The sequence below is a fragment of the Mauremys reevesii genome, linkage group 24, assembly GCF_016161935.1.
Source record: "Mauremys reevesii isolate NIE-2019 linkage group 24, ASM1616193v1, whole genome shotgun sequence".
Taxonomy (NCBI): Eukaryota; Metazoa; Chordata; order Testudines; family Geoemydidae; genus Mauremys; species Mauremys reevesii.
This window is the reverse complement of record NC_052646.1, coordinates 15,042,806-15,182,429: the sequence shown is the minus strand read 5'-3', so window position 1 is coordinate 15,182,429 and position 139,624 is coordinate 15,042,806. Positions and strand designations below refer to the sequence as shown.

At 54.7% G+C, this 139,624-nt stretch overlaps 6 protein-coding genes across 12 annotated transcripts; 3 read left to right on the top strand and 3 right to left on the bottom strand.

The window, feature by feature from the left end:
- Positions 1–6,069: 6,069 nt before the first annotated feature.
- On the top strand, positions 6,070–25,870 carry LOC120390066 (trypsin-like). Its single transcript, XM_039512344.1, has 5 exons — positions 6,070–6,205; positions 6,651–6,810; positions 23,761–24,014; positions 25,228–25,364; positions 25,627–25,870. The coding sequence occupies exons 1-5, from the start codon at positions 6,166–6,168 to the stop codon at positions 25,804–25,806; spliced, it is 771 nt and encodes a 256-aa protein (XP_039368278.1). The 5' UTR covers positions 6,070–6,165; the 3' UTR covers positions 25,807–25,870.
- A 25,511-nt stretch (positions 25,871–51,381) lies between these two features.
- On the top strand, positions 51,382–54,303 carry LOC120390073 (kallikrein-14-like). The gene is made up of 5 exons (XM_039512355.1): positions 51,382–51,465; positions 52,132–52,288; positions 52,526–52,779; positions 53,370–53,509; positions 54,151–54,303. The coding sequence occupies exons 1-5, from the start codon at positions 51,420–51,422 to the stop codon at positions 54,301–54,303; spliced, it is 750 nt and encodes a 249-aa protein (XP_039368289.1). The 5' UTR covers positions 51,382–51,419.
- Positions 54,304–60,815: 6,512 nt separating this feature from the next.
- Positions 60,816–81,081, bottom strand: LOC120390064 (kallikrein-15-like). 4 transcript variants are annotated; one of them, XM_039512338.1, is made up of 6 exons: positions 80,427–81,081; positions 79,334–79,392; positions 64,067–64,220; positions 63,163–63,416; positions 62,614–62,750; positions 60,816–61,487 (listed from the first exon to the last, which is right to left on the bottom strand). In XM_039512338.1, exons 1-6 carry the CDS (start codon positions 80,534–80,536, stop codon positions 61,335–61,337), a joined length of 867 nt encoding a protein of 288 aa, XP_039368272.1. In that variant the 5' UTR covers positions 80,537–81,081; the 3' UTR covers positions 60,816–61,334. The 4 variants fall into 4 exon arrangements, with proteins under 4 accessions (XP_039368272.1, XP_039368275.1, XP_039368274.1 ...); XM_039512341.1 differs by lacking the exon at positions 80,427–81,081 and adding an exon at positions 66,314–66,396; XM_039512340.1 differs by lacking the exons at positions 79,334–79,392; positions 80,427–81,081 and adding exons at positions 66,314–66,396; positions 74,970–75,071.
- Positions 75,147–77,108, top strand: FNDC8 (fibronectin type III domain containing 8). The gene is made up of 4 exons (XM_039512353.1): positions 75,147–75,253; positions 75,822–76,161; positions 76,479–76,679; positions 76,952–77,108. The coding sequence occupies exons 2-4, from the start codon at positions 75,826–75,828 to the stop codon at positions 77,051–77,053; spliced, it is 639 nt and encodes a 212-aa protein (XP_039368287.1). The 5' UTR covers positions 75,147–75,253; positions 75,822–75,825; the 3' UTR covers positions 77,054–77,108.
- A 133-nt stretch (positions 81,082–81,214) lies between the features above and the next one.
- On the bottom strand, positions 81,215–114,562 carry LOC120390063 (dual specificity tyrosine-phosphorylation-regulated kinase 1B-like). Of its 4 annotated transcripts, XM_039512336.1 has the most exons (12): positions 114,337–114,562; positions 93,295–93,443; positions 92,818–92,937; positions 92,388–92,576; positions 91,328–91,475; positions 90,409–90,695; positions 89,575–89,721; positions 88,601–88,741; positions 88,007–88,015; positions 87,712–87,829; positions 83,571–83,677; positions 81,215–82,690 (listed from the first exon to the last, which is right to left on the bottom strand). In XM_039512336.1, the coding sequence occupies exons 1-12, from the start codon at positions 114,545–114,547 to the stop codon at positions 82,271–82,273; spliced, it is 2,046 nt and encodes a 681-aa protein (XP_039368270.1). In that variant the 5' UTR covers positions 114,548–114,562; the 3' UTR covers positions 81,215–82,270. The 4 variants fall into 4 exon arrangements, with proteins under 4 accessions (XP_039368270.1, XP_039368268.1, XP_039368271.1 ...); XM_039512334.1 differs by having other exon boundaries at positions 87,712–88,015; XM_039512337.1 differs by lacking the exon at positions 88,007–88,015.
- Positions 114,563–117,195: 2,633 nt separating this feature from the next.
- Positions 117,196–121,375, bottom strand: FBL (fibrillarin). Its single transcript, XM_039512882.1, has 9 exons — positions 121,239–121,375; positions 120,691–120,765; positions 120,025–120,201; positions 119,561–119,655; positions 119,146–119,316; positions 118,801–118,933; positions 118,345–118,457; positions 117,612–117,757; positions 117,196–117,416 (listed from the first exon to the last, which is right to left on the bottom strand). Exons 1-9 carry the CDS (start codon positions 121,246–121,248, stop codon positions 117,392–117,394), a joined length of 945 nt encoding a protein of 314 aa, XP_039368816.1. The 5' UTR covers positions 121,249–121,375; the 3' UTR covers positions 117,196–117,391.
- Between the last annotated feature and the right edge of the window lie 18,249 nt (positions 121,376–139,624).

The window sequence follows — 139,624 nt, the reverse complement described above, 5'->3', positions numbered from 1 at the left end:
GATCACAATGTCTGGCCTTGGAATCTATGAACTCCCATGAATATTTTTGGAGAGTTCAAAATGTTTTCCCGTCTTGAATTGGGACACACAGTCAAAATCCTGAAAATATTCATGAACCGAAAAAAGGATTTTTTGGTCTCCATTTTGGGTCAATGGAAACATTCCGTTTCGATCATTTCAAAATGTTTTGTTTTGATTCTGACCTTTCTTTCTTCTTTTTCTCACTCTCATTAGCTTCAACTCTACCTTCTCTGAGCAAAACTCCACAGATCGAGCTTCTTCAGTCTCTGGCTCTCAGGCAGGTTTTCCAGCTCTTGGATCTCTCCCGTTGCTCTTCTCTGAACCCTCCCCGATTTCCTGACATCTCGTTTGATGTGCAGGCCCCTAGAGCTGGGGGAATCTCCAGTCATGATCTCCTCAATGCTGTAGCCACAGAAGATCCCACCTCCCAGCTCCTACTTGCTCTTCACTTGCTTCTGCAGCCCAGGGTTGCACTCAGCCTCTTAGCCAAAGCATCTCCCAGGGAGCTCATGGGCTGTTGGCCCCATCAGGTCTCCTGGGTCCTTCCCAGCATCACCAATCTCCAGGATACAGTCCACCACCTTCAAAATAACTTACTAAGAATGGAACCTCTTTGGAGGCAAGGACCATCTTTTTGTTCAGTGTTTGTGCAGCGCCTGGCGCAGTGAGGTCCTGCTCCATGACTGGGGTTCAGAGGCACTTCCACCATAATAACAAGAATAATTAATTAATTAATAAGTGATAACTGCCTTGGAAACCAGAAATATCCCCGTTTATATTAGATCAATCTAGCCCAGACATTTTTTAAATAACTGACAGAGCTCCTTCTCCGCCTCAGTGGGTTCCGCGCTTCCGTTTAGTGGCGGGCCGGGGTACACACCTTGCCTGAGCAGGCTTTCTCCCAGGCTCCTTGACGAGGGGAGGGGAAGGAGAGCCTCTTAGTCTCTGGTAGCCCCTCCGGGCGTGGTGGCGACAGGCCAGACCCCCAGTTCAGTCTCTTCCCTCTGGTGGGGTCTCTTCCCTCAGACCGTAGGGGCCCAAAAGCGCTGTTCGCCCTGTTGGGCGGGGTTTCCCCTGCCCTTCGCCCCTGTACCTGTGGGGTTTCCTCCTCTGCACCGCCCAGCTCACCAGCAGCTCGCCTTCCTCCCACAGCTTCTATCCTACACCTCTCTCTGGCTGGAGGGGAGGCTCATAACAGGTTCTAGCAGGCCCTTGATTGGCCCCAAGTGTCCTAATTAACCTGGAGTTATCCCTGTTCTGTTACCAAGGGAAAAGGGACCTGCTTCTCCTGGGGCTGCCTTCCGAAACTCTCCCACAATCGACTCACCCAGCCCGAGCGTAAGTTAGCGCCGGCCCGTTCCGATCTGTCTCTGGGAGGTGGGAGTCTAGCGTGTCCGGCTCCCTGCTGCACAACAGCTCTCTGGGCTAGCTTGTAACCCAATTCCCCATTCACTCCCCATGGCATAAATCAAGAGTAACTAACTTCATAGCAGTTGGTGGCGGAAGATATGACTAGATCTGTCTCTGAGGCCGCTTCAGCCCTTGTCTCCTTGGTTCAAGGGCACTGCTGGGTACCAGCCACTGGCTTCAAATTAATACGGGAATGAGGAAGCCAAGAAGGAGGCAAAGTAAGAACAGAGGGGGGAACGGCACACAATTTGTCTCCTGCTTTCTGTTCCCCGGGGGGTTGCATTGTCCTGCTTTTCTACCCAACCACTGTTTTGCCCAGCAGCAGACTGGCTCCCAGGCAGGTTCTCGCTCCCTTAGACCTCACTGTCTCCTCTTTGCAACAACCCCACCTCAATGCTGCCAGTTCAATCTCTCGTACAGGCTGTCTTATTGCCGTCACTTCGTCTGGGAACTTGGCAGCCGGAAAGGCGACACTCCCTCTGAGGGATAGTAGCTAACAGGGGATAGGGCAGCTCCTGGGATGACACACACAGAGCTATTTTCAGAACCTATTGCACAAACGGCCAGTGGGATTTGAACCTTCAGCCTTCACGCATTTCACAGTCAGTTCTGGGCTTGTCTGCCTTTCTCCTGGTTTCCCCAAGGTTTTAGGACTCCTGACTGGAGTATTTTTTCCCCCCCAATTTGGATGGTTCCAAACTTTTGGGATAACTATTTAACTCAAACGCCATCTAAACTCTTGGGTGGAGAGCGGTCTTGGTTAATTGTTCAGTTATGAAGGCTTCCAGCCAGGGCTGGCTTCAGGATGCGCAGGGCCTGATTCGAAAGAGATGCCGCCGAAATGAAGATAGCAGCGGCAATTCGGCAGCCGCTCAATCGGTTGCCGCCGTTTCCGGCGGCACTTCGGCGGAGGGTCCTTCCTCGGCAGCAGTTGTCTTCCAGGGCCTTACCTTGCGGGGCCCCTCTTCTGGACGCTGCGGGGCCCTCTTCGGCGCGGGGCCCAATTCACGGGAATTGAGGGAATCGGCCTAAAGCCGGCCCTGCTTCCAGCCCACTTCTCTCGACCCTAAAAGGAAGGAAAAATTGCAAATCCTGCTATTTTGCAAGTTGTATGTAAAAGCCTGGATGGGCTTGTGGGAAAGGTACTAAACTGGCCCTCCACAGATCTGTGTTTGATACCTCACGCTGCCACAGACTTCCTCTGTGACCTTGGCCCCATCCCTGCCCTGGGCCTCAGTTTCCCCTCTGTACAATGGGGCTAATAGCACTGCTTTACTTAAAAATAATGCCAGTGCCAGGGTGAATGCCCGTATTTGTTTGCCTTATTATTGCTAATAATAAAAACAATGACACCAAGCACTTTTCTCGCTTAAGTTGATTAGAACCAGGTTTGAGTGAAACGGGGCTAGGCCATGGTAAAGGAGAAAAGCCATACACCCAAGGTTTCCACAACTGATATCTGATTCTAGAACAACATAAAGGGGCCCAGTTTTCAGAGCAGTTGAATGTCCATCCTCAGAAATCCAGGCTGCTTTAAGTAACTAGGCGCGGTCCAGACACACAGGCCCTGCCCCAGTTGAGATTAGGGTGCTGCCCAGACACATCAAGGGACGATCCCTGGCCCAGCTGAGATCAGGTCCCTGTCGTGCCAGAACCGCAGGCGGGCAGTAAAGGATTGTGAGTGATTTGCCTGTGGGCAGTGAAGGATTGTGGGTAATTTGCAGTTGGGCAGCGAAGAAGGATCATGGGTAATTTTGAGTGGGCTGCAAAGGCTTGTGGGTGGTTTGCAGGTGGGCAGCTTTGTTTTTGGTATTAGGAAAGGCCATTTTTTTGCCATTAAAACTCCAGCCTGGGACCTGGGTTCGAATCCTGACTCCCACCTCAGATTGCGGGGGCAAGTTACTGAGTCTCATCGTGCCTCAGTTTCCCTACCTCTAAAACAAGGATGTGGGGTGCGGGGGGCACTGTAAGGATAAAGTCCACTGATGTTTGTGAGGCACTGGGATTCTTTTGGGCATGAGGGTAGGGGGAGAGAGATACATCTGTAGACCAATGTGTGACACCCATGACCAAAGCAGCATAGGTGTAGACATGCTTAGACCTTTTTTTATATTTTGCTAGATGCATTAATTAAGCCTACCCGTCTTTAGATATTTCCCTGCCCTCCCCCCATTACCTGGGCAGCTGGGGAAACTGAGGCATGGAGCAACTCAGGGGCCTTCTCGAGGAGTCGGGGCAGAGGAGGGCATTAAATGCAGCCCTGCAGCAACCCCAGGTGAGGGCCCTAATGCTCGGCCTGCCGGCTGCTGGGGCGACGCTGCCACTGCTGTGCGAGCTGGGCCGGCCTGAGGGAACATGGCGCCCTGGGCAAACGTGTTTTTTGCCAGACTTTCTTTGCGTTGGAGACCAGCAGCATGGGGCACGGGGCACGAGGACCAGCTCCTGCCCCCAGAGCCCAGCCCCTCTGCCTGTGCTTCCTTGCCAGGCTGGCGGGTCCCCCAGCCCGGCTGGCCAGGGGGTCCAGCCCCCAGGCTCGCCCGCACTCAGCCCAGGCCCTCCAGCTTGCGCCACTCTGACGGCGCCCTCCCGCCAACCACGGCACCCTGAGCGGTGGCCCACATCTCCCCCCCGTAAGGCCAGCCCTGTGTCCAAGCCTCGTGGCGCCCACCCCAGTGGCCTCTGAGTCACGGCTCGGGGGGCCCAGGAAGGCCGGGGAAAGCGAGGGCAGTTTCTGCTCTGCCTCTGGGGCAAGGCACCCACCGGGAGGGCGTGTTCCCTGCCACAGAAACTTCAGCTCTTTCTGGCCAGGTGCCAAGAGAAGGCGGGGCCAGTGGGGATTTAAGGGTGATGAATTTCCCTGCTAATAAACCATCGGCTCTCCGCCGCCCAGCCCCGTGCAGCCAGGAGGCCAGGCCGCCGAGCCGCCCGCCCGCCCGAAACATGGTCCTGCTGGCTGCGGCGATGCTGCTGCTGGCTTCAGGTGAAAGGGGGCTGGGGGTGAGTGTGTGTCTGTGTGAGTGCGGGGGGGCAGCTGTGCGTTTGGGGGTGTGGGCGTGTGCCTGTGAGTGTGGGTGACTGTGTGAATGTCCGTGTGCGTGAGGGTGTGCGTGTGTGTCTGTATATGGCACAGGCAAGTGTGTAAGTGTCTGTCTGAGTGTGTGTGTCAGCGTGTGCAGGGATGTGTGTGTCTGTGTGTGCATATGTGCGTATACATGAGTCAAGTCATTGTGTGTGTGTGTGCATGAGTGTTTCTGTGTCTAGCCACAGGGCTGTGTATATGTGTGTGTGTGTTACCATGTGTGCTTGTGTTACAGTATTTGTGTGTAACTCTGTGTGTGTTACTGAGTGTGTGCATGTGTGTGTTACTGTGTGTGTTACTGTATATGCATCTGTGTGTTACCAAGTGTGTTCCTGTGTGTGTGCATGTATGTGTTTGTCCATTACTGTCTATGTGTGTGTTATTGTGTGTGTGTTACTCTGTGTATGTGCATTACTGCGTGTGTTACTGCATGTGTGTTACTGTGTGTGTATGTTACAGTATATGTATGTGCATTACTCTGTGTGTGTGTGTGTGTGTTTTACTGTATATCCATGTGTGTGTTACTGTGTCTGTGCATGCATGTGTTTATCCATTACTGTGTATGTGTGTGTTGCTGTATGTGTGCATGTGTCACTGTTTATGTGTGTGTTACTGCGTGTATGTGTGTGTGTTACTGTATGTGCATGTGTGTGTTACCGTGCATGGGTTACTGCGTGTGTGCCTGCGTGCGTACGTGTATGCCAGGGTGTCTGTCCGCCTGTGAGGCAAGGCAGGAGGCCCCAGCATCGCCGAGCACCCGTTGGGTGACCCTGGGCGCTGGCAGAGCGGAGCTCGGAGGGACAGCTCGGGGGCTGGCTCTCGGGGAGGGACGTGGGGGGTGTCAGACATGAGGGGATGGCTGGGCAAGGACAGTTAATGGCTCAGGAAGAATGTTTGTGCATCCCCAACGTACTCCCCTGCCCCACGCCTGTGCTCCCCACCCCACATACTCTCCCATCCCTCCCCCTGTGCTCCCCACCCCACATACTCCCCCACCCCGACCCCATGTACTCCCCTGCTCCACCACCCGTGCTCCCCATGCCACCTACTCCCCTGCCCCACCCCTGTGCTCCCCACCCCCTGTTCTCCCCTGCCCCCACCCACTGTGATCCCCACCCCACATACTCCCCTACCCCACCCCACCCTACATACTGCCCCACCCCATACCCAGTGCTCCCCACCCCAAGTACTCCATCAGCCCACTCCCGTGCTCCCCACCCCACTTACTCCCCTACGCCACCCCCTGTGCTCCCCACATCCCCTGCGCTCGAGCCTACTCTGCCATGAGCAGGAGCCTCCACCAACCGTTTAATATGGTCTGTACATGTCTGTACATCTTCAAACAAGGGGTGAGTGTCCCCCAGTCCCTAGACCCCTGCATTCCCCTATAGATCCCAGCTCCCCCCATCCCTCTGCCCTGTCCCCCTGCAGCATTCCAGGTCCCAGCCCAGCCCTAGCAGCCCCTGCCCGGCTCGGCAGTGGCTCCTAGGAGAAGGCGCGGACAGGGGGTCTCCACGCGCTGCACCCGCCCCGAGCGCTGACTCCGTAGCTCCCATTGGCCTGGAACAGGGAACCGCGGCCAATGGGAGCTGCGGGGGCGATGCCTGCAGGCCGGAGCAGTGCGCAGAGCCGCCTGGCTGCCCTGAGCCTAGGAGATGCTGTCGGACATGCCACCACTACCGGGAGCCACCCATGGTAAGCGCCGTCCAGCTGGAGTCTACACCCCTCACCGCCTCCTGCAGCCCAACCCCCTGCCCCAGCCCTGACCCCCCTCCTGCCCTCAAACTCCCTCCCATGCCCCAATCTCCTGCCCCAGGCTCAGCCTGGAGCCCCCTCCTGCACCCCAACCCCCTGCCCCAGGATCAGCCCATGCTCCGAACCTCTCAGCCCCACTCCCCAACCCAGAGCCCGCACCCCAATCCCCTGCCCCAGCCCGGTGACAGTGAGTGAGGGTGGGGGACAGCGAGCAACGTAGGAAGGGGGGCTGGGCCTCCGAGGAAGGGTGGGGCAGGGGCGGGGGCCTTGGGGAAGGGGTGGGACAGGGGCGGGGCAAGGGTGTTTAGGTTGATGCAATTAGACAGTCGGCAACCCTAGTTCGGACACTGACATTTCCCCCCCCACACACACACACACACTTTAGTGGCTGCTGAGGACGAGCGGATCATCGGGGGACAGTCCTGTGGCCAGCACCAGCAGGCCTACCAGGTGGCCCTGATGGGCTCCCCCAACACCGTGCGCTGTGGGGGGGTGTTGATCGACCCCAGCTGGGTGCTGACGGCTGCCCACTGCGACACCGCACGGTAAGGAGCCCAGGGCCAGGAGGGGGGATGCAGGGAGGGGATGTGGGGGGGGGGGGTGTCGGTTAGGACACGAGCCAGGCACTCAGGACACCCAGCTTCCATTCCCTGCTCAAAGCTGACTTCCCTTGGGCAGCTCACTGAGCCGGCCTGCGCCTCAGTTTTCCCCATCTGGACAATGGGGATAACAGCCCTGCCCTGCTTCACAGGGGGCTGGTGAGGAGAAAGAGGCCTAGACGCTATGGCGATGGGAGCTGTGTAAGGACCCTAACTAGCTGTGCTGGTGGATGTGGGAGGTGTGAGATTCAGAACATGTTTCACCTCCTCCTGCTCTCTGTTGGGGCCTTGGTTTTGTGGAGTGTAAGAGCTTCCAGGCTGGGCCTCTCTGGCTGTATCTGGGCAGCGCCCAGCACGACAGGGCCCCGATCCCACCCGGGGCAGGGACTGTCCCTGGCTGCGTCTGGGCAGAGCCCAGCACAGCAGGGCCCCAAACTCAGCTGGGGCAGGGACTGTCTGTCTCTGGGTCTGTGCAATGCTCAGCACAATGGGGCTCTGATCTGTAAAGGGTACTTGGAAATGTGACCTAGATCCTCAAATGGCATAAATTTGCTCCAGTGGGGTTACAACCAATTGCCACCAGCTGCGGGATCTGGCCCAGCGTTGCTATTTTACCACTAGTCCCCCAGTAGTTAGCGGTGCTTTTCCCCAAGTCCCAGCCCCTGGAGTCCAGTGACTAAGAGAGTATCTCGGCTTCCATTGTAACAAGAAAAGTAAGTTTCCACCTTCCTAGTTGGGGAGAAAAGATGGAAAATTTGAGAAATTGAGAGAGTCTGAAACCAGGTGTTAAATTTAAACAAATCATAAAAATCTGCGGTTCTTGCTGTATTTGGTCTGTAGTTTTAAAAAATTGCAAGTAATTTCCTGATTTTTAAGCCAATCTCATGATTTTGGGGGGCTGGACTCACGACTTTGGAATGTGTGGGGTTGGCAGTTCTGGAAGCAGAAGGGAAATTTCTCCCTCGATATCCATTTCAATGCTGTGCAAAGAACCGATTTTTCGGTCCACTGGCACTGCTGAAAAATCGGGGGGAAATGGTTTGGGGTTCACATTTTTCACAATGTACAACAAATCGAAAAGTATAACAACACTTTTTTGTTTCGGGCGGGATGGAATGTTTTGTTCGACCTGAAACGGAAGATTTCATTTTGTTACTGAGCGTTTTTTAATGTTTTTTCAAAATCAAATGAAGGGAAATTTTGAACCAAAATAATCAAAATTTTTCAGCTGTTGACATGAAACATTTTGGGTTTTTTCATATTTTGGTTTTAAATGAACCATTTGGAAACCGACATGAATTGGTAAAATAGTGTTGCCGAATCTGGATTTTTCACCAGAAAAAATAGTCTGGCTGAAAAATATCCAGTCACGATAAATGTCATTTCTAGCATATTAGCAACCCTGATTTCCCCAACATGTAAGCCCTTTACTATACCATAGTATAGTAATGACGATCTGGAGTTAGGCTGGGATTTGAAAGCCAGCCACTGGGTTTTGATGCCCGGGTCCCATTTATTTGACTGGGAATTGGGCATCCCAATGCATTAAATGGCTTTGAAGTTATCAGCCAGCATTCACAGTTTGCATCATTATGGCTAGAAACAATAGGCCATGCGACATCTGCTTCTGATGGAATGATTTATTGTATATTACCAATCAGGGATGAGAGTTAAATCACGTCTCCTATTGTAACCAACCAATAATGCATCCATTGGGAGCACGCGTCATGAACTGTTCAGGAAAAAGAAGAGGGTTTATCCCGCGTCTCACAATATTTGATCTTTTTTCCTAAGGCTTCCATTGGTGGAGACAAGAGTTTTCATTTTTCAGAAGTTTCTAGTCTTCATGAGTGCAGAGCAAAAGGAATCCAAATTGCTCCAAAACCAGAACACAAACAAAAAAAACCTTAAATCTTTTATTTCAAAATAACTGATGATTTTTAAGCCAATCTTTTGACTAGACTTGGACAATTCTTTTGACTAAAACCTTTTTTTTTATTTTGGTGAACAATGCAGATATTTTTCTTCTAAAAAAGCAGATTTCATTAATTCATGTTGATTTCACCTAATTGCTTCGGGGGGGGGAAATCCTAAAATATAAAAAATTCAGAAAAAAAATCAAAATATTGCATTCTGACATTTTTGAAATGACACGTTTTAATTTTTCAATTCGAAAGGACTTTTTTGTTTCGAAATTTCCTGCAGGATTTTTTTTTTAAATTAAATATGTCACAAAAAGATTGAAATGAAATATTTAGTTTCAGGACAAACGAAACATTATGTTTGGCCTGCGGTTATTTTTTCAGCTTTTGGATTCTCTGAAAATTTAGAAAAAATTCATTTTCAGTTCAACCCGAAATAATTTGGGGGGGGGATTTTTCAGAATGACCAGCGAGTGAAAAATCCATTCTTTGCCCAGCTCTTCTAATGATTTGGGGGCCTGACTCGTGATTTTTGAGTGCTTCAGGTTGGCAAGTGGGAGAATTTCTCCTTGTGGAGAAGCTTGTCTATACTTGCAGTGTTTTGTACTCAGTTCAAGGGGGAAAGACAGATGCAATATGTCAGTGGGTGAACCAGAGGCTTGGGGAGGCGAGCCCTTGGCCCAGTCCACCCCTTCTGCCCGAGGACTGCCCCCCCTTCCCCCGCCAAAGTCCAGAGCCCCTCCTTCCCCCTCCCCTAGTCCCAGGCCCAGGGCCGGCTCTAGGCACCAGCAAACCAAGCACGTGCTCGGGGCGGCACATTTTCAAGGGCGGCATTCCGGCCTTTTTATTTATTTATTTATTTATTTATTTAGCTTCTGGTGGCCCTGTTTAGCCGCTCCGCCCTTGCTGGGGGGCCTGAAAATATTTTTCACTGGGGCCCGAAGAGAGAGCCCAGAGCTGGGGTGACAGGGGGTGCGGGTGGGGAGAGAGAGCCCAGAGCTGGGGTGACAGGGGTGCGGGTGTGGGGAAGAGAGAGCCCAGAGCTGGGGTAACAGGGGGTGCGTGTGGGGAAGAGAGAGCCCAGAGCTGGGGTAACAGTGGGGGCGGGTGGGGGGGGAAGAGAGAGCCCCGAGCTGGGGTGACGGGGGTAGCGGGTGTGGGGAAGAGAGAGCCCAGAGCTGGGGGGGGGCAGCCAAAAATTGTTTTGCTTGGGGCGGCAAAAAACCTAGAGCCGGCCCTGCCCGGGCCACCCAAACGCCTCCAGCCCCAGAGTGCCAGGCAGGCGGGCAGCACACAGCCCCCAGCCCTGGAGCGCCGGGTGAGAACCATGGCCCCCAGAACCTCCAGCCCCAATGCCCCCAGCCCTCCCCCATCCCAGGGCAGGTAGCCACAGTGCCCCCAGCCCTGCAGTATCACCAATGCAGCCCCGAGCCCTGGCCCCAGCGCCCAGGGGGACCCCAGCACTGGGCAGCCCCAGCCACCCCAACTCCCAGCTACGGGCCGGCTTCCCTGGCCCCAGCCCCAGCCCCAGGACTCTTCCCGGAAGAGGAGCAGCCTGCCTGGGCTGAGGCCAAGGGGGAAGGGGGGTGTCTCAGGGCGGGGCCACGCAGGGCTGTTTGGGGGGCCCCAGCTTTGCTCGGCCTACGATACGCGCTGCCCATGTGTGTCAGAAAAATGATGTGTTGCAAACGATTTGCTCAGCTCTAGAAAGGAATGACATCAAACAAAAATATTACATAAGGTGCCTTTCTCTCCATTTGCGGAATGGCACCTAAGCCCCCCCCCCCCCCCGCCCCCTAAAAAAAGTCTTGGGCCAAATCTATTCATTGAATTTGTGTTCAAGTCACCAATAATTTAAGGGCAACCAAAATGCCAATTTTTCAGCAAGTAAATTATTCACGGTCCAAAAAACATTTGTCCAGAACATTTTCTCTTTGTGATGCTTCTTCTATTCTAGGCAAAGTTAGCACTGTGCGGCCAGTGAATTAGGCCTATCCCACAGCCGGCAGCTCTTTTGCGTTGGTAAATCACCAAACTAAAGTGAACCTTTTGAGTAATTAATTCATAGATTCCAAGACCAGAAGGGCTCACCTGGTCTGCCCTCCTGTGGCACAGGCCAGAGAACGGCCCCCAAAATAATTCCTAGAAACGCATCCGCTCTTGATTTAAAAGTTAGCAGTGATGGAGAAGCCACCATGACCCATGGTAAGTTGTATAGATTTCAATTTACAACATTTCACAAAATTGTGGGGTTGAAGCATTTTTTTTCCCATTTAAATCTATTAAAATTTTCACAGTTCTGGGGGGAATCAGACAGCAGGGGCTTAAGACAATAATTATTTAATGACACTAGACCCGGAAATTCAAAAAGTTAAAACACAAATTGGCAACATCACACGTCAAAACCTACAGAGAAAATAGCCTGAAATCAAAACTCTAATTAGTTCTCAAGCAGCATTTTTTTTCAATTTTGCCCCTCTGTCCATTTAGTTTATTGTCAGTGGAAATGTTCTTTCATCGGTTTGTGTGTGGGCAAAGAAAATAAGGTTTACTGACATTTTCCAATAAAAATCGAATCCTTTCAAGCCTAATAATAAATAACAAATGAAATGGAGGGGGGAAGCTATGTATAGTACCACTGGTAACACTCCGCTTATGCTCCAATACGTCTGCTAGACTATAAGGTGCCACAGGACTCTGTCGCTTTTTACTAGTAACACTGGAGAGGGCTTACACTGGGACAGGTGCTGAAAGTCAGGATTCCTGGGTTCTATCCCCAGCTCCGGGAGGAGAGTGGGGCCTAGTGGTTAGAAGACTGGAAGCAGGGTCTCCTGGTTCTATCCCTGGCTCTGGGAGGGGAGCTGGGTCTAGTGGTTAGAACGGGGGGGACTGGGAGTCAGGACTCCAGGGTTCTATTCAGAGGAGAGTGGGGGCTGCGACACTGAGCTTAGGGGAAGGCGGCTGCTGCTGTTTTCCCCAACAAAAGCTAAGTTTACCTTGTCCTGACATGACTGAAGGCGCCAGGAATGTAGCAATCCCAGCACCTATCACAAGACTGGGCAGCTAGCCAAAGGGTGAGTCTATAATCTTATGGACAGCACTTAGCCAGACTGGAGCTTGGAGAGTGGACTGGAAGGGTGGCCCTGTGGTTAGGCCCCTGGCCTAGACTTGGGGAGAGCTGTGTTCAAGGCCTTGCTCTGCCACAGACTTCCTGGATGACTTTGGGCAAGTCACTTAGCCTCTGTCTGCCTCAGTTTCCCTATCTGTGCAACAGGGAGAATAGTCCTCACAGCTAACGAGGCAGGATGTCCGAAGGATGCCCAGGAATTTATACCCATCGAAACAGACGATACAAAACCCGCAGTGTCGAGTCTCAGCTGATTTGCTCTGCAGGGCTAAGAACTGCAGTGGGGATGTTTGGATCTGGGTTCCGAGACCCTCCTTTTCTTGGGGTCTCGGAGCCTGGGCTCCATCCCGAGCCCACGCCTCTACACTGCAATTTTGTAGCCCCTCGGCCCAAGCCCCGGGCCAGCCATGCCATGGGTCTTTTATCGTGGTGTAGATGCACCCTAACTACCTTAGCCCAGCCCAGCCTTTGCCTTTCCCTCCGAAATCAGTTCCTCTGCCTTCTAGATCATTTCCCGGCTTCTTGGCTGGAACGCCCTGCGTCTCTTGGCCTCAGTGCCTCGCTGGGCGGGAGTTAAGCACTGAAATACCTTGAGGGAGCTGAGGCTCAGCACCTCGCCCTAGACGTGCTGCCCAGAGTGGAACAGAGCCGTGCAGCGTCTCGGTGTGTCTTTGTGCAGCATCTGGTGTAATGGGGCACCTGTAATCAGTAATAACATGAACAATCTGCAGTAAGTATGCAGCCCAGAGTAGCAATGACCTTTTGCATGTATTTTTGGTTGCAGTCCTATCAACTGCAAATCTCTGTCTAATTTGCTGTTTGCCCCGCTGCCAGATTGCTTCTGCCTTGCTGTCTAATTCCCATGGTCTCAGCTCCCTGGACTCAGGGCTCTTTTAAACATCATTAAGTTAAAACGCCATTAAGTAGCCTCCAAGGACGATGTCCACCTGACATTTCCCCCCGCCTCTAGGCCATTGACACAATGGGGCCAGATCCCAGCTGGTGTCAATTGGCCAAAGCTCCATTGGAGTCAATGGGGCCAGATCCCAGCTGGGGTCAATGGGCCGTAGCTCCATTGGAGTCCATGGGGCCAGATCCCAGCTGGGGTCAATGGGGGGTCAATGGGCCATAGCTCCATTGGGGTCAATGGGGCCAGATCCCAGCTGGGGTCAATGGGCCGTAGCTCCATTGGAGTCAATGGGGCCAGGCCCCCAGCACCTCTCTTCCTTCTCCAACAAATCTCTGCTCTGTGGCTCAATGCCTGGATCTGCCATTACCCACACAGCTGATGATTTCAAAATCGCCTTCACTCCCTTGAATTCCACAAAGGTGATGCTGAGTGGGAGCGTGAGACGCAGACAGAACCGCCCTGTGTAGGTGTCTCTCTGTAGCCTCGGGCAGGAAGGGCTGGAAATCCAGAGGGTTGGTATGGCACAAATGCAGGCAGGGAAAAGATTGTCCCTTGCTTTCAGATGTCTGCCTCACTGCAATGCCAGCGTGTCATCACCTCAAAGCCCTGAGAAAAAGCACCAGGTTGGCATAAAAAGCCCCGAGACTGGCTTTTTAGCCAAGAAATGAGATAAGCATTAGAAAACCACAAGACTGATTTAAAAATCATGAGATTGGCATAACATCAGGAGATTGCTTTAAAAATTACCGAACTGGCAGGAAAAAATCATGAGATTATAATGACCTGGGGTTAAAATTATGAAACTGTGATTAAAAAAAAAAAATCATGAGACTGGCAGAAAAAAAGTCATGAGATAGGAATCCAAAAATTAGTTTGGTATAAAAAAAACCCACAAGATTGATTCAAAAATTCTGAGATTGGCAGAAAAAAATCATGTGATTATCACGGGCAGCGGGGAAGCTGTTTGTAATGGGAAACTTAGATCTTGAAGCATGAGCCCCTGGGGAAGCAAAGCCAGATGTGGTGCAGGAAGGTCAGATGTGGTCTCTGGACTATGTTTGGCCGGCAGCCAACACGATATCTACAGATTCTGCAGGTTCATAGCTTTCATTAAAACGAAGGTAAATGTCTCGCCCTGGTGGCTGCAGAGTATAACTGTGGGTATAACTCATGGGGTGATGTCCTCATCTCAGCTGGGATCTGTGCAGCACACAGCACAATCAGGTCAGCAAATGTCCCTTGTCCTTTATTCATCTAATTGGGTCACTTCAGTGTCAATGTGATCTATTTAATCACCGATCCTTGTGCTGGATGGAATGGGTGGGGGCAAGGAGATTGGGAGTTAAGTGCCTTCTGTTTTCAGTGCTTGAAAAATACTACATCTCTCATGATGCACCGTGACTTGTTAGTTGCCGTAGTGCAGCATGGGAGATGTAGTCCCGATGGGAAGCCCAGCCCATAAAGGAAAACAGTGGCATGCGCGACTAAACTGCAGTTCCCATGAGGCACTGAGGCAGTATTTCCAAACTGAAGTTTTGCCATTTTTAGATACAACTTGCTGATTTTGGGGCGTTCTCTTTTTGATGCAATGTCTAAATTCTCCCAGAAAGCAGACACTTTTCACAGTAAATTTTGCATTGTCAAAAAAACAATTTTCCACCAAAAAACGAGTTTCCAATGAAAAATTTGGACCAGCCCTGATGGAGAAAAGGGAAAAAGGAAACAAAGAAAAGGAAAAAAATGTGGATGTGAGTGGGGGAGGGAGTGTCCACAAAACTCCTAGATCCCACTCACCCTGTGGCCTTAAGTGGCGAAAAATCGGAGGAAACCCAAAATCTGAATGTCTGATTTTATACCTCGGCCCATCATTAAACATGGAATTAGGCCTTTTCTTCTGAATGAATGCCATCTCCATAGTCTGCCCCCGGTGGCATCTGGGAAACAATTAAAGGCCTTGTGTACTCAACTGGATTTTCACACCTGCATGTCTATGCCAACTGGCATGAGCATTACTGACAAAGAGCGCCTGAGGACGGTGAATGCAAGCCAACGGTATCAGGGCAACGAGGTGTATGTGAGGAGTATATAAGAGCAACACAGAACTTGTTAGAGATGGAACAATGGATCAGTCCAGGCCGGGATCCCCACTCACTCCTTGCTGCCCTGGATGCAGACTGGTATCCACCACCCTTCCCTGCCCTCCTGAATCAAACCCATGGACCCATCTTGCCCAGTCTCCCCTCCCATGTCAGGTCAGACCCATGGATCTGTCTAGCCCAGTGTCCCTCACCCCAGATCAAATACAGAGGCTCGTCGAAGTGGGTGTCCCCCACCCCAGAACAGAGAAGGTTCAGAGAAGAGACATGAGAATGATTAAAGGTTAGAAAATCTGCCTTCGAGTGAGAGACTCCAGGAGCTCCGTCTATTACAGCATAAGAACGGCCACACTGGGTCAGACCAAAGGTCCATCTAACCCAGTATCCTGTCCTCTGACAGTGGCTAGTGCCAGGTACCCCAGAGAGAATGAACAGAACAGGGAATCGTCAAGTGATCCATCCCATCGCCCATTCCCAGCTTCTAGCAAACAGAGGCTAAGGACACCATCCCTGCCCATCCCAGCTAATAGCCAATGATGGACCTGTCCTCTGGGAACTGATCGAGTTCTTTTTTAAACCCTGTTATAGTCTTGGCCTTCACAACATCCTCTGGCAAAGAGTTCCACAGGTTGACTGTGCATTGTGTGAAGAAATACTTCCTTTTGTTTGTTTTAAACCTGCTGCCTGTTCATTTCATTGGGTGACCCCTAGTTCTTGTGTTATGAGAAGGAGTAAATAACATTTCCTTATTTACTTTCTCCACAACAGTCATGATCTTATAGACCTCTGTCATATCCCCCCTTAATCGTCTCTTTTCCAAGCTGAAAAGTCCCAGTCTTATTAATCTCTCCTCATACGGAAGCTGTTCCATTCTCCTAATCATTTTTGTTGCCCTTTTCTGAACCTTTTCCAATTCCCATGTATCTTTTTTGAGATGGGGCGACCACATCTGCACGCAGTGTTCAATGTGTGGGCATACCATGGATTTATATAGAGACAATATGAGATTTTCTGTCTTATTATCTATCCCTTTCTTAATGATTCCTAACATTCTGTTTGCTTTTTTGACTGCCGCTGCACACTGAGCAGGTGTTTTCAGAGAACTATCACAATGACTCCAAGATCTCTTTCTTGAGTGGTAACAGCTAATTTAGATCCCTTCATTGCACATGGGCGGTTGGGATTATGTTTTCCAGTGTGCATTGCTTTGCATTTATCAACATTGAATTTCATCTGCCTTAACAAAGCTTAACAAAGAGAAGGGTGACGTGATCCCCGTCTATAAGCACCTACAGGCGGAACGAATATTTGCTAATGGGCTCGTCAGTCTCGCGAGGTAGGTCTAACACCACCCAGCGGCTGAAAGCTGAAGCTAGGCAAATTCAGACAGAAAAGATGGCGTAATTAACCATGGGAACAATTTACCAAGGGTCATGGTGGGTTCTCAGTCACTGAAAGATTTTAAATCAACACTGGGTGTTTTTCTAGAAGATCTGCTTTGGGAATTAGTTTTGGGGCAGGTCTCTGGCCTGAGCTCTGCAGGGAGTCAGACTAGATGATCACAATGAACCATTCTGGCCTTGGAATCTATACCGCTATGAATCTAGCTTAGACACATGGTCCGTCTAGCCTGGTGTATTCCCTCCCCCGACTTCTAGGATTGCCACCTGGCCGGTTTTTGTTCTGCCAGTTCAAAGATTTAATATGCCAGTGACGCAACCTGGGACACGTTGGAGAGCTTCCTAATTCCCACCCCTGTAGTCCAGCTTGGGCCGCGTGAGGATAAGGTAAGGAAAACGATAACATCAGAATACATATATTGCGGGCGGTGTTTTGTTGTTTGTTTGTTAGCCCAGCGTCCCCCATCTCCTCACCCCATTTCAGACACAGGGGACCACCCGGCCAGGTATCTCCCAGCCTTGAACCCATATCAGATCCATGGTCCAGCCAGCCTACCCTCCTGAAGCTTTGGGCTTGGCAGAATTTGGCTTTTATTTTTTGATCATTTTGAAGGGCAATACTGATGCTTCTTTGTACGGTTTTTTTTTAATTATTTTAAATTTTCACAGCTGTGCAAAATGATACGTTTCCAGCATCTTTTTCCCCCTGTTCTTAGTTATTTAAATTTTCGTCATTGCGGGGGGCAGACAACGGGGAGGAATCAGATGATTATTTAACGGCAGTAGACGTGGGGAGTCAAAAAGTTAAAGCTCTGTAGCCGTTAAAACACAAATTGCCGGCTTCGCATGGCGATCCGGACAAAGCAAAGAGCCTGAAAACCAAAGGGCTCGAGCCGCACTTTTCTTACTTTGCTTTTCGCTATATTTTGATCATCATCCATGGAAATATTTTCCCCACGGTTCACGTGTGTGCAGTGCAATCGCCACTGATTAATAAAAATCATATCCTCCCAAGCCTAGGCATATTGCATGTGAGGAATTCCACCCTGTTTCCCCTTTGCCAGATGTCCTGGAGCAGATCTGAGCTGGCTCTAATTTATTTGATTATAGAAAAGATGCACTGCAGCAAGACACAGCACAAGCCCAAGTGGATTTGCCAAGGAGGTTAAAGTTTAGAGTCTTGCCTCTTCTGGACAGGGCCGCCCGTGCGGGGGGGGGGGAAGTGGGGCCATTTGCCCCAGGCCCCTCAGGGGCCCCCACAAGAGTTTTTTGGGGCCCCTGGAGCAGGGTCCTTCACTCGTTCCAGGGGCCCCGGAAAACTCTCGTGGGGACTGGGCCCCCGGAGTGCCAGGTCTTCGGCAGTAATACGGTGGCGGGGGGCCCCCGCCACGGGTCTTCGGGCCACTTCGGCGGCGGGTCCCAGAGCGGAAGGACCCCCCGCTGCCGAATTACCGCCGAAGCGAGGGCCCCTCGCCGCCGAAGACGCCAGGCCCCCTGAATCCTCTGGGCAGCCCTGCTTCTGGAAAAGCTGCCCTGGTTTTAACTCAACTGTTCTTAGGTCCATCTAGAACGGTGGTCCCCAAACTGTGGGATGGGGCATGGAGGAACATCCGGGGGGGCATAGTGGGGCCCATGCCAGCCCCCGTGGCCCCAGCCCCCTCTGAGCTGTGGCCCTGGCTCCATTCTGAGCCCACGGCCCTGGCTGTGGCCCTGCTTCCAGCTGCAGCCCAGCTCTTGGTCCCCACTCTAAGCTTCTGCTTGGCCACCGGCCCCCACTCCCAGCCCCTGCTCTCAGTCACCAGCCCTCTGGCCACCGCTCTTGGCCCCTGCACCTGGCCGTGGCTTAGGGTTGCCAGGCATCCTGTTTTTGACCGGAACGCCCAGTCGAAAAGGGACCCTGGCGGCTCCAGTCGGCATTGCTGACCAGACTGTTAAAAGTCCGGTTGGCCCCAGGCAGGCTGGGGCACGGGAGGGGGTTGGGGCATGGGCTCTGGGCGGCGCTGACCTGAGGCGGCTCCCGGAAGTGGCCAGCATATCCCTTCAGCTCCTAAACGCAGGGGTGGCCATGGGGCTCTGCGCACTGTCCCCTCCCACAGATGCCGCCTCCACAGCTCCCATTGGCCACGGTTCCCAGCCAATGAAAGCTGCAGAGCGGGCACTCAGGGAGCAGCGCGTGGAGCCTCCCTGACCTCACCTCTACCTAGGAGCCAGAGGGACATACCGGCCACTTCCAGGTGAGGTGAGCCTGAGGTGAGCACCGCCTGCCTGCACCTCAAACTCCTTCCTGCGCCCCAACCCGCTGCCCCAGCTCAGAACCCCCTGCCACACCCCTGAAGCCCCTCCCACACTCCGAACCCTTGGATCCACCCCCCAGCCCGGAGCCCTCTTCTGCACCCCAAGCCGCTTAACACTGGCCCCACCCTAGAGCCCTCACCCCGCACCTCCTCCTGCACTCAAACTCCCTGCCCCACCCATGAGCCCCCTCCTGTACTCCGAACCCCTCAGCTCCAGACCAGAGTCTCCTCCTGAATCCCAAACCCCTCATCCCTGGCCGCACCCCCAGCCAGAGGCTTCAGCCCCTCCCACACCTCAACCCACTGCCCCAGCACACAGCCTCTTCCCACATGCTGAACCCCTCATTTCTGGCCCCACCTCAGAACCCGCACCCCCAGTCAGAGCCAGAGCCCTCCCTCCCTCCCACACCCCAACTCCCTGCTCCAGCCCAAAGCATCATCCCACCCTCCGAACCCCTCATCCTCTGCCTCACCCCAGAGCCCGCACCCGCAGCCAGAACCCTCACCCCCTCCTGCACCCCTGCCCCAGCCCAGTGAAAACACACAAGTGAGCGAGGGTGGGGAAAGCAAGCAACGGGGGCGGGGGGAATGGGCGGGGGGGCTCGAAGAAGGGGGCAGGACAGGGGGTGGGGCAAGGGTGTTCGGTTTTCTGCAGATAGAAAGTTGGCAACCCTACCGCAGCTGTCAAGGCTAATTCCTCACTCTGGCACTCCGAGTGCAGAAGGTGGGGCCCGCAAGGATTCTAAAAATGAACACTGGCCACTCCAGGCTGATATTAAACTCCCAAGGGTACAGCTTTTCTCTGACCCTGGAGTGGTAAATGCTGCCACCACCCTTAGTGCAGACCCCCTTGGAGAGCCCAGGAAAGAGCACTTGGGAATCCCTTCCTGTGGGGTGCCCTCAAGCCCGTTCACACACACACACACACACACACACCCCGGGGAAGAGCTGAGAAAGACCCAAAAAAGGGAAATCAGCTGTTTTCACCAGCTAACTAAACAACATGTGCACAACCTCTTAAGACACAGAAATCCAATCCTGTTCTTTAAAAAGGTAAATCTTATTTTTTAAAAAAGAAAGAAAATATATTTGGAAACTCAGGCATTTGCTAGATTTTAAAAGAGCAACTACAAGGATTAAGCACCAAGCATCGCTTTCTTGAGGTCCCGCTTAAAGGTTACAGGCAAAACAAAAGCACCTGGGTTTAGCACAGAGGCGTCCACAAGCCATAAAGAAATAAAAAGAGTTAAACCTAATCCCGTCTCCCTAGACATTTCCTGATCTACTTACATATCTGGGGTTTCAAATGAGTAGCTTCTAGGTATGATACCGAGGATTTTTCATACCGGGCCCCAAGCTTCTTACACCATCGCTCTGCCCAGTCTGCCTCTCCCCTGGGAGAACAACAACAGACAGACAAAGGGCGGGGGGTCTTTTTTTCAATTATAAAAAGTTCTAGCCTTCTCATTTGCTCCAGGTACACTCACTTCCGTTTACCTCTGCAGAGCAGTGAGACTTTTTCACCCTTTACACGTAGAGCAATTAGAGAACAGCTACTAAGAGGGATTGTATAGCTACTGGCTGGCTGGTTGCCCCCCGCCCCTTCATTTATCACAGCGGCTCTGCTCCTGGCCGCAGCCCCCAGCCTGGCCATGACGCTGCACCCGGCCTGGGGGCCATGAACACCAGTTACTGGTCAGGGGGACGTGAGAGGAAAGGTTTGGGCACCACTGGTGTAGATGTAGGGTGACCAGATGTCCTGATTGTATAGGGACAGTCCCGATTTTGGGGTCTTTTTCTTATATAGGCTCCTATTACCCCCACCCCCCATCCTGATTTTTCACATTTGCTGTCTGATCGCCCTGTGTAGATGAACTGGTGGGACACCCTGCTCCCCACAATGTGGACACACTGAAACTGGTTTAACCCTCACTCAAATCAGGTCAGTAATTATTTACAGCTTTGCTCAGGAAGAGTAGGCCTTAGTCACCAGATTGCTTGGGATGATAAATCTCACTCGGCGGCTTTGCGACCTGCCTCTGGTTGCAATCACCACCCAGTCACAACGAGCTGCTGGCGTCTCTGCTTAAAAGCATCCTGCGTGGAAAGACAGAGGATTAGGAGACTTTGCAAAAGGAGCCGGGCTCATCCGCCCTTCCCCTCCCTCTGGAGAGGTGTGTACAGCTGGGGCTGGTGAGAAAATGATTTTTTTTTTCCCTCCAGTGAAAACGGAGGGGAAAAAATCATCTTTGTGCACATTTTCCACAGGAAATTTTGAGGGCTTTTTAACAAAAAATCTAAGATCTGAAATATTTCAATATAGAAAGTCACCGCAGTGCCTTATGGGAGATGTTGTCTGGGTCTCTCACACCTCTCCACTTGTATTCTCCTCTATAGGCTGGATTTCCTGGTTGGATTATATCTCCCATGATGCACTACAGTGTCTCCTCTAGCATAGGGTGAGCTGACAAGTGTTAACATCACACAGCCACAGTGTATCACAGGAGGTGTAGTGGGTTGCATTGCGCTTCCATTCTCTTCTATAGGCCGGGTTCCCTGGTTGGTCTGCAGCTCCCATGATGCAACCTGCTTTTAGGGTTAAATGTTGCTCTGCTGCAGAGCATCATGGGAGCTGTAGTCCAGCTGGAGACCCTGGAAAGTAGAGGAGAATGGGGGTGGAGGGGAGGACACAAGGTTCCCATGCTATAACTCTCATGAGGTGCAGTGGTGCCATTTCAGAATAAAACTATCTATCTATATGTGGCCAAATTTTTAACGGTTTGGGGCATTTTTTTTGACAAAAATTGGCATTTTCAGTGGGAAATTTGTGTGAAAAATTTTATTGAGCCAGAAATCCAATATTCCCTCAAAAAATATGCATTTTTAACCTGCCCTAATGGTAGTATAAACCCAGCCAGGGACTCCAGAAAAAAATGCACAGAAGCAGCATACTAGATTGGCTCTTCTAGGATGAGCAGATATTGTTGGGAGCCTGGAAGGATCTCCTGCTTTATGGGGGCTGAGATGAAATCCACAGCTCATTGTCCTTGCTGTGCAATTGACTTCAGACTGTAATCAATCTCTTCCTCGGTTTCCTCATCTGCGGTTAATGTCATTTGCTTCACTTTCTCACAGGGAGCTGTGTTCATGCGTGTGCGATGTTTGGAATAGTATATATATTATAATTATATAATGATAATAATAATTATATTCCCATATTCCATTAAGCATAATTATAATTAATAGAGTTGGATCAACAGCAAAAAAAAAAATCCCTGAGCTGGGAAGAAATGAAGCTTTAAACACGGCTCTTTGTTGATCACTTTAAACTCCGTATATGGCCCCCAGCACTGTGGTATCACAGTCATTGTATTTATCTTTCCAACAGCCCTCAGAACTAGGGCAGTGTAGAGATGGGGAAACGAAGGCACAGAGAATTTAAATGACTTGCAAGGAGGGAATGGAACTTAGCTCCCCCTAGAGCAGCATAGTCGTACATAACCTTTAGGCCAGCCATCTTCTTTACTAAAATGGAGGTGCTTGTGTTAGTCCTTTGTTGTGCGTTTCACACACAGCATCACAGACGTGTGTTATTCAGTATGTGCTATGCACTAGTCTCCCATTGTGAAGAGTTATGGGATTACTAGCTCTTGTGGCTTGACAGCTGTAGATATGGCCACCGTTTTTCAGTTGAAAAGTAATTTTCGGTGGCAAAACGACTTTTTATCAGACGGAATTTTTAAGCAGTCTCATTTGCAGCTAAATTTCTCAGTTTTTGAACAAAAACCATACACTTGTACCAAAAATAGTTCTCAAAAATGATTTTTTTGGACAGAAAATGGTTTTCAAAGACAGGCTTTTTAATCAAAAACAGTTTTCAAAAAATGATTTATATTTTTTAACCAAAAGGGTATTTGAAACCAAAACACCCTGTAAATTGTTTTTGCAACCGTTTTTCACCAAAAATGGGTTTCAAAATTTTTACTAAAAGCATTTTTCGGAAAACGGATTCCCCCCACACACACACACACACAAACTCCAATGGTATTTAAAAACATCACAATTTTTACCCCAAAAGTTTCTTTTAAAACAATTTTGTTCTCTGAAAATAGTGACACAAAAATGGATTTTTTTACTAAAAACACTTTCAAAAAGTGAAGCATTTTACCAAAAATGTTTCTGAAAAACAGTGTGGGAAAGATCAAAAACGGTATTAAAAATTCAACTTCTTTTTAGCAGAGTTGATATTCAAAGAACATTTGTAACTGAAAATAGTTTTAAAATTTAAACAAAAAAATTCAAGTTTTCATCCAAAAATTTTCAAGTGGAAATTTCTACGAAATCAGGCGGGAAAAATGTTTGGTTGGGTTGTTCTTTATTTAAATTCTTGCAAAAAGAATCACCATATTCCGAGCAGTTTAGATTCACAGAATCATATTTCCCAAGGCCAGAAGAGACAATTGTGATCATCTAGTCTCACCTCCAGTCTTGATTTAAAAATTCCCAATGATGACAAATCCACCACCAGACCCCTTGGTAAATTGTTCCACTGGTTAATTACTCTCACCATTCAAAATTTGTGCTTTATTTAACATCTGAATTTGTTTAGCTTCAGCTTCCAGCTAGCGGATTGTGTTAGACCTTCCTCTGCTAGATTGAAGAGCCCGTAATTAAATATTTGTTCCATATCTAGGTATTTATACACTGGGATCAAGTCACACCTTAACCTTTTCTTTGTTAAACTAACTAGATTGAGCTCCTGGAGTCTGTCACTATAAGACAGGTTTTCTAATCCTTTAATCATTCTCCTGGCTCTTCTCTGAACCTTCTCCAAATGATCAAAATCCTTCTTGAATTGAGGACACAGAATTCCAGCTATGGTCACACCAGGGCCAAATAGAGGTAAAATAACTTCTGTGCTCCTACTCAAAGTTCCCCTGTTTATGCCTCCCAGGATCGCATTAGCTGTTAGGGCCACAGCTCGTGTGCCACCAATTACCCACCATGACCCCCAAATCTTTTTCAGAGTCACTGCTACTCAGGAGAGAGCCCCCAGCTGTAGAAGGAGGAAAGGTGGGAAGAGGGGAGGTCCCAGGTGAGGGTGCAGCTATTTTTATCTTGCTCCCTGTGCCATGTCCCTGCTACAGCCCCATCTCCATTCGCCTGGGGGAGTACAGCCTGAGGACGAGCGAGGGGACGGAGCAGTGCATCAAATCAACCCAATCCTTCCCTCACCCCAACTACAACCTCACCTCGCACGACTACGACATCATGCTGCTGAAGCTGCAGAACGCCGCCAACCTCAACAACTACGTCAAAACCATCGGCCTGCCTGACAGATGCCCTGAACCCAACACGGAATGCCTGGTGTCCGGATGGGGCACGACCCAGACCCCTAAAGGTACAGGAGCAATCTGCAATGGGGCGCTGGGGGGGCGGAAGGGAGGTGGAGGGAATATGCGGTCCTGCAGGAATGAGGGCGAACACCGCAGATGTTCTGCAGTGAAAGTTCTTTGAACACTCTTGCAATGGCCTTTCAGACCTCTCTGGAGCTCCTCTGACATACTACAGCAGTCGTGCACTGGGTAGACACACTATTAGATAGGTGTTCCTGGCCAAGATAGATAGATAGATAGATGTGCATCATGATGGATGGATGGAAGTGTCTGAAGAGAGATGGATGGGTGTGGATGAGGGTGGATGGATGGATGTGTATGAAGTGAGATGGATGGATGATAGGTGCGCGTAAAGACAGATGAATGTGTATAAGAATGGATGGATATACAGATACTTTCTGAGGCACTTTGAATTCTGTGACAGTAACAAATCAGATGTTTCTGTGTTTGTCCCTTCATTTCAAAGCCAACATTTTTCCCGTCTGAGTTCCTCCCTACCTAATATTCACTGCCATGTATCTACAATTTTTGTGACCATTTCCCATTTACTTTTCAACTGACTGGTCAAATTTTGAACGTTTAGAAATTCTGATGAGATTTGCAAATTTCAAAATTTTGACAAGATTTCCAAATTTCAGTTTTTCAATGTGACTACCAGATTTCAGTATTTCAATGAGATTTGCAAGGCAGTTTTGATCTTTCGACGTGCTTGCCAAATTTCACCAAGATTTCACGTTTCAAAATCTCAACAAGCTTCCAAATTTTGAAATTCCAGCAAGAATCCAAATTTCCAAATGTTGATGCGCTCCCCAGATTTCAAAAAGTTGGCAAGATTTCCAAATTTTGACATGATTTCCAAATTTCAAACGTTTGATGCATTTTTTATTTTCAGTGACACAACTGTGAAAAAAAAAATTGGAAACAATGTTGCAATCCCCACTCTCCTTCTCCCCCTTTTTCCGCCAACTCTACCCACGAAGGCTGGGATTTTGTGCACCTAACTCACCTAGGCCTCTCTGAAATTCCCAGGGAAAGATTCTGCTCCCATAAGTTAGAATTTATCACACAGCCCCAATTCTTTCTCAGATGGAGCTCCTCTTGGAACCAAAGTGCTGAGTGGTGACTGAGACACAGATGCTGCTTTGCGTCTAGATGGGTGAAAGCGTTTTCTCTCACCCTTTAACTCATCAGTGAACTTCTGGGGACTTTTTGTTCCAGTGCAGTACCCCAACATTCTGCAATGTGGGAAAGTCTACATCCAGCACAATGCGGACTGCGATAAATCTTACCCCGGCGCCCTCACCGAAAACATGCTGTGTGCTGGTGTGAGGGAAGGAGGTGTGGATTCCTGCCAGGTAAGGGAGGGGCAGTGCTGAGGACAGTGTGGGGAAGGAGGACCCCTCAAATGAGAGCAAACCCCCTAGGTCACCTCTTGGTAATTTTCCATCGGAATTGGAAATGCGTCTCAACCGGATCGCTAATGGATCCCGATCTCCTTTGTAAAGTTCTTTGAGATCTACTGATGAGGCAAGCTCAGTGGTCTTAGCATTACCATGGAAATGGTTTCTCTGTCTCTCCCTACTTCCTCATCCCCCTTTCCCCCCACTCCCCGTGCAGGGTGACTCCGGCGGCCCGCTGGTCTGCAACGGGAAACTCCAGGGCATCGTCTCGTGGGGATCACAGGTTTGCGCGCCAAAAGGCAAGCCGGGCGTCTACACCAAAGTCTGCAGATTCACCAACTGGATCCGGGGCACGATAAGGGAGAATTCCAGCAACCGAGCCTCCATCGCCTGCTAGAAGCAAGCCACAGCTGCCACTGCCCCTTCCCCAGGAAACAGATGCCTGTAATAAACAGTGTGAAACACCCCTGTGGCTCATTGCCTCCTTTGCACCAGGACCGGATGTACCAGCCTCTGTCACTTTCTTGTCTGCATCTGCTCTCTTCCTCCAGCTGAGACATAGCCCCTCTTTCCCCTCCACATAGGAAGCCTTGCTTCGATGCACCCATGTGGGAGGTTGACAGTGGTGCTCGAACCCACGACCTCTACATCTAAAATCCTGGGCTGCTGCTGCCTGAGCTAAAAGAACCACCTCTGTTAGAAGGCTTATCAACTTCTAGATGCATCCCAGCCACCAGAAGAGGGGGACAGAGCACCACAATGAGTGGGTGTGGCTTAAACACAGAGTGGGCGTGGCATACATAACAGCTTCATCTAAATGGCCTGGAAAAAAGGGGTAAACAGTGAGGTGGCAAAGTTTGCAGATGATACAAAGTGACTCAAGCTAGTTAAGTCCAAAGCAGACTGTGAAGAGTTGCAAAGGGATCTCCTAGAACTGGGGGTGACTGGACAACAAAACGGCAGATGAAATTCAACACTGATAAGCGCAAAGTAATGTACGTTGGAAAACATAATCCCAACTATACACATCAAATGACGGGGTCGACATTAGCCATTACCATGCAAGAAAAGGATCTTGGAGTCATTGTGGAAAGTTCTCTGAAAACATCCACTCAATGTGCAGCAGCAATTTAAAAAAATCCAATAGAATGCTAGGAACCATTAGGAAAAGGATAGATCATAAGACAGAAAATATCATAATGCCTCTATATAAAGCCATGGTATGACCACACTGTTAGTCACCCTTCCCTGGTCCTTCTCGCATGAACAGAGAGCAACAATACCTGAGGTCCGAAGGTGCAAACAATTCGATGTTTATTGGGGTGAACTTCCAGCAAGCTTAAATTCAAGTTCCTTTTCCTTATTTTCGAATCCCAACTTACTTCCTGTTTGCCCCTAATTTATATAGTAATTTTTTCAGCTATACCTTAACCAATCATTCTACTAAAATTTACCTAACCAATCCTAACGTATTGTAACATGATTAGTTAACCACCCACCTTATCCCACCACCTTAATTAGTTTACACCTAGCAAAATTAATTATACAGCAGTCAGAAACAATCACAGAACCAGACAGAGACCATGCAAATAAACATACAAAACAATAGAGAAGTGAGGATTTCACAACGACATCTATACAGACATAAGGGTTCTCCAGCTGTGTCTATTGATAAGTGAGTTCTTGCCAGACAGAAAACTATCAAACTAAATTTCTAGGCTCTTTCCTTTGTCTGGAGGTGATAGATCGAATCACCTTCCTAACAGCCCCAGATTGCCTTATTTTAATATGACTAGTTTGGAATGTGAGGACGTGACCATACATTTTCCAGTTTATGGCTGCTAAAGAACCAGGCCTCAGACTGTCACAGTAAGAGAAGGCCACTACACTGACCGTGATTTTTTATTCTTTCTTTTATACCTCTATAACTAGCTAAGTGATAAGAATACACCTAAATTCTTAAAGTCTAGGCCTTTGCAGACAGGCCTGAATATCTATATCCTAACACACACCTTGACTACTATGTGTAGTTCTGGTTGCCCCATTTGAGAAAAGATATATTAGAATGGGACAAGGTGAAGAGAAGGGCAATAAAAATGATGAGGGGTATGGAACAACTTCCATCTGAGGAGAGATTAAAAAGACTGGGATTGTTCAGTTTGGAAAAGAGACACCTAAGGGGGGATATGAAGGAGCTCTATAAAACTATGACGGGTGTGGAGAAAGTAAATCAGGAAGTGTTATTTACCCCTTCTCATAACACAAGAATTAGGGGTCAGCCAATGAAATTAATAGGCAGCAGGTTTAAAACAAACAACAAGAAGTACTTCTTCACCCAACGCACCGTCAACCTGTGGAACTCATTGCCAGGGGGTGTTGTGAGGTCAAAATTATAATAGGATTCAGAAAATAACTAGATACATTCCTGGAGGGTAGGTCCATCAATGGCTATTAGCCAGGATGGTCGGGAAGGCAACCCCATTCTCTGGGTGTCCCTAAGCCTCGGACTGCCGGAAGGTGATGACAGAGGATGAATCATTTATTGATTGCCTGTTCTATTCATTCCCTCTCAAGCACCTGGCACCGGACACTGTCAGAAGACAGATTACTGGGCTACGTGGATCATTGGTTTGACCCATGTGGCCATTCTTATGTACCATCAGGTCATGCCAGTTGAAATTTTTTCCTGGAGAACGTTTTGCCAGCAAAAAATATGGTTGTAGCCAAGATTTTTTTGCGAGGGGGGCAAAATGCCAGCTCTGAGGTGGGTGGAAAATCCGATTTTTCCCGTGAGAAACATCAAAAGGGAAAAAACACGTGAAACGTTCCAACTTAAAATCTTGTTTTTTGTTTTTATAACCAAAACAACATTCTAAGTCAAAGCAAGACAGACATTTTAATTTCGAAATGGGGAGTCGAATCAGTTTGAAACATCAAATTAAAAACCAACAGCTTTTCAATCAAAAATTTCTCATGGGAAAAAAAAACATTTTTATGTGCAGTATAATGATGCTGTTATACCTCCATGGTAATAGATGGTGCACTTTATACCTACCAATTACAAACACACACAACATTGACAACTCTTAAGATTTAATCATGACCCTCATGATTCTTAGTGTATTTCTTAAAGCCTCAGTTGCTGGTGTCATGATTACAGATGAGCTAATAATGGATTATTCAGCTTGGTGGCCAAAATGAAAAAAAAAACTGAGAAAAACAAATAATTTCAGATCAGCCCTGAATGGATTTTTGTTGGTTTTTTTCTCACTGAAATTAAAAACAAAAAAATAATAATTTTATGTTGAATGATTGAGGTTAGGGGGGTATTGGTTTGTTTCATTTTCAGGTGGGTTTTGGTTTCTTTTTTGTGTGGTTTTTGAATAAATCTAGCTAAATTGCAAACCGAAACATTGTTTTGAAACAAAAGTTTAAAGCGTTTCATCTGGAAATCATCTAAACAAAATGTTTTGTCTTTTTAGAAAAAAAATCTTAGATTTTGGTCAGCTGAAACTATTTGCCTAATTCGACTGTAAGCACAAAATAGTCGACCTCGAAACTGAATTTTTCAGCAAATAATCTATTCATCTGAAAAAATTCAGCTAATGCTAAATGACAATGCATGAGGATCTTAGCTTTTCCTCTAGGAAAAAAAAATAAAAACATACATCTCTAGCCCTCACCAGGGCCGTCTCTAGGTTTTTTGCCGCCCCAAGCAAAAAAAATTTTTGGCTGCCCCTCATCCCAGCCCTGGGCTCCCCCCCGTACCCCCTTGCCACCCCAGCCCTGGGCTTCCCCCTTCCCCCCCACCAGTACCCCCCCACACACACCTTCTGCCACCCCAGCCCTGGGCTCTCCCCCCGCCCTTGCACCCTCCTTCCGCCGCAGCCCTGGGTCACTGGTAACTCGCTCCCAGGGCGGGTCATTCAGCAGGAATTTTGGATGTGCACAGAACACAGACAGGATTGGTTCCCATATGTTTACAGAGCTGCAGTAAAGTGGAACAATTTTCAGCTTGTGTAATTGGAGGATATCTGGATGCATATTATAAGATTGTCCTCCATAAATGAGGAAAAGTTGAGGTGCCTTTATTATTCTTTTGTTCCACTCTCTTTCTATGGGGAATTTGCCAATGCAATATCACTGTCTTCCTTTTAAACAAACAAACAAACAAACAAACAAAAAGGCAATGGCTGTTGAAAATAGCAATTCCAGTCCTAATAACCACTGGAAAGCATTTCTTGCTCAATTTTATCCTCCTTTTTCTATAGCAAGTTACATTGGATCAGTATATTTGATTTGGGAGAAATGAAGTAACAGCTGCCCAAACTGAGCTTGAGCACTCCTGAATTTTGAGGTGTTCAAATCTGGAAGGCAGGTGCTGGGGTGGGGGGGTTGTGGGCTTCGGGGGAGCACGGCAGCATGTATGCAGCAGCGTGTCGGGCGCTGCACGGAGCCAGACACGCTGGTCTGTGTGGCGGGGTAAGGGGGTTGGGGGGTTGGAGAAGGAGTAGGGTGTTCTGTGGGGGCAGTCAAGGGACAGGGAGCAGGGGGTTGGATGGGGCGGAGGTTTGGGGAGCAGTCAGGGGCAGGAGAAGGGGGTTAGATGGGTTGGGGATGTCAGGGGACAGGCAGCGGTTGGATAGGCATGGGAGTCCCAGGGGTTTGTCAGGGGACAGGTAGGGGTGGAGTCCTGGGGAGAAGTTGAGGGGTTTCAGGAGGGGGCAGTTGGGGACAAGGAGAAGGGAGGCTTAGATAGGGGAGGGATCCTGGGGGCAGTTAGGGGCAGGGGTTCCGGGAGGGGGCAGTCAGGGGACAAGGACCAGCGGCGCTTAGATAGGGGGTGGGGTTCTGGGGGGCAGTTAGGGGCAGGGGTCCCGGGAGAGGGTGATCAGGGGACAGGGAGCGGGGGGGGGAGTTGGATGGGTTGGGGTTTCTGCAGGGGGCAGTCGGAGGAAGTGGATGGTGGCAGGGTGGGGCTTCATCCCCCTGGAGTGTCCTGTTTTTTGAATGTTAAAATATGGTCTCCCTACTATTCACAGCACTCACAGCACACTGCCGCATGAGGTCCCCCTCCTTCCTTTCCAGTTGGTAGTGGCCAAGGGAATGCTGGGAAATGTAGTTCGTTCCCTGCTCCAGGGCTGGCTCTATAGGCAGGGAGCTACCCAAGGAACTACAGCTCCCAGATCCCCCTGTTGGTTCTCAGCTGGATCCCTGCTGCCCCTGCAAATGGGCTGCCCCAAGCAGGTGCTTGCTTTGCTGGTGCCTAGAGCCACAACAGCAAAGAAAAGCCTGAACAAATATTTTTCCTGAATCACTAGCTGCCAGAGTCATGGAAATGTGAACCAATTATGGCCCTAATGCAGTGGTCCCCAGCCCATCCGTGGCTCCACCCCTAGCTGGAACCCCACCCCCAGCCGTGGCTCGGCCCCCAGCCACAGCTCCACTCCCGGCTCCAGACACACCCTTAGCTGTGGCTCCCACCTCAGTTCCTGGCTTCTGGCCAAACCACAGCTCTGGCTCCAGCCTTGCCCCCCCTTATCTCTGTCCATGCACCCCCCCTCCGACCATGGCTTGCGGGGGGACACGGACCGGGACCGGGTAAGGGAGGGTGAGATGTAAAAAGTTTGGGGACCACTGCCCTAACGCTTCACGAGCCAGAGGCAAATAAAAAGAGCCCAACATTTAAAACAAAAAATCCCATGATTTTTTACGTCAATCTCATGACTTTGGGGGAGGGCAGGCTCCGGATTTTTGACCAGCCGGCAATGCTGCTCCACAGCTCCTGCTTTTTATGTGCCACTCATAATGCCGCTCAGCAAGTATTGCATCGAGCAATGAGAACAAGAGCTCTGGGTGGCTCGAAAGCTTGTCTCTTTCACCAGTAAAAGAGATTCCCTCACCCTCCTTTGTCTCTCTGTCAAGCAGACAGCTTGGAGACCAGGTCTGATTGTCTCCTTACAGCCTTGTAAACCCAGATGCCTCCTCTGTGGCGTGGGATAGCGGAAGCAAAACTCTGCCAGAGACGAAAGCAACTCATACGCCATGCAAAAGTGGCCCTGGGGTTCATAACACACTGTCCCTGCTGGGGGATCAGCACTGTCCAATTCGCGTGATTTTATTGCCATTCTTGTGCTTTTAGGTGTCTTGCTAAGAGCCCCTGTTGGCGCAGTCAGGTGATTTGGAGAGATGCTCGGCTTTCATTGTAAAAGAAAATTAGTTTCTAGCCCTCCTGGTGGCAGAGAAGAGCTGGACACTGTAATTTTTCTTGACTCCCGAGCTCTTGAATTCAGGAGCTTACTGGGGAATTTCAATGTCCACTTGTGAAAATAAAAGAAACAAGGACATTCTTCATCCTGGTGTTTGAGGAGAAAAGCTGGGGAAATGAGACCCCCCCTCCCACCCAGAAAGGGTCAGAATCCCAAAGGAACAAAACATTTCTTTTTCTTTTTTAAAAACCTCATGATTTTTAAGCAAAATCTCCTGATTTTCCAGGATCCGAATAGTGATTATTTTAATACTACCCTGTCTAAGGGGCATCCTTCTTTAACAGGCACAGTTTCTAGAGCAGAGGTCTCAAAGTCCTGTCCCGCAGGCCATCTGCAGCCCAAGAACCTCCCCACTGCGGCCCATGGAGGAAAGACGCATGTAGACACGCTGCCGGCAATGTCTGCTGCAGGCACCGCCCCCCACAGCTCCCATTGGCTGGAGGAGATGGACAAAGGTACCATCACTAGTCACCAGGCAGAGTCAGCCATGGAGGCAGCATCATTAGTTGCCGGGCAGAGTCAGCCATGGAGGCAGCGTCATTAGTTGCCGGGCAGAGTCAGCCATGGAGGCAGTGTCACTTTTTCCCACAATGAATATAAACAAGTCAAAATACCGAACACAGCTAACTGATGCACACCTTGCTGCTGTCCTGAAGGTTTCCACTGCTCAGTCACTGAGGCCAAACATCAACAAACTGACAGAACATACACTAAAAATTCTCTGGCAGATGAAGAATTGTATAAAGTTGTATGACAGTTTTATTATGGCTAAGAAATATGAAATAAACAATACAATATAATTTTTTTTCTGCACACTATCTTCAGTGACATTATTGGCCCGCTGGGAGGATCTGAGGACTGGCACTGGCCCTAAAGTAAATTGAGTTTGAGATCCCTAGTTCTAGAGGAACTAACCACGTGAATTCTGCCTTAGGTACCTGCATGGCCCCCATTAGCATCCAATCTGAGCACCTCACAATCTTTAAGGTGTTTCTTTGTAACTGTGAGGCGAGGCAGAGCTGTTATCCCCCCTGTTCAGAAGGGGAAACTGAGGCACTGACTGAGGGATGTTGTGGCCGGCAGCTTCAGGGAGCAGCAGCAGTGCCCCATAGAAGGAGCACACAACTGTGTTCCTGCCTTAGCTGTGTGACCTTCAGCAAGGACGTGTCCCTGCTCTTTGCCTCAGTTTCCCCTCCCCTCCCCCCCATCAGGAGGTGAGGCAATGATTAGATGAATGTGCAGTATGTAAAATGGGAAGGAACTTTTGCCTACTTAGATTGTAAGTGCTTCAGGGCAGGGACCATCACTTCTTCTAGGCATCTTTGCAGCGCCCGGCACAACGGGGCCCCGATCTCGGTCGGGGTCTGTGCAGCGCCCGGCACAACGGGGCCCCGATCTCGGTCGGGGTCTGCCCAGCACCCGGCACAACGGGGCCTGATCTCAGTCGGGGTCTGTGCAGCGCCCAGCACAACAGGGCCCTGATCTCGGTCGGGGTCTGGGCAGCGCCCGGCACGACGGGGCCCTGATCTCGGTCGGGGTCTGGGCGGCGCCCGGCCCGACGGGGCCCTGATCTCGGTCGGGGTCTGGGCAGTGCCTGGCACAACGGGGCCCCGATCTCGGTCGGGGTCTGCCCAGCACCCGGCACAACGGGGCCTGATCTCAGTCGGGGTCTGTGCAGCGCCCTGCACAACAGGGCCCTGATCTCGGTCGGGGTCTGGGCAGCGCCCGGCACGACGGGGCCTGATCTCGGTCGGGGTCTGGGCGGCGCCCGGCACGACGGGGCCCTGATCTCGGTCGGGGTCTGGGCGGCGCCCGGCCCGACGGGGCCCCGATCTCGGTCGGGGTCTGGGCGGCGCCCGGCACGACGGGGCCCCGATCTCGGTCGGGGTCTGGGCGGCGCCCGGCACGACGGGGCCCCGATCTCGGTCGGGGTCTGCACGGCGCCCGGCACGACGGGGCCCTGATCTCGGTCGGGATTTGTGCAGTGCCTGGCACAACGGGGCCTGATCTCGGTCGGGGTCTGGGCAGCGCCCGGCACAACGGGGCCTGATCTCGGTCGGGGTCTGGGCAGTGCCTGGCACACTTGGGAGTGCAATGGAAATCATAATACTTTGCTATCACCTGTTTCATCTCAGACCGCTCCTTGTAACAGGGTGGCCTTGGGCCAGCCAGCCCTGAGCCATTATCAGACGCAGCTGAGATAAGGAGCAAGTGATTATAAAAACCAGCCAGTGACTCAGCTGAGGGGTTGGGGATTCTGGGGAAGGAAGGTTTTCCCCGAGGACAGGAGGCTCCGTGTGTAAAGCCTGGGGCACCACAGCTGGGGAGAAAGCTGTAGCTGGAAGTTTTGTTTGCCTTTGGGGAGTTTGTGGCCATTTGGAGAATAAACCAGGACCCAGGGTTACAGGCTAATTTGGTGCATCTGATAATCCCCCAGGCTTGGTGAGGGAGCCAGCGTCTCCTACATGGTGCAGAATGCAGGCATGATGCTCACCCCCAACACCAGGGCAGAGCATGGGCCATTGTGGGTTTCAACTGGGAAACTGAGGCACGGTGCTGCACAGCTACCTGTAGAATACAGGGGAAGCAGGGATCACCTGTCTGACTCCCCCACTTCTCTTTTTTCTGTTTCTTTGTCTTTAACCCCTTCTCCCAGCATCTGGCATCTCCCCTCGCTTGAGATCAGCATGGGAAAAAACAGCTGATTGGCACCACTCTGGCTGTCACATGGTGGCGTAAACACTAGGGGATCAAACACGCTGCAGAGCTGGGATTTGGCATTTGCAGATTTCAAGGCCAGGCAGAAGGGCCCCTCTGCCTATCCAGTTGGCCCTCCCGCCCAGCCCAGGCCAGAGAACCGCCCCAGCGATTCCTGCCTCCAGCCCAGATTCGGGGGTTGAGCTAGAGCGGAGCTTTTAGACGCCTGTTCTTGCTGGTAAGGCTCCAAGTGGTGGCGAATCCACCCCATGCCTGGGGCAGTTGTTCCCAGGGTTAATTCCTTTTTAATTGCACTTGATTTACAAACACATGCCGAGGCGAGAGGGTTGCATGACTCATCCCTCCGGCTCTGCTCAGCAGCATGCTCGGCCTAATTACCGACTTGTCGGCACGGGAATCACTGCAGATGGCACAGGATACCATTGCAAATCTCAGCACACACACACACACACCCCCCCCCGCCCACACACACTCCTTTCCCCGGCCTCTTACTTACCCTGATCCCCAGGGTGGAGAATTCCACACAGAAGGACAATTCCCTTGAAAGGGCCTGGACGATTTCAGAGCTTGGCCTGGCAGCTTTCGGGCATAGATAGATAGATAGATAGATAGATGTTTAGGGGGTTAGACAGACTGACTGACTGACTGACTGACTGACTGACTCCCAGTGCCCTATTCCAGCTTCATCTGCACCTCCCAACCCGTCACCCTCTCCCACAAACACCCATCACCTCCTGATTTCAATTTCACCACAAATAGATTCCCTTCACCTCCAGGCTCCAACGTCTCTCCCAGCCTCTTGAGCACAAGGGCATGGAGCCCGCGTGTAGGCAATGCTGCCCTCTCGTGGTTCCGGTCTCAAGCACTGTGTCTGTCCAGCTGTCAGTCTGTGGTTCCTTTTTCTTTGCACTTTCTCCTTTCTCTGGTTTTCCCTTTTCCTGCTATGGGACTTTCCGAAACCTCCCCTGCTTCAGCAAAGGGACCAAGCCACTGAAGGAGAAATGAAACTCCGCAGCACTTCACAGCCGTGACTCAACCTATTTCCCATTGTGGGCCGCAGGTTGGGAACCCCTGTGCCAGGCACACACTGGCCCACCCAGCCCTGTGCTGCCAGCGTGCCCCTTCCCCTCGGGGCACACCGGCACCACACCAACCCCCTGCCCAGCGCCCTCCTGACTCCCTGTGCCCAAAGCTCCCTCGTCCAGAGACACCCCCACACGGACCCCGTGCCCAAAGCTCCCTCGTCCGGAGACACCCCTACATGGACCCCCATGCCCAGCGCTCCCCCGTCCAGAGACACCCCTACATGGACCCCGTGCCCAAAGCTCCCTCGTCCAGAGACACCCCTACACGGACCCCCATGCCCAGCGCTCCCCCGACACCACCACCCCCCGCACGGGCCCTGTGCCCAAAGCTCCCTCGTCCAGAGACACCCCCACCCGGACCCCCGTGCCCAAAGCTCCCTCGTCCGGAGACACCCCTACACGGCCCCCCATGCCCAGCTCTCCCCCGACACCACCCCACGCATGGACCCCCCCATGCCCAGCACTCCCCCGTCCATAATGTTAAAAAAACAATGAATCAAAGTTTTTCAAACACCGCTCCCCAAAAACGGGTCGTGTTTGAACCCATAAAATGGAAACACTTGTCAAACTGTTGGGACAGGGGGAGGATTACAAGATTCCTTTTCCATTTTTCCTACCACCCATGCCGTGGTTCCCTTCTGGATCTTCACCCAGGAGCGGCCATGTAAATTGGATACATCCCTGTGTTGCTAACGGAAAACTGGCATTACCCCGGGAGGCTGGAAATGTGCTGTGGTCAGAAAATGAGGCTGGAAAAAAAAATAGCAGATAAATTATTTTCTGCGCTAATTATGCCTTCTAATCATCCCCGTCAGAACATTCATTCATTGTAGGTGGTTGTGGCTGGAAAGATGCAGCTCTCTGCAAGGTTGAGTGGAAGGACTTTTTGGAGAGGTTTATTGGTGCATCTGTGTGTTATTCAGAGGTACCATTTCCATGGCTCTGAGTGCAGTGCTGAGCCCTGGACATCCATTCTCTGTCCAACACAGTTCAATAGCCAGATCAATCTGGAGGCAAATATAAAATTGTCGCTGGTAAAATTTGCAGATGACATGAAAATCGGTGGATTTTGCAGATCGCTGGCAATTCCGAAAAATCAGGGGAAAAAATCGTTATGGGTGAAACTGACATGGAAAATTCTGGAAATTTCCGGCAAATCCAAAAGTGAGGGGAAATATTATTTGGCATCAAACCAAAAATGAAAAATTGGGACATTTTTAGCAAATCAAAAATTTGTAGGGAAAACAAACCATTTGGGGTGAAACTCAAAACTTTTGAAATTTTCTGTAAATTAAAAAGGCAGGAAAAAATGTCGCAGGTCAAGCAAAGTGTTTCATGTTGACCCTTTTAAATGATTCTCGATTGGTTTTCTTTTTAATAAACTGAAGGACATTTTGAAACAATAAGTTGTTTCAACCAAAAAAATTGAAAGGTTTTGTCTGAAAAATGTCCAGAGGAAACATTTTGATTTTTCGCAATTTTTTCTTTTTTTTCTCTCTCTCTCTATTGAAACAATTCAGTGAAACAGACACAAATCCAACCTACATTTCAGAGTTGCTGAATCTGTATCACAGGGTAAACTCGGCACAATCAAAGGGGATTCAATAGAGACATACACAAGGTCATAAGAAGAAACACACATGGGCAGACCAATGGTCACTATCCTGTCTTCTGACAGAGACCAGTGCCAGATGGCAGAACAGGACAACTATTGATCCAGCCCATCATCCAGTCCCACCTTCTGGAAGCCTGAGGCTTAGGGACACCCAGAGCACGGAGCTGCATCCTTGACCATCTTGGCTAATAGCCATTGATGGACCTATTGCCAGGAACTCATTTAATTCTTTTTTGAACCCAGTTAGACTTTTGTCCTTCACAACATCCCCTGGTTGTTGTGTGTTGGGTGAAGAAATGCCTCCTTACCTTTGTTTTAAACCTGTTGCCTATTAAATCTAGGAACCAAGGACATCGGTCATACATACAGGCTGGGATTCTCTGTCTGGGACTCTGAAAAGGACTCGGGAGACCTGGTGGGATCCAGCCAAGCATGGACTCCTGTGTGATAGTGAGCAGGTGCGGAGAGTCTGGCTACAGAGCTGGTGAGACCCACACTGGAATGTTGTGTCCAGTTCTAGTGTCTGCATTTTTAAGACTTGAAAAATTGGGGTGGGGAGGTGCAGAGAGGAGCTATGGGGGCGGGGGACACCTTACCATGAAGGACTGGAAGAGTTCGATCTGCTCAGCTGATCAAAGAGAAGATCGAGAGGTGACTTGATCACCGTGTAAAAATACCTTCACGGGGAGAAAACCTGGGGTACCAAAGGGCTCTTTAATCGAGTGGAGAAAGAACAAGACCCAACGGCTGGAAGTTAAAGCCAAGCAAAATCCAGTTAGAAAAAAGGCCCCATTTCATATCAGGGAGGGTGGTTCGCCATTGGAACATGCTCCAGTGGTGTCAGAACAGGACCTGGCCGATCCACTTTTCGCCACGGCAGACCCTGGGTCCCCACCTCCTTCCCCTTCTCTTCCCCCTGTGTCCCTGCCCCCTGGACTTCCCACCCAGGGTAAGTAGAGGGTCCGTGCTGCAGCTCCCCACAGCTGCCCACGTGGCTCATACCATGGCTGGGCTGCAGCCAGAGACAGAGGCACGGCGCAGAGCCAATGTCAGGAATCGGAGCCGAGGGTCAGAACTGAGCTACCCAAATTGAGGCAACGCAGGGCCAGGGCTGAGAACAAGCAAGTAAGGAGTCGGCTGACTCTTCCCGCCAAGCAGACCAGCTGCACTCACTTGTTAGGTCGCCGGAGACTGGACCTGATTTCTGACAACTGCTCTAACCATTGGACAATCCCCCCTTTCCAGCCAGCTGTTGTCAAAGCCTTGATCTGATCTGTTTGTGGCACCTTCACACACTAGATCTAAGCATAAAATCCTCTCTGGCTGGTTGCAACATCACACAACTTTATTTTTTAGAATCCAGAACGAAACCACACAAGCCCCAAAAACAGAGTGAGACAAAGCAGGCTGGTCCTGGAAGTGGCGAGGCCCAACTCACTCCCACTTTGCTCTAGGCTGGCTCTTGGCAGACCAGTTCAGATTGCAAGCTTCCCTATTGAGCCCCCCCAGCCTGCCGGCAGGACCAGGAAAACCTCTTGCAAATGAAAACAATCGATTGTCACGTGAACACAATTTTCCATACACCACGAGATCTTGCAAAGAGAGCATTAATTTGCGCTTGTTGGGTGTGACTGTGTGTCTTGAAATGATACCTTCCCCATGCTTCTTTTCTTGTTTCTCCCAGCCGCGCCCCATCATTATGGGATCTTGGCGAGATCTAAATGTTGAGGGTTTGGGATGGCGGCGTGTGTAGCTGTGCTGGCATTGTGTCACACTCCCCGCAGTCCTCGTGGAACCGGCTGCAGGGAGCTCTGCCAGCACGCCCATTGCAGCTGCACTGTCACCCCCTTTGGCCCAAGTGGCACACCCAGATTCGAGGCTTGGCACACTTGTGCCCGGCAGGAGGAATTGCTGCCATGAGTCAGTTCATTCCCCAAAGACCATTCCCCCAGACCTGGTTTCCTGAGCACCGTAGGCCATTCCCTGGCTTGGAAATCCCCACGCCTACCCCTCAAGAGGTCCTATGCCCAAAAAGCTCCATCTCTCGCTTCCTCCCAGGGTCTCCATCGCAACTCCTGCCTCCCATGTGGACTGGCTGCTGCCTAATCGCTTTACCCCTGCATCTGCAACCACAGAGCTCTCTTCCCACATGGCTCCTAGTGCGAGTGCCTGCCCTATGTCAGAGGAAGAGTGGGACGAGCACCCACTCCACAGCCTCCTGTTCCCAACCAGTCCTCCACGGGGCTCAGCCACTGATCTCAGCCAAATCTGTAGGTACCCAGGAAGCAGCGACCGGAGAACTCAGCCTCTCACAGGGCATCAGGAGACCTGATGGGCTAGGTATCTGCTGGGGGGTTGTGACCTAGAGATCAATCTATCCCCATATAATCTATCTATCTATCTATCTATCCCCATGCACCCACACTACCTATCTATGGTATGATAGGATAACGGGTTTAGTCAATAGGTCAATAAGGTGCCACACTGGTAATTAGTACAAAGGGTCAATGTTGGGATATTGTTAGCCTTTTCCAGAGGGTCTGGCTGGAGAGTCTTGCCCACATGCTCGGGGTTCAGCTGATCGCCATATTTGGGGTCGGGAAGGAATTTTCCTCCAGGGTAGATTGGCAGTGGCCCTGGAGGTTTTTCGCCTTCCTCTGAAGCATGGGGCAGGGGTCGCTTGCTGGTGGATTATCTGCTACTTGAAGTCTTTAAATCATGATTTGGAGCATTCAACAGCAGAGTCAAGGGAGAGAATTAGTTCAGGAGTGGGTGGATCGGCTTATGTGGCCTGCATCTTGCAGGAGGTCAGACTAGATGATCATAATGGTCCCTTCTGATCTTGAATTCTATGATTCTATGATCTATCTATCTATCTATCCCCACACACACCCTCTATCTATCAATCTAATCTAACTATCCACATGCACCCACTCTATCTATCTATCTATCTATCTATCTATCTATCTATCTATCTATCTATCTATCTATCTATCCCCACACACACACACACACACACCCCTCTCTCTCTCTCTCTCTGCCAGCTCTAGTGCACTGAGATACATGTTCAGGCACCAAACAGTTAAAGGAAACAAACAAGGCAAAGACCCTGTTATCTCATCCACACCCCTCTCCCCGGTGCCCACTCTAGGATGGCTCCCAGTCACATTCTGTCTTCTCTCTTAGGCTGTTTAGGGTTCAGATCCTGACCTGCTGTATGGAGTCCAATGGAGTTACGGCTGATAAACCCCAGCTGGGATCTGGCCCATTGACTCAACTGGGGGTCTGGCCCCATTCACTCCTGTGGAGCTACAGCCCATTGACCCCAGCTCCCTGGTCCCATTGACTCCACTTCTCTTAACAATAATTATTTATTATTATTATTACATTTCACGCAATCACTTTATTTATTTATTCCTTGCTGCGGCAGTGCCTCGACACAGTGAAGGATGAGTTCCCCCCTGTAAAGAAAACGGGAGTCTGAACTCTTTGTTTTGTGTGCAATACGCACTTGAGCACCCCACTCATTTCAGGACAGAATGGCTGAGTGACGCTCGAGTGGTCTTCGGAGTTTAAAGACTATTGGTTAATTAGTTTCCGTTTTTTAAATACTGATCTTCCTTCCCCAGATTCACATTCTGAGCAGTTCGTGGGGTTTTTCCGACCCCTTTAGCTTACAAACTGCCAACTATAGAGAGTCAAAAATATTGTAATTAGTGAGATTTCAAGGAGGTCTCTGGGGTTCTGTGATTATTTTGTTAAATAATGAACAGGAAAAAATAGTACATTTTTATGTCATAAATGTTTGATTTATGTCGTGTTTAGCTGGTGAAGATCAGCACTCAGCTGGGATGAGCCTAGCTGTTTACGGTGCAGAGAGTTTTACGAAGGAGGCTCTGGACAGCTGGTCTCTCTCCTGAAGCAGAGTCACGGTTTTCTGAAAAGCCGGCCAGAAACTGGAATTTCTCTTGTGTGGGGAATTCCAAACTTTTGAATTTTGTTTTCATTCCAAATTGGAACAAACACGTGAAATTTCCCCTGAACGAAGATTCCGAACATTTTGTAATTTGAACTTTCTAAACATTTCACTTTGGCAACGACAAATTTTCATTGTGCGAAAGTAAAACATTTTGTTTCTATGATGTTGAATCATTTCAATTTCATAAAAGAAAAGTGTTACATTCCCATCATGCTGAAACATGATAGTAAATGGCATATATATAATATTAAAAACAACATATAAATATAACATCATAAAATTAATGCTGTATGTTATATTTATGTTCACATGCTTCCGTTTTATATGATATTATATTCCTATTAATATTATTGTATATTGTATATATTATTATTATTAATATATTGTATAAAAGACTGAATTCAATTGTATGTAATGTTGTTGTAGCTGTGTTGGTCCCAGGATATAAGGGTATGTCTACCCTTATGTCTATCTGGGGGGTAGCGATTGATCTATTGGGGATCGATTTATCACGTCAACAAACCTCGATGCCAACTCTGCCCACATATCTACACCAGCGTCACCATCACGGAACCTAACCATATCAGCCACACCATCACCGGTTCATTCACCTGCACGTCCACCAATGTAATATACGCCATCATATGCCAGCAATGCCCCTCTGCTATGTACATCGGCCAAACTGGACAGTCTCTAAGGAAAAGGAAAAATGGACACAAATCAGATATTAGGAATGGCAATATACAAAAACCTGAAGGAGAACACTTCAACCTCCCTGGCCACACAATAGCAGATATTAAGGTGGCCATCCTGCAGCAAAAAAACTTCAGGACCAGACCTCAAATAGAAACTGCTGAGCTTCAGTTCATCTGCAAATTTGACACCATCAGCTCAGGATTAAACAAAGACTCTGAATGGCTTGCCAACTACAAAAGCAGTTTCTCCTCCCTTGGTTTTCACACCTCAGCTGCTTGAAGAAGGCCTCACCCTCCCTGATTGAACTAACCTCGTTATCTCTAGCCTGCTTCTTGCTTGCATATATATACCTGCCCCTGGAAATTTCCACTACATGCATCCGACGAAGTGGGTATTCACCCACGAAAGCTCATGCTCCAAAATGTCTGTTAGTTTATAAGGTGCCACAGGACTCTTGGCTGCTTTTACAGATCCAGACTAACATGGCTACATCTCTGATACTTATCGCATCTAGTGCAGACACAATAAAATCGATCCCCAATCGCTCTGCCGTCGACTCCAGAACTCCACCGCGTGCCAGAGGTGGAAGCGGAGTCAACGGGGGAGCAGCAGCGGTCGACTCACCGTTGTCCTCACGGCCGGGTAAATCGACCTAAGATACGCCGACTTCAGCTACGCTGAGTTGCGTATATTAGGTCGACTCCCCGCCCTAGTGTAGACCAGGCCTTAGAGAGACAAGGTGGGCGAGGTAATATCTTTGATTGGACCAACTTCTGTTGGGGAGAGAGTCAAGCGTTCAAGGTACACAGAGCTCTTCTTCAGGATAAATTCATGGAAATGACACAGTCAATGCAAACCAGCTGCAATTACCAAAATGCAACATTGTGGTTGTGTTTCACCTTATCAGTACAAAACCGCAACGTCAGCATAAGTCGTTTAGACTTTCCCCCATTGAAAATTACGTCAGAAGGGAACGGTTCCCGTGAAACGTCTGGATTTCAATAAAACACCAATTCCAATGGAAACCGCTCTTCAGAATTTTTCTGCCAGCTCTAGATGTCTGTGTTGTGTGATAGTTACTGCAGCCAGGAAGGATGCGCCTCTGGGCAGAGGTGTGAGACATATGCCATGTTGGATATCTTAACTTTTTATTTCCTTGCTTATGTGTTAGGTATGCGTAGGCAGCCCTTTAAATAGTTTGTGAGCCCTCTAGTGGTGCTCACCATGTGGTTTAGAAGCCTCTGCGCAGGTGGCTTGGGCAGGGCCACTTTGTGCGTATTTAGTGAACAGGCTTATCTGGGGTTTTCGTCCTCTCGTTTTGTTTTGAGAAGAGCAGCAGACGCAACAACAGTGTTTCATTATTGTGTCTGTGTTCTTTACCCCCAACAGCTATGGATGGCATAGTGTTTTTGTGTACAATAACAGTAATGATAGACTACAGCTAAGCCTGGAAGGATCCGATTTTTATCAGTAAATGTCGGTAAAAACCTCAGTTAGCCGAACACACCGAGAGCTACAAAAACACACTATCTTTGATAATAACAGCAATGTACAGGTAAGAAAAATGCGGATTGAGGACTCATTGGAGTTGAGTTTAAGGGGAGTTCCTTTGTCTAGTTTGGCGTGCACTGGTGAGAACTGGTGTTTTAATGGTTATGACTCTTTAACACTTGAAATCCCAACCTCTACTGTCGGTAAATCACTACCGTCTCGTCCCACCTTGCCTTCCCGCAATGCTGAACATTTACCTTGCTCAACATAATTTTTAAAAAACGCTGAAAAAGAAACCTCGATGTCGTCCACCAAAATTATACAAAATAAATATCGGATTTCCCCAGCTGAACAACAGGCTAACTCGCAGGCAAGGGTTTTTTCTCCAATGGAACGCTGATTTCTCTATGGGCAAAAGAAATAAGACACAATCCTAATGGCACGTGTGTCTGGGGGCTCTCTCAGGCCTCCCCTTTAATGCAGTGCGTGGCCCAGGATCAGCACTAAGCAAATAATAATGGGGTGCCGAAGAGAGCTGGTGGCATGATGGGGGTGGAATGGTTGCTGTTGAAATAGCACTGTGGTAAACAACTGGTGGTGGATCTTTCTTTCTTTCTTTCTTTCTTTCTGTCTTCACCCTGGTCTATACTTAAAATTTAGATCAACTCAGCTACATCGCTCATTCTCCACCAATTATGTTACACTAATAAAATAATACCAGCAGGATCTTATAAGAGGGATACAGCAAATTGCCACGTTTATTGCAAATACAACAGGATAGTACTGACAGCTGTTAAAATCATTCACTCACACAACCATTCACAGAGGTTCTGCAATGATCAGTTATAGTTACCAGCCTTGAGTTGCTCATGCCAAGTCACTGGCCAGGTGCCCTGGACATGAGGTTGGAGCCGAGCCATTGTCAGATGCGCATCCGATGCTCCTGGAGGGTGGTCGCAGAACCAGACTCAAAGATCACAGTTCCCTGGTTCCATTCTTATAGGTCTTTGGTTCAATGTAAGTCTATGGGAATTGCTCTGTCATGATTGAGATAACCATCATTCAGCTCGATCAGCGGATGGTACATTCATGACGGGCAAGTGTTACGCATATGTTATCTTTTATCTCTTCTTGATGCGCCCTGGGCAGATTCCGGCTTGCCCGCCGGGGGTCATCCGGTTTCCTGCGTTATCTTCAGCCAGCAGATAGGTGTGAATCGTTCTTGAGTTTGGCTGCTACTATTTCCTGATCCATCATTTACCTGTCACAGACACTCACTTCCACTCACCCAGCATGCTCACATTTCAGCGTTCTCACGTTCCAGCTTAACACGTTTGATTTACATGTTAGTCTGTTTTCTCGCTCCCTTTACGTTGCTAAAGAACATGACTACAAGATTTACATAGGCACAATCAAAATTCCAAGGGTTGGTGGTAAAACAACATTGTTTCCCCAAAGTCCTTATCACCCCCTGGTACAGACTTTCTGTCTTGTCTCTCTAGGCCTCAGATAATTAGTGTTTTTGTCCTTGGGTTAGTTACAGAAATTGCTATAACAATTTACAGCAAGGCTAAAAAGGCAGGCACTACTCCTTTCGATTCACACTTTCTACACATCTAACATTGGTATATAATGTAATACATATCTAGCCCAACAAGGGATGCAGAAAAATTCACACCCCAATCACCGTAGTTAAGCCAATTTAATCCCTGATGTAGATGGGGCAAGGCCAGTGGAAGAATTTATCCTTCAACCTAGCTACCCCCAGTCGGGGAGGTGGATTACCTGTATCAACAGAAAACACCCTTCTGTTGATCTAGGAAGCGTCTACACTACAGCAGCATGAGCCTCCATACTGTAGACATGGCCTCGTTCTTTCTTTCTTTCTCTTATGTATCTATTTCTCTTTCTACCTACTATATTTATCTATTTCCACTTCTTTCTTTTCTCTCCCAGCAGTAGGTAGCCCTTGCTCAATCTGTGACTCTAGCCAAACTGGAGCAATACTCTCATAAGGTTAATTAAAGAGGGGGGAAATAGTCAACACCTCATCATTAGGAGATTAACAATGGCAACAGAGGCGTTGCCTCGCCCATAAAGCCACCCAGCTGCCCCAGGGGGAGGCAGTGATAGGGCGCAGTGTGGTTAAAAGCAGCACCACCCGCGGAAGAGGTAGGAGAGCCGTGGGGGGGGACAGGAAAGGAGGCCAGGGTTGGTTCTGCCAGGCTTCCATGCAAGATTTGGGGTGAGTTTGCAGCCGCTCGTTGCCTTTGGAGCTGCTCTCCAGGATACGGCCAGACCCGCCTGCTGGATTCTCTGCAGGAGGTGGAGAGAGCTCCCGCCCGCGCCGGGACATACAGCCAGAACACAGCCATCCCTGCTCTCGAGGCGACAGACAAGGGGCCAGGGAGCGCTTGGCCCTCGCGGGGAGCAGCCTGAGACGTAGAACGGGCTGGGAACATCGGTAAAGGGGCCTGGGCTTTGCTCAGAGGGAAGGATGAGGGGGGAGGGGGGAGCCATTGGTTTGGGGGAGGCGGAGGGCTGGGGCCGACTGTGCACTGGGTGAAAACGTCCTTCCTTGTGTTTGTTTTAAACCCACTGCCTGTTCATGTCATTGGGTGACCCCTGGTGCTTGTGTTTGGTGACGGGGTAAATAACACTTCCTGCTTCGCTTTCTGCACACCAGGTACGATTCTATAGCCCTCTACCATAGCCCCCCTGAGTCGTCCCTTCTCCGAGCCGAACAATCCAAGTCCTTTTCATCCCTCCTCAGACGGAAGCTGCCCCACACCCCTCGTCATTTCTGTTGCCCTTCCCTGTCCTTTTTCCAGTTCCAATCTATCTATTTTTCAAATGGGGCGACCAGAGCTGCAGGCAGGATTCAAGGTGGGGGTATCCCGTGGATTTATACAGTGGAATTAAGATACTTTCTGTCTCCTTATCTCTCCCGTTCCTAATGGTTCCTAGAGTTCTCTTTGCTTTTCTGGCTGCTGCTGCACACGGAGTGGATGTTTTCCAGGAACTATCCACCATGACTCTAAGATCTCTTTCTTGAGCGGTAACAGCTATTTTAGATCCCATCACTTTGTAGGTATATATGGGACTATGTTCTCCAATGGGCATTTCTTTTCCCTAATCAAATGGATTTCATTTGCCATTTTGTTGCCCAGTTTTGTGAGATCCCTTTGTAACTCTTTGCAGTCAACTTTGGATTTAATTATTTTGAGTAATTTTATCTATCTATCCATCCATCCCCATCCACCCCCTCTATCTATCCAGCTATCTAATCTATCTATCTCCATCCACCCCCTCTGTCTATCTATCTATCTATCTATCTATCTATCTGTGATGGGGATCCCGGGGTGCAACCTGGAACAGGGGTACCACTGAGCCCTCTGTCCCACCAGCCTGGGCTCCCTCTCCCACTGGTATGCTGATGTCAAGCTATGAACATCTGACAAGCCCTGCACTCACACAGCCATCCCCAGGCTGGGACACGCCCAGCTGGGTTACATGACTCATCTCCCAGCCCCTCATGAACCACCAGTAAACAGGGAGGCTCCAGCCAATTCCCCCCACTCCAGCCTTGCACCCCAAGACAGTACCATTTTGCATTGCTCAGAAGCCTGGCCAGGGTAAGCTCAGTACTTAGTTCGCCACTTGGTCAAAGGAAAATGGATGTGCACCAGCCTTTGCAACCCGAGCAGATTTCTCAAGCACGTTAGACAAACTCTCTGGCAAGGATAAAACATTTAAATAAGTTTATTAACTACAGAGAGATTAAGTTTAAGTGATTCTAAGTGGTGGTCGGAAAGATCAGAGATAGTTACCTTAAGGAAGTAAAATGTAAACACGCATTCTAAAGCCTAAACGTTTCGTCTACGCAAGAGGTGAATCAAACAGCTTTTCTCACCCCAGCAGATGGTACAAGCCGCACTCCTGGGGGAATTCTGCACCAAAACAGGAACAATTCTGGCACAATATTTTAAAATTCTGCGCATTTTATTTCTCAAAATAACACTATATAATCACACCAGTTTCAATTATTTTGGTAATTTATTTTGAAATACTGTCAGCAAGTATGTCTGTAACAATACAGACACACACAAAAATTTCCCCAGGAGTAGAGTTACAGAAACCCCTATGATAGCCCAATCCCTGTTTCTCTGCCCCCTCCCGCTCCAAAGCCCAGCAGGGGAGCCAGAAACTCACCCCCACCTCCCTTCCAGAGCCCAGCCACGGGGGTTGCCAACTTTCTGACCAAACAAAACTGAACCCAGGTGTTGTGTTGGGGAGGGGGGGACTTATGATGTCACTGTGTCTCTTTTATACTTTCTCCCAGCTTGCTGGAAAGATCTTTGCTGTGACATGTGTTATAATCCGCCGCCAGGGCATAAGTGCCTTTCCCCCAGCAGTCTATAGGATAGTGGATTGTAGAAGCAGAAAAGAATCCTGTGGCACCTTATAGACTAACAGACGTTTTGCAGCATGAGCTTTCGTGGGTGAATACCCACTTCTTCGGATGCAAGCAGTGGAAATTTCCAGGGGCAGGTGTGTATATATAAACAAGCAAGAAGCAAGCTAGAGATAACGAGGTTAGATCAATCAGGGAGGATGGGGCCCTGTTCCAGCTGCTGAGGTGTGAAAACCAAGGGAGGAGAAACTGGTTCTGTAATTGGCAAGCCATTCACAGTCTTTGTTTAGTCCTAAAGGATAGTCCTAAAGGACTAAACAAAGACTGTGAATGGCTTGCCAATTACAGAACCAGTTTCTCCTCCCTTGGTTTTCACACCTCAGCAGCTGGAACAGGGCCCCATCCTCCCTGATTGATCTAACCTCATTATCTCTAGCTTGCTTCTTGCTTGCTTATATATACACACCTGCCCCTGGAAATTTCCACTGCTTGCATCCGAAGAAGTGGGTATTCACCCACGAAAGCTCATGCTGCAAAACGTCTGTTAGTCTATAAGGTGCCACAGGATTCTTTTCTGCTTCTACAGAACCAGACTAACACGGCTACCCCTCTGATACTTGATAGTGGACTGGGTACTGATGCGCCATGAACACTGTCTGGCCATCGGTGGCTACTGCTTTGTTGTAACTGAAAGCCAGGCTGTGGGCGTCTCCCAGCCTCACAACATGTTTCAGTAGCACATGTAGCAATACCCCGTAACCTCACCTACAAGGCGAGCACATCCAGTCCAACAGGAGATTACGATTCAGCTGAACAAGACTTGAAAACAATACTTCACAAGGTGTGCATGGCCCAGACCAGATCATAATTATAAGACAGTGGTGAATATGGGGGATCCAGGGTGCTGCTTTGAGGTACACTGTGTCACACTATCCCTATACACACCCTCTATCTACCTATCTACCTATCAGTCCCCATACAGCCCATCTATCTATCTATCCCCATACACCCCATCTATCTGTCTATCCCCATTCCCCCCATCTATCTATCTATCCCCATACACCCCATCTATCTATCTATCTATCCCCACACACCCCCTCTATCTATCCCCATACACCCCATCTATCTATCTATCTATCTATCTATCCCCATCCACCCCCTCTATCTATCTATCTATCTATCTATCTATCTATCTATATATCTATCCCCATACACCCCCATCTATCTATCTATCTATCTATCTATCTATCTATCTATCTATCTATCTATCTATCCCCATTCCCCCGCTCTATCTATCTATCTATCTATCCTGACAATGGAACCGCTAAAAGATCCAAGCATTGAGGACAGGTAGTGCCCAGGAGTATAGCAGGAAAAAGGGGACAAGGGTGAGAAAATGGAGTTTTCTGTTCTCCTGGAAGGCAAAGGGCCTTTGGGGAAGGGACTAGCTCATGGTTCTGTGCCTGTACAGCACCTAGCGCCACGGGTCCTGGGCCCTGCCTGCCGCTCGGAGCTGCTACCATAATACACCTAATATAGAACAATGATATATACAGGCAGCAAGGGAATTCCCTCTGTGAAGGAAAAGCTGATGGGAAGCTTCAGGAACATTGCTGTAGCCATGAAATGAATCAAGCTCTGAAACATGGCCCAAGAGAGGTCCAAGTACCATGGGGATTCAAAGGGGTACGGAGCTGGGTTACTACTCAGGACACCTGGGTTGTAATCTCTTCTCAGCCATTACGGGGGCCACTCAGTTGGCTTGTCTGTGCCTCAGTTTCCCCCATCTGTAGAACAGGGATCACGATACTAACAAGAGCTGGTCAGCAAATGCCCATTCATTGAAATCGAAACTTGCCATGGAAGCGGCTTGATTGTGATGAAGTTTGGCTGGATTCATGCCTCGTTTCCTGGCCGCTTGCCTGCTGGGCTACCTCAGAGTCAGGGAGACCAGGACAGCCAGGGTCTGCAGCACAACGGGGCCCTGATCTCAGCTGGGGCAGGGACTGTCTCTCGCTGCATGTCTGGGCAGCGCCCGGCATGATGGGGCCCTGATCTCACAGGGAGGTGTGTTGCGATGAGGTCACCTAGGAATCGGGTCAGGATTTTCCCCTGCTGTCTAGCACCCATTAGAGTCAGCAGATGCAAAAAGCTTATGGCCCATCAGAACGCCCCCGCGTGGAGCAGGTGAATGATGCCAGGGAGCAGGGGAGAGCCGCAACCAGGGGGCAGAGAGAGGAGAGGAAGAGGGGGGAGCAGGAGCTGCTGGGCAGCCAGGCGCAGAGAAACGTGTCTGGGTCTGGGTAGTGCCGTGTGAGCCCAGAAAGGAGGGAGGGCGTGAGAGAGCCGCTGGCTTCAGAGAGGTCAAGGCGAGCAAGGAGATCAAGGCAGAGCTTGGCAGAGTGGAGAGGGAGGAGCCGGACTGGCACGGACCTGGAGGACCAGGAATCGAGGCTTTGACTGCCTGGGTCATGTGGGGCCAATGACTGGTTGCTGGCCCAGGGGATGTGTTCCTGAGTACAAGAGAGAACGAACTTGGGTTTGGATCTAATTGTGACCTGAGGGCATCTTCAGATCCACACAGGATGCTGGTGGCAAAGGTGCTTTCATGCCACACATGTTAATGGGCTCCACCGAGAAATACCTGAAATTGATCGCAGGGGGGAGCCACACTGCAATGACACTAGAGGCAGGGCATCTACACTGCAATTGACACTGGAGGCGGGGCGTCCACACTGCAATGACACTAGAGGCAGGGCATCTACACTGCAATTGACACTGGAGGCGGGGCGTCCACACTGCAATGACACTGGAGGCAGGGCATCTACACTGCAATTGACACTGGAGGCGGGGCGTCCACACTGCAATGACACTGGAGGCAGGGCATCTACACTGCAATTGACACTGGAGGCAGGGTGTCCACACTGCAATGACACTGGAGGCAGGGCGTCCACACTGCAATTGACACTGGAGGCCGGGCGTCTACACTGCAATTGATGCTGGAGGCGGGGCATCCACACTGCAATCAATTCTAGGGGCGGAGCATCCAGCCTGCTGTTGATTTAAGAGAATTGTGGGGCCACAGTAGTGCACTTTAAGAGTTAGATTTGGTGAGGGTGGAGAGAAGCGAATTGGTCTGGAGGGGGAGCAAAAGGGAGGGCTGTTTTGGGGGTGCAGGTGGGAGAGATTGGGGGGATGAGGGGGTGTTTCTTCAAAACCCTGAGATTGTGGCTTGGGAGCAGAGAGGATGGGGGCTGGGGCTTAGGATGGGGGAGACATTTCAATGTTTCCTAAGCCAGTTCCCACCACCGAATTTCAGCTCCAGGAGAAATTTCAAAATTTTGGTTTTCATGGCAACAAATTTTTGAGATTTCCCTCCAGGAAGAAAATTCCCAGCTTGCTGCAGCCATACCTCGAGGGGGGAACGTAGTGGGAAGGTGACACAAAGGAACATGGTGGTGCCAGATCATGACCATCTTCTCCTGGGCGACGCTTTGCCAGAGGGACCCGGGTGGCGCTGGGGCTCAGCCAGGGAGTGGCTTGCGGGAGGCACAGGAGAGGAGGCGATAGCTGGGGCTCTGAGCACGGGCAGGGCTGTGGGCATAGCCTGTGCCATGGGAGGAGCCGGGTCAAAGCAATTGTGGGGGTAAAGGAGGAATCCCTGCTCCCCTGAATGATGCCCGTTTGGTCTCCCACTTAGTGACTTGGCAGAGAGACCCGCTTCAATACAATCCTTTAGCAGCATGGCTATGGAGCTGCTGAGCATCGTGTTGCTGCTAGTGCCAGCAGGTAGGCGGGGGTGTGTGTGTGTGTGTCCCTGCTGCCCCCTGCTGGAAAGGATGAGCCCTGCTCTGTGCATGTGTGTGTGTGTGTGTGTGTGTGTGTCCCTGCTGCCCCCTGCTGGAAAGGATGAGCCCTGCTCTGTGCATGTGTGTGTGTGTGTGTGTGTGTGTGTGTGTGTCCCTGCTGCCCCCTGCTGGAAAGGATGAGCCCTGCTCTCTATTTGTGTGTGTCCCTGCTGGAGGGGATGAGCCCTGCTGTGTGTGTGTGTGTGTGTGTGTGTGTGTGTGTGTGTGTATCCCTGCTGCCCCCTGCTGGAGGGGATGAGCCCTGCTCTGTGTGTGTGTGTGCGTGTGTGTGTGCATGTGTCCATGCTGCCCCCTGCTGGAGGGGATGAGCCCTGCTCTGTGGGGGGGTGGGGGGGGTGGTACTCTTCAGCCCTCCTTTGCTTCCATTTATCATGTGGGCCAATTCCCCTCTCACTCCCCTGGAGTAAATCAGGAGTAACTCTGCTGCAGTCAATGGGGCTGGCTCATTAGAAAACTGGTGTGAGACTAGAACCTGGCCCTTGGTTTTTATTGCAACTGTCTCCACACACACACACACACCCACACACACACACACCCACACACACTCTCCAGCGGTGCAGTGCCGGGTCTTGCTCTTCTCTTGCAGTGATGGCACAGACGGACACGCGGATCGTGGGGGGCTACCCCTGTGAGAGAGCCCAGCCCTGGCAGGCCGCGATCTTCGATTCAAACCGGCTGTACTGCGGAGGGGTGCTCATCAACAAGGACTGGGTGCTGACGGCTGCTCACTGCCAACTGCCTGGGTAGGTCGGAGGGGAGGGGTGTCCCTGCTGACCCCTGCTGGAGGGGATGAGCCCTGCTCTGTGTGTGTGTCTCAGGGTCGGGGCAGCGCCCAGCACAACGGGGCCCTGATCTCGGTCAGGGTCTGCGCAGCGCCCGGCACAACGGGGCCCTGATCTCGGTTGGGGTCCAGCAGCCTGCTCTGTCAGCTGTTTTGCAGTCAGTTTCCCCAGACAAGCTGCTGTTTGCTTTTCTTTCAGCATCACCACTGTAGTGGTGGGCGAGTACAACCTGCGGCAGCTGGATGACTCCGAGCAGCGCCGGGTGGCTGCGAAGCTCATTCCCCACCCCAACTACATCCGCGCCACCAAGGACAACGACATCATGCTCATCAAACTCATCACCCCCGTGCAGACGAATAACAACGTGCACCCCATTGCACTGGCCCGCAGTGCTGCCCCACCAGGGAGTGTCTGCCAGGTGTCCGGATGGGGCACCACCACCTCCCCACAACGTACGCTGACCCATGTGACACAGCAGTGAAGTGGGACCTCTGGGCTCTTAACACATGAGCTGCTGAGACAGCTGCCTTAGTCATGGCTGCAGCCCACTCAGCCACCACTAGAGGGAGACATTGAGTCAGTCACATGTCGCCTTTGTCCCCAAATTATTTTCCAGATATTGAGAAAATTTCCCATCCTGAACCGGGAGGAAAAATTATATTTTTGTTATTTAAAATTTTCAATTCGGGGCCCATCGTAATCTTTTATTTCAATCACTTCAGAAAGTTTCCTTTCGCTTTCAAACTTTCCCCTCTTCTTTTTTCCTAACATTTGTTTCCACTCACACTCCCTCCCCCTCAACATTTTCCAGTTTGAAAATGTTGAAAAACTCAACAGTTTTGAAACTCTGTTATCCAACAAAGGGTCGAGTCGGGAGAGTGGCCGAAAACTCCCCTGTTCAACAAACCAGCACGTTTGGGTGCAAAACCCATTTATTGAGCAATTCCCTACCTGCACTGATTTTCCCTTTTCGTTGCCCGGATGGTGCAAATGAGAATTCAGAGCCATTTATCACTGATTGTTCTTTTTCTTCTGCATCCAGCAGCATCATTCCCGGCCTTGCTGCAGTGCGCCAACCTCAGGATCGTCTCAGCGGCAGAATGTCGAAGAGAGTATTCCAGCTTGGTCAGCGACAACATGCTGTGCGCCGGTGTGCCACAAGGAGGCATCGATTCTTGCCAGGTCTGGGGCGTCGTTGCGGATACGTTGGGTAGATGCCTGGGAAACGGGTTTCCTGTCCCGTGAAAAAATTCAGCGCTGACAAATCGTCATTTTTCAATGGGAAAATGTTTTGTCAAAACTTTCCCAGCAAGCTCTACTTTTGACCTTGAGTGACGGAAAGAGGATCAGGGACTGTAGCTGGCAGAGAATGGGTATTGTGGGGTCCACGCCAACCCCTTCTCAGCCCCTCACCGTGTCGTAGCAGCATGTGGGGATGGGTGTTGGAGAAAATTCCCCATGCGTGGGGCATCAGGGATCGAACCTGCCACTGCTGGGCCTTCAAGGAGGCCAAGCAACAAGGAAGTAGGCTGAATGTACCTGTGAGCAGAGGGCCACAAAGCGGGGGCAGCTGGGAATATTAGGGGCAGGGTTTCAGCACTGCAGTTGACACCAGGGCGGGGCCAGCCTGGGTTCCGCCCAGTTCTGGTCCATGTGATGCTTTATGCAAATTATTTCAGCAGTTGATTTGCATATTTGCCTATCCCTCTCCAAACACATGCTTGCCTCCTTCCTCCCCACTGAGCCATTGATCCCGCCCAACCCCCCCATGGGCATGTTGGGGAGGGGTACACGGCTGGTGACACGTGGTTCTATCTCCGCAGGGTGACTCCGGAGGTCCCCTGGTGTGCGGCGGGAGCCTTCAAGGCATTGTGTCGTGGGGGCTGGAGGAGTGCGCCCAACCTAACAAACCAGGTGTCTACACCAAAGTCAGCAACTACATCAACTGGATCCAGCAAACTGTACGGGGCGGGTGAGTCGCCCCGGGAACCCCAATAAAACATGAGAGACACACCCATGCCTCCTCCTCTTCTTCCGTCCTCAGAGCCCCAGGTTTCCGGGGCAACAGCGGATGCAGCGCTGCCATGGTGATGGGGCTGGCAGCCCCTCGGTCCCCTGAGTGCATCTAGCTCTTGGGTGGAGCAATGGAATTTCTGTTGATTCGGAATCGGGCTCGAATCCGAAGGAAAAGTTGAAATACTGGAATTTCCTGGGCAAGGAAATGTTCCCCCAAATGTTTGGGGTTTTCTTAATTGCTGCTAATACACTATTCCTAGCGTCCAAGGCCAGAAGGGGGCTCTGGAGAGCGGAGATCAATTCACTACCCTGACACAGACGCTCCACGGGTGACTGTGCCTCGGTTTCCCAGCTATAAGCTGGAGATTGGCGCACTGCCCTGCTGCCCAGGGGTGTTGTGAGGATAAATACTAAAGGTTGCTCAGATACTAAGAGGAGAGGGACCAAATAAGCACCTAAGATTGACAGACCCCTCAGGTGAAATATCCATTCCAGGATGCAGGAACTCCAAGCTACCAAGAATGTGAGTCACGCTTACAGGCTGGGGGGGGGGGGGGGCAGTGCCCTGGAAAGCAGCGACTCTGGGAAGGACCCAGGAGTTCTGGTGGAACCAAGAGCCCATGAGCGTCCCAGGTGATGCTCTGGCTGGAGAAGCAGGGGGCTAGCGAGTAGGAGCCAGGTGGCAGGGTCCCCTCTGGTACAGCAGCAAGAAGAACATGAGCGAAGACTGCGCCTAGCTTTGGGCCGGGGACGGGGAGGGGGGCTGCATGTCAAACAAGACATCAAGCATTTGGGGTTCAGCAAAGAGCAGGAATGATCCAAGGGCTAGAAAACCTGCTTGAGAGCCAGACACTGAAAAGAGTTCGTGCCAGCGAGTTTCTCCCAGAGAAGGTGGAGAGGTGATTAGGTCTATTGGCAGCACCTTGTGGAGGAGATTTTGGGGAGCAGAGGGCAGACAAAGGCAGAGCAACGCCTGACAGCTGACAGACAAATCCAGACTGGAAACAAGGGGCAGATTTCCCCCAGCGAAGGGAATTGATCCTTGGAACGTGTGCCCCAGGGATGGGACAGATTCTCCCTCCCTTAGAGTCTTTCCATAGAGATCCATAGGGATCTCCACAGAGATCGAGCTCACCCACCAGAGATGGGTTTGAAATCAATGAAGGGGCAGAGTTAAGGGCACACAAGCAAGGGGGCAGAGTTAAGGGTGTGCTAGCTTGACCCCGAGACCTGGGCCTGAGGCAGGGATCCATAGGAAAGGTTCTGCAGCCTGGGCGAGGCTGCAAGGCAGAATGGTTCCTTCTGGCCTATAGATCCGTGGGCTGTTGCTCCGATGCTAGTGTAGCATCAATACACTATGGCACTGAGGGGCTTGTGTGTCCTCCCCCACTCCACAACATCCACACAGCCCCTGTGTGGAAGTGAGTATCAGTATCCCCATTTTGCTGATGGGTAAACCGAGGCACAGAGTAATGACATGAATTGCCTGAGTTCACACAGGGACTGTGTGGAAGGGAAAAGAGTTGAAGCCAGATCTTGCTAGGCCCAGGTCAGTGTCTTAACCCCCAAGCCAACCTCCCTACAAAGACAAACATTCATTGTTTATTCTGAAACCGGTCTGCCCCCATCCATTTAGCGTCTTGCAGTTGCCCAGGGCACCATCTCCGGCTGTATTCTGGCTTGTGTGTTCACCTGACGCCCCAGATGTGTCCAGCGCCGTGGGAAAGGGTTGCCCCCGCCCCGTGTTAGAAACAGCCTTTAGCTTTCACAAGCTATAAAGCAGGGGAACGGGAAATCGGCTGCTGTGGATTATGGGAGAACTGCCCAAATCTCCCAGAATGCAATGCAGCCCATTGGTTGAAATCCTCCCAAGGCAGCTGTCCCTGGCTCACCAGTGGTTGCACCAGTCTTTGAAGTCGCTAAGAGCATCGTAAGTGGCCTGGGCCCTGACAATGGTTGTCATTATGATGCAGTCGTTCTGTTCCAATTCCGGCTTCCACGGGAATGACGCAATGGAGCAAATGTCTTGCCCGCAGCAGGCCATAAAACCGCGTTCATTGACTCGCCGCCAGAGTAAATGATTTCCAAGGAATAAGCTTAATTAACGTGGATGTTCCAGTAGAATGGGGGTGGGAATAATTTTTGCAGGGGGGCCACTCCATGAATTTTGGTAAATCACCATGGGCTGCACCTTTCTACACTATTAATGGAGGGGGTGTGGGGGCTGGGAGGGAGTTTGGTGCAGGAGGGGATTCTGACCTGGGGCGGGGGTTGGGTGCAGAAGAGGGTGCAGGGTCTGGGAGGGAGTTTGGGTGCAGGAGGGAGCTCCGGCTGGTGCACGGTGTCGGGGTGCAGGAGAGGGTGAGGGGTGTGGGCTCTGGGAGGGAGTTTGGTGCAGGAGAGGGCAGGGGATTGGGGTCTGGAGGGGCTGCAGGGGCTGGGAGGGATTTTGGTGAAGAAGGGGGCAGGAGATTGGGGTCTGGAGGGGCTGCAGGGGCTGGGAGGGATATTGGTGCAGAAGGGGGCAGGGGATTGGGGTCTGGAGGGGCTGCAGGGGCGGGGAGGGAGTTTGGTGCAGGAGGGGCAGGGATTGGGGTCTGGAGGGCTGCAGGGGCTGGGAGGAGTTTGGTGCAGGAGGGGCAGGGATTGGGGTGTAGGAGGGGCTGCAGGGACTGGGAGGGAGTTTGGTGCAGGAGAGGGCAGGGGATTGGGGTCTGGAGAGGCTGCAGCGGCTGGGAGGGAGGTTGGTGCAGGAGGGGGCAGGGGATTGGGGTCTGGAGGGACTAGGAGGGAGTTTGGTGCAGGAGGGGGCAGGGGATTGGGGTCTGGAGGAGCTGGGAGGGAGTTTGGTGCAGGGGGGGCAGGGGATTGGGGTGTAGGAGGGGCTGGGAGGGAGTTTGGTGCAGGAGGGGGCAGGGGATTGGGGTCTGGAGGGGCTGGGAGGGAGTTTGGTGCAGGAGGGGGCAGGGGATTGGGGTCTGGAGGGGCTGCAGCGGCTGGGAGGGAGTTTGGTGCAGGAGGGGGCAGGGGATTGGGGTCTGGCGAGGATGCAGTGGCTGGGAGGGAGTTTGGTGCAGGGGGGGATTCTGACCTGGGGCGGGGGTTGGGGTGCAGGAGCGGGCGCAAGGGGCAGGCTCTGGCTGGGAGGCGCTTACCACAGGCAGCTCCCACCTGCCGTAGCCCCACACCGCTCCCGGGAGCAGCTGCAGCCGACTGCTGCTGGCACGTCTCCGTGCGCCCCTTGGGGGGAGGGGGCAGCAGGTCTCCATGCGCTGCCCGCACCCGCAACCACTGCCCCCGCAGCTCCCAATGGCTGGAAATCAGCCAATGGGAGCTGTGAGGTCGGCGCTGGGGGCGGGGCGGCACGCGGAGCTGCCTCTCCCCCCACACACACACCAGGGACACGCAGAGACGTGCCAGCAGCAGCCGGCTGCTCCTGGGCGCGGCGTGGGACCTCGACAGGCAGGAGCTGCCTGAGCACCCCGCTGCGCCGCGGGACTTTTAGTGGCCTGGATTCGGAGGGGGCAGAGGAGGCCAGACAGAAACGTTCGACGGGCCGGATCCAGCCCACGGGCCGTATTTTGCCCGTCCCTGCGGTAGAACCTAGAGGCCAGGATTAGAGTGAGGTGACGCTGTTCAATCCTGGGGTTCTCAACCTCCTTCTTTCAGAGGCCCCCCCACGTTATAACAACCCCACTGCCCACCGGCGCCACGACACCTGCGTATGAAAGCCAGGGCCAGCATTAGGGGGTAGGAAGCCAGGCAGTCGCCCGGGGCCCCAGGTGACGGGGCTTGGGGTGGTGGGGCTTCGGCTTTCTGCCCTGAGCCCCAGTGAGTCTAGTGCTGGCCCTGCATTGTGGCCCCTTCAAAACCCGCTCTCTCACCCGGGGGCCCCGGGCCCCTGACTGAGAACTGCTGCTTTAATCAACACTTTTTCCCCCCATGAAAAGAAATGCAGCTTCAGCACCACGGAAACGATTTGTGTTCAAGTTCCCCACATTCTCTCGGTCAGAAAACACCGAAAATAAAATCTGCTCGTACTTGACATGTCAACTTCTTCTCCACCTCGGCCTGTTCGGGTTCGAACCGCCGGGTCCCTTCTCGCAATGTGCTGCCCCAAAAGGATTGTGAAAAGCGTCAAAGGGCTGGACGCTGACGCTCAGACTCGTAGCCTTTAAGGCCAGAAGGGACCATCGTGGTCATCTAGTCTGACCTCCCACGCAACGCAGCCCAGAGAACCTCGCCCGCCTGCTCCTGCAATAGAGCCCTGCCCTCTGGCTGAGTCACTGACGTCCTCAACGCACGTTTAAAGGCTTCACGTTCCAGAGAATCCACCATTTACACTAGTGGAAACCCGCAAGTGACCCGTGCCCCACGCTGCAGAGGAAGGTGACACCCCCCCACACACACACCAGGGTCTCTGTCAATTTGACGTGGGGGAAAATTCCGTCCTGACCCCAAATCTGGAGATCAGTTCGACCCTGAGCATGTGGGCGAAACCCACCAGCCAGACCCCTGGGAAGAGTAACTCAGAGCCCTCCCCATGCAGTGTCCCATCCCTGGGTATCAGACATACTTGCTGCTAAGTCACAGAGCGGCTACATGCCGTTGTAGGCAAACTCATCACACCATCCCCTCATGAGCGGCAGGTCTCAAACAGCCTGCATGGCCCGCCCATGTGCCTCCCCCAGGTGGCTCTTCCCCCATGGCCAGGGCCCGCATTGGGGCTTGTGGGGCTGAGGGGGGGGAGAGCCGTGCCACCCACCTGGCACCCCGGATCTGGGGGCGCTCGGGCAGGGGGTGGCACTTTGGGGCTCTCGCAGGAGGGGCAGGGCTTTTAGACTGTGACTTGAGCTGCTCCCCTTTGCCACGAGCAGTCGTCAGTCTCCTGACGTCACCCGACACTATTTCCAGTCACTGAATGGACGAGCGAAACTTTTCTGAGTGCTGGTCTACACCAGGACTTTTCATCGGCCCAGGGGTACATCACTCGGGGTGGGGTGAAAAATCCATATCCCTGAGCGACGTCGTTAAACTGACCTAACCCCCGGTGTAGACAGCGCTAGGTCGATAGAAGAATTCGTCCATCAACCTAGTAACCGCCTCTCAGGCAGGTGGATTCCTACGACAGGAGAACCCCTCCTGTCAGCATGGGTAGCGTCTACACTGAACTGCTCCAGTTTTAAGGGTACCATAGGCGCTGACTCAGTGGGGCCCAAGCACCCACATAATAAAATAGGGGGTGCTGAGCACCCAGCAGCCACAGTGGTTCCGCCCCAGAGCTGGTCACGCATCACCTGTTGGGCGGAGCCCCGCGGGAGGCGCTCAGAGCAGGGGCGGCTCCAGGCCCCAGCACGCCACGCGTGTGCTTGGGGCGGCAAGCCGCGGGGGGCGCTCTGCCAGCGCCACGAGGGAGACAGGCAGGCTGCCTTCGGCGGCTTGCCTGCGGAGGAGCCGCTGGTCCCGCGGCTTTGGGCGGCAAAATGCCTAGACCAGCCCCTGGCTCAGAGGAGGGGGCAGAGCGGAGGGAGCGGCGGGCGGGTGGGGAGAGGGCAGGGCAGGAAAAGGCAGAGTGAGGGCAGGGCCTTGGGGAGAAGGCAGAGCGAGGGTGGGGCCTCGAGGCAGAGCAGGGGTGAAGCACACACCCAGAAAAATTAAGTCAGCACCTGTGAAGGGAAGATTTACCCTACGCGACTGCCACTGGCTGCCTGAGCCCTAGCGGTGATGATGCCTGGGCAAACCTGGCTGACGCACAGGGGATGGGAGCCAGGGCCTCCAGAGCTAAACGCAGGAGCTGCCACAGTGGGGCTCCATCTCGGCCCATTTTTAAATCACAACTGGGTGTTTCTCTGACAGATCGGCTCTGGGAAGTATTTGGGGGCATTTGCGACACAGGAGGTCAGAGGGTCCCTGCTGGCCTCAGAACCTCTGAAGCTCTAAATAACAACATTTTGCACAAGAAACAAACATTATTTTTTTTCCATTTTTTTCATTTCCCATCCCCCCTCCCCCCAACACCTTCCAAAATGAAACATTTTGCAGAAGACAAAATCCATTATTGTCATTTGAGATGAGCAGAGGAAATGCCAATTTTCTGCCATTTTTTTCCTTATTGGAAAAAAAAGAAGAGGCAAAGATTTTTAAAAAGATGAGGAAAAAGCCCCATTTCCTTGCAGTTATTTATATTTTCCCACTGGGAAAGATGTGAGAAAAATTGTTTAAACCGCCTTAGAAACTTTATTCCTGTTTTTCTGCTGGGAAAAAGATTTTGTTGCATTCCCAACTTTTCAAGTTTACACACACACGCACGCACGCACACACACACACAGAGTTTTCCAGTGAAGAAAGGTTTTGCTGAGATCAAAGTCTTTCGCTATTTTCAAGTTTTCCTAGGAAAAAAAGGTTTTGTTACATTCAAAATTGTTCACTTTTTTATTCTGTTTTATTCAGGAAAAAAATGTTTTTGTCGAGTTACACTTTTTTCACTTTTTTACCTCATTTTTCCGGTAAAACAAATTTTGAGTAAATTTTTTTCACTTCCCCCCCTTTTCTCGGGTGAAAAAAAGATTTTGTCACATTCAACGTTTTTCACTTTTTTACCCCCCAAAATTTTTTTTAGCTAATTCCCCCCAAGGAAGGGAGAGAAAGTGAAGGAGGAACAGCCCACACCCATCTTCTCTCCCACTTTAGATTTTTGGGGAGGGGGTTGACTTGAAAATTGAAAAAAAATGAAATGAAAATGCAAAAGGAACGTTGGGAAAGAGGTCGGTTTTGAGCATTTTTATCAAAAAATGGGGAACTGAAGTGAAAAAAATTTCCAGTAGAATTTTAAAAATAAGCAATTTTCTTTCAAAGTTATTGACGGAGGGAAAAAACCACTCGTGAGCAGGCGCGTGGGATGCACAGGCCAAGGCGGGGGGTGGGAGATGCTGAGGCTCAAGGGAGAAGCACCTGGTTTATTCTGGGGTCCCAGTCGTAAGCAGGTAGGGGCTCAGTTTGCGCACATGGTGGCCAGCAGCCAGTCGTAGTATTTACAGACGTTCATGTAAACGCCGGGTTTCATGGTGGAGGCGCAGGGCACGTCGCCCCAAGACACGACGCCCTGCAGCTTCCCGTTACACACCAGCGGGCCGCCGGAGTCGCCCTGAGGAACCCACAGGGAAAGTGTCAGAAAATGAGGACAGGACACATGGGGTCACAGGAGACACCTCCTCGCCCCACAGACCAGCCCCCTGCACCTCCCCAATGCACCCCCTCAGTGACCCCCCCAGAGACACCCCCTCACCTCACAGACCAGCCCCCTGCACCTCCCCAACGCACCCCCTCAGTGACACGCCCAGAGACACCCCCTCATCCCACAGACCAGCCCCCGGCTCCTCCCCAACGCACCCCCTCAGTGACACGCCCAGAGACACCCCCTTTCCCCACAGACCAGCCCCCTGCACCTCTCCATCGCCCCCTCAGTGACCCCCAGAGATGCCCCTCGCCCCACCGACCAGCCCCTGCACCTCCCCATCGCACCCCCTCAGTGACCTCCCCAGAGACACCCCCTTTCCCCACAGACCAGCCCCCTGCACCTCTCCATCGCACCCCCTCAGTGACGCCCCCAGAGATGCCCCTCACCTCACAAACCAGCCCCCTGCACCTCCCCAACGCACCCCCTCAGTGACCCCCCCAAGAGACGCCCTCTCACCCCACCGACCAGCCCCTGCACCTCCCCATCGCACCACTCAGTGACCCCCAGAGACACCCCTCACCTCACAGACCAGCCCCCTGCACCTCCTCAACTCACCACCTCAGTTACACGCCCAGAGACACCCCCTCAACCCACCGACCAGCCTCCTGCACCTCCCCATCGCACCCCCTCAGTGACCCCCAGAGACACCCCTCACCTCACAGACCAGCCCCTGCACCTCCTCAACGCACCCCCTCAGTGACACGCCCAGAGACACCCCTCACCCCACCGACCAGCCCCCTGCACCTCCCCATCGCACCCCCTCAGTGACCCCCCCAGAGACGCCCCTTCGCCTCACAGAACAGCCCCCTGCACCTCCCCATCGCACCCCCTCTGTGACCCCCCCAGAGATGTCCCCTCACCCCACAGACCAGCCCCTGCAGGTCCCCAATGCACCCCTCAGTGACCCCCGAGACGCCCCTCTCCTCACAAACCAGCCCCATGCACCTCCCCATCGCACCCCTCAGTGACCCCCAGAGACACCCCTTGCCCCACCGACCAGCCCCCTGCTCTGCCCCATCACATCCACCCTCACCTCACAGGAATCCGTGCCCCCGCCCTTCAAGCCTGCGCAGACCATGTTCCCGTTGACATGCCTGGGGAAGTTGGCCATGCACTGCTCCTCGGAGACAATGTGGACCATGGTGCAGTAGAGGATGACGGAGATGTTTTCTGGAAGAGACGGATTGGCCACGGTTAGCGTAGGCACTCGAGGATGGAGGCATCAGCCGTGGGCCCATCTAACCCGGTATCCCGTCTCCGAGACGGACGGCGTTAGAGCCAGCCCACAAGAGACAGGGGATGATCTGCCCGGCCACACCTCCAATTACAGCTCCTCCTGGAATCCAGGAATCTGGGGAGATGGGTGTGTATGGGGATGGATGGATAGAGATAGGGGTGTCGGGAAATATATATATAGAGAGAGAGAGAGAAGGGGGTGGCAGGGATAGATAGAGGAGGGTGGGGAGAGAGAGAGAGAGATAAAGGGTGTGTGTGGGGGTAGATAGATAGATTCCCCATCCCCCACCCCATGCCTATGGCTCTGGGACAGCCTCCCTCCCCGCCCCGATCCTGGCCCCCCTACCGGGAGCGTTGAGGGCGGTGGCCCACCCCGACACCGAGCACAGCTCGCCGGGCTCCGCACACCGGGAGGCCAGGCCTAGCGGCTGGACGTAGCGGCTGAGCCTGGCCGGGGTCTGCAGCTTGAGCAACATGACGTCGTTGTCGTGGTCCGTGCAGTTGTAGCCGGGGTGGATGATGCTTTTGGCCACAGCTTTGTCCTGCTCGGTCTCCTCACGGACATACAGGTTGTAATCCCCCAGGCGCACATGGATGGGGCTGCAGGGGAAGCAAAGAGCTGGATTCACCCTTCAGGCCACTGCCCCCGGACTGAGACGCCTGAATCCGGCAGGGTCTCAGCTTTCTATTAAAACAAAAATGGCCTTTCTAGCCCTCGTGGTTTTGGAGAAAAAGGGGGGAAAGGTCTGAGACAGTGACACTGCCTGGTTCTGCTGAGAGCCTGAGCCCGTCGCTGAGAGAAGGGGGGAGCTACCCCATGTTTGACCAACACAGCGACACTGGCTGGGTCTGCAGAGAGCCTGAGCCCGTCGCTGGGAGAGGGGGTGTCACTTACACAGCGACGCTATCCGGGGTCTGTAACGCAGCAGGTTTAAAACAAACAAAAGGAAATGGTTCTTCACACAACGCACAGTCAACCTGGGGAACTCCTTGCCAGAGGATGTTGTGAAGGCCAAGACTATAACCGGTAAGTTCATGGAGAACCAGAAGCTGGGAATGGGCGACAGGGGATGGGTCACTTGATGATTCCCTGTTCTGTTCATTCCCCCTGAGGCACCTGGCACTGGCCACTGTTGGCAGACAGGACACTGGGCTAGATGGACCTTCGGTCTGATCCAGTCTGGCCGCTCTTACGTAACCCAAACCACACCCTGGGCCCCACCCCCCCACACACACTCAGCCCCACCTACCCAGTCAGGCAGTGGGCTGCAGTCAGGACCCATCTACTGCTGATGAGGGTGGCACCGCAGTTGTACTTGGCGCGTTCGAAGATGGCTGCCTGCCAGGGCTGTGCGTGGGGGTGGCATGGACGCCCCTTGAGCTTTAAACTGCCCCAGGCTGCAGCTGGAAAAACAAGATGCAGATACAGTGGCAGTGGCAGATCGCCGTCTCGCCCCCAAGGGCCCCTCCTGGGATGCTGGAGAGCAGGGGCTGAGCTGGCTGAGCAATGCACGGGGGTGATGGCTGAGCAGGGGGACCAGCCCCAGCTGAGATCAGGGCCCCATGGCACCGGGCGCTGCCCAGATACACAGCCAGAGATCAGTGCAGGGCAGCGCCACAGCCAGAAGTAGAAAAGCCAGGCACTCAGAGTGCCCATCTGCAGGGCCGTCCTTACCCGTACGCAAAGCACGCAGCTGCGTAGGCACCAGGGAATTTGCTCCAGCCCCTGCCCCGCCTCTTCCCCATGGCCCTGCCTAGCCCCACCCCCACTCCTCATAGCTCTGCAGCAGGGCCGGGGCGCTGCATTCACCAGCGGCAGGAGTGCAGCCACCCAGCTCCAGCCACGTCGCTGGTGAGTGCTGGGGAGTGGTTCCCTCCTGCCCCCCAAGCCAGTCCTGCCCCCCCATGGAGGCCTGGGGCCCGCCCCCACGCTCCTCCCCACAGAGGCCTGGGGCCCCACACACACCCCTACAGGGGGGCTGCCCCAGAATAGCTAGGGACAGCCCTGCCCATCTGATCCTGCCCCCCCAGCCCCAGGCTGCCCCTCCTGCAGAGCCCAGGCCAGAGACTCTCCCTCAGGGAGCCCTACATCCAGCCCAGCTCCGGGGGTCAAGAAAGAGCACCTTTAACTCCGCCCTCCTGCCTGTCTGCCCTTAACTCTGCCCCTTTGTAGATTTCAGGTCCATATCTGATGATTGAGCTAGCGGGGAGCTGTTAGATGGAGATACCCAAGCTTGATGGAAGGGGATGAAATTGCGACACTACAAACTAAATATAGACTGTCCTTTGGTAGATGCAGACTGAGCCATGGCCATTACAGCCATGTATGCAATGGGGTGTGTACATGGTGCTGGGTTGCGGCCCCTTGTGCGACGGGGCGCGTACGTGGCGCTGGGTTCCGGCCATGTGGGCGACGGGACGTGTACATGGTGCTGGGTCCCAGCCACGTGTGTGACGGGGCGTGTACGTGGCGCTGGGTCCCGGCCACGTGTGCGACGGTGCGTGTACGTGGCGCTGGGTCATGCCCATGTGTGTGTTGGGCTGTGTGACATTCTGTACCTTGGGGAAAAGCCCTGTAACCCCCATATTCCTCATTTATATATAAGTGTGATGTTGCATACAAAGCAGGCCGTGTGAGGCATCAGGGGAAAGGTTATGATCTGCTGAAAGACATTTCTCTCTCCATAGATGTGTATCATTAATCCATACGAAGTTCTGAGAATTGTGTTGTATGGTTGTCACTGAAACGTGCTTCAGAGTAGCAGCCGTGTTAGTCTGTATCCGCAAAAAGAACAGGAGTCCTTGTGGCACCTTAGAGACTAACAAATTTGTTTGAGCATAAGCTTTCATGGGCTACAGCCCACTTCCTTGGATGCATGCAGTGGAAAATACGGTAGGAAGCTATATATACACACAAAACGTGGCAGAGGGGCATTGCTGGCACATGATGGCATATGATGTGCCAGCAATGCCCCTCTGCCATGTACATTGGCCAAACCAGACAGGCTTTATGCAAAAGAATAAATGGACACAAATCAGACGTCAAGAATTAAAACACTCAAAAATCAGGCAGAGAACTCTTCAACCTCCCTGGCCACTCGATTACAGACCTAAAAGTTGCAATATTACAACAAAAAGACTTTGAAAACAGACTCCAAGGAGGGACTGCAGAACTGGAATTAATTTGCAAATTGGACACCATTAAATTAGGCTTGAATAAAGACTGGGAGTGGATGGGCCATCACACAAAGTAAAACTACTTTGCCGTGCTTATTTCCGAACCCCCCCCCCCCCCGCCCCCAGTTCCTCACATCTTCTTGTCAATTGCTGGAAATGGGCCATTTTCATTACCACTACAAACAATTCTTTTTCTCTCCTGCTGGTAATAGCTCCCCTTAACTGATCGCTCTCCTTAGAGTGTGTATGGGAACACCCATTGTGTCATGTTCTCTGTGTATATATATATCTCACACCCGCACACACACACACACACTAACCTGCGTTCCCCAGGAGCAGCACGATGCTCAGCAGGTTCATGGGGCTCGGTGGCGGTGATGGGCGGGGCTAAGGGCTGCTGGCTCTGGAGGGGAGATCATAGAATCAGAGAATCCCAGGGTTGGCAGGGCCCTCGGGAGGTATCGAGTCCAACCCTCTGCTCAAAGCAGGACCAACCCCAGACAGATTTGGAAAGGGGGTGTCACTCCTGGGGAACTGGCCCCGCCCACTGCTACCTGCCCTGGGTTTGATGCCTGACTCTGTTGGACCTCCTGGCAACTGGCCCAGGGGGGAGTCCAGTGCCCATGGCTTGGCCCATCCTTAGCATATCTGGCACAGGCCACCTGGGCACTGGGAACTGGGCAGAGATGTACCTGCCTATCCCTCCATCCCATAGACACCCCTTCCATGCTTCCCCCCGTCCAACCCATAGACACCCCTTCCATGCTTCCCCCCGTCCAACCCATAGACACCCCTTCCATTCTTCTCCTGTCCATCCCATAGACACCCCTTCCATTCTGCCCCCAGCCATCCCATAGACACCCCTTCCATTCTGCCCCCAGCCATCCCATAGACACCCCTTCCATGCTTCCCCCCGCCCATCCCATAGACACCCCTTCCATGCTTCCCCCCGTCCATCCCATAGACACCCCTTCCATGCTTCCCCCAGCCATCCCATAGACACCCCTTCCATGCTTCCCCCCGCCATCCCTTAGACACCCCTTCCATTCTCCCCCCAGCCATCCCATAGACACCCCTTCCATGCTTCCCCCCGCCCATCCCATAGACACCCCTTCCATTCTCCCCCCCGCCATCCCATAGACACCCCTTCCATGCTTCCCTCCGCCATCCCATAGACACCCCTTCCATTCTTCCCCCGTCCATCCCATAGACACCCCTTCCATTCTTCCCCCCGTCCATCCCATAGAAACCCCTTCCATTCTTCCCCAGCCATCCCATAGACACCCCTTCCATGCTTCCCCGCCATCCCTTCCATTCTCCCCAGCCATCCCATAGACCCCCCTTCCATGCTTCCCCCAGCCATCCCATAGACACCCCTTCCATGCTTCCCCCCGTCCATCCCATAGACACCCCTTCCATTCTTCCCCCCAGCCATCCCATAGACACCCCTTCCATTCTCCCCGTCCATCCCACAGACACCCCTTCCATGCTTCCCCCAGCCATCCCATAGACACCTCTTCCATTCTTCCCCCCGCCATCCCTTAGACACCCCTTCCATTCTTCCCCCCATCCATCCCATATACACCCCTTCCATTCTTCCCCCAGCCATCCAACCATCCATCTGTCCCATATACGCCTGTCCCCATTCCTCCATCCCTCCCCATCCATCCCAACAGATTAGACAGACAGACAGACAGACAGACAGACAGATAGAGGGGGTGGGTGGGGATAGATAGATAGATAGATAGATAGATAGATAGATAGATAGATAGATAGATAGATAGATAGATAGATAGATAGAGGGGGTGGGTGGGGATAGATAGATAGATAGATAGATAGATAGATAGATAGATAGATAGATAGATAGATAGATAGATAGATAGAGGGGGTGGATGGGGATAGATAGATAGATGGGGTGTCTGGGGATGGATAGATAGATAGATAGATAGATAGATAGATAGATAGATAGATAGATGGGGTGTCTGGGGATAGATAGATAGATAGATAGATAGATAGATAGATAGATAGATAGATAGAGGGGGTGGGTGGGGATAGATAGATAGATAGATAGATAGATAGATAGATAGATGGGGTGTCTGGGGATAGATAGATAGATAGATAGATAGCTTTGTATCCCTGCACACATTTCTCCAAGGAGCTAAGAGCTCTCTATAAATGATTGATGAGATTGCCCAAACACCCCCACCCCCACGCACCTACCACCGGGGTCCGGGAAGTGTCAGATGTGGGACCGTCCCCCACCCTCCAAAACTCAGTCATAATGATCCCCCGCTCCCTGCCGCCAGCTCAGACCCCAGGGATTCCATCGTCAGCCCGGCCTCCGTGCGCCCAGTTCCCCTGCAGACCGAGTGGGGATGGAGCAGGTGAATTCCACCCCCACATCCACCCCTGGAGACACCCCTATTCCCCCTTGCTCCTCAAGAGCGGACTCGGATTCCTTACCTGGCCAGGGATCTGGAACCAGACACTCTGCTCTGGCGGACACTAGCCAACACCAGCTGTCTCCACCCTCCAGCCGCCCTGCTTTTAACAGCCCGCCCAGCCGGCCCGGGTGCCAGGGGCAGCATTCACGGGGAGCCGGACGCTGGCTGGCCTCCCCACCCGCACCTAATGAGGAGCTGACGCTCTCTAATTAGCACCGCTGCTAATCCTAATAACGAGGCTTCAAAGGGCTTCACCCCAGCCTCATCCACGGCATGGCTCACATGGCCAGAGAGATGAGCCGATACCAGCTGGTGCCGTGTTTACCAGCTGTGGTGGTGCCCAGAAACATGACACACATTTCTGGGCCCTGACTGCGATCTGGCAAAAGTAGGGAGTGCAGAGTTCTGCAGGGCTCTGGCTGGTATGCAGTGGTTTGGCAAAGCAGCTGTTCTCCTGGAGGGGATCCCTGTTTTCATTTTCAAAACAGCCCGCGGCTCTAGGGGTAGGGATGGGAAGATGACCTTGAAAAGGGGAAGCGAGAGTGAGCGACGCAGCAACCCTGCCTGGGTCTGCCGAGAGCCTGAGCCCATTGCTGGGAGAAAGGGGAGCTGCCCTAAGTGTGACCAACACAGCGATGCTGCCTGGGTCTGCCGAGAGCCTAGCTTCTGCCATAGTCATCGGCGTGGGTGTCTCCAGCAGCCACCCGTCTGGCATGAGAGATATGGAACCAAGGATATGCTCGCTCGAGGGCTTTCCATGAGCGGCAGGGCCACTCCCGTGATCTGGAGTCAAAGGAGGGGACGAATAATTGGAAGTGAATTCAAGAGTGGCTGGGGGGGACACATCTGGGTGTAGTTCCTACATCTCAGCCGGGGCAGGGCCTGTCTCTGGCTGCATCTGGGAAGCGCCCGGCACAACGGGGCCCCAATCCCAGCTGGGGCAGGGCCTGGCTCTCGCTGTGTCGGGGCCGCGCCTGGCACGACGGGGCCCTGATCTCAGCCAGGGCAGGGACTGGCTCTCGGGGCCGCGCCCAGCACAGGGCTGAGATTCCCAAAGCAGACGAAGGATTTATGAGCCACATTTCATGGGGCGACAGTGTTCAGGGTAATTAGCCGCGCACTAGCCAGCAACAGCCTGGCCCTACTGAAGTCACTAGATTTGTCAGGGAGAACCAGGATTTCCCGCCATGGTGTCCAATTCCCCTAGGCAACTCTGATTACCCCAGCCTAAATCTCCGGGCTCAGCCCCACGCTGTAAAATGGGGGTGATGCCCCGCCCCCATCTCAAGGGGGTTGCACCAGGGAGGGTCGCAGCCCACTTGCATAAAGTCCATTTGTTTCACTCCAGCGCCAACAGACAGTCAAGTGCTGCCACCTAGCGGGCTGTTGCGGAGCTGCGCTGGGCCCCAAATATTTTCACAAATTCGAAAATTAAGAAGCCAAAATCTCGAAAATTTTCACCAGCCGAGAAAACCGACCATTGTTTTTGGCTCTGGCCCACAGACACGGTCTGTTTGGATCATTTCAAAAAGGGTTTTTTTCATTTTGGGGCGCTCGTTTTTTAACCTTTTTACCGGGCTAATTCACTTAAGAACTAAATACGTTCATGGAGGATCGGGTCCATCAATGGCTTGTCACAGACTCCCAGGTCGTGCCCACTCTTGGCCCCGTGCGGTCTGTGGGGGGTTCCCCTTCAGTGCGACAGCCCTTCTCGGGGGCCCAGTCTCTCGGGGTCAGGCCCCTCCACCTCCCGGAGCCGCACCTCTCTGAGGCTTAGCACGTCTGTCTCTCGCCGTGGGCCCCCTCAGGGAGTCCCCTCGCTCTGGACCCCCGGGGCCTCCACCCCCAAAGGAGATGATGCCCCCTGTTCTCTAGCCCAGAGCGACTCTCAGCCAGCGTAAAACAGGAGGGTTTATTGAGAGGTGAACCCAGCACAGGAAACTCTCAGGGCCTCAGGCCTGGCCTCCCTCAGCCCCGCACATCCCAGTCCCCCTGCATCCCCGGTGGGTTCTGCCTGCTCCCCTTCTCCAGCCCGAGCCCCCCTGCTTCCCAGCTGGGCCTCCGATATCCCTGGCCCCAAGCCCCCTCTGTCCATTGTCGTCTCTCCAGGTAAACAGGGTCGTAAACAGGGTGGCCTGGGTCTCCTCTCCTCTCAGCCCCCCTCTGGCCCCTCTGGCTGGAACCGGCTGGTCGGGTCACCGGGATCCTCTCTTCGCAGCCCATTGTCCCTCCACTGGCCAGAACCGGCTGCGACTCCTGAGCTGGGTCTCCGGGTCACCAGTCACCGGGGTCTCCATCCTCCCAGCCACCGGCTGGGGTCCCGAGTTCCCTCTCCGGTCCTCTGTACCAACAAACTCCCTCTCCTCTCACCTCGTTAAACCAGTAACACCCGGGGACACTGAGTCCCACTCCCTCTGCATGCAACCCACTGGAAAACATGGAAAACCCAAGAAAACCGCCCACTCCGTCACATGGCTATTAGCCAGGACGGGCAGGGATCTGTTTGCCAGAAGCTGGGAATGGGCGACAGGGGATGGATCACTTGATGATTCCCTGTTCTGTTCATTCCCTCTGGGGCACCTGGCACTGGCCACTGTCAGAAGACAGGATCTAGATGGACCTTTGGTCTGACCCAGTGTGGCCATTCTTATGTTCCTATGTTCTTAAAGTGCCATAGAAAGAGTCAGCTCAAGCCAGAAAAAACAGACTTTGTTTCGTTTTTAAAATGTCAAAATGAAACATTTTGATACTAGCGCAACTTCCCACCCTGCTCAAAATATTTTTTTTTCAAATTGGAAGATTCATGGGAACCGCCCTGTTTACGAAGTTGCATTTTAAACAAGTCAGCATTTTCAATGAATAATCATTTGGTCGATAAATCCCCCCTTACCTGACGCCATCACAGATTTCTGTGAGGCGTCTGATGTCACACAGAGCTATGGGAATAACGGCTTTTTCCACTGGATAGCTGAACCAGAAGAAGAAAAATAGATTCCGGTCGACACAAAATGAATTCTTTTCACATTTGCCAGTATTTTGTTTCATTTTCAGGTCTTCTAATTAAAACTGCTGTGAAATTCGAAACAAAAAATGTGTTTCAAATAAAAAAACCCCTCAAAATGCTCCAAAATGTTGGAAATGACAAAATGCAACATTTTGATTTTTTTTTCCCGACCGACACAATTTGGAGAATTCAACTCAAATTCTGAAAATATTTTGACTGACCCAAATCTGCAAGATTTTGGTGAAAAAAAAAATTCTGACCTGAAAATGTTCACTCAGTTGCAGTGGCAAATGCCAATTTCCCACTGAGCCCCTGGTGTGAAATGAATGGCCTGATTATTATGTATTATTGCAAGGCCTGCAAACTCCAGGCACAGACCAGGAGACCCTGTTAGGGTAAATAGGTTTTAAACTGGCTAACTGATAGATCTCTTATCATAGCAATGAGGAGGAGGCTCCATTACTCCAACTTTCCATTGAGATTAGGCAGCTCTGTCCAAAAGCTCCGCTCTAGCTCATACACCAGATATTATTCTGCACCACTCTGCATGCACATAATGTATGTCCCCTGCAGATTTTTTTGCTCCCCCACAGAAAAATGACTTTCTGAAAGGGGAAGCAAAGGGAAGGCACAAGAGCGGCATGCGACCCTCCCCAGCAGTTTTGGGTGCCCAGGGCAGCTGGCAGAGAGTTAAATCACTGTGGGGCAGGAGGCAGGACTGGGGAAGACCCGGCTGGTGGCTCCTACCCTGCACCAGGCTCAGCTGCTAGTCCCAGCTGGGCTGGGGAGGAGGGGACTTCCTCTTCCCCTGCACGGCATCCGGGGCTATAACGGACCCACCCCCAGATTTCTCCCCCGGCTGTAGGAATCTCTGTGAACTGCCCACCCATCGCTTTTTAGCTGCAGGGGGAGGGATCACAGTACAGGGAGCTGCTCCCCCATCCGCCCAACCCCCCATGCATCCAGACCCCATCACATCCAGACCCGCCCATTGAGCCTGACAAGCCCCACTCCCCCTGCACCTGGACCACCCCAATGAGCCACCTGCACCCAGATCCCCACCCCACTGAGCCCCAACCAGCTGCACCTGGACCCGCCTGCAGATTCCCATTACCATGGCACCCAGACCCCCAACAAGCCCTTGCACATCCAGATCCCTCTCCCCCCACCCCACTCAGATCCCCCACTGAGCTGCTCGCACGCAGCTTGCCCCACACCGAACCCTCTCAACCCCCACCTGGATCCCGCCTCACTCAGCCCCTGCACGCTTGGATCCTGCCTTGCTGAGCTGCCTGCCCACACCTGGTGCACCTGGCACGGAGGGGCAGGGCCCTGGGGTGTTTCTGGGGCAGACCCGCTCCTTGCACTGCGTCAGGGTTGGGTGCAGCCTCCCCGCTGAGTCCACACCCCCTCTGGCCTTAAATTCTCCTCCACCAGCCAGATCCGGAGCAGACCTAGAGCAATGCGGCCGCTTACCTCAGTGGGTTCAATGAAGAGCCCGTCTTATCGGCACTGGCCCCTAATCTGGCCCCCAACCCCCACAGCCCCCCCTTGGCTGCCTCTCTGCCACCAGCGTCCCCCCACCCCTGACAGGTGGGACAGTCCTCTCAGCACATATAGACCGACCAGCCCCATTTGCATAGACACCCACCCCCTACACACACACAGCTGGCTAGGTGTCTGGCTGTCTCTCTCCATACACATGCCACATTAGCTAGCTAACTATGCCCATTATACACCTGCACCTATCTGCCCATCTATCTCCACACACACCCCTCACCCACCTACCTATCTCCATAATTCACCCCATCTATCTAACCCATACGCCCCCTCTAGCTCCATAATACACCCCTTATTGCTCTGTCTATCTCGGTGCACACATGTCTGTGTATCCATCCATCCAGCTCCATAATACACCCCGTCCCCTCTATTTGTCCATCCCCCGACACACCTCTCATCTCTCTGAGCGCTTCCATCACATTTTCCCTTCCCTGATTCTGCCCTTCCATGGACTGGCTGGTTCCCCGGACACAGGGAAGGTGGCAGGCCTGGCAGCGGGAGGAGCTGGTCCTGTCTACACTGCAGAGGAGGCAATCTAGGCATGCTTGCATCCGAAGAAGTGGGTATTCACCCACGAAAGCTCATGCTGCAAAACGTCTGTTAGTCTATGAGGTGCCACAGGATTCTTTGCTGCTTCTACAGAACCAGACTAACACGGCTCCCCTCTGAATCTAGGCATGGGGGGGCGGGGGGCAGGGAATCAGGCTGGGGCCTGTCATTCTCATTTACTGTCCAATCGCCAGCTACCTGGCAATTCCCCAGCCCTGGGCCCTGACGGGCCTTAGTGAGAAGCCTGCACTGGACTGTGCCATCGGAGGGTTTGTGTGCGGTGCCTGGGAGGAAACCGATTCAGGAAAACAAAGCTCAGAGTGGATGGAAGCAGGATTTGAACCCAGCTCTCTGGGGAGCAAGGGGCCAGGGCCTTACCGCTCAGCCCCAATGAGAAAGGGCCTTAAAAAGCACCACACTCAACCATCATCAGAAATGGGACAGGGGGGCTGCAGGTCGGGAGTGAGGTGCCTCACTGGGGGAGGCTGCAGCTTTGGGGGCTGAGGTTCCTGGCCTGAAATGGGGGGGGCTGCGGGTCGGGAGTGAGGTGCATCATGTGGGGGGGCTGCAGCTTTGGGGCAGAGCTGTTTCTGCGATGTCTTCCCTGGGGCGACTTTCTGCCTATTTGCAGGGTGGGGGGCAAGAGGCAGGTGATTTAAGGCAAACTTGGCTCCAGGGTCTGCATCAGCTGGAACATTTCTGTCCAAAACAGTCTTTTGGGAACAAGGGAATGGAGCACGTAGGGCCACATGGGGGCGCTAGACCCTCAGGAATGAAAACCAAAGGGGTTTATTCCCTGAGTTGTGGGCAGGTCACAGGGCTGGAGCCCTAGGGGGTTGTGGGGGAGGGGGGCTTTCTGCAGACTCAGGCAGGCCTCACTGCGCTGGTTACACTTGGGCCACAATTGACAGATTTGCTCTGCACCCGTCGTTCCTGCTGCTATTACTGTTAGGGCAGTGCCGGGAGACCCCAGCTGAGATCGGGGCCCTGTTGTGCCGGGCGCTGCCCAGACACGGCGAGAGACAGGCCCTGCCCCCGCTGAGATCAGGGCCCCATTGTGCAGTTTTGTACTGGCGATTTCTTTCACCTAGCAAGCCTCTGAGTGCGACCCCTAGGGTGACCAGACAGCAAATGTGAAAAATCGAGACGGGGGTGGGGGGTAATAGGAGCCTATATAAGAAAAAGACCGAAAAATTGGGCCTGTCCCTATAAAATCGGGACATCTGGTCACCCTAGCGATACCCCTTATAAATTAAAAACACTTTTAAATATATTGAACACTGTTATAAATGCTGGAGGCCAAGCGGGGTTTGGGGTGGAGGCTGACAGCTCACGACACCCCCATGTAATGACCTCGCGACCCCCCGAGGGGTCCCGACCCCCAGTTTGAGAAGCCCTGGTGGTGTGCCAGGCAATGACCAGCCAAACAGCAAGAGATGGTCCCTGCCCCAGCGACGATCAGGGCCCTGTCGAACCGGGTGCTGCCCAGACTCCCTGCCCCACAGCTTGTCTGAATAGACATGGCATAGTGGTGGGTAAACTGAGGCCCCCTGCAGGTCACAGTGGGGCCAGGCCAATGCAGGTCATAATGGGGCTAAAACACCACCCGCCTGGCCCTGCCCCTCAGCTGCAGAAACTCCCCGCGCCCCACTAGACCCCACCCTGCTGCGATTGTAGCTGACACTCACTGCCCCTCTGCAGCGGTGAGGGGGCTGGGCTGGCCAGGCTCCCTTCCTGGGGAACGGTTACGGGTTGGAAGGGGGGTTGGGCTCAGTCCAGTCAGGTGTGGGGGGCAGATTTGGGATTTGAGGGGACGAGGGACAGTAGGGCCTGGCTCAGCATAAGGGGCCACTGGGGTCAGGGTGGTGCTGAAAGGGAGGGCTCAGGCTAGCAGGGGAGCGGGGCAGGTGTGGGGTGGCATCAGAGGTTGGGGGTTGAGGTGTATTTGGGGTCACAGTTGAGGTTGGTGGAGGGTTTGGGGTCAATGGGGGCTTAGGTTTGGGAAGGGGGGTGGTGGAGGGTTCAGAGGGCTCAGGATTTGGGGTTACAGATGAGGGACATAGGTGGGGGGCTGAGGTATTGGAGGGGGAAGCTGGGGTGGGGTTGTGGGGGTCAGGATATGGGGGTCACAGTTAGGGTTGTGTTGGGGGTCAGGATTTGGGGGCATAGCTGGGAGGTCTGGGGTAGGGGGGTTGGGTCACAGCTGGCACTGGGGGGGCAGTCTCAGTCCATGAGGTGGTGGAGCCCTGACTGTGACCCTGCTCCCCCCAGCCTCATGGATCCCACCGAGGCCCCGTCTCTGCCCTGGGACACAGACAGCGCCAGCTCCAGCACGCAGGGGGACAGAGCCTGGGGGGCCGGGGCCGGGCCGGTGGGGGCCAGCAGCCTGCACTGTAGCCTGGAGGAGCTGCTGGCCCGACGGGAGTTGGGGGGGCGCCGGGAGGCCAAGCCACAGGGCAGCCGCCCCTGCCGGTGCCCCCCTCCTGCCCCCCTGGGCCCAGAGGGCAGCGACGGGGACACCTCTGACAGCGGGGCCGAGTCGCCCGTCTGCATGGAGCCCCCACGGGCGCCCGTCCTCTGCCAGCATGTTGCCGGCACTGCCACCGCGCAGGTGGGGGTCTGGGATTAGGAGTGCTGGGGGGTGAAAGGGGTTCCAGGGATTGGGATCCCTGGGTTCAAAGGGAGCACTGGGCTTGGTGGGCTCTGGCTTTAAAGGGGTCTCTGGTCTGTGCCCAGTCGGGGGGGGGGGGGTTAGGGTCAGGGGTCTCTGGTCCATGCCTGGTCAGGGAGCTTGGGTTGGGAGTCTCTGGTCCATGACCAGGCGGGGGAGGCTGAAGTCAGGAGTCTCTGGTCTGTGCCCAGTTGGGGGTGGGGGGTGGGATTAGGGGGTCTCTGTGCCTGGTTCTCATCTCTGCCCTCTGCCCCCAGCTGTGGTGGGTCACTCCCCATGGGAGCGACTGGGTGTCTCTCTACGAGCTGCGTCTGCAGGAGCCCAGCGGGACCCGCAGCCAGTGGTTCTGTGCCCAGGCGCCCGAGCGGCTGCAGAACCTGAGCCCTGGGACCCAGTACCGGATCCACGTGCGGGCCCTCAATGCAGCGGGCCCTGGGCCCTGGAGCCCCCCCTACACAGTGAGTGGGGGTGGGGGGACATCAGGACCTGGAGGTTGGGTGCATGGGGCAGCTGGGTGTGCAGGGAGCGGGGAGGCTGAGTGAACTGGGACTGGGTGCACTGGAGGAGCTGGATGTCTGGGGCCGCTGGGTCCACTGTGGGGGGGGCTGGATGTATTGGAGGGATGAGGGGCTTAATGCACTGGGGGTGCTGGGTGTCCTGAGGGGAGCTGGGTGCCCAGGCTCAGCCCCTCAGGGTGCCCTCCCCCCAACCCATCTCCTCTCCGTCGCAGTTTGCCACAGTGCCTCGTGCAAAAGAAGCCATTCCTGTCATGGTCACCGTGCGGCGGCGGCTGGATCCCCGCAGGAAAACGCTCTATTTACCCGGCCCCTAGAGGGTGCCATGGGGTGGGAGGAGGCCATGGAAATAAAGTGGGGGCATCCATCTGACTCATGCATTTGTCCCTGTCCCACAAGTGGAGCTAAACCCTGCCTGACTCTGGGCAGATTCTCACCCCTTGGGCTCTGCCCCTGGTTGGGGTTTGCCTGGGCTCCTCTCCCTGCAGCCCTGAGGGAGGTGCCTCCCATGGGTGGGTGCCATAGGAGATGCTCTAGGCGCCCATGGCTGGTTTGGAGGCCCCAGCAGAGATGGGGAGAGATTGGGGCTACCCCATGGCTGGGTCTCCTGGGAAAGCCCAAGTATGACAGCAGGCGACCCCTGGGCTGGGGATGGGCCCCATTGGCTTGGGCACTAGGGGGGATGGGGTGGGGTCTTGGCTAGCAAGGAAGGAATAGATCATAGAGTATCAGGGTTGGAAGGGACCTCAGGAGGTATCTAGTCCAACCCCCTGCTCAAAGCAAGACCAATCCACTCAGATTTTTGCCCCAGATCCCTAAATAGCCCCCTCAAGGATTGAACTCTCAACCCTGGGTTTAGCAGGCCAATGCTCAAACCACTGATGGGAGCAAGGTGGAGGTGACTGGCCTTGCCCATGGAAACCCCACTTCCTCCTCCTCTGTAGCGGTTCCAGAATCACCACACATCCCATCTGGCAGGTTCCTTCCCAGGGCGGTTTAGAGCCAAGACATGGCCAGGATGGGGATGTTGAGCTGACAGATCTTAGCCAAAGCTCAGCTCCATCCCCGGTTCCCTCGACCCCGGCCGACGCTCAGCTCCATCCCCCGTTCCCTCGACCCCGGCCGACGCTCAGCTCCGTCCCCGGTTCCCTCGACCCCGGCCGACGCTCAGCTCCGTCCCCGGTTCCCTCGACCCCGGCCGACGCTCAGCTCCGTCCCCGGTTCCCTCGACCCCGGCCGACGCTCAGCTCCTCCCCAGTTCCCTCGACCCCGGCCGACGCTCAGCTCCACCCCCAGTTCCCTCTACCTATATACAGGGCCCTGATATACCTCTGCAGGGGTTATCTAGGAACACACATGGGGGGGGGGGGTTATAAGGAGCATTGGTATGTCCCAGGGGGCAGATGATGTCTCTGGCCTGGTTGGGCTCCAGCACTGGGTGGTCAAGGGGCAGATGCCCATCAGCCACAGATCTGAACCCCTGCCTGCTGCCTCCAGCTAAGGATCCCATGAGCACAGGCAACAGGCAGGAGCTGGGCAGCGCCTGGCCCAAAGGGGCCCTGATCCCTGCCTGGGAACCAAATACTGCCAACCTCAGAGACGTGGCCTGCACTCACCCCAGCTCAAAGCTCCGGCTGTCTGAGCCAGCGCCAGGATACAAGAGCAGGTGCTGCCCCATGCTAGCTGCGCTGGAGCCCCCCGTGGGTGCTAGGAACAGGGGTGTTGCAGCCTGCCAGAGTCCAGGCCTCTTCAGTCCAAGCTGGTGGGCAGCCCCTAGCCCCCAGAGAAACCTGCTCCCCCCCCCCCCCCGGGGGGAAGGCCCCAGGCAGGTTGAAGCCACTGACTCGATGCCGGCTAGGAAGGCTTCAGCTGCTGACGAACTCCAACCAGCTGCTGCCAGCACCTGCTCTCAATCCTCTCGGCTGGCTGTCAACCTGTGGAACTCCTTGCCAGAGGATGTTGTGAAGGCCAAGACAATAACAGAGTTCAAAAAAGAACTAGATAAGTTCCTGGAGGACAGGTCCATCAGTGGCTATTAGCCAGGATAGGCAGGGATGGGTGTCCCTAGCCTGTTTGCTAGAAGCTGGGAATGGATGACAGGGGATGGACCACTCGATGATTCCCTGTTCTGTTCATTCCCTCTGGGGCACCTGGCACTGGCACTGTCAGAAGACAGGATACTGGGTTCGATGGACCTTTGGTCTGACCCAGTATGGCCGTTCTTATGGCTGCAGCTCAGCGCTGCCAGGCGCTGGCACCATCAGTCCCCCAAGACTGCCCTCCCCCACAAGCGGGGTCTGGAAACACCACCCCTGCCATTTCTCCAAAGAACAAACAGCAGCATCTCCACTGGGGCACAGTGGCGCCCGCAGCTGGCACTAGAGCTGCCCAACAGCAGGACGGTGGGGGACTTTCCCTACAGAATTTATTTTTGGCCATTAAAAAAAACAGAAATGGCACATCCTGGTGCCCCATAAGATGTCTAGTTCAGGTGCATCACACTCCCATTCTCCTCTCTGGGCTGGACACTTTAGCTGGACTACATCTCCCATGATGCACCAGTCTCCCCTCTCGCTCTGCCCCTGGAGTTAACTCACCTCTTGTGGAAAGGATGGAGTGCATCATGTCAAAAGACTGTTTACAGGAAATACTTCCCCTAGGAGAAAAATAGGAGCACAAGCCATTCAAACTACAACTCCCATGATGCACCACTCTCCTCTCTGCCTCAGCCCCAGTGCCTCATGGGAATTGTAGTTCAGCTGCCTCACATACCCCATGAGCTGGGCTTTGTTACAGCACCATATTGCCCATGATGCACCCCTCTTGCTCAGCCACCACAGTGCATCTTGGGAGTTGTACTCTCCTCTCTCAAAAGAACAGAGTGTATCACTGGCAAAATACCAAGAGTGCATTCCACACAAGAATGGGGACATGATCCATCCAACTTATATCCCCCAGGCTGCACCACTCTCCCCTATGGCTCAGGCCCAGAGTACATCACAGGAATTGTAGTTCAAGTGCCTCTCTTATTCTGACCCCATTCTCCATGATCTGGACTACATTTCCCATGATGCATCCCGCTTACTCAGCCACCACAGTGTATCTTGGGAGTTGTAGTCTGATATACTATCAATGTGGATTATATTCCTTAGGAGAAAGGGGGCATGAGCCAGCCAAACTACATCTCCCACAATGCACTCACCAAGAGGTAATAATAATTGGAGATATACCAATCTCCTAGAACAGGCCTTGAAAGGTCATCGAGTCCAGCCCCCTGCCTTCACTAGCAGGACCAATTTTTGCCCCAGATCCCTAAGTGGTCCCCTCAAGGATTGAACTCACAATCCTGGGTTTAGCAGGCCAATGCTCAAACCACTGAGCTATCCCTCCCCAAGAGGCGAGGTGGCAGTGCATCATGTAAAATATGGCCCAGGCCACAAACAACAGACTTGAACTACAGCTCCCATGCCACAGCACAGTAGCAGCACTTCACCAAACCAGCCCAGTCGTCCTCCCAGCCACAGCCTGGCTGGCCAATTTCACAGCAGCCTCAAGGGCTGACCCCCAGCTCTTCTAGCAACATGGGACCCATGGCTCCAGAAGTCAGACAGCTCATCCAGCACCCTGGGCCGGCTGGAGCGGGAACCTGAACTCACCCAACTCGGGGACGGTCAAGCCAGAAGGACCTACCTGCTCTGGGGCTTGGTGGCTGCTCTCCATGAGCATTGCAGGGAAGACACAGAGCAGGCCCCTGGCAATGTGCACACGAAAGGGGCAGCTTTGGATCCACCTGTTGCCATGAATCACCTCCAGTCTCCAATGCAGACCAGCGTCCCCTGCCCCAGTGTGGACCCCAGCAGGGAGGCCTCTCCGTGGGTGACAACAGACCCCGGCAGGACACTGTGCCCCCCCAAGGGACAAGACTCCCTGGGCGGGGGAAGGGGGGGGGGAATTGATCCTCCCTGACAGCAGGCTCCAAGCTCTAGTCCTGGCATCAGGGTCTCCAAGCCAATGGGGGGTGAGGGAGCTGCCAAGGGCACCCCTGGCACGGTGAGGCAGTTTTCCATTTGGCTTCTACTGTCCCACAGCGATGTCTCCAAACTACCCCGTGGTCTTGCCCATTCCCCTGCCAGACTCGTTAGCATTAGGGACTGTTACAGGGGGAAACAAGACACCAACTTCGGAGCCCCCATTGTGCCAGGTGCTGCCCATACACAGTGAGAGACAGGCCCTGCCCCAGCTGAAATCAGGGCCCTGTTGTGCCAGGCCCTGCCCCAGCTGAGATCAGAGCCCTGATGGGCCAGGCCCTGCCCTAAGGAGCTCATAGTCTAACCAGCCAAGGCAGATATATGGAGGCTCACCCCCTCCCCTTTCCACTGTCTCCCCACCCCGCCCCAGAGGTTCCCCCCAGAGCCGGCAGGTCTCCAGGCTGCCTGCGGGCGGAGGACGCCAGCAGAGGGACCGGGAGCCGGCGGAGCTGCTGTCACTATTTTATTCACCACCCCCTCCAAAGCAGAGGCCCCGGGTCCAGCGGCGAGCGCAGGGGCCGTGCCGGGAGGGCCCGACGGGGCAGCCCCTCCGGCCTCTCCAGGGGAAGCCGCGCACCGTCTTTGGTACAATAAATTAAAGACAAACAGTACAGCACGAGCCACGGCCACACTGGGGCCACACGGCCGGCCCGGCTCGCTGCCACGCCAGTGCCGGGGTGTCAGACCACAGGGCTCATCCCCAGGGGGCTCCCACACACGCTGGGGGGGAGGGGCAGGGCGAGAGGGGAGGAGGGTGGGGCAGGGCGAGAGGGGCATGGGGCTCTTCCAGCAGGACATGGGGGGAGGGGGGGGAGATCAGGGCGCTCCTTCCCCACGGTGGGAGGGGCCAGGGTCTATAAATATTGGCTAGGGCCCTGCTGCCCGGGCAGGGGGCGGTTTTAGCAGCAATTCCAGTTGGACATGGGGCGGGCAGCCCGGCCGTCAGTCCGTGAAGTGCAGAGGGACCCTCTGTTCGGCCGGCAGCCCCCCAGCGCCCACCTGGCCCAGGGAGCCAGTGTTAACGAGGAACCATTTACAGTAGGAACCACACGGACACGAGGGAGGGGCAGTGCCAGCTCCGGACCGTGGGGAGTCTGGGGGGCAAGGGCAGTGCCAGCTCCAGGCAACCACAGGGGGCACTGGCTCTGCTGGCTAAGCAGTGGGACAGCAGGGGTGGCACTGGCTTGGGAGGGCAGAGGGCTGTGGGCATGGGGCTGGCTCTATGGGAGAGAAAGGGCCGCGGTGGCTTGGAGGTGGGCGGGTCAGGGACCGTGGGCGGTGCTGGCTCCGGGGCAGGGCAGGGTGCCACGAGTGTTGCCACCCCCTGGGGGTTGTGGTGGGCAGGGCCAGCTCCCAGAGGCAAGGGGGCCGCGGGCGGCGCCAGCTCCCGGGATGGAGGTGGGGGTGGAGGGCGGCGCCAGCTTTCGGGGCTGTGAAGATCCGTGGGCACCGTGCCCGCCCCCCGCCGGGCAGCGCATCCTAAGAGCATTATGGCTTGAGGAGTCATCAAGAGCTGGCTGCCGTGCTCTGCGGGACGCACACGCCCAGCATGGGCGCCGAGTCCTCGGGCTCCGCCCGGCTGCGCAGGTGGGGGGGGTAGGCCAGCGGCAGCCCCCCCTCGCCCGCCCGCCCCCCCACCGCCGCTCTAGTCCGGAAGGCTGACGAGCCGAAAGGGGCGCAGTCCAGGTGCCGGGGGCCCGGGCCCAGCTCCATGCACTCGGGGCCGTGGGGTGAGACGGGCGGGCGGTGGTAATGGGCGCGCCCGGCCGGCTGGAAGAGCGGGTGCGGGCCCGCCCCGTGGAAGTGCGGTGCCGCCGGCTGGCTGGGCGTGGGCTTGTGAGGTAAGATCGGCGGGTAGCCGTCGCTGGATGGCGCCGGGACATCCCCCCCGGCCCAGAGGCGTGGCTGCTGCTGCTGGGGAGGAGCCTGCGGAAAGAGAGAGACATGCCAGCGGTGAGGGGAGCAGGGCTGGGGACGGGCTAAAGGGGTGAGGAGGGGATAAGCTGGAGTGTCCGCAACGTTGGGGGCGCTGCAACTCTCAGTCAGTGTGGGCTGTGGAGAGCAAGGGGGCCGTACCTGGGGTGCTGGGGATGGAGATGGTAAGGGGCAGCGGGATCATGCCTGGGGCTCTGCATCTCGCAGTCGGTGTGGTCGGCAGGGGGGGCTAGGGGGCTGTATCTGGGGGCTCTGCATCTCGCAGTCGGTGTGGGCGGCGGGGGGGGGGCTAGGGAGCCGTACCTGGGGGCTCTGCATCTCGCAGTCAGTGCGGGCGGCAGGCGGGACTAGTGGCCGTACCTGGGGGCTCAGCATCTCGCAGTCGGTGTGGGCGGCGGGGGGGGCTAGGGGCCGTACCTGGGGCTCTGCATCTCGCAGTCGGTGTGGTCGGCAGGGGGCTAGGGGCCGTACCTGGGGCTCTGCATCTCGCAGTCAGTGTGGGCGGCAGGGGGCTAGGGGCTGTACCTGGGGCTCTGCATCTCGCAGTCAGTGCGGGCGGCAGGGGGGACTAGGGGCCGTACCTGGGGGCTCTGCATCTCGCAGTCGGTGTGGGCGGCGGGGGGGGCTAGGGGGCCGTACCTGGGGGCTCTGCATCTCGCAGTCGGTGTGGGCGGCAGGGGGGGCTAGGGGCCGTACCTGGGGGCTCTGCATCTCGCAGTCGGTGCGGGCGGCAGGGGGGGCTAGGGGGTTGTACCTGGGGGCTCTGCATCTCGCAGTCAGTGTGGGCGGTGGGGGGGGGCTAGGGGGCTGTACCTGGGGGCTCTGCAACTCGCAGTCAGTGCGGGCGGCAGGGGGGGCTAGGGGGTCGTACCTGGGGGCTCTGCATCTCGCAGTCGGTGTGGGCGGCGACCGTGCTGGCGTAGTAGCGGTTGCTGTAGCGGTAGTTGCGGTTGTCATTGGAAGAGCCACTGGAGCCGCCTGTGGGGGGAGAAAGAGGCCGTCAGTGCTGGTGCCAGGGCGGGGCTGGAGGATCTGGAGGCCGTACCAGAGCATGAGAAGAAGCTGGCAGTGCTGGTGGGTCAGGAGCTGTACCAGGCCTGGGGCAGGGAGTCGGGGCCATACCCAAGCTGGAGATGGAGCTGGTGGTTCTGGCTGTCACACTGTACACCCCAGAGGTGCGCCCTGTGACCCCCATATTCAACATTTGTATATAATTGTGGTATCGCATATAAAGCATGTCTTGAAAGGCATCATGGGAAAGGTTCTGATTTGCTGAAACCCACTGTTCTATCATTAATGCACATGAAGTTCTGAGAACTGTGTTGTATGATTGTCACTAAAATCTGCTGTGGGTTTGGGAAGCGCCCAGATACTAGCGCCCCCGAGACAATAACCAGGGGGATCAGCAACGCCGGGCGGGTGTCGCACAACCACGAACAGCTGTTGTCCAGCAAGGGAGCTACAATGCGATGAGTCACCTACACGAGGCCACACCGGGGAATTGCTCAACCTTGCCTGGTGACTCAGCAACGCCCCCAGACATGCCTGGACTTGTGTTCTCCAAGCCCACGGACTGAGGGTATAAAACGGAACACAGGGGCCCTCCCCCTGCCCCCACCTACACTGCAAGCAACAAGGATGCGCAGAAGACTAAAGACTCCAACACAGGAGACTGGCCCAGGTTTCAAGGGTAAACCTGGGTATTATGAACAGTAACACCCAGTGGGGCGAGAACACTGCTTGATCTAAATGCTGCCTAGTGTCTTACAGGTTTAAGATTAGACTGTGCTAATTTTGTTCTCTTTCGTAACTAACTGACTTTTTGCTTATCCCTTATAATCACTTAAAATCTAGCTTTTGTAGTCAATAAACTTGTTTTACTGTTTATCTTTACCAGTGAGTTTGTATGAAGTGTGGGGTGAATCTGCTCAGGTGTACAAAGGCTGGTGTGTATCCACTTTCCGCTGATGAAGTGGTGAACCAATGAATAAATTTGCACTGCTCGTGCAGTATATTCCTGAGGTACAAGGCTGGGAGCTGGGGGGATCTGGCTGGTGCCTTTCTCTGTGTGATTCGTGAGTGGCTCTGGGACATTCACGCAATCTAGCTGGGTGGGAGGCGCCACATGCTGTTGTGCTGAGTGATGACAGCGCCTGGAGGGGTTTGCTGCTTGTCACTAGCAAAGCATTGTGAGAGACAGCCCAGGCTGGAGATGGAGCTAGTGATACTGGTGCCACAGGACTGGGGGCCCAACACATGGGGCCGGAGGTAGAGGATTGGGGGCTGGGCACTGGGGGCCATACCTGAGCTGGAGACAGAGCTGGTGGTACTGGTGGACTGGGGGCCAAGACGGGATTGGGGCCATACCCGAGCTGGAGATGGAGCTGGTGGACTGGTGCTGGGGAATCGGGGGCCGGGACAGGGGATCGGGGCCGCACCCGAGCTGGAGAGGGAGCTGGTGGCACTGGTGCTGGGGAATCGGGGGCCGGGACAGGGGATCGGGGCCGTACCCAAGCTGGAGACGGAGCTGGTGGTACTGGTGCTGGGGAATCGGGGGCCGGGACAGGGGATCGGGGCCATAGCCGAGCTGGAGGCGGAGCTGGTGGCACTGGTGCTGGGGAATCGGGGGCCGGGACAGGGGATCGGGGCCGTACCCGAGCTGGAGACGGAGCTGGTGGTACTGGTGCTGGGAATCGGGGCCAGGACAGGGGATCGGGGCCATACCCGAGCTGGAGACAGAGCTGGTGGTACTGGTGCTGGGGAATCGGGGGACAGGACAGGGGATCGGGGCCGTACCCGAGCTGGAGACGGAGCTGGTGGTACTAGTGCTGGGGAATCGGGGGCCAGGACAGGGGATCGGGGCCATACCCGAGCTGGAGACGGAGCTGGGGGCACTGGTGCGGGGGAATCAGGGGGCCAGGACAGGGGATCGGGGCCGCACTCGAGCTGGAGATGGAGCTGGTGGTACTGGTGCTGGGGAATCGGGGGCCGGGACAGGGGATCGGGGCCGTACCCGAGCTGGAGACGGAGCTGGTGGTACTGGTGCTGGGGAATCGGGGGCCGGGACAGGGGATCGGGGCCATAGCCGAGCTGGAGGCGGAGCTGGTGGTACTGGTGCTGGGGAATCGGGGGCCGGGACAGGGGATCGGGGCCGTACCCGAGCTGGAGACGGAGCTGGTGGTACTGGTGCTGGGGAATCGGGGGCCGGGACAGGGGATCGGGGCCGTACCCGAGCTGGAGACGGAGCTGGTGGTACTGGTGCTGGGGAATCGGGGGCCAGGACAGGGGATCGGGGCCGTACCCGAGCTGGAGACGGAGCTGGTGGTACTGGTGCTGGGGAATCGGGGGCCAGGACAGGGGATCGGGGCCGTACCCGAGCTGGAGACGGAGCTGGTGGTACTGGTGCTGGGGAATCGGGGGCCGGGACAGGGGATCGGGGCACTTACCGAGCTGGAGAGGGAGCTGGTGGTACTGGTGCTGGGGAATCGGGGGCCGGGACAGGGGATCGGGGCCGTACCCGAGCTGGAGAGGGAGCTGGTGGTACTGGTGCTGGGGAATCGGGGGCCGGGACAGGGGATCGGGGCTGCACTCGAGCTGGAGATGGAGCTGGTGGTACTGGTGCTGGGGAATCGGGGGCCGGGACAGGGGATCGGGGCCGTACCCGAGCTGGAGACGGAGCTGGTGGCACTGGTGCTGGGGAATCGGGGGCCGGGACAGGGGATCGGGGCCGTACCCGAGCTGGAGACGGAGCTGGTGGCACTGGTGCTGGGGAATCGGGGGCCGGGACAGGGGATCGGGGCCGTACCCGAGCTGGAGACGGAGCTGGTGGCACTGGTGCTGGGGAATCGGGGGCCGGGACAGGGGATCGGGGCCGTGCCGAGCTGGAGACGGAGCTGGTGGCACTGGTGCTGGGGAATCGGGGGCCGGGACAGGGGATCGGGGCCGTGCCGAGCTGGAGACGGAGCTGGTGGCACTGGTGCTGGGGAATCGGGGGCCGGGACAGGGGATCGGGGCCGTGCGAGCTGGAGACGGAGCTGGTGGCACTGGTGCTGGGGAATCGGGGGCCGGGACAGGGGATCAGGGCCATACCCGAGCTGGAGACGGAGCTGGTGGCACTGGTGCTGGGGAATCGGGGGCCCGGACAGGGGATCGGGGCCATACCCGAGCTGGAGACGGAGCTGGTGGCACTGGTGCTGGGGAATCGGGGGCCGGGACAGGGGATCGGGGCCGTACCCGAGCTGGAGACGGAGCTGGTGGCACTGGTGCTGGGAATCGGGGCCGGGACAGGGGATCGGGGCCGTGCCGAGCTGGAGACGGAGCTGGTGGCACTGGTGCTGGGGAATCGGGGCCGGGACAGGGGATCGGGGCCGTGCCGAGCTGGAGACGGAGCTGGTGGCACTGGTGCTGGGGAATCGGGGGCCGGGACAGGGGATCGGGGCCGTACCCGAGCTGGAGACGGAGCTGGTGGCACTGGTGCTGGGGAATCGGGGGCCAGGACAGGGGATCGGGGCCGTACCCGAGCTGGAGACGGAGCTGGTGGCACTGGTGCTGGGGAATCGGGGGCCGGGACAGGGGATCGGGGCCGTACCCGAGCTGGAGACGGAGCTGGTGGCACTGGTGCTGGGGAATCGGGGGCCGGGACAGGGGATCGGGGCCGTACCCGAGCTGGAGACGGAGCTGGTGGCACTGGTGCTGGGGAATCGGGGCGGGACAGGGGATCGGGCCGCACCGAGCTGGAGACGGAGCTGGTGGCACTGGTGCTGGGGAATCGGGGCCGGGACAGGGGATCGGGCCGCATGCCGAGCTGGAGACGGAGCTGGTGGCACTGGTGCTGGGGAATCGGGGCCGGGACAGGGGATCGGGCCGTGCCGAGCTGGCGACGGAGCTGGTGGCACTGGTGCTGGGGAATCGGGGGCCGGGACAGGGGATCGGGGCCGTACCCGAGCTGGAGAGGGAGCTGGTGGCACTGGTGCTGGGGAATCGGGGGCCGGGACAGGGGATCGGGGCCGTACCCGAGCTGGAGACGGAGCTGGTGGTACTGGTGCTGTGGCTGTGCTCCATGGCCGGGCTGGTGGAGTTGCTGTTGCTGGTGTTGGTGCCCTCGTCGCTGGTCTTCTTGAAGAAGTTGTGCTGCAGGGCGTAGAAGGGGGTGATGCGGCTGCGCGGCTCGTAGTCCAGCATGCGCAGCACCAGGTCCTTGAACTTCAGGTAGTCCGAGGGCAAGTGGCCCTGCTCACCCGCCCGGCGCCCCCCGGGTCCCCCGCTCTCCACCCCCAGCACCTCGTGCAGCCGCCGTGTGCCCGGCACCTTGTATTCCTGCAAGGAAAACACGTTTAGCAAGGGGTCCCAGCTGGGATCCTGGCAGGGCAGTGGGGAGCACAGAAGACATGAGTGGGGAGGAGTGGGGGGAATGACACGGGGATCCCCGGCAGGGCAGAGAGAGGTTGTGGGGATCCCAGCAGAGCAAGGACGGGGTGGGTGGCGTAGCATGCAGGAGACGCAGGGATCCCAGCAGGTTGGGGATGTGGAGTGAGACGCAGGGATCCTGGCAGGGGGACCCGAGCAGGGCGGGGATGGAGTGAGGAGTGGGAGAGGCAGTGAGTGGCAGCAGTGGGGACATGGGAATCTCAGCAGCCGGGGGGCAATGTGGGGAGAGTGGGGGAAATGCAGATGGAGAGCAATGCACAGGTAGCTGGTGCCACAGGGGAGCGGGGTTCCTGGCAGCGGGTGCTAGGGAGCAGTGCAGGATACAGGGTGGCTCACGGGGGCAGGGGCAGCATGGGGGAGGGCTTGGCATCGGGGCCAGCATGGCGGGAGGAGGTGCATGGGGAGAACAGAGAGCCTGCCAGGGAAGGGGGGGTGTCAGGAGGATGGGGTGAGGACCCCAGGGCCCCCCATTACCTTTTTGACCTCCTTGTTCTTCTTGAGGGCCCAGCCCCCCTCGGGCAGCTTGTCGAAGTATTTCCGGGCCTTCGGCGCCTGCTCCAGCATGTGTGGGGGCGGCAGCCCCAGCACCTCCACAATCCTGTTCATCTGGTCCGCCTGCAGGGCGGGAGGGAGGCGTCATGGGGCGCCCGTGCCAGCCTTGCCCCCACCCAGCCCCGCTCCCTCCCGTTCTGGGGGCAGCCGTGCCCAGCCTCTCACCCCAGGAAGGGGTGACATCCTGAGGGCCACCAGTCGGGAATTTCCCACCCAGAGGATTTCTCGGTGGACACGTGGTTCCTTCAAAACCTGAAAATTTCCCTGGGGGCAAAAGTTTGCCTTTTGCCAAAATGTTTCCCTTTTCCGGGGGGCAGGGGGTGGCGGGGGGAGCCAAGTAGGACGCACAGGGGCCGGTTCCACCCCGCTCGAAATAGTTCAGTTTGCTGAAATGACCCAAACACGCTTCATTTTGAGTGTTCATCATTAAACTGCCCCTCCACAGGTGCCTCATGGGAGATGTAGTTCATGTGCTTGGACTCCCATCCTCCCCTCTGAGAGGAGCTCCTTGGATGGACTACGTCTCCCATGATGCACCATGGCATGCTCCCCTCCAAACAAGCAACAAGGTGTTTCATGGGAGATATAGTTTATATGGCTTGTGCTCCCATTCCCCCCTCTTTGAGCTGGCTGGACTACATGTTCCATGATGCTCCCCTCTGATGAAGTGATGGGGTGCATCATTGGAGTCACAATACTGTGGTGCATCTTGGGAAATGTAGTCCAGTCAGGGAGCTTGGCCCAAGGCACTGAAACAAAAGCTGCCATGATGCACCATGGTCCTCCCCTCACCGCTGACAGGGCCTGTTTCCCACTCCCACCTAGAGAAGGGTTGTGACCCTCGGTCTCTGCCCATGGGCACAGCCCCAGCGGCAATTCCCCCTCCCATCCCTCACCTCGTTGGAGCCGCTGAAGAGAGGCTCCCCCGTGTGCATCTCCACCAGGATGCAGCCCAGAGACCACATGTCGATGGCCAGGTCGTAGGGCATGCCCAGCAGCACCTCCGGCGAGCGGTAGAAGCGGCTCTGGATGTACTGGTAGATCTGTGGAGATTGAGGGGCAGCATGATGAGTCCCTGACGGGAGCAGGGAGGAAGCCTGCACCGGGGCACAGCCTGGCCAGGCCCACAGGCTTTGCTGGGAAACACGTCCCAGAGCAGGGATAGAGCCCAGTCCTGGTTCCCAGCCCCTCTCTGCTCTAACTAGACCCCACTCCCCTCTCAGAGCTGATGGAGAACCCATGACCTGGCTCCCAGCCTCCCCTGCTGTAACCACTAAAGCAGGGCAGTGCGGATCTGGCAGTGGGGATGAGGTAGGGGTGGGACAGTCTGTCCCCCCAGAGTGGGGCTAGGGGATGGGTGAGGCAGGGCTAAGCACACTCCCTGCTGGCAGAAGCTTCCCAAGTCAATGATCTTGAGGGTCCTGCACTTGAGGTTGCAGGGCAGGGGGCACGGGTAGGGGTGGGGCCATGGCACAGAGGGTGGGGCTATGGCACAGGGGCCGCAGCTTGGGGGCGCGGCTGCGGTTTGGGGGCAGGGCCGGTGCTCTCACCCGCTGGCCCAGCTGGCAGGAGCTGCCGAAGTCCACGATCTTGATGGTGCCGCGCTTGGGGTTGCTGAGAGGGGACGGGGCCATGACACCAGAGGGAGGGGCCTATGGCTCAGGGGGTGGGGCTGGGGCATTGCACAGGGGGTGGGGGCTCAGCTCGGGGGGCAGGGCCGGTGCTCTCACCCGCTGGCCCAGCTGGCAGGAGCTGCCGAAGTCCACGATCTTGATGGCGCTGCGCTTGGGGTTGCAGAGCAGGATGTTCTCGGGCTTGAGGTCGCAGTGGATGATGCTGAGCTCGGGGGTGGCCAGGAAGAGCAGCGCCGTGCACAGCTGCTGGGCGAACTTGCGGGTGAGGTTGAGCGAGACGCCGCGGAAGTTGGTGTTGCGCAGCAGGTCGTACAGGTTGTAGGAGAGCAGCTCGAACACCAGGCACAGGTGGCTCCGGAACATGAAGTGGCGCTTCAGGTGCACTGGGGGAGGGGGAGGGAGTGTGAGGGACAGCCGGGGGGGCACTTCCCCTCCACCGCGACCCCCGACCTTACAGACGTGCTGAGCTCCCCCCACACGGCACAACGAGAAATCCTCGGTATAACCTCCCCAGCCCCCCGACACCTGCCCCGGCCCTCCGAAATCCCCCCACTCCAACAGCCCCGATATAGATCCCCCTGCTCCGTGACATCCCCCCACTCCCCAACAGATGCCCCAGCCTTCCAGTACATGATGGCCCCCGATGCCCCCCCCCCGGACATATGCCCCTGCTCCCCAACAACCTCCCACTCCCCAACAAACTCCAGCACCCCCATGCATGCCCCCCACTCCCTGACAACCCCCCCACTCTGTAACATATGCCCCAAGTCTCCCCACATACACCTGACCCCCGGACATTCTCCCCACTCTGATATATGCCCCCACTCCCCAATGTACACCCCAGCCCCTGACATACCCCCACTCCTGACATACGCCCCAGCCCTCCAACATACACCCGAGGCCCCTGGTACATGCCGGCCCCCAGATACGCCCCCACTCTCCAACATAGGACCCAGCCCCCCACGTCCCAGCCCTCACCATTGTTCCCCCAGCCCCCAACTTCCTCCCCACTCACCGATGTAGTATTTCATCTCGGTGTCATGCTGGTTCATGAGCTCCAGCAGCCGCAGCTCGATCTGGGCCTGGTTCAGAAATGCCTTCTTGTTCTTGATTATCTTAATGGCCACCCACTCCTGGTCGTGGTGGTCGTACGCCTTCACCACCTGGGGGGGGACAGAGCGCTGTCGGGGGGATGGCCGGACTCGGGGTGGGGAGGGGGAGGGGCCAGACCAGTGCTGGGGGTGGATGTGACAGATGCAGGTGGCTCTCAGCTGCGTGAAGGAGGCCTTGACGACCAATGAGTTGATTTCATAGCAGCAAATTAGGAAGGGGGGAAGAGGGTACAGCAGGGGCTGGGGGGCTTAGGGGTACAGTGGAGATTCAGGGGGGGCAGGGGCTGAGCTGGCCAAAAGAGCCCTTGCCAATGAGTGAGTCGATCTCGTAGCAGGGGGCCAGGGATGTGAGGGTCCGGCGTCGTTTTGGGGGTACGGCGGGGTTTGGGAGGCTGACCTGGTCAAAGGAGCCCTTGCCAATGAGTGAGTCGATCTCAGAGCGGGGGGTTAGGGACATGGGGGCAGTGTGGGGGGTACAGCAGGGTTTTGGGGTACGCGGGGTTTTGGGAGGCTGACCTGGTCGAAGGAGCCCTTGCCAATGAGCGAGTCGATCTCGGAGCGGGGAATTAGGGACATGGGGGCAGTGTGGGGGTATGGCGGGGTTTGGGAGTACTGCAGGTTTGGGGGTATGGCAGGGTTTGGGGGATGACCTGGCCGAAGGAGCCCTTGCCGATGAGCGAGTTGATCTCGGAGCGGGGGGTTAGGGACCTGGGGGCAGTGTGGGGGTGCGGCGGGGTTTTGGTGGGGTTGACCTGGTTGAAGGAGCCCTTGCCAATGAGCAAATCAATCTCGGAGCAGGGGGTTAGGGACATGGGGGCAGTGTGGGGGGTACAGCAGGGTTTTGGGGGTACGGCAGGGTTTGGGGGTTGACCTGGCCGAAGGAGCCCTTGCCGATGAGCGAGTCGATCTCGTAACAGCAGGTTAGGGACCTGGGGGCAGTGCGGCGGGGTGTTGGGGGCTGACCTGGCCGAAGGAGCCCTTGCCGATGAGCGAGTCGATCTCGTAACGCTCCAGCCAGCGCTCCCCGCTCTTGACGATGTAGTCGTAGTTGTCGTCGTCGTACCCCTCGTTGTACACCTTGCGCTCCTTCTTGGTGCTCGAGTCCTCGGGGGGCACCTGCTGCGCCCGCCGCTTCTTCTTGGCATAGTACACCTGGGGGGGGGGGGGGGGCAGAGTCAGCATTGGCCTTCTGGCACAGGGGAGCCGCCCCAGGCCTGGGAGCCTGCCTACGCCAACCCCCAGGGAGCCAGCGTCTCAGGCCAGGGCCCCCGCCCAGGGATCTGACCTCCCGTGCTTTGCCCATTGCCAGCGCTCCAGGCCGGCCCATAATCTGCACGGTACCGCCCCGAAGCGAGACCAGCCACTGGTGCCAACGCATTCCCCGTGAGCTCACCTCATTGATGTGCTTGTATGTTTTGATGAGGTCGACGGAGAGCTTGCGCAGCGGCGCCGTGGCCGAGTCGCGGAAGGTCAGGGGGATTCGCCTCTGCAGGACGCTCAGGTCTGGCAGGATCTGCGGAGATTATGGACGGGCAGTCACAGCAAGGGACGGGTGCCCCCGGGCACACCCCCGCCCTCCCTCGTCTGCGGCTATTCCCTCCTGGCACGGTGCCCTCCCATGACGCCGGCCAGGCTGTGCCAGGGCAGCAGGGATCCTGCGTCCGGCCCTAAGCCCGTCTGCCGGACGTATCCCCACTGAGGCCGGGCTCCCTGGGAGGAGGGAGGATCTCCAGCCCCTTCCAGGGCTCCTTGGCTGTTTGTCTGTCCCGTGGCAAGGGTCAGCCCAGGCCCTGTGCGTCTAGAATCCCTGCTGCGGAGCAGGCTCCTCCCCCTAGGCACCCAGGCCAGAGGAGGCGGGGAGAGCGGGTACCTGCGGGTGATCAGCCATGGACTGGATGCTGGAGAAGGGGGCATGACCGTGCTGGCTCGACATGTTTGGCTCAGTGGGAAGGGAGACGCCCAGAGAGGCAGGCTGGCTGGCGGGCGGCAGCTGGCATCCTGCACTGCTGCTGCTGCCACCTGCGGGGCAGAGAGAGATGGAGATTGGATCAGTGCGAGTCCTTGGCCCGGTGGCCACCTCCTCGATCCCCAAGTGCCCACCTGCCCTCCCCACTGGATCCCCCACGCCTCTGCCCCTCCCGCTGCATGGTGCAGCCCCCAACTCGGTGCCCACCCCACAACACAAAACCCAGCAGTATTCCTCCTCCATCCTCAGCTGCCAACTTGGATGCCACTCCACGCCCTCCACCCACTCAACTGACGGCCACACGCACATCAGCTGCAAACCAGCTCGCTCACACGTGGTGCAAATGGCCACCGCAGAGCTGTGCCCCGCCAGGATCCACTTGGCCTTAAGTAACAGCGCACCCTCACTTGCGGGTGCAGGGACTGGGCGTTGCGGAGACCTAGGCCTAGCCGGGCTGGTGCTCACGGCCTGGGCCCAGGTGTCAACCAGAGCCGAGTGAACGACTGACGGGAGGGGTTCAGGGGCTGCAAAACCTGAAAACAATCAAATGAATCTGGTGCCGTTCCGAGCCAAACTGAAGCTTTGTCGGGTTTTCTCGCCAAACGAAACAAATTTGCTTAGAAGGAAACGTTTTGGTCAACCGCAAACGAAGTTCACCGGGACTTTGGTTCATTTCGGGGCGTTTTCCCATCTTGGTTTTGTTTTTTAAAAATGAGCTAAATCGATCAACGGAACCAGAGTCAAAACGCTGAGAGCCAGCGGGGTCCCAGCGCTCTCCCACCCGCCAGAACAATCAAGACCCCTAGGCAGAGAGCAGGGCTGGGCATGCAGCCTGCACACTATCCTCATGCCAGCTGAGGCACCGGCGGGCCAGGATCCTGCACGCCTGGACTCGGGCCCCACAACCCGCTGAGCGCTACCCGAGGAGGTGGTGCACCAGGATTGGGGCCCTGTGACCCGCCTGGGCGCCAACTGAGGAGCTCACGCACTGTGACCTGCCTGTGCACTGGCTGAGGAGCTCATGCACTGAGATCAGGGCCCTGTGACCTGCCCTGGCGCCAGCCGAGGAGCTCACGTGCAGGGATCAGGGCCTTGTGACCTGCCCGGGCATCAACTGAGGAGCTCACGCGCTGGGATCAGGGCCGTTTGACCCACCCGCTCACCAGCCGAGGGGCTCACATGCAGGGATCAGGGCCCTGTGACCCACCCAGGCACCAGCCAAGGAGCTCTCGCCCAGGGATCAGGGCCCTACGATCCACCCGGGCACCAGCTGAGGGGCTCACTGCCGGGGATCGAGGCCCTGCAATTCACCCGGGCACCAACCGAGGAGCTCACACCCAGGGATCATCTCCCTGTGACCCTTCCGGGCATCAGGCGAGGAGCTCACATGCGGGGATCAGGGCCTTGTGAACCACCCGGGCACCAGGCGAGGAGCTCACACGCGGGGATCAGGGCCTTGTGAACCACCCGGGCACCAGGCGAGGAGCTCACATGCGGGGATCAGGGCCTTGTGAACCACCCGGGCACCAGGCGAGGAGCTCACACCCGGGGATCATGTCCCTGTGACCCTTCCGGGCACCAGGCGAGGAGCTCACACGCGGAGATCAGGGCCTTGTGAACCACCCGGGCACCAGGCGAGGAGCTCACATACAGGGATCAGGGCCTTGTGAACCACCCGGGCACCAGGCGAGGAGCTCACATACAGGGATCAGGGCCTTGTGAACCACCCGGGCCCCAGGCGAGGAGCTCATGCAGGCTGGGATTGGGGCCTTGTGAACCACCCGGGCACCAGGCGAGGAGCTCATGCAGGCTGGGATTGGGGCCTTGTGAACCACCCGGGCACCAGGCGAGGAGCTCATGCAGGCTGGGATTGGGGCCTTGTGAACCACCCGGGCACCAGGCGAGGAGCTCCCATGCGGGGATCAGGGCCTTGTGAACCACCCGGGCCCCAGGCGAGCAGCTCATGCAGGCTGGGATTGGGGCCTTGTGAACCACCCGGGCCCCAGGCGAGCAGCTCATGCAGGCTGGGATTGGGGCCCTGCGTCCTGCGCTGCCCTGGCGCCAGCTGAGGAGCTCGTGCGCCAGGACTAGGGAGGGGCCCTGCGACCCGTTCCAGCACTTGGCTGAGTGCCATGGGAGAGCCAGCTGGGAGGCTGGGTGGGGTCCCAAGCAGCTCAGCTGCTGGGGTTATTTTTAACCCCCAGGGAGCCAGGCAATCCTGGCAGCTGATTGGGGCGGTGGGGAGGAAGGAGAGCCAATTGCTATGGAAAGATGGAGCCCGCGGCTCTGGGATCCTCCCATACACAGCACAGGGGCAGGGTGCCAGAGCGCGTCTGAGCCACCGGCTCTGGGATCCCTCCCACACACAGGACAGACAAGGCCAGTCCCAGCCCAACCCTGCTCCCCTAGGGGGGTGATGGGCTACCTGTGACACTCCTACAACATCCGCTTCAAGTCCCTTCCTCCCTGCCAGCCTGTACACCCCAAAAATATGCCTTGAGGCCACCCTGTGGGTCAACAGAGACCTGGGACCCACCCCCAGCTCCATGGCCCAGCCACCGCAGCTCCTCTCCCCATCTGACCAGCAGCCCAAAAAAGCCAGAGGAACACAGAAGCAGCCAGAGTGGATCAGCTCCTAGGCCCATCTACTAGTCCTGGGGAAATTCTGCGCCACTGCGCATGTGCAGAATTCATGTCCCCCGCAGATTTCTTTGCTTTCCTGCAGAAAAATGACTTTCTGACAGAGAAACCCCAAGAGCGGCATGCGACCCTCCCCAGCAGTATGGTTTGGGTGCCCAAGGCAGCCGGCAGAGAGGTGAATCACTGTGGGGCAGGGGGCGGAACTGGGGAAGACCTGGCTGCTGGCTCCTACCCTGTGCTAGGCTCAGCTCCTAGTTCCGGCTGGGCTGGGGAGGATGAGACTTCCTCTTTCCCTGAACAGCATCCGGGGCCAGGTCAGACTCCCCCCCCTCCCCACAATCGCTCCTCAGCTGCAGGGGGAGGGATCACTGTACGGGGAGCTGCTCCCCCATCTGCCCAACCCCCCATGCATCCAGATCCCCTCATACGCAGACCCTCCCACCAAGCCTCACCCCCCCCACACCCACAATCCTGCTGCCGAGCCCCACTCCCCCTTCACCTGAACCACCCCGAAGAGCCACCCACACCTGGATCCCCACTCTACCGAACCCCAGCGGGCTGTACCTGGATCCTCACCTCACTGAGCCCCACTCGCCCAGCATCTGGACCCCCCACCCACTGAATCCCCCACACCCAACCCCCCCTACTGAGCTCTATCACACCCAGACCCTGCCCCTCTCAGACCCAACCACCTCCACCTGGACACACACACCCCTTCCAGAGTTCTATTACCATTGCACTCAGAACCCCCCAACAAGCCCCTGTGCATCCAGAGTGCCTCTTGCACCCAGACTGCCCCACACAGAACCCTCTCAACCCACCCTTGGATCCCGCCGGGTGCACCTGACACCGAGGGACCCGGCCTTGGGGTGTTTCTGGGGCAGGCTCGGTCCTTGTGCTGTGTCAGGGTTGGGTGCAGCCTCACTGCTGAGCCATGTCTGGGGGGCGGAGTGGGGGGAGGCCCTGCAGAGTGATCACCTACCCCTGTGCAGCCAGTGGTCTGTACTCCCCAATGCCATGCTGGAGCATCCACATTACTTGACAAATAAAATTTGCAGAATTTTGCAAAATTTTAAAATATTGTGTGCAGAACTGTTATTTTCTTTGGCACAGAATGCCCTTTGGAGTCGTCTATCCAGGTATCCCCCCTTTGATAGCACCAGATTGTTCAGAGGAAGGTGCAACCCCCCTGCAGCAGCAGATGGGGATAACCTGTGCCCACACCAGCTCTCAGGGAGCTCAGCTGAAGCTGCACGGCAGCTGATTTCAGATCGCTGCCCCACTTTGGTACCATTACGTTCTCTCTGGCCATTCCCATTAGCCACAGAAATGCCAATCTCCTCTTTGTATCTTGCTGAGCTCTTGGACTTATCATACGAACGGCCAGACTGAGTCAGACCAAAGGTCCATCTAGCCCAGTACCCTGTCTTCCAACAGTGGCCAACGCCAGGTGCCCCAGAGGGAATGAACAGAACAGGGAATTATCAAGTGATCCATCCCCTGTCGCCCATTCCCAGCTTCTGGCAAACAGAGGCTAGAGACACCAAACCTGCCCAGCCTGGCTAACAGCCAGTGATGGACCTGTCCTCCAGGAACTTATCTAGTTCTTTTTTGAACCCTGTTATAGTCTTGGCCTTCACAACATCCTCTGGCAAAGAGTTCCACAGGTTGACTGTGCGTTGCGTGAGGAAATACTTCCTTTTGTTTGTTTTAAACCTACTGCCTATTAATTTCATATGGTGACCCTCCTAGTTCTTGTGTTATGAGAAGGAGTAAATAACACTTCCTCATTTACTTTCTCCACACCAGTCATGATTTTATAGACCTCTATCCTATCCCACCTTAGTTGTCCCTTTACCACCATCCAGTGGCAGGCAGTTCCACAGGCCCATCACGTAGTTGATGACAAAGCCTTTCTTCAGATGGGTTTGCAGTTTCCCCATCTTTCAATTTCATCACATGCCCCCTAGTCCTTGAGCTGTGAGGCTGGGAGAACAGACACTCCCGATACCCCTCCTCGATTCCACCAATCACTTTCCGGATCTCTACAATAACAATCCCCGTCTCTCTCCAGTTTTTCCAGGCTCTAGATCATTCTCATCCCCTTCCTCTGACACCTCCCCTCCCCAGTTCTGCAGTATCCTTTCAGAGCTGGGGTGCCCAGTAATGCACACACTATTCCAGGTGGGGCCACACCACTGCCCTACAAAGAGGGGGCAGAGACGCAAGTCTCCCTCGTTAAACATTCCCCAGCTCAGCCCTTATGTGCCCAGACATGACAGGGGCTTTTCCAGCTGCGGCCGTGCACTGGGCAGAACGCTCCACCGAGCTGCTCACGATGAGTGCTCGCGGGACGTTTCCACGCCTGTCCGCTGCCCAGGCGGTTTCAGTTTTTCCCTCTTGGACACATCACTTTGCATTTATCAAACTTGACTTCTGTCTGCCACCAAGGTACTCTTTCACCCAGCTCAGTCAGCTCCCTCTGGAGCTCCTCGCACCCCTCCCTGGCCCCGTGTCAGCCCCATAACTGAGTCATCTGGACATTTCGTCACTTGGCCGCTCACCCCCACATCCAGATCGTTCAGAGAGAAGTTCACGACACGGGACTAGTGTGCAACCTCGAGGCACCCGCTGGCCACCTTTTCACAGAGCCCTGCTCTCCCAGCCACCTCAGCCCTCGCTCTCCCACCCCTTCCACACAACCCCTGGCCCCCGTGTCCACCATGCAGGGATGAGGCAGGCACCAGCGATCCCCCACCGCCCAGTGCCGGGGCCCACCTGTGGATGGCTGCCTGTGGCAGCGGGAAGATGGCAGGTAACACGCGGGCTCCCTCCTGCCCCAGTCCGTCTGCAGTGCCAGCAGCATGGCGGGAGGCGGCGGCACCTCAATGCTGGAGGGTATCACCATGGGGGAAAGTGTCCAGTTGCCCCTGGCGTGGGCAGCTGCTCCCGGCACGGAGCCTGCGAAGGTGGGGGAGCGAACGGAGGGCGCTAGCCCCGGCTCCCTGTCCCTCCCGGGGAAGCTCTCCTTGCAGTGCGCAGGCGAGACCGGAGGTCGGGGAAGGACGGCGGGGAAGGGGGGGTGGGATCAAGGCAGCTGTTTGAACAAAATGGCAAAGAGGAAACTGACGAGATGAACAGCTGAGCGACAGCCCCAAAGCAAGCTGGACAGGAGTGTGACCAATTGAGCAACCCGGCCTGCCCTGCACAGGCAGGGCTGTGCTGCCACTCAACGGGAGCCCGCCTGCTAGGCCGGGCCACAGCCAGGCTCCTGGCAGTCCCCCACCGCCCACGCACTGCCTCCAGACCAGCTACCTCTCTGAAGGAAATCCAGCCGTACGGGGCATTCTGCTTCCCACCAAACATGAGCCCCCTTGCAAAGACACCCGGACCCCAAGCAGAGTCTGCTCGTGCCAACTGAGACCCCATCAGGTCCCTTTAGAGGAGTTGCGGCCAAAAGGGACCCTGATGATCCATCCTGCTCAGTCTTCTCTATAACACGGGCCAAGGAACCTTCTGCAGGGACCCCTGCATTCGGCCTATGGCTTCTGGCCAAGCTAGAGTGGAAAAGCCTGTTTCTTGGGTTGTTCACTCTGGACCCTAACAGTGACAGAGACTCCAGCAACATTGCTAACTATCTCTGAGAGATTCAGTGGAAGCAGCCACTTAACAAGCATTCTCTGGGCTGCAGAGGGGCTGCCTATGGAGCAAAGACATGCCGCAGGAATCAAACAGGGGTGGGGAAGAGTCCTGAAAGACCCAAATAAAGGAATCAAGTGTAGGAGACTTTGCCTAAGCAGCAGGTCCTAATCAGGCTTGGTTCTAGCTCCACCAGAATCCACTGGCTGAGCAGCCAGCCCCATCTGCACCTGCTACCAGCTAAGACTGGTCTCCTCACACCACAATGCCACCAGGCGGCAGGCGGGCCCCAGGCCACCTTTGATTGGACCTGGGGGAGGAACGGCACATGGGCACACTGCAATGGCGCAAGGAGCATGGGAAACCGAGGCATCCCCCATGTGGCGGCCACAGCATCCCCATTGACAGGGCTTCTCTACAGGCCTTCCAACTGAAGCTCTAGTCCCAGGGCCCTGCTTGCTTGGGATGGAATCGCCGCCATCCTTCCCTCGGCAGCCCGGAGGGTACAAACCTCCCACTGGCCAGGGAAGGGCTAGCAAGCGGCTGTACTGCTCTCCTGGCAGCAGGTGTCAGGCCTGGGTGAAAGGAGAGAGCCCAGCTCAGGTGGGAGCTGGCTGGGAAAGGAGAACAGCTCACGGGGGGAGGCTTAGCTGGGGCTGGGAACGGTTGGGTGAGGCTGCTGCAGACAATGCCTCGCCTGAAGGGGGCGACAGCCACGTCAAACCCTTTTGTCTGGGCCCCAGCAGTGGCCACCTCGCACTAAGTCATCCGAGCTCGGCTCTCGCTGAGTTTATGGCTGGTGCCGTTGGACTAGATCAGCTTCCTGGGAACATCCTACGGACCCAGCCAGGGAATGATGCCCGACCACTCCCGCTGGAGGGACCTGATCTGACTAAGCCACAGCAACCCAAGGAACTGGAGTCTACAGCAGGGACACATCCATAATGAGCACACAAGGCGCCTCACTCTGGGGCACAGCCACTCGATGCACGGACACCAGGCCAGCCCTGAGTCTTGGCCTCCTCCACGCGTGGGCCCCACTGGCAGGGCTGCTTCGGGTGCGACCTGAAAACTCCAGGATGCATTGCTGGGGAGGGCCAGCCCCAGGTCTCTAAAAGCAGGGGGAGCGTCCCTTTGGCTGGCGCAAAGTAGCTTAGGAGTGGAACTCAGAGCACGGGGAAGCAAACGCAGTGATGGCTCCCTGCAACCCGGATGGGGAGCATCTTGTTCTGTACAGCACCTAGCGCAAAGGGGCCCTGGGCGCCATGATAACACAGATAGTAAATTACATACAGCACCTAGCGCAATGGGGTCCTAGGAGCCAGGATAACGCAGACAACAACAACGTACAGCATCTAGTGCAATAGGCCCTGGTATGTGACTGTGGCTCCTAGGTGCTACTGTAATATACACAATAAATAATAACGTGCCGCACCCTTCGCAATGGTGTCCTGATCTATGAAAGGGGCTCCCAGCCACTACCGTAATACACCTAATAAATAATAACATACAGTGCTTCGCACAGCGGGGCCCTGGGCCGTGACTGAGGATCCACAGCATTACGGTAATATCTGTAATAAAGAATAAACCATGTGGAGCTGAAGGGTGGGACCCAGCATCCTGCACAACTTCACAAAAGGACACTCTGCTCAGCACAAGCCGACACTCCCTACCCCTGTCCGCTTCAGGTGCCTGGGGCTGACCCAACAACGGGTGATGAAAATGGGTTTGCAGTAACTGGGAAGCAATTTGATCCTCATTCCAAACCCGGTTTAGACTCTCCAGCTTGTAAGGTCCAGCCCCTAGTGGGGCATCAGCAACAGGGATCGAACCTGGGACCTCTTCAGCATGGGCCTGCTGTTAGCTCACAGACAGTAGCGCCACCGCGTGTGTCCCAGTCTCCTCTAGAGGGCGACAGTTTCCCAGTGAGTGGGGAGGCAGTGACACCTAGTGGAGAGTACTGGAATGGGAGACCTGGATTCTTATTCCCCACTCGGCAGCCGGGAGACCTTGGGTAAGTCACTTCCCCCGCTACGTGTGTCTCAGTTTCCCCATCGTAAAGTGGGGAATGATGATTAGAGCTGGGTGGGAAACTGGTTTCCCATCCCAGGAAAATTTTGAGAGGTTTCGGAATGGGAAATTCATCCAAACTGCAGGTGAAAAATTTCGGTTTCCACAGATCAGCATTTCTGAGCAGCAAAACGTTTGTTCAAAAAATTCCTGACCCGTTCTACGAATGACGCTGACCCGCCTTTGTAAAGTGCTTTACAAGGCCAGAAGGGACGATCAGATCTCAGACGTAGCACAGACCACTGGCCTCCACCCAGCCACCCCTGCACTAAGACAACACCCAGAATTAGACCGAAGTATTACAGCCCTCAAGAGACTCAACTTCTGCGCGCCACATTGGCAGAAAACAGGAGAGACCGAGCTACACTAATGTCTGAGGCCCCTGCTATGGACTGTTGTATGTAACGCACCGGAGGTAACTGTCCCATTCTGCTCGGACTGGTGAGGCCTCACCTGGAGTACTGGGTCCAGTTCTGGGCACCAGGCTTTAGGAAAGATGAGACCAACTGGAGAGAATCCAGAGGAGAGCAACAAAAATGATCAAAGGTTTAGAAAACCTGACCTGTGGGGAAAGGTTAAAAAACTGGGCACGTTTAGCCTTGAGAAACGACAACTGAGCAGGGTCCTGGGAACAGTCTTCAAACCGGTTAAGGACTGTTATAAAGAGGACAGAGCTGGATTGTTCTCCATGTCCGCTGAAGGTAGGACAAGCAGGAATGGGCTTAATCTGCAGCAAGGGAGACTGAGGTGAGATATTAGGAAACACTTTCTAACTCTCAGGGGAGTTCAGCTCTGGAACAGGCTTCCAAGGGAGGCTGCAGGATCCCCATCACTGGAGGTTTTAAAGGACAGGTTGGACAAACCCCATCAGGAATGAGTTTACTTGGACCTGACACAGCACAGGGGACTGGATTTGATGACCTCTCAAGGTCCCTTCCAGCCCCACATTTCTATGATTCTATGGCAGAGAATCAGTCAAGTGAGGTAAGGTAACTGCTCTGTAAAAACTAGGGATTATCATCTGCTGGAGAATTTTATTCTCCAGAGAGACTACGACTGGGAAGCATCAGCCCAAAAGGGAAAAGGTTCATGAGACCAGGGACTGACTCTAGTCCACAGAGGTCTCTCGGCCAGTGAACACAGGCTAGACACACAATCAGCCTTCTCCTTTGCCAGTGGAGCACCCTACACTAAAGCTGGTCACCCTTGTACATGTGCTCGGTAGCGGCTTCACGACAGACTCTGGGATCTATAAACTACCCCCACGGATGGGGAAACTGAGGCACAGAGACACAACTTGCCCAAGGCCACCCAGCAGCAGAGTGGGGAATAGCACCCAAGTCTCCCGGTCCAGGACACTATTCACCAAGGCATACAGCCTCCCCCACTCCCTGTGGCACTGTCCCGCTCTAGTGGTGACTGGGCCACATCTAGAGGTGGATGAGCTTGCTAGCGGCCATGAGCTAACAGAGTTGGGGAGCCAACAGAGAGTGCTTTGAGATCCAAAGGTCCTAGATGCAGACCCGGGGGCATGGCGTTACGAGCTTGAGAGTCAGGTTTGGGATGAGGGGAAGATGAAATAGCATCTTAACTCAGCCAGAGCTTCCCAGGAGCGTACGTAGAGCATGCAGCTGTTCTAAGAGCTCACGTGAGCTGTGCTGATTTAGTGACGCGTGAATCTGATTTGCCTTCTGAAACCTCTTCTCAAACGGCCTCCACCCAATTCAGAAAGCCCTGGCTTTAACCAATCTCCAAGTCCGACTTCGCAAGTTAACCAAAGTGAAAAGTGCCTCTTTCCCAAGCCAGCAAAGCAAGGCAGAAGAACTTCTAGTCTGCTAAATAATTCACAGCATCACTATGTGCAACACCAAGGCGAGCTAAGACAGCATAGCTGAGAGCTGCAGTCTGTAAGTATACTGGAAAAATCCATGCTGACCTTGTTATTGAAGCACACCTGCAGGACCTTGCTTAAGGAAAATGAGATTGGTACTTTGTCAGATACAGACATATACAACCCTACGTGTATCTAAACTTGTGGCATAAAAGGAATGCTAGAACACAGGGATTGGGTAATTCAAACTGACAGGAAGGTAGCGGAACTGAGTTAAAAGCAAAAGGAACAAACTTTAATCTGCCTGATTTGATAACTTTATTGTACAAGCGTAAGATTCGCTTCACCCAGCTCTCCTGGGGGGGGGGGGGGGGGGAGTTCCCAGGTTTTATAAAACTGAACACCCAATCAATGCAATGCAGAAGGCAAGTAGGACCAGACGACGCTCTCTATTGTGCTATCCGGCTCTGCTACCACAGTCCCCGAGCACCTCACCATTTCCCCTGGATTCATCCTCACAGGCCGGGAAGAAGGGCAGTGTTTCCCCATTTTACAGACAGGCTACATGACTTGCCCCCCAGAAGTCAGTGGCAGAGGCAGGGAATGTAGCCCCTCTCCCCCAAGTTCTAGGTGAGAGCCCTAACCACTGGCCCATCCTTCCTCACAGGTTGGCGCGCTTTGCTGTCTGTGGCAAGCACAAAATAGCTTCCTAGCAGCCGGCTGTATTTAGGTGAAGTTTTTGAATGGCGATGTGACTAGCACCTCCAACACCTTCACACCTTGTCTACACACAAAAAGGTGCACCCTTTTAACTACCCTGATCTAGCTAACGCAGTATGATCCCCCTGTATTTGGACTGTGAGCTCCCTGGTGCAAGGACTATCTTTTTGTCCGGTGTTTGTCTGGCGCCTAGCGCAATGGGGTCCTGGCTCCTAGGCATTCCGGCAATATAAGTAATAAATAATAATAGTAGTGTGGATGCAATTTTACTGGTGTACAAAGGTGCCTTGTATCACTAAAACTATTCATGGAATCACAGAAATGTGGGGCTGGAAGGGACCTGGAGAGGTCATAAAGTCCAACCCCCTGCATTGTGGTGGAACCAAATAAATCTAGACCATCCCTGACAGGTGTTAGTCCAACCTGTTCTTAAAAACCTCCAATGACGGGACTTCCACAAGCTCCCTTGGAAGCCGATTCCAGAGCTTAACTCCCCTGAGAGTTAGAAAGTTTTTTCCTTTTCCTAACCTAAATCTCCCTTGCTGCAGATTAAGCCCATTACTGCTTGCCCTGCCTTCGGTGAACACTGAGAACAATTGACCCCTATCCTCTGTATAACAGCCCTTCACATGTTTGAAGACTGTTATCAGGTCCCCACTCAGTCTTCTCTTCTCAAGACTAAACATGCCCAGTTATTTCAACCTTTCCTCAGAGGTCAGGCTTTCTAAACTGATCATTTTTGTTGCTCTCCTGTGGACTCTTTCCAATTTGTCCACATCTGTCTTACAGCATGGCACCCAGAACTGGCACCGTACTCCAGCTGAGGCCTCTTCAGTGCCAAGTAGAGTAGGACAATTACCTTCCACGTCTCACATATGACACTTGTCAATATACCCCAGAACGATAGTAGCCTTTTTTCACACCTGCATCGTATCAAATTGTTGACTTATATTCAATCTGTGATCCACTATTACCCTCAGATCCTTTTCTGCAGTATTACCGCCTCCCAAATTATTCCCCATTTCATAGTTGTGTATTTGATTTTTAATTCCTAAGTGGCATATGTTGCACTTGTCTTTATTGAATATCATCTTGTTGATTTCAGACCAATTCTCCAATTTGTCCAGGTCATTCATGCAGGGAAAGGGGAACTACCTACACCACTATAAGGCATATTTAAACCAACATATCCGCATCCATGCTAGGGGCTGTTCTCATCTAATGATACCGGTAGCAAATAACTCTCCCTCCCCACACACACAAAATAGTTCAATCAGTACAAAAACTGTGCCTAGACCAGGCACACCGCTCCTTTGAAAATCCAAGCCTTGAGGGAGATACGTGCAGCCACAAGTAACACCGTGTGCTCCAAGAGTCCTGTCAAACTTGGCTTGCTTTGTGGACCTCAGCAAGATCTAAACATCAAGCCATGGGTGAAAATTACAAGCTCAGTGTGGGGGAGTTACATGCAGTTCAGCCAGTACAACTATGGCTGCATCATACTGAGCACTCAGGGAAACTGGAGACAGACCCACCCAAACCTGGCTTGATTTGTGGGTCCAACAGCTTTAACGTTTAAAGTCAGCACAGGCTGACAGACAGTTATTTTCTACTACCCATCCACAGTAGTGACTCTTCTGTACTGGGGTTATAAGACAAAACTATTCTCTGATGGGTGGAAAAGCATGTGCTGCTCATAAGGCAGCAGTCACAGGCCAAGGTTTGCACCTCTAATGGAGTCATTTTTCAATGCTTATTTATCTGAATGCAAAGAGGGTGTTATACAAACAACATCAAAACTCTGCAAGGGAGTTTGATTAAAGATCAAACCGCAGGAGCCACCAGCCTGGATCAGACCCAGGGGACCTGTCAAGTTCAGTATCTTGTGAGACCCCAGGGGGCCTATCTAATCTGGTATCCTGTCTCCAGAAAGTAATCCGCACCAGGAGGAAATGGCATGAAACACCCCACTGCTGTCAGGAATGGGATAACCTGACTCCAGAGGCTCCCTCCTCAGCTAGAGGTCTGAATTGGAGGATTATATCCCTCTTCCAGAACTCTTGGATTGTTTTAGGGAGTCACAGTATTGATTATAACTGCCCTAGCTAGTCTTGTTAGTCACAACAATGACTAATCCCTTTCTATCTAGATAGAACACATAGGTCTCATAGCTAGCTCTTTCCATCCACAAACCTCAAAGCACTTCACAAACCAGTATCATTATCCCCTTTTCACAGAGACGGAAACTGAGGCACAAGGAGGGAAATATCTTAGATGCTTAAATCCCCCCGCCATCACCGCTGTATCTGTGCACCTCACAATCTTTAATGTATTTATCTCACAACATACATGTGGTAGGACAGCACTATCATCCCCTTTGTACACTGGGGGAAATTGAAGGGCAGAGAGACTCAGGCTCGCGGATACATCGATCCCTGATAGATCGATCATAGACATACCCATAGACTTTAAGGGACTAACACGATCATCTAATCTGACCTCCTGCACATTGCAGGTTGCAGGACCTCACCCATCCACTCCTGTAATAGACTCAGAACCTCTGGATGAGTTACTGAAGTCCTCAAATCATGATTTAAAGACTCAATTTTCTGTACTGCCTTAGTCACAGACCAGGCCTCCACCACGCTAGGTGCTGCATACACCAAACAGGGTTACAGTCTGAGTATTCATGCCAGCCTCTAGATAGTAGATATCCAGTACATTAGCTCCCGTCACCACCACCAAAACCCCCGTCTCTGGGTGCAGGATGGGAGCAGCCTGCCTCTGCTGCTGCTCAGACCTTTGCCAATAGAAGCCGAATGAAACTGACCCAAATCTTGTCAGTTTCACAGCTGCTCAACCATCTGGGTGATTCTGACCAGAGTCTGGCTCCTTTGGTTCTGTGGCAGCCTGGCAGAGCTATAAGCAGCAGCAGAGGCACCCGAGCATGGCTGCCTGCCTGCAGATGCAGGAAGACAGCACTGCATTGTCAGCTTCACCACTGGAAGGTTTAACTTCCCAACCACAGGGGCTAGAAACTGTTTTCCTGAAAGCTTAGAATCTGCAGGAATCAGTGACATTTTCCTGGATTAGGAAGTACCTGAAAACTGGGGGATAACTATAACAGGACAAATCCCATCCCCACAGGATATAAAAAGCCCCCTGTGCAGCAACGAGGGGGAAATGACGCAAGGTCGGGGGTTCACTGGAAAGGTGGAAATGTAATTGTCACCATTTGCAATCCCCTGATGAGCTGTGACCCAGGACAGGAGGGGAAATGGCCAGTTTTACTGTGTCTGTCTCTTGCAAAGTGCTTCAACCCACCCTGGCAAAGCACAGCGCCTGGATCTCCTGGCAAAGGGCCATGTCTGCACTTTGCTTCTAGGTCAGAGGCTGCAAAGTAAAACCTGGCCATTGCCAGGGCAGGATGGGCACCTGGGAGTGCGATCAAGCCCCACGACCCAAAAAGCAGATCCCCACTCTGGGCCCCTGCAGCCCCAGCTTGAGGGACACCTGCCACTCGCTGGGACCGGGCGGCTGCAACCCGGATGCCCTGACAGCAGATCTAGGGAACGCCTGCCTCTGAGTCGCCTCCGTGCAACAGTCCTCTGCCATGGCAACAGGCTCCCCATTGGCCACTCGGAATCCCCGGGAGCCAATGGGGAAGCAGCTCGTGTTGCTAGGCTCTCTGGGATGCAGCGGGGACGATTATGCCCAAACAAAGCGTGAAACAGGAGCAGGACAGAGAGGCTCCAAAAATACCCGCCTGGGAAGAGCCAGATCTCCTTCCAGGAACACAAGGCTATAAATAATCCGCTCCCCGCTCAGCCGGCTGCCCCGGAGACAGCGGGGCCCAGGCCGTTGGCACTGCGCCACAGAGGGATCAAGGCAGTGCCCGCTCCTCCGGGAGCGCAGCGCCACCCAGGCACAAGCAGGGAAGAGCAGTGGGGGCGAGGCACAGGATGACAGCACCGCCTCTCCCTCCCACATGCCACCATGAAGCAGTTCACACAGGCCGGGGTTGGCACTGCTCAACTTCCCTCAAGTGCCCCCATCACTCACATGGCACACTGGGGCATGGGTGGGGGGGTGCAATTCAGCTCCCCCCATCACATGATCCATTCCGGGGATCCCCAGCCATTCCCCGATGTTCACAACCAGGGCAGTGTCTTGCTGTGGCATCCCAGGCACCTGCCACCTCCAGGTCTGAGCGCCCGGAGCTGCAGGGCACTCAGGAGTGCAGAACTCAGCCACTCGCTCACTTAATAGGATATGGTCATTGTGCTGTCCCAGCTCCTTGGGCACTTCTAGGCCCTGGTCTCTTCCCAGGCAAAAGGATCATGAAGCAAGAGTCTCTGGCACTGTCAGCCCCCTCTCCCGCCACCATGGCTGCAAAGTCTCAGTGCCAGTGCATAGCTAACTCACACAGCAGGAAGCCTGCAAGTTCCCAGTCAAGGCTGCCCTTTAGAGAAAGCCCCAAGCTGCTGGAAGATTCAGAAATGCCCACTGGTGAGTGGGTGTTACAGCTCCCTCTCTGTACTCAATCCACAGACGCTCCAAGTCTGTGACAGCCTAAGGAGCCCTGGTTCTAGCTCTGCTGTAGCTGCTCACACGTCTAGTTCTGGAGGTCCCCAGTTCAAACCCTAGGGTGGCGGCCCACACACACACTGACAGGGCAGGCAGGGCACCTTAACTCTGCCCCCATCTGAAACTGAGCACCACCAGAAACTTTTACCCTTCCTACAAGAAAGTAACTGTTGAGGGAACAGCTCCAGGGCTCAGCATGGCTGACTCCTCCAAAGCATCTGCTCAGAGGCCATCAGAAGAGAACATGCTATTGCTATTAATTTTGCGGAAGGTGCATACCATGATGATGGGCTGCAGTATAAAACTAGAAAGACAGGTGTGTCCAGGAGCAAAGATTTATGAGAGAAGATTAGAGACACGCACCAGAGCGGTATAAAGTGTGGGTGCGCCCCCCTTCACCTTTCTCACAACACAGCCAGCCAATCTGGCTAAAAGCCAAATGCAGTGACCCTTTAAGTAGTTTGTGAGCCCTCTAGCAGTGTTCACCATGTTGCAGGCCAGAAGCAAGCCAGAGCAGCAGTACTTATGTTAGGTAGGCTTTGCAAGCGTGTGTGTGTGTGTGTATTAAATGAGCAGGGTTATTTAGGACCCAGCCAGGCTTGTGTGGATTCTTCATATTATTGCTGGGGAGGCAAAAGATAGAGCAACCTGATTAAAGGAAAAGTTGTTTTTCGTATACACAACCCTGTTCACCTGCGGAACTCACAGCCGCAAGAGAGGGGCCAGGACTGAGAAAGGGATTAGGAATGGGGCTGCATAATGAAAACATCAAAATTATATTACATGGGATTTTTTAAAAATAAGGGATATAAAAGCTGTTGCTTTGGGACATAAACCATCCTTCCTGGGGGTGAGGAGGCAGGATCCTGTCATGGTTCAGCACTGCACTTATTACTGTGGTAGCCCTGGAAGGCTAAGTCACAGTCCAGGCCCCATTGTGCTAGGTGCGGTATATTATTATTTATTAGGTGTATTATGGTAGTGCCTATGCCTACGAATCCCCAGCATGGACAAGGCTCCCACTGTGCTAGGTGCTGTCCATTATTATTAGCTGTATTAGGGTAGTGGCTAGGAACCCCCAGCATAGACGAGGCTCCCCCTGCGCTAGACACTGTACATTAGTATTTATTAGGTGTATTATGGCAGTGCTTGGGAGCCCCCAGTCATGGACCTCTCTGTGCTGGGTGCAGCACATTATTTATTAGATGGTACTGTAATACACCTAAGAGCCCTACTAATAGACCAGGACATCACTGGGCCAGGAACTGTACGTTATTGTTTTGTTAGGTGTATTACGGTAGGGTCTAAGTGTATTATGGTAGGGCCAAAGTGCCCCAGTCATGAACCAGATATTCCTTGTGCTAGATGCTGTACAGACACAGATTCAATGGACAGTCTCTGCCCCAAACAGCTTCCAATCAGTTCCTGGGTACCCGCCCATCACACAGGCTTGTTTCATTAGGAAGTATTACCCCCTCCGTGACGGATAGACATGGTTCTCCCAGGGCAGCCCATGTGGGCAGAGTTAAAATGCTTTAGGTGGCCCCAGCATGCATCTGCCACCTGGGATGGGTTCAGACACCCACCATCACCTCCTCCTGGCCCAGCTAACGGCACTGACACGCTCAGGGACAGGCTCCACTCCAGCCAGAACAGGATGGGACCATGGCTCAGGGCACTACCAAACACCGCAGTATGGGCCGTCCATGGGGCTGCCCTACAGCACTTTGAAGGGGTCTCTGTCTATCTTATGTACTTACATGGCTCGCACCACAACAGGATCTGAGTGCCATTATCCACCTGATACAGGTGGGGAAACTGAGGCACAAAGCAGCTAAATAACTTGCCCAAGGCCACGCAGGGAGACTGTGGTGGAGCAGGGAACTGAACCTGGGTTTCCCAAGTCCTTGGCTAGTGCTCTAAGGACTGGGATGGCTGCCCTCTGAGAGCAGGAGACTCTAGGAACTCCAGAGTCATTAAACTAGGAAAGCCCCTGATTGCCACTTCCCACACTGAGACAGAAAGATCCCCTTCCAACTAAGCCTTAACACAAACAAACAGATAGCTATTGTTGTTCCAGGAGTCCCTTCCTTCTTCTACCGGGGAAACAGGGAAAGGGAGATGGCCAGGAAATAGAGGCGGGCCCATTGGGGGAACCGGCAGGAGAGATGGACAGACCCACTGGGTAGGAGGGGCAGGAGAGGAAATGGCAGGGGGCAGGCACACAGAGTGGGGCAGGCGGGAGAGAGAAACTCACACAGGGCTGGCCCATAGGGAGGGGAGGAAATTAACACTCAAGCTTACATCAAGGCCATAAGTTCTGGAGTAGCTACAACCTGATCAGTCCACCAGAGCAATGGCAAACCCAGCAGACCCTGAGGAAGGGAGACGCCCCTAGACCAGAGACCAGCCACGAGACATAGGCTCTCCAGCGGTGCCAGAACTCCAAACCCACATGGCTGCCCTCCCACAGGCAGCACCCCAGAGTCAAGGAGCCCAGCATGATCAGAACTGAACCAAACACAGTCTTTTGCTCTCCCCACTCCCCTGGGAGCAACACTCTCCAAACTCTGCTAGGAAACAAACTAGAATGACTGCACTCATCTGTGCATGTAAAGGTGCCCTGCAAAAAGGACCAACGGCCATGGCCTCTTCCAGCATCTGTGCAGCCAGAATGGTGCCCACCACCCCCAGAACCATATTTCTGTTTGACTCTGGGAAATGGGTCTTCATTACTCATTTCTACTGGGAGACTCTATGGACAACTGGAGAACTGGCTAGTGGGTGACTGCACAGACACTCAAGCCTGGTCTACACTAGAGTTAGGTTGACAGAGGGCAGCTTACGTCGAACTAACTCTGTAAAATGTAGCTCCCACCAACATCACTAGCCCACTACACCGACTTAACTCCACCTCCGCAAGAGGAGTAGCACTTAGGTTGATGTAGTTAGGTAGATGTGGCATTGCTTACATCGACTGTTGCTGCCTTTCAGAAACCGTCCTGCAATGCCCCACACTGGCAGTTAAATCGATGCAAGTGCTCCTGGTGAGGGAACACACCGCCAACCCAAGACGCGTAGCGTGGACATGTAAAACCGATTCAATTACTGCAGGGGCTGTACACGGACGTAACTTAGGTTGACTTAATTTTGTAGCATAGACTTGCCCTCAGTAAGGGAAACCAAGGGCAGGCCTACACTTAAAATGCTGCAGCTACGCCCCTCCATACAGATCTCCCCGCCACACTGGCCCTGTCCACACCAGATCCCCTCCATCCCAGACCTGCTCCAGCCCTGCCCAGACCCCCTCATCCTAGATCCATACCACACAGTCTCTGTTCAAACTCGGATTCACCCCAACTCAGATCTGCATCACTCCAATGCAGATATTCCCACAAAGCACCAGGCGAAAACAACTCCTCCTCCCCCGATGCAGATGCCCCTGTAGAATGCAGGCCTCACCCCAGACACACACACAAGCCCAATAGCAAAAACTCCACCCAGACCAAGATCACCCCATTACCTCTCAAAGCTTGGGGAGAGAGTGAAAGTGGGGCAGGATGGGCTAGGGGGCGATACCTGGAATGATGTAGGGCCAGGGCAGGAAAGGGTTGTCAGGATTAGATAGGGAAGTGAGGTGAGAGGGATTCCAGGTTCCCAGAAGTGGGAAGGGGGCCAGGTTCCTTGGAGTGGAACAGGAATGGGCTGCATAGTTCGGGGGGTGGGCACGGATTGGGACAGGGCCCCAAGAAGCATATAGGAGCAGTTTTCTAGGAGGTATCACGGAAGATCAAGAGTGCTACCCAAGCAGTAGGGGAGGGAAACATAGTGATGGTACGTAAGGGGGAAAAAATTGAGGGTCCGCAGACAGCATCAGGAGAGAGTTTTCAAGTGGTAACAGATATGAGTGGGAGGAAGGAGGGGACAGTTTCCAGGCAGTACCAGAAGAGAAAGGAGTTTCCATGTGCTTTTGCGGGGTGACAAATGTAACTGGGTTCCCAGGGTCCAGCCATCAGGGATACCCATGTGGGACCAGGGCCCTCATGGGGCATGTGCAGGGTAATATTGGGGGGCGGGGAGGAGAAAATGCAATGGGTAGAGATTCCAGGTGGGTCCCGGGTGTGGGCAAGACAGTTCCAGGCAGGTGTCTGGGGGTGGGGTTCCCGTGGGGGATTTTTCAGGTGACATTCAATGAAAACAATGCTTTGTGAGAGGAGGTGGGGCTGGAGTTTCTGGGTGAAGTACAAGGTGTTCCCAGAGGTCATGGGGGGTTGCCAAGTGGCCAATTCAGGAGCAGCTACAGCAAACAGAGGGCTATGGAGAAGAGGGAAGTTACTTCCTGGGCAGTGAGTTCCAGGGCAGGTGCAATGGGGCAACAGAGGGTCACTATCCGGGTGATGGGATCCAGGGCCAGGTACAAATACAGTGGGCCAAGGGCTCTGGGGCAAGATGCAAAGGCTCCCTTTCTTTATGGTGGGTTCCAAGACAGGTAGAGCAGAGCAGAGCAGGAGTAGATTGATTTCTGAGGCAGGTTAGATCCTGGAAGGTCAGCTCCCAGGTAGGAAGAGCAAGATCCAGTACAGCAGGATAGTTTCAGGGCAGGCAGGCTTTCAAGTGCAGCATCCAGGGTACGTACAGCGGGCCAGGGTAAGGAGTCCGTTCCCAGGAGATTGGGGGTGGGGGGGGAGATCTATGCTACGTACAGCAGAGTGGTTCCAGACAGATGAGGCTCCAGGCAGGGACCCTGGATGGTCTCACCTGTGGGAGCATCCCTGGCAGGGGAGGGGACCAGGACTGAGTTTCTGGCGGGACCAAGGGAAGGAATCGATTCTGGGCCAGGCAGGAGTACTGGGGGACAGAGGGTCAGGTCCTAGGCAAAAGAGGGAGGGGATAGAGGTATGGCATTCTGGACAGCGGGTCTCCGCCCAGGGACTGGTGCCAGGCCCGTCTCACTTGTGGCAGCAGCCCTGACAGGAAAGGGGGATTCAGGGTGGAGACATACAGAGAAAAATTCATCCCGGGGACATAAGGGGTCAAACTGAATAAGGGTGGGGGGGGCCGTTTCTCGTTGGGGTTCCTGGGGGCAGCTGCCCTCGTGAGAAGAGGGGTGGAGATGAGGGGAGGGGAGGATCCCGGGCTGAGAAGGAAGGAAGTTGGGGATGCCAGGCACAGGCCGGTCACGGGGATGGGAAGAAGGAGGGAAGCTGGTCCCGGGCGGCGAGGGGCCGGGTCGGATCTCGGGGGCGGGGCGGGTCTGGCGAAGGAACCGGGGCCGGTTCGGGTCCCAGGAGGACGTGGGAGGAGCCGGGACGAGTCCCGGGGGCAGGGGGAGGGGCCAGTCCCGGGCGAGGTCGGGTCCCGGGGCCGGTTCCGGTCCCGGGGGCGGGTCCCGGGCGGGGAGGGGCCGAGGAGACGGGACTGGGTCGGGTCCCGGGCGGGAGGGTCGCGGCCGGTCTCACCTGCGGCAGCGGCCCTGGCGGGGGGTCTCTGGCGGGCCCGGCCCGGCGCGGGCGGAGGCGGGTCCCGGTCCCGTCCCGCTGCGGGCGGCGCCCCCCGGCGGCGGGTCCCGGTCCGGTCGGGCGGCTCCTGCGCGCGCCCCGGGATTTCCCAGTAATGCAACAAAAAATGGCGACCACAACAAACCGCCGCCGCCGCCAGGGCACCGCGCATGCGCCGCGCCGGCCGCCCACGTGATCCGGGCCTACCGGAGGGGCGTGCGCACGCGCGCGGCCGGCAGCCCACGTGATGAGACTGACCAGAATGAATCTACGCATGCGTATTACGGAACGAGCGCGTGACCAAAATCAGCGGCGCGAAATGCGCATGCGGAATGGCCCTGACAAGTGACTGAGGAGCCGTTTGATGGTGTCATAAATTATCGCCGACGCTATTGCCTCATTGGCGCTAACGTACCACATGACCGCTCCTGGCGGTGCGCAGGCGCATTCCCGCACAGGGCACGCGCCAGCACGTGACCTCTCTCTCCCGCACGCAAGCCACAGGCGCCGGTGGGGGAGCCGCGAACTCCGCATGCGCATCCCCAGCCAATCAGGGGATTCGACGGGCAGCCCCACCCCTTCTCTGAAGGGTACCCTCACCGTTCGGAGAGGGCTGGGGCCAGGGCGTTTCCTCCCCTATGACCCCGCCCATCCGGAACAGACCACGCCCCATTCGCCTAGGCCCCGCCCTTTAATGACCTCCCCGCGTGTGGCTGGCCCTGTCCCCCGCAGAATTCTCCCATTAACCCCGCCTCCTACCCATCCCCCCAGCCTTGGGGAACCACTAATGGCAGGACCCCCCCCAGGCAAATCCACCCCCTCCCCCTCCAGCAGTCCCAGCAATAACCCATTTTAGGGGTGCCAAGGGTCTAGTCAGACACAGCCAAACAGCCACACCCCACCCCTCCCCCAGCACCCCGCCCCTTCTGCGCCCCCCCCCACTCACTCACTTCAGCCCCCTTCCCTCAGTCACTCACTCTCCCCCACCCTCACTTTCACTGGGCTGGGACGGGGTGGGGTGCAGGCTCCTGCAGGAAGGTTGGGTGCAGGAGCGGACTAGGGCAAGGAAGGGGGTTCAGGGTGCAGGCTCCAGCCCGGAGGTGCTTACCACCGGTGGCTCCCACAAGCAGCATGTCCAACATGAGCATCTAGGCTGGGGGGGGGGGAGCAGGCAGCTCTGCGCGCTTCCCATGCCTGCAGACCCCGCCCCCCCGCCAATCCCACTGGCCACGGGGCCCCGTTCCCGGCCCATGGGAGCTACTGAGTTGACACTTGGGGCAGGGGCAGCGTGAAGAGAGCCCCAGGCCACCCCTGCACCTTTGGCAGCGGTTTTCAAACTTTTTCTCTGGCGACCCCGTTGAAAGTATTTGCTAATGCCTGCGACCCAATGGATGAGGGGTTTGGGGTATGGGAAGGGTTCAGGGCTGGGGCAGAGGGTTGGGGTGTGGGAGGGGGGGGTCAAGGCTCTGGGGTGGGGGTCAGAACCCAGGGCCGGCTCAGATCCCAGGGGCGGGGAGAGGGGATGGGTCGGATCCCGGACGGGGAGGGGCTGAGGATACAGGACTGGGTCGGGACCGGTCCTGAGCAGGAGGGTCGCGGCCGGTCTCACCTGCAGCAGCGGCCCTGGCGGGGGGTCTCTGGCATGCCCGGCCTGGGCGGAGGCGGGTCCCAGTCCCGTCCCGCTGCAGGCGGCGCCCCCCCAGCGGCGGGTCCCAGTCCAGTCGTGCAGCTCCTGCACATGCCTCGGGATTTCCCAGTAATACAACAAATAATGGTGACCACAACAAACTGCCGCCGCCAGGGCACCACGCATGCGCCGCGCCGGCCACCCACGTGATCCGGGTCTACCAGAGGGGCATGCACACGCGCCTGGCCGGCAGCCCACGTGATGAGACTGACCAGAATGAATCTACGCAAGGCTCTGGGCTGGGGCGAGGGGTTTCGAGTGCAGGAAAGGGCTCCGGGATTAGAGGGGGCTCAGGACTGGGGCACAGGCTTACCTCAGACAGCTCCCGGTCAGCAGTGCAGCAGGGTGCTAAGGCAGGATTCCTGCCTGTCCTGGCACTGGGGATCGCACTGCGCCCCAGCAGTCAGCAGCAGGTCCTGCTCCTAGGCAGAGACGCCCAAGCGGTTCCAGCGGTTCTCACTTGCAGGTACCGCCCCCACCCGTGGCCCCCCTGCCTAGCAGCCAGATCTGCTGCTGGCCATTTCCGGGGCACAGCACGATGTCAGAACAGGTAAGGACTAGCCTGCCTTAGCCAGGCAGCACCGCCAACGGGACTTTTAACAGCCTGGTCAGCAATACTGACTAGAGCCACCGCTACCCAGGGCCTTCCATTCCGCAACCCAGACCCGCAGTTTGAAAACCACTGGCCTAGGGCCTGCAGGGACATGCCGCCACTTCCGGGAGCAGGATAGAGCCAGGGAGCCTGTCTTTCCCCAGCTGGGCAGCCAGATTTTTAGCAGCCTAAAATCTTCCAGATGGGCTTCAGTAGCATCCGGGCAACCAAGCCTGATTCTGGGAGACTCCCGGTGAAACCAGGATGGTTGGCAACCCTACCCTCTCCAGGTACATTGCCCCTCCCCACCCTTTCGGAGAGATCAAGGAACAGGCCCCTGGCTTCCCCCAGGGCTGGGGGCAGTCGCCTCCCCACCAGGCCAAACCCACACCCATCTCCAGCAGGCACTGAGCTTCCCCAGGCCGACAGTCACCCTCAGGGTTGGAGGGGAGCAGGGCAAATGGCCCAAGTGGAAGCCACTGAATATAGGGTCACTACTCATGCGTGTGAACTGCCTGCCCAGCACACACACACCTGCTGCTACCATTTTCCCATATTTTAATAAAAATACATCTGGAGAAGAAAAAAAATCCACAAAGCTGAACAGAAATGAGTCCCGGGGGAGAGGCAGGGTGGGCAGCAAGACACCCCTCACCCAGGGAGCACTCCCAGGCCCAATGCCAGCAGACGATAGAATCTGGCCTGGTGGCCCAGTGACAAGGAGCTCCAAGGAGACGCTACTTCTTCTGTTTGGGGGCAGGTCTGGAAGAGAAAGACAAGGGTTAGATCCACGCTCCAAGCAGAGCTATCTCCCAGCCCCACAGGGCGGGCCTTTACCCACCACACCTGCATGCACGTTCGCATTAGGGGGTACATGGACACCCCCAATCCCTCTGCTGGACAAACCCAGCCATTCTCTCCTCCCCAACCCCACCTCTCACATTGACGCAGCCGTACCTGTAAATCCCCACCACCACAGCATGGTCTCGCTCGTAGGGCTCCAGCGTCAGCTGCTCCTGAGGTTTCATGTTCTCCTGCTGCATCTTCTTCACCTCAGAGGCGAAGACGGCCTCAGGCGCCGCTGTGGAATCGATGCAGTTGGCCTGGAAGGAAGCAGTGAGCAGCTAAGCAGCTTTCTCCTCCTCTGCGAGCGACCCTGTCCCTGGGTATCCCCTCCCAATGCCAAAAGTTGCTTCCCTGCCAGCCCTGAACCTGCCCCACAGCTGAGCCCCCTCCTTCAGGGACACAGAGGGTCCTCCAGTTGAGGGCTTGGAGGGACCAGCTCTGACCCAGGAGATCCAGCAGACCTCCACAAGAGACAATGTCCGCACATGGTTCCTGCAAGCCCAGGGGATCCAGCTTGGGCCAGAGGAGACAGCCTATGCCCTCTCCCGCCCCAAAAGACACCACAATGCACAGGGACTGTGGCCCAGGGGATCCAGCATGGGCCAGAGGAGATGGCCCACAGGACCCCAAAAATAGATCCCAATGCACGGGACTGCAGCGCAGGGGAGTTACCCTGTGCTTGTGCAGCACCTTGCGCAGCAAACCCCCCTAATCCTTGGGGACTACTGGAATAACCAGGAACAAGTGACAAGGAGGCTCTCCACTGAGCCCAAACATTAGACAGCCCACGGGTCCCACCCCTGGGGCACTGGGAGGGGCAGCAGCCGGGCTCTTCTGCCGTTACCTTGATGGAGATGACGAAGTGCCCTCCGTTCTTCAGGAAGTTGTGAGCGTTTAGGGCCACAATACGCGACTGGTCAGGCTGGGCCACGTCTGCGAAGATCACGTCCACCATCCCTGCAGGGAGAAGAGGGTGGTTTAGATGCCTGCTTCCGCCATCCCCCCACAGCCAAGGGGCGGTGCCAGGCCCATCCCCTCAATGCCCCGCCATCCAGCCCAAGCTTGTGGAAGTGGGGAGCATCAGCCCAGGCTCTGTGCATGGCAGAGAACCTCTCTTCGGAGCTCCCCCCACAGCTGGGGAAAACCGTTCCGTGGGGGTTACAGGACCCTGGGCACGATGGGAGGGACCTCACTCTGTAGCCCCCCCCTTGCTGAGAAAGCCATTTCTATCAGCAGGGGTGGGGATCCTGGCCATGGCGGGGGAGCCGCGCTCTGTAGCCTGTCCCCCCGCAGCACTCACCAATCAGCATGCGGTACTTGTGCGGGTGCCGCGCGTCCTCAATGACGGGGATGATGTTGGTGCGTTTCTTCGCCACGTTGATGAGGTCACGGCCCGAGCGATGGGAGAACTCCACAGCGTAGACCAGACCGTCCTGGGTGCGGCAGAGAGCCGAGGTCAGCCATCTTCCCCCAAGAGCAGAGCAGCCTCTCTTCTCCCTGCCACCCCACCCCACCCCCGCAAAGCAACCAGGCACCGTCCTCTTTCAGCACAGCTGAGTCAGACCCCCTAGATCTCCTCCTCCCCACCTCCCACCCTGTTACAGACCCAGGCCCAGCAGTGGCTTTGGAGGGAAAGGCTCCTTACCGGCCCCACAATGTCAGAGACGTGCGAGACTGTGGTCCCGGAGGCAGCTCCCAGGTACAGGACCTTGGCTCCCGGCTTGATGTGGATTTGATCGATGCCACCCAGGATGGCCGCCGCCAGCTTGGAGCGGAAGGGGTTCCAGGCGCGGTACTCCACCTTCAGCTCACCATCCTGTGAAGAGAGCAGTGGGGTCAGAGCTGAGCCGCTCAGCTCCCCGGGGGCCTTCCAGCTAGCTGTAAGCATGCTCAATAGTGCCATCCTCTCCCACCCCCCAACGCCCTCCCTGCTGTGACAGCACCAGCTCCGGTCACACAGGAGCTGCCCAGGCAGGCTGGCACCAACCCACCTCCGAATCCTGGTGCAGCCAATGCTCCCCTGAACCTCCCCCCAACCACGGCCCAGCAAGGCTGCCTACCTCCACGGAGATCCTCTTCTCCCCGTACACAGACTCGCCAGGCACCAGATTCTTTGTCACAAGCGCATCCTCCTTCCCCCTGCAGATGAAGACGCCTGGGGTGGGGGAAAAGAGATGGGAAGCCATGAGAGCAAGGGGAGCCCCCTCCCTAAGCTGGGGAGCACAGGGGAACACGTCCAGCTATGGGAAGTAGTCAAACATGCCTGAGAATCATGAGGGGATCTCAGCTGGGCAACCAAGCCATGGCTCAGCCGTGAACCTCCTAATAGCAGTATTGGAAACACTGGGCAGTGCCCAGCCCCAGCTGTGCCCCAATCAAGCACGACCCAGCATCTGGTCATGAATCCCAGCGCCACCCTGCTCCCATTTGGACAGACCACCTTGGCCACATGGCCCCCACTGCTCCGGGGAGGAAGAACTGGTGCATCTCATGCCGCTCCAGCACCCATGGCCCGGCTGGTTACCTTCATGCCTATGGGGTTCCACAGTCACCTTCTTGCCTCCTTTAAACCCTCCTCGGCCACCCCGACCTCCGCCTCCACGGCCGCCCCGGCCTGGCCCGCCTCTTCCTCGGAAACCACCGCCACCTCCTCTTCCTCTGAAGCCTCCATCGCTTCCACCTGGAGATCTAAACCCACCACCTACAAGGGAGAGAGGAGATGGGAGTAACACGCATGTCCCCCTGTACCAGCGCCCCCACCTTGCGTGGAAAGGGGAGGGGCACAGCAGCTGGACTCTTTGGGACAGGATGTGAAGGGGATCAATGTCCCTCTGAGATCGCACGGGGGGGAAATGACTCAGGCAGGGGTTTGGCCAGGGCACCCCGATAGAGCTGGGGCAGGATACACTCTGGGTCAGGGTAGAGACTGACTGCATGGACAATGGCCACTGTGCGAAGAGGGCCAGTTCTCCCAGCATTCACTAGACAGGGAGACCCTGCAGATACGGCTGCAACAGGGGGTGCTGCACAGCCAGGCTGGCTGGGGGAGGGGGGACAGCGGGAGATGGGGAGAAAGAGAGGACGCTGGAAACAGCCAGGGAGCAGGGCTGGTTCCCGGGTCAGGCACTCCTCCCTGACCACAAAGTTCCCCCAGACTTAGTGATGCCACTAGGGCCCACGGGGCACTTACCCCGGCCTCCCCGGAAGCCCCCTCGGCCTCCTCCACGGTCTCCGAATCCACCGCGCCCCCCACGGGGGCTGAAACCTGCAACCAGGCCAGAGAGTTAGAGCTGGCACCCCAACATCCACACACCCCGCCAGCACCCCAGCACGCCCCACACCCACACCCGCAAAACCAGGGGAGAGACAGAGCTCGGCCTGCAGCCCAACACCGCCCCCCACCATCACCGCCCTTCCCAGGGATACGCCCCCCCCCGCAGTATCCCCCCTGGACCCGCTCCCCAGCCCCTCCCAGGGACACGGGGCTCCCACCCCAACATCCGCCCCCCGATAGTCCACATCCGGCATCTCTCCAGCACCCCCCGTCCGCGCCCCCCCCCGGAGACACGATCCCCACGATACCCCCCAAACTCCCCCCACCCCCCATCTCCCGGACACGCGTCCCCCCGCCCACGCCACCTGACTCCCCCCACTGACCGCCACCCTCCACCAGCCCCACGCCCGACCGGCCCCCTCTGCGGGGACACCCCTCCCCCCACGTGAGCCGCCCGTGCTCACCCGGCCTCATGCTGCTCCACTAGCGCCGCGAGCCGCCACACAGCAAACCGACCCACCCGCGCACGCGCAGCCTCGCTCCGGAAAAGCCACCGCCGCGCATGCGCACAACAGCTCCGCTCACCCCGGCGGCAGGAGGCACCACGGGAAATGTAGTCTCCGCCGCCGGCGCATGCGCGCAGCCACCCCGAGCGGTCGCAGGGAGCGTGTGCAATCCCCGTGTCCTGCCCCAGGGCAGGGGCTCAGTGTGGGGCACCGCCCCTCTCCCCTTCAGGGCTGATGAGGCCAGCTGGCTGCAAGGGTAATGAGGACTAGGGTGCAACCCCTGAGCTGCTGAGGTTTGGGGAGACCAAACACCTAGCAAGCTGGGGCACCCTGCGGGATAATAGTGGACTTAATGATTCTGTTAACCTGTGGAACTCCTTGCCACTGTAATTTCAGGTGTAGCTGAGCTCAAAAAAGGCCTGGGTAAATTCTTTGGCTATTAGCCGAGATGGCCAGGGATGCAACCCTGTGCTCCAGGCAACCCTAAACTTCTGACTGCCAGAAACAGGCAGGGAGAGAGGGGTAAATCACTCCAAAATTGCCCTGTGCTGTGCTCTGCCCCTGAAGCTGTGATATGGATGAGCCTGTCAGAGACAGGATATCGGGCTAGATGGACGCTTGGTTTAACCCAGTATGGTAGCTCTTATGTTCTCATTAATCTGTAAACCCTAGGATTTTGCCCCGCAGGAAAGTCAAATTTCATATAAAACAAAAATTTTGAAATGTCTTGCTCCCCCCAAGTTGCCTCCATATGTTCAATATTTCCCATGAAAAAAATCTGATATGTCCCAGGGATTTTTTTTTAAATTTCTGCAAAACAATTATTTCAAACATTTTAATGCAACAAGTTTCCCACAAAAGTAAAAGAAAATCAAAATTTCCTAAGAAACATTCCAAATTTTCTCATGGAAAATTGTTTTTTAAAAAAAATCAAAATCTGTGAAATACAAATTCCAAAATTTCCCAAAGAAAAAATTTGCCCCCAAAATTCAAATTTACCCACCAAACAAAAATTCTGAAATTTTTCATAATTTTTTAATTAAAAATTTCCTGTAAAACAAACATTCTGAAATTTTTCCTGGAAAAATATCCCCCCAAAATTTCCAGCAAAACCAAAAGTCTGAACTCTCCCCCACAAAAAAATAAATAAAAAATTCCCATGATTTCTTTTAAATCACTATTTTCTACTAAAAAAACTCTGAAATTTCCCATGAAAAATATTCCCTCTAAAATTCAAAATTTCCAGTGAAACAAAAATTTCCCGTGAAAGGAAAATTGTAAAAAATAAACAAATGTGTGACCTTTGAAACATTATTGTTTCGATAGTGTCACAATGTTTACACTCATTTCATTTCAACTTTTATATTAAAGTATTGTATATAGATTGGAAGTAGATTTTTATCAATGAATGTCTGTAAACAACGCTGCCCCCTCCCTGCCCCAGCTCGCCTCTGCCTCTTCTCCCGAGCGTGCCGCGGCGCCGCTTCTCCCCCTAGCTCCCAGCTGGGAGGGGGAACACGGCACGCTGGGGGAAGAGGCGGAGCCAGGATTTGGGGAAGGGGTCCAATAGGGGCAGGGAGGGGGCAGAGTTGGGCCGAGGACTTTGGGGAATGGGGGCGGGGCAGGGAGGTTGAACACCCACTAGTGCCGGGAAAAGTTGGCGCCTATGCCCCCCCATTCTCTCCTACCAGACTTGGGGAGTGAGCTCAGGCCTTCTGCCCAGTGAGGAGGGGAGTCTCGGGGCTTCAGCCCTGCAAGGTGCATCTGCCGGGCTCAGGGCTTCAGCAGGAGCAGGCCTAGAGCCCCGAACCCTGGCAGGCACCTCCCATGGGGCTGGTGCCCCGAGACCCCCTCCCTGCCGCAGGGCAGAAATTTCGAGCTCCAGCAGGCATGCCCTCTTGTATGTACTTGATTCCTTTAACCAGTTTTAACTTTCTTTCTTTCTTTCTTTCAACATTTAGATTTTAGATACTAAAGGATTGGCAACAGCGTGATTTTGGGATAAGATCTGAGTTGTATAATGAGCTGGGTGTGTGGCTGGTCCTTTGGGATCAGAAGAACCTTTTGTTTGATGAGACTGGTTGTAAAGAACCACTCATCTTTAAATCCATTGTTTCCAGGGGTGATGCAAAAACTGGAATGCCTGAGGAAACTGCTTTTCTGACTTCTTGTTAGCCAGTGTTGCTGGTTTGGTATATCTCATGGGAGAATAACCTCCAGTTCTGGGGTGTCTCTGCCCCATTTCTCAGCAGTTTGTCCTGACTTTGGTATTCTCAGTTGTGAGACACGGTTACACACATGGACTAAGGATATAAAACAGGGAACAGTAGCAGGATGCCTTTGCCTTTCTCCTCCCCTACCTATGCTGGAAGCAACAAGAACGCTGGAAAGACAGAAGACTTCAGCTGAAGAGACGGGCCCAGGTTTAAGGGAAAAAAACTGTGCATTAAGAACTGTAGTAGGGTGAGAAAATTGTTTGAGCTAAGTACTGCCTACTGTAGTAAGGTTTAAGATTTAGATCATGCGCTTATCTTTTATTTTCTTTAGTAACCGTCTCTGTCCTTTTACGTCTACCACTTAGAATCACTTAACATCTATTTTTCTGTACTTGATAACCCTGTTTTATATTTTATGTAAAACAGTGTATTTGACTTGACGTGCTTGGGAAAGCTCAGCTCAGGTTACAAAGGCTGGTGCATTGTCCTCTCCACATTGAGGGAAGATGGACTGGATAATAAATGTAAACTGCTCAGGGTTCTGACCAGGGCAGAACGGCACAGCTCTGGGGTGCAAGGCTGGGAGCTGGGGGATTTGGCTGGTGCCTTTCTCTGTGTGATTCATGAGCAGCTCTGGGAGCATTCATGCAATCTAGCTATGTGCAGGGCTCCATATGCTGTAGTGCTGAGTAATAACAGAACCTGGAGGGATTTGCTGCTTGTCACTAGCAAAGCATTGTGAGAGACAGCCCAGGCTGGAGAGTTAAGGGGGCACAGCAGTACCCTATTTCCATGTTGCACCCCGGGCATCCTGTCACACAGGGTTAGTGGTAGCTCTTGTGTTGAAGGGCTCTGTGTTCAGAGGGAAACATGAGCATGGCTGATGTGACTAGATGTATGCACCATGTGGCTTCTTTGCAGACTGTTGCGTGAACTGTGCTTTGTGAAATTGCATCTTCAGCACCTTCCCTGTACCCAGCCAGCCAACCTCTCCAGCATGCCCTGGCAAAATGGCCCCAGATTCAGACCCCGTGCTCCATCCCTGCCCTTGAGCTAAGTAGCACTGTTAGGATATAGATATTCAGGCCTGTCTGCAAAGGCCTATACTTTAAGAATTTAGGTGGATTCTTATCACTTAGCTAGTTATAGAAGTATAAAAGAAAGAATAAAAAATCACTGTCTGTCTGTGTAATGGCCGTCTCTTACTGTGACAGTCTGAGGCCTGGTTCTTCGGCTAAGCAGCAGAGGCAGCCATAAGCTGGGAAGTGTATGGTCACATCCTCACATTCCAAACTAGTCACATTGAAATAAGGTGCTACTGGCTGTTAGGAATACAATCCTGTCCTGATATTCCTCTCACCTCCAGAGAAAGGGAAGAGCCTAGAAGATGTAAAAGGAAACTTAGTTTGATAGCATCCTGTCTGGCAAGAACTCACTTATCAATAGACACAGCTGGAAAACCCTTATGTCTGTATAGATGCAGTTGTGAAATCCTCACTTCTGTATTGTTTTGTATGTTTATTTGCATGGTCTCTGTCTGGTTCTGTGATTGTTTCTGTCTGCTGTATAATTAATTTTGTTGGGTGTAAACCAATGAAGGTGGTGGGATATAATTGGTTAAATAACCATGTTACAGTATGTTAGGATTGGTTAGTTAAATTTCAGTAAAATGATTGGTTAAGGAAAAGCTAAACAGAACTCAAGTTTTACTATATAGTCTGCAGTCCATCAGGAAGTAAAGCGGGGGATGGGAACAGGGACTGGGAATGGGGGAATTGGGATCATGTTTTGCTAAAGGGGGAAATGAGAACAGGGGATGGGAACAGAAACAGGGACACAGGCAAGGCTCTGTGGTGTCAGAGCTGGGAAGGGGGACACTAAGGAAGGAAACTGGAATCGTGCTTGCTGGAAGTTCACCCCAATAAACGTCGAATTGTTTGCGCCTTTGGACTTTGGGTCTTGTTGCTCTCTGTTCATGCGAGAAGGACCAGGGAAGTGAGAGGGTGAAGGAATAAGCCCCCTAACAAGCACAGTTTCAGGTACATCTGTCTCTGCATGGGGATTTTGAAAAAAAAAAAAACAAAACCTCTAAAGAGAAAATCTGCAGTAACTGGAAAGATGCTTAGGGATATCGCCCCCTTGTGGCAAAGCTATATTTCTGCACAGAATCTTTTCAATGGGAAAGTATCAGAGAGGTAGCGGTGTTAGTCTGGATCTGTAAAAGTAGCAGAGTCCTGTGGCACTTTATAGACTAACAGACGTTTTGCAGCATGAGCTTTCGTGGGTGAATCCCCACTTCATCAGGACGCATGTAATGGAAATTTCCAGAGGCAGGTATAAATATGCAGACAAGAATCAGTCTAGAGATAACGAGGTTAGATCAATCAGGGAGGGTGAGGCCCTCTTCTAGCAGTTGAGGTGTGAACACCAAGGGAGGAGAAACTGGTTCTGTAGTTGGCAAGCCATTCACAGGCTTTGTTTAATCCTGAGCTGATGGTGTCAAATTTGCAGATGAACTGAAGCTCAGCAGTTTCTCTTTGAAGTCTGGTCCTGAAGTTTTTTTGCTGCAGGATGGCACCTTTAAATCTGCTATTGTGTGGCCAGGGAGGTTGAAGTGTTCTCCTACAGGTTTTTGTATATTGCCATTCTGAAGATCTGACTTGTGTCCATTTATCCTTTTACGTAGGGACTGTCCAGTTTGGCCGATGTACATAGCAGAGGGGCATTGCTGGCACATGATGGCGTATATTACATTGGTGGACATGCGGGTGAATCTATGCTCCAATACATCTGTTAGTCTGTAAGGTGCCACAGGACTCTTGGTCCCTTCAGTAGGGAAGCTGTGCTTTATCTACCTTGTTATCTACTGTAACAAGGAATTTTTGCGCCCGAGGCAAGGGCCAGCTCCAGGCTCCTCGGCCGCAGGTCCCTGAGTCCCTCTCGGAGGGAAGGACCTGCCGCCAAATTGCCACCGCCACTTCATTCATTCTTCAGGCAAGCGCCTCACTTGCCCTGCCCTTGTTATGGCACTGTCTATCCAGCACCATTCCTAAGGCAAGGAAAGACTAAATAACAAGAGTCAGAACCAGGAGCCCACAGAGGCTCCCAGCTGAATAGATGGGCAGGAGGTCTCTAACCCAGAGCCCCAGAGATCAGTGGGTCTACGATGGGTTTGCTGCCCTCCTGGGTAGTTTCTAGTCCAGCACAGTCCAGCTTTGCATGCTCATCAATCTGTCCGGTGGGGCTCATATCCCAGGGACTTTGAAGGTCATCGGGGCAGGTGAGAATGATGGACCCACCTGCCGTACAACAGCATCAGGGCAATGGGCCAATCCAGACACACAGGAAAGGGATCTGGCTCCGACTGAGTCCCAAAGAAGAAAAGGAGCTAGAGGATATGTCCACACTGCAATGTGAGCCCGGGGCTTGAACTCAGAACAGCCAGACTGGGCCAGACCAAAGGTCCATCCAGCCCAGTATCCTGTCTTCCAACTGTGGCCAATACCAGGTGCCCCAGAGGGAATGAACAGAACAGGGAATCATCAAGTGATCCATCCGGTCACCCATTCCCAGTTTCTGGCAAACAGAGTCTAGGGACACCATCCCTGCCCAGCCTGGCTAATTGCCATTGACGGACCCATCCTCCATGAACTTATTTAGTTCTTTTCTGAACCCTGTTATAGTCTTGGCCTTCACAACATCCTCTGGCAAGGAGTTCCACAAGTTGACTGTGCATTGTGTGAAGAAATACTTCCTTTTGTTTGTTTTAAACCTGCTGCCTATTAATTTCATTTGGTGACCCCCTAGTTCTTGTGTTATGAGCATGGGCAGCATGTGATTCCTCCATTTGGGGAGGCTGGGTGCTCCCGGGCCATGGCCCCACCCTGAGGCCCATCCCTGCTCAGTCTCCTTCTCTGAAAGGCCCGCCAGTGCTCCGCCCCCTGCCCCGCTCCCCCACCACTGCTCGTGCCTCTTCGCCCCCTCACCCAGACACACACCTCCCAGCCACCCACTGGCCAGCCAGCTCGCCGCTCGCATGCACGCACCTCTTCACCCCCTCCCCCGGCCTCTCTGCCTGCCCACCCACGGGCTAACCAGTCGGCCGGTTGATCATTGCTCGCACATGCCTCTTCACCCCTCCTCATGGCTCCCATGTGGGTGGAGTGGGGCAGGAAGAGGCGGAGTGAAGTTAGGGCCTTGGAGAAGCGTGCGCGGAGCCTCGGGGCGGGGCACCCACTCTTTCAGCAGCAGTGTTCTCCAGAGATGGTGGGCCCGCTGTCTGGGGAGGCCTCTTCTACCCGCCGCCTCTGGTTATGAGGAGTCAATAACACTTCTCTATTTACTTTCTCCACACCAGTCATGATTTTATTTTGATAGACCTCTATTATATCCCCCCTTAATCATCTCTTCTCCAAGCTGAAAAGCCCCAGTCTTTTTAATCTCTCCTCATGCAGAAGTTTTCCATATCCCTAATCATTTTTGTTGCCCTTCTCTGTACTTTTTCAAATTCTAATATGTATATTTTTTCAAATGGGGCGACCAGAACTGCAGGCAGGATTCAAGGTGGGGGTGTCCCGTGGATTTATACAGTGGCATTAAGATATTTTCTGTCTTCTTATCTCTCCCGGTCCTAATGGTCCCTAGCGTTCTGTTCGCTTTTTTGACTGATGCTGCACATTGAGCTAAGGTTGCCAACTTTCTAATTGCACAAAACCAAACACCATTGCCCTGCTGCTTCCCCACCCCTTTCCTGAGGCCCCGCCCCTGCCCACCCCCTGCTCACTCCATCCCCCCTCCCTCCATCGCTCACTCTCCCCCACCTTCACTCACTCGCTCATTTTCACTGGGCTGGGGCAGGGGGTTAGGGTGCGGGAGGGTGTTCGGGATGCAGGCTCCAGACGGCATTGACCTCAGGCAGCTCCCAGAAAGCGGATGGCATGTCTCTCCGGCTCCTAGGCGGAGGCGCAGCAAGGCAGCTCTGCGTGCTGCTCCCGCCCGCAGGCGCAGGCCCCGCAGCTCCCATTGGCCACAGTTCCAGGTCAATGAGAGTTGCAGAGCCAGTGCTCAGGGCAGAGGCAGTAGTACACAGAGCTCCTGTAGCCGCCCCGAGCTGGAGGGACATACAAGCTGCTTCCCAGGAGTTGCGCAGAGACGGGTAGGAAGCCTGCCTGCCCCACGCCAACCGGACTTTTAACGGCCCGGTCAGCGGTGCTGAGCAGAGGCGCCAGGGTCCCTTTTCAACCAGGTGTTCCAGTTGAAAACCGCACACACGGCAACCGTACATTGAGTGGATGTTTTCAGAGAACTGTCCACAATGACTTCAAGATCTTGTTCTTGAGTGGTGACAGCTAATTTAGGCCCCATCGTTTGATATGTACGATTGGGATTATGTTTTCCAATGTGCATTACTTTGCACTTTTCAACGTTTAATTTCATCTGCCATTTTGTTACCCAGTCACCCGGTTTCGTGAGATTCCTTTGTACTACACACAAATCACACTAACCTGGGACTCAGACCAGGATCCCACAGGGGTGGAGGGTCCGAGCCTGGGTCGATCCAGGCCCTGGGGTTCAAACCCTATTGCTCTGCAGTGTAGACACAGCCCCACTGGCCTCTTGCTCTGGGAGTCCACCAAAAGTATCCCACGGGCTGACTTGCTTCGTCCTCCGGGCAGTCAAGTTTGGTCGACAGTCAAGTTTTACTATGTGTCACCACGAATAAAAAGATAGAGCCAGAGGTGCTGACTCCATGGGTGATCTGGGGCTGGAGCACCCATGGGAAAAAAACAGTGGGTGCTCAGCACCCACCGGCAGCCCCACTGATCAGCTCCTGTCCCTCCCCCCCAGCCCTCCGGCTCGCCGGTGATCAGCTGTTTAGCGGCATGCAGGAGGTGCTGTGGAGGAGCAAGGGTGGGGTGTGCTCAGGGGGAGGCGCGGAACAGAGTTGGGAAGAGATGGGGCAGGACCTTGGGGGAAAGGGTGGAGTGGGGGCGGGGCTTGGGGCGGAGTGGGGGTCAAGCCCCCCCCGGGAAAGAGGAATGTTGGTGTGTATGGCTAGAGCAGCCATGTTTTGGAGGTGGGGTAGGAGGCCTGGAATAGGGGAGGTTGGACTCCGGGCTGCGTAATGCTGGCACCCCAGGTTGGGACCCAGGTGCCAACAGTTCCTAACATGGGTTTGTAAACAAGTGCAGACGCTCAAGCTGCAAGTTAACAAACCCAGGGTCTGCTCACTCGAGTTCTACGAGCCTCAGCTTATGATGCCATGTAGACGTGCCCTCTGCGATCCTGGGGCCAGGGCGTCACTCCCATTTCTGCCCAGGAGGAACAGACGTCGGATTTCATGCTGCAGTGAAAAGCACCTGCCTAATGAGCGGCGAGGCCCCATGTGAGCGATCGGCTGCACTACGGCAGAATTCAGCTAGGAAGCGATGGTGAGACAAGTACCCCGGCCCAGGAGGCAGCCCCCTGCCAATGTGCATCGCCGTGCCCAGGTGTCTGTCCGGCTCGGAACTGGGCTGAGAATGAGCACGCTCATCCCACGGAAGAGAGGACGGCTTTGGTCTGCGCTGCCCTGGTCCGGTGTCTAGGGAAGAGGCTCCAGACACTGTTACCAGTAACCAGCCCCCCCACCCATTGTAGTCCGTCCTCCCCCTGCCACTCAAGAACTATGATCAATGAAGCCAGGGCGGGGGGGGGGCAGTAGCCAGGGCCGGCACAACCCATTAGGTGACCTAGGCAGTCTCCTAGGGCGCTGACATTTGGGGGGCAGCGACCGCGGTAGCCGAACATCCGACCGCCATGGTCGTCGGCAGTATTTCGGGGGCAGGACCTTCCACCGCCTCTGTTGGAGGCGCCATTTTGGGGGCAGGATCTTCTGCCGCCTAGGACACCAAAAAGGCTGCCGGCGCTCCTGGCGGTAGCTCCCTTTTACGGCCACCCACCCAGCCAGTTAGCTATGAAATCCCTGTTAGTAGCTGTTCTCTACTTGCTTTAGCTGTAAAGGGTTAAAAAGTCCAGGTAAAAGGAAGGGAGCGAGCACCTGAGCAAACGAGCCAATGGGAGGGCTAGAATTGTTTAAAATTGGGGGAAAGCTTTCCCTTGGGCTGACTGTGTTGGCTCTCCCGGAGCAGCAATGCTGTAAAAAGCTTTGAGCCAGGTATGAAAATCATCAGATCGTACCTAGAAACTACTCGTTGAAACCCCAGGTATGTAAGTAGATCAGGAAATGTCTAGGAAGATACGATTAGGTTTCTCTCTTTTGATTTCTTTATGGCTTGTGGATTCCTCTGCGCTAACCCCAAAGGCTTTTGTTTTGCTTGTAACCATTAAGCTGGACCGGAAGAAAATCATTCTTGATGCTTGATTATTATATTTGCGCTTTTTAAATCGAGCAATAGCCTAAGTTCCAGATGTATTTTCTTTTCTTTTCCTAATAAAATTTACCTTTTTAAAGAACAGGACTGGGGTTTTTGTGTCTGGCTGCGACATCTGTCACCCCATTGATCGCCAGGGTTGATTCGGCTGATCTGGCTGGCTAGGCGGGTGTCCCCTTCCTCCCTCACCGCTCCATGTGCATCCCTCCCAAAGCTGCACGCTCGGTCGAAGAGGACGACCTCTCAGATAGAGGAGTTACTGTTCTTCCGTCAAGGGTTTACGGTAGCTGCGGCCCCTTGGTAGAACCTCCAAACGAGCTCAAGAGGTTTGTGCACATGTTGTTTAATTAGCTGGTGGCAACAGCTGCTTTCCTTTGTTTTCTTTCTCAGCTCTTCCCCGGAGGGGGGGTGAAAGGGCTTGAGGGCACCCCACAGGGAGGAATTCCCAAGTGCGCCTTCCTGGATTCTCAAAGGGTTTTTTTTGCACTTGAGTGATGGCAGCATCTACCCATCCAAGGTCAGAGAGAAGCTGTAACCTTGGGAGTTTAATACCAGCCTGGAGTGGCCAGTATTAATTTTTAGAATCCTTGCGGGCCCCACCTTCTGCACTCAAAGTGCCAGAGTGAGGAATCAGCCTTGACAACGTCCCAGTACAGAGAGAGACTGGGACGGCTTAACTCCATCGCCCCGTGACTCCCCACCAGCTGAGGGCTATTCCCCACTGCCCCTTGCCCCTCATTTGCCTGGTTCTGGAACCATTCTAGCCCATTGTCCAAGGGTCTCCCGCCCAGGCCCCATCACCAGGCCCACCATGAGGTTGTCGCCATGCCCCTGATCTTGCCCAAAGGCACCTGCTTAAAGATTTCCAGCTCCCAGCCGCCACCTTGCTTGGGTGGAGACCGGTGTCTCCCTCCCATCCCGCTGCACCTCAGGGTGTCTTCCCCGTTCCCCAGCCCACCTGCTGTGCCCGTGGTCACCCCTTCTCCAGCAGCTCCAGCACCAGGCGTCCCTGCCCAGCCTTTGCACAGCAACAGCCGCCCGTGAATCTTTTGGGGCCTTAAATACAGGCCAGGCCATTCAGGCGCCTTCCCCACCACCGAGCTTTTAGTGCCTTCTTCCAGCTGGGCTACCACCGGTAGCACTGGGTGATTGAATTTACAGCCCCCCAGGAAGGGGGCCACTGACCCACTCCCGGAGTAAGGGCTATTCTGGTACTTCCAGGAACAGTGTGAACTTGGCCACTGCCGGTGTGGCCACCTGCCCCCCCCCCCCCCCGGCATGACCCCAACCCTCACCTGAATGACCCCGCCTGCTGCTGGGGTGACCCTGCCCCTTCACCTGAATGACCCTGCCCACAACGGCATGACCCCTGCCCGCACCTGAATGACCCCGACCCTGCCCGTGTGACCCTGCCCCTCATAGGCATGACCCCTCCCCCACTGGCATGACCTCACCAGACTAGCCATTGGTTTTGCAGACGTTTTGAGGATGCAATTAGCCCTGTCCGAACATTCAACGCCTGGAACATGCGGCCAGCTAAAGTGACTGGACTCAATTCCTGCAGCAGTTGTGATAAGACTTTTCATCTTCTGAGTTTGATATTGTTTCAGGCACTTTTGTTTTAATGTGTGAGGTGTTGAAGGAGCCGAGAGCCTGGCACATCAGCGGTTAAAGAGAAGCTGTGGGTTCAGCTAGCCCCGCCCCGTTATACCTGCAGCCAATGCCAGGCGTGGAGGAGGGAGAAGAGAAGAGAAGGGAGCATGGCTGAGTCAGGGGCTGACTGGCGAAGAGGCAGGAACTCTCCGTTTGTCTGCCGCAGGGCACAGCCTGGCACCTTGCCAGTCACGGGAAATGAGTAAGTTTTCCCCCGCTAAGGGCAACCTACAGCTAAGCCCTGGCTGCCGGGAAACCGGACTACTGGGGCCATGCCCCAAACTTAAGGACTTGCATAGGGAGCAGCCCAGGAAAGCGTCCTGACCCACCCCCTTTGCCCCCTCCCCATGGCTGGGGGAAAGATCTCCCACTGCTTAGAGGTGTGAGTAGGGTGACTAGATGTCCCGACTTTATAGAGACAGTCTGGATATTTGGGGCTTTTTCTTAAATAGGCTCCTATTACCCCCCACCCCCTGTCCCGATTTTTCACACTTGCTGTCTGGTTAGCCTAGGTGGGAGCCGCTCAGAACAGAGATCCCGCTGCCCAGCGACCCCAGAGATCCTGGCTGCAGCCCGGGCTCCAGAACCCCCGGGGAAGCTCACTGCTGACCGGGCCATTGACTGTCCGGTTGGTGGCGCTGCCCTGCAGTGGAGCTGGCAGGCTCCCTGCTTGCAGCCGCGTGGCTCCTGGGTCAGGAAGCAGCCGGCATGTCTGGCTCCGAGCCTTAGGGGTGGCCAGGGGTGACTGCTGCTGCCCTGTCCCCTGCCCGCAGGGGCAGCTCCCATTGACTGGGTCAGGGCAGGGGCAGATCTAGCGCAAGACGGCTGTTGAGGAGTCATGGTGCGCCCCTCTCTCCTCGTGCTCCTCCTGTGGCTGGCCTTGAGTTCCAGCCCCTGCTCCTGCGGCGAACCACACGCAACCTGTCACCCCATCGCCGGCACCCAGGAGTTCGAGGTATGTGTATCCCCGTCTCTGTGCTGGGAGTGGGGCTGCACCCCCATCACTGCATCCCTCCCATCCTGCACCCCCATCCGCCCACACCCCCATCCCCCTCACTGCATCCCTCCGCGCTCCAACCCCACGTGCCCCCACCCCCCTGCACCCCATCACTGCATCCCTCCCTATCCTGCACCCCCCTCCCCCTGCACATCCATCTCCCTCGCTCCAACCCCACGTGCCCCCACCTCCCCCCCCCCCATCACAGCATCCCTCCCTATCCTGCACCCCATCCCCTGCACCTCCATCTCCTCCTCGCTCCAACCCCACGTGCCCCCACCTCCCACACCCCATCACTGCATCCTCCCATCCTGCACCCCCATCCGCCCACACCCCCATCCCCTCACTGCATCCCTCCGCGCTCCAACCCCACGTGCCCCCACCCCTGCACCCCATCACTGCATCCTCCCTATCCTGCACCCCATCCCCTGCACTTCCATCTCCCTCCTCGCTCCAACCCCATGTGCCCCCACCTCCCCACACCCCATCACTGCATCCCTCCTATCCTGCACCCCCATCCGCCCACACCCTCATCCCCCTCACTGCATCCCTCCTCGCTCCCACCCCCCTGCACCCCATCACTGCATCCCTCCCTATCCTGCACCCCCATCCCCCTCACTGCAACCCTCCCTGTCCAACCCCACACACACCTTTTCCCCACTTCAACCTGCCTGCCTCATTTCCAGCTGGGTGATTTAGGCAGCCCACGGAAAAGTGTATGAAAAAGTGTCTCTGTGCAGGCAAGCGTGTGCATGCAGCCATTGTATGTGTGTAAGAGACTGTGTGTCTTTGTGTAGGGACGTGTGTGTATTGCTGCATGTGTGTATGCCTGTGTGAATACAATTTGCAGCCTCTTTGACTTTTATTCCTTTTGCTGGCTTGCGCACAAAAAATTGATGACATAAAATATGTGTATTCATTTCATAACAAGTTTTTAAAAGAGGTTACTCTAAAAGCAACATATTATTTCTTTAAAAGTGAATGTTGACGACTAGTAAGTGGAGAAGGGCCAACGTACAGTGTACAAAACCCACCTACATTATAAACTCTTTGTTGCAGACACTCTCTTTTTATGTGTGTGTCCAGCACCTACCACCCTGGAGCCCTGATCTTAGTTGGGGTCTCTAGGCACTAAACAACACTTGCAATATTAAATACTGTAATGTGGAAGTATGTGCGAGATGTGTACCCATGAATACACGCGTGTATCTGCATGTAGGGGTGGGAGTCAGTTTCTACAGATTTATTTCTATAGGGGTCTGGACAGGTGCATTTCTGTGGCTGTGCTCTGTGGATTTGCATTTGGGCTTCAGGAGTGGCCTTTGATGGACCCATTGCAGCTGTGATAATGTGTGGTCCTAATTCCACACATAAAATTACAATAACTCGCGTGAACAAGACATGGAGCTGGTTACGACAACTGGGAAGAGGGGAGGGAAAGAATCCTGAAAAACTTTGTGAAATTTCTTTTTTTTTTTAAATTGTCCTTTTTGACTATTTTGCTGCCAGGTCGAGCGTCCTGTAACAAATAAACGCTGAATTTAGCCTAATCTCTGTCAAAACAATAAATATGCCTGTTTGTGTCAAAGTCAGACTCCGGACTCACAGTGTGTCAGACCACTCTGTTTTATTAGCACAGCGCTCTGCTAATGACACCCAGATAATGTGAGCACCGTGCAAGACCTAAATGATCTTATTTATACAGATAAAAGGGCGCGAACTTAACAAGATAACAAAGGAAGCAGAATCTGATACGTTTACCTGGGCCAGACATGCATATCTTATTTCCTTGCTAACGATCACCCATCTTCTGTTAATGTTTCACCATTAGCTTAAGTGGACTCATTGTTTGTACCTTAATGTTTCTTTTCCTGACACCTGTAGTTCAACATTTCTTATTTCTGCGTAAAGGTCCAGCCAGCATTTCTTTAATCCAGTCTTGTTTTTACAATAATATTCATTCTACTTTCACATTTGAGTCTTGCAGTGAATATGAGCACGTGAGAGAGGGTGGGGGAGAGAAAGGGAGGGAGGATGGAGGGAGTGGGGGCGGGGGGCTCAGGCAGGGGCGGGGCCTCAGGGAAGGGGTGGGGCAAGGGTGTTCCATTTTCTGGCATTAGAAAGTTGGCAACCCTAGATCCAGAGAGAGAAGCAGCCTGATGCTGGGTCCTGGGCTTGTATGGAGTTTCCTGCATGCTGCCTCCTTCCTTCAGGGGGTGCTGAGAGCTGCAGCTGCTCCCTCTCCTTCCCTCTCTCTCTTCCCCCCCACCCCTCCCTGGCCGGCTTCAGCAGCTCCTAGTGGCGGCCAGCAGCTCTGCAGCCCATTTCTGTGGAGGAAAAGGAAATTCTGTGCAAAAACCATTAATTTCTGCACAAATGCTGCATGCGCAGTGATGCAAAATTCCCCCAGGAGTGGCAGGTGCCTTGTACCGCCCTCAGTGCTGGAGACAGGATACCAGGCTAGAGGGACCTTTTGGTCTGATCCAGTGTGGCCGGGGCAGGGGATGTTCCCCATGCTCCAGCCCCCGCATCTCACCCTGTGTGACGCTGGCAGATGAGGTGAGCCTCACTGAATGCTTACAAATGCATGGCTGGAAGCTAGGCCGATTCCCTTGGGTATTAGTGTGGATCTAAGTGATTGTGAGATGTATATGAGTAGTGGGGGTTTAAACATCAAGAAAACTAATGGAGTGTTACATGCATTGGTTTTGCTTATCTGTACCCCGTTATAAGGTAACAGCAAATGTTTACGTGGCGTACATCCCTGGAACTAAATAACCCACCCAACGAGAAAGACGCCCTGTGGAGTGGGTTGCCAACTTTCTAATTGCTGACATGAGGCTCCACCTCTCCATTCTGCCTCTTCCCTGGGCCCTGCCTCCACTCCACCTCTTCCCCCAAGACCCTGCCCCCACTCGCTCCTCTCCTCCCCCATCGCTTGCTGCTCTCCCCTCCCCTTTCCTCATCTCTGGATTGTCTCCACCTCCCTCCCCACCAGCTGGCCCCCCTCTGCTCCTGGGCTGGGCTGGGCGCTGCTGCCGCCTGAAAAGGAACCTGCCTGCAGGTAGGAGGCCGCCTGGGTTGAGCAGGGGCTGGCGCAGGCGAATGACCTGGCACCTCCCCCTGCCCTGCGGTCGCCGGATGCTCAGTGTTGGGTCCGTACATCTGAGCGGACACTGCCAGGTCCCCTTTTCGACTGGACTTCCCAGTAATAAAACCGGACCCCTGGCCACCTTCTGCCAATGAAGCACTTTAACGGAGAAGGGCTAATTTCAAAGCAAGTGGGGGCCGTGTGTGATGGTCAGAGGTCAAAGCCTCTAGCTTTGTTCCTGCCTGTCCTCAAAGGAAGAGCCCACGTGGGTGGTGACCCTGTCGGCTTGTTTTCCTTGTATGGATTCAGGGAAAGATCCTGCGTCTCTGGACTGTTTGGGTTCTAACAGGGATATAACCAAATGAGAAGATGGAAATCCCCAGGGTTATTCTGGGCAGTCCTGAGAGACTTCTGTGCAACTACCTCTTTGCTACCATTGGGAATTGCAGACTGTCTCACTTCTGCCTATATTGAACCTGCTTTAACCTCTCAGCAACTCCCCTTTCTTTTCCGTAGCTAATAAGCCTTTAGTTAGTTTACACTAGAATTGGCTACAGGCGTTGTCTTGAGGGAAGATCTAGGCCAGGGGTTTAAAACCTTTTACAGTTGTTGATCCCTAAAAAAATTCTGAATGACGGTCTGGAGCCTGCCCTGAGATGGGCAGCAGCGACACCCTCATCCTGCCACCTGCCTTACTTGCGCCCCCTCTGCCATCCCCTAGGAGTCCCTTTTGCCATGTCTGGCCCTCCCAGGCCCAGCGGCATGGCTCCTGGCAGGGTGTGAGTGCCGAATTCCTCTGGGAGGAGAGATCTGGGGAGGGGAGAGGGAAGTACTGGGGAGGGGAGGGAGATGGGGACAGGAGCTGAGGAGGGGTGGGGGAGAGACCGGAGGAGAGAGAGGCGGGGGAGTGAGGGGGCTGGAGGGGGAGAAGCGGGTTGGGAGGGAGGATAATGGGCAGGAAGGGGGGCACAGTGAGTCACGGAGCAGGGAGGGGATGAACTATTTCAGTGGGGGCGTCTCACTCGCAGGACAGTTTAAGTGACGCTGAAGCCTCGTGATATTTGCTGAGCTCCTGGAGTCAGGGGAGCGGCTCGGCACCCGCCCGGCTGCCCGGGAAAGCTGGAAGACAAGGCCCACAAAGGCTCAGAAACGAGCAGGCCAACAGAGTTCCCCTGAGCTCGCTGGGCCACACCAAACCCCTCCCGCCCCCACCTCCGCGGGACAAAGCCCTCGCTGCCGGCCTCTGCGTGTCACAGCAGGGGGATTGGGCCAGGTCTGGGCAAAAACCTGGGGCATTTTGGTGCATTTCAGTTTCACCAGAGCTTGAAAAGGAACCTGAAACCTACCAGAGACGGGGGCGGGGGAGGGTTGTTCAACCCAGGGCGGTTGCGACGCCTCTCTCCAGCGTCACGCTCTCAGAGCTGGCAACGTCCAGCATTTCCTCACTTAAAAATGCCTCCCCCCAAAACCCCAGCGCTCCAGGTCATTCTCCCACATTTCGGCAAGGACATTTGCCCTTCAGCTCGCGGCTCCCTGCCCCAGATGGGCCCTTCTCCTGTCCATCCCCAGGTCCTTTGCCTACGAGCCGCAGATCCCCTCTCCCATCGAGCCTAACGTAGATCAGAGCCACCCCCACCCACAAGTGGGCTGACCTCCCTTCCCCTCAGCCCCACGCCTTACTTTGCCCTCGGTGGCCGGGCAACCGTGAAGGTGGTTTCCCATTGTTCCAGTATAGCCTGTACCAGCACACCTGGCCGGGGACGGGTGGGAGGGACAGAGGGGTGCCTGGCCCCGATGGGGAGAGGGGTGTCACCCAGCCCCCTCCTCCACCGCTGACTCCCCCATCCCATCCTGGGCTCCCTCCCATTCTCCTTTCCCCCAGAAAACTAACACCACTGGCAGCAACAACGGCTCCTGCGATGGCACCTACCAGGCTGGTCCAAACGGGGACTAGAGCCACCAACCAGCCGGGGCCCCAACCCAGTGCTGACCGGGGAAGGCGGGTGGACCCTGCGGGGCTCAGGACTCTGCTGTCCTGGATTTGCTCCGTGCTTGTCAAATGATTTTTAGGTGTCGAAGCAGGGTCTGAATGAGCTCCCTGACATCTAGCCATGAGCTGGGGCCAAAGCCTTGAGGACCAGACCTCGTTTGCACAGAACACGCCCACTCTGCCTCGATGTGCAGCATGCGGGCGCTGCTTTGCCCAAATCACACTAGTACTGAGGGACGCGGTAATGAAGTGTTGTTATCCCGATTCTGTGACCAAAGAGGCAGCAGAACTGTGCTCCACACACCCTGATCGAGGGTTTTCACCCTCGGTGACAGTGCACTGCCTAAGGCTGTGGGCTCTGCCTAAGTGGCATAAGCACTTTTTGATCCTCCCTTTCTGCAGTTTAAAGACAGAGCTGATTAGACTCAGCTGAGAGTCTTGGGGTTTGTGGGGAGTGATCGCTAGAGCTGAAATCACAGATCACCAGGGCTAAGCAGCGTTAAGCCTTACAGCCAGGGCTGGCCTCAGGGGTGGGTAGGTTGGGTAAGTGCCCTCCCTCCTCCTCCTGGCACCTCTGGCCAAAAGCTGCTCAGGTCAGGAGAGGAAGAGGAGGCGGAGCGCTGCTGGCTGCTGCTGCTGCTGCTGGAGAGAAGCCCTCTTAGTACTAGTAAGTGCTGTTCTGAAAAGTGACAATGCACTGCCTCTCACACTCCCCCAGCACGCACACACACACACACACACACACACACACACACCACACAACACACACACACACCAACACACACATTATTTATTTATGTATGTTGTACTTGGGTACAATGCACAAATGCACGATGCCTTCTGCCCCTCTGAGTTGGCAGCAACAAGGGCTGGGTTCAGTATCCAGGGGTTCCATTTCAATAACACAATGCAAAACTAGCTCAAGCCCCCACCCAGTGACCTGGGACAATTACATACCATCCCCTCGGGCGCCTCTAAGAGGCAATACTTCCCCACTCGCAAGCACGGAGTCCAATGTGTAGCA

Coding starts and splice junctions, on each gene's coding strand:
- FBL (XM_039512882.1), bottom strand. Junction 119,656..120,024: donor GGAACCCCATAGGCATGAAG/GTAACCAGCCGG, acceptor CCCCCACCCCAG/GCGTCTTCATCTGCAGGGGG. Junction 117,758..118,344: donor ACTTCGTCATCTCCATCAAG/GTAACGGCAGAA, acceptor GCTTCCTTCCAG/GCCAACTGCATCGATTCCAC.
- LOC120390073 (XM_039512355.1), top strand. CDS start 51,420: ATGGCTATGGAGCTGCTGAGCATCGTGTTGCTGCTAGTGCCAGCAG. Junction 51,466..52,131: donor GTTGCTGCTAGTGCCAGCAG/GTAGGCGGGGGT, acceptor CTTCTCTTGCAG/TGATGGCACAGACGGACACG. Junction 52,289..52,525: donor GCTCACTGCCAACTGCCTGG/GTAGGTCGGAGG, acceptor CTTTTCTTTCAG/CATCACCACTGTAGTGGTGG.
- LOC120390063 (XM_039512334.1), bottom strand. CDS start 114,547: ATGCGCGGTGCCCTGGCGGCGGCGGCGGTTTGTTGTGGTCGCCATTTT. Junction 89,722..90,408: donor CCTGCCAGCTGGGCCAGCGG/GTGAGAGCACCG, acceptor CAATCTCCACAG/ATCTACCAGTACATCCAGAG. Junction 88,742..89,574: donor TCTTCAGCGGCTCCAACGAG/GTGAGGGATGGG, acceptor CCCGCCCTGCAG/GCGGACCAGATGAACAGGAT.
- FNDC8 (XM_039512353.1), top strand. CDS start 75,826: ATGGATCCCACCGAGGCCCCGTCTCTGCCCTGGGACACAGACAGCGCC. Junction 76,162..76,478: donor CCGGCACTGCCACCGCGCAG/GTGGGGGTCTGG, acceptor CTCTGCCCCCAG/CTGTGGTGGGTCACTCCCCA. Junction 76,680..76,951: donor CCTGGAGCCCCCCCTACACA/GTGAGTGGGGGT, acceptor TCTCCGTCGCAG/TTTGCCACAGTGCCTCGTGC.
- LOC120390064 (XM_039512338.1), bottom strand. CDS start 80,536: ATGGCAACAGGTGGATCCAAAGCTGCCCCTTTCGTGTGCACATTGCCA. Junction 64,221..79,333: donor CTCCATCCTTTCCACAAGAG/GTGAGTTAACTC, acceptor TTGTTTTTCCAG/CTGCAGCCTGGGGCAGTTTA. Junction 61,488..62,613: donor GGGGCACGGATTCCTGTGAG/GTGAGGGTGGAT, acceptor TGGGTTCCTCAG/GGCGACTCCGGCGGCCCGCT.
- LOC120390066 (XM_039512344.1), top strand. CDS start 6,166: ATGCTGTCGGACATGCCACCACTACCGGGAGCCACCCATG. Junction 6,811..23,760: donor GCCCACTGCGACACCGCACG/GTAAGGAGCCCA, acceptor TCCCTGCTACAG/CCCCATCTCCATTCGCCTGG. Junction 25,365..25,626: donor GAGGTGTGGATTCCTGCCAG/GTAAGGGAGGGG, acceptor CTCCCCGTGCAG/GGTGACTCCGGCGGCCCGCT.